Source organism: Phodopus roborovskii, unplaced genomic scaffold, assembly GCF_943737965.1.
Source record: "Phodopus roborovskii unplaced genomic scaffold, PHOROB, whole genome shotgun sequence".
Lineage (NCBI taxonomy): Eukaryota > Metazoa > Chordata > Mammalia > Rodentia > Cricetidae > Phodopus > Phodopus roborovskii.
Window position 1 is genome coordinate 5,155,815 of NW_026126583.1, and position 144,179 is coordinate 5,299,993.

The window sequence follows — 144,179 nt, forward strand, 5'->3', positions numbered from 1 at the left end:
AAGAACAGAACAGATGTGTTCTGAGACAGCCCTTACCTGGCATGGGAAGTTTCATGAATGGCCATTGCGGGATGTGCATGTGGCCCAACAGTAGAGTGTGCAATCAACAAGGGCAAATCTCTGATTGTGGCCCAGCATTCACACGCTTGTACGCACGCGCATGTGCGCATGTGCGCATGTGCGCACACATACACACTCACACATGTGCACACGAATGCTCTCTCACACACACATACACTTGTGCGCATGCATGCACACATACTCTCTCTCACACTCTCTCTCACACACACACACACACACACATACACACTAAAATTGTTTTGTATGAAAAACCCCGTGAAGGAGTGACTGAGGGCAAATGAATTAGAGAAGGGGGAGGACTCAACAATCGCTGTTTGTCCAGGGTCCTCTTGGAGTCCCTCTACATGGACATTTTTTTTCCCTTCAGGCACAGGAAGGACACCTGTCACATGACAGTCTGCAGGGCACAATGAAGAGAAGTCAGACTTACCTATGCAGAATTCATTGCCTCCTTCTGTTGTGAAATAGGGAATCCTATTCTGGGCTGGATGGGAGGGTGGCAGAGAGCCCAGTCACCCTGTTTCCTCAGTTTCCCTGGGGACTCCCGGGAAGCCAGGGTTCTTTTCTGACACATTTTACTCTAAACCTGAGTGTACACATAGAATTTACAGTGTTTTAGGAAATAGAAGCAATTACTCTAATAAGTGATACTGTAGCCTAAGGCATCTTCATCCCTCCCCCCCCCCAAAGAAAGACAGTAGGCTTCCCTGTTTGGGTAGGAGATACAGTCCCAAGGGAATTTCTGAACTCAGGGCTTCCGGAGAAGGGGAAATATAAAATAGACATGGCGTCCCTTGTTAGGCTCCCGCTACTTGAGCATTGTCTCATGCTCATCTGCTCTGAGAGACCCCTTTCCGTACACCTGCTCTGTCCCTCGATACATATGGCCATGGTCTCAACTTTGTATCTGTCCGGAATCCATTTGTTCAGATCCTTTGGAAGAAGTGATTAGTTCATAAGAGGAGAGGCAGCCATAGTGCGTGGGGATTAATTCCCTTATAAAAGAGACACCCTTTGCTTTTTCTGAAAGATAGAAGGCATGCCTTGAATGAGGGCAAAACAGTCCACGGTGTGAGCCAGGATGGGATAAAGGGGGAGGGAGGAGAAAGCCAGAAGCTTGGGCATTTTCGTAGCTTTCTCCTGCAGTGATAGGTGATTTTCTGCCCAACCACATCATCCTTCCATGAGGGGCTGGGCCTTTGAAACCACGAGCAAAGGAGAGGGCAGGGGAGAAGTCAGAGGGGAAGGGAAAGGAGAGCTGGACTGCATGCCTTGCATTCTTCTATGTGGGAGAAGGTACATGACACCATCAAAGAACCTGGAAATGCATCCTTACAGATGCTAGCACTTTGATTTTGCACTTCTCAACTTCCAAAGCTGGGAGACATACATTGTGTTTCTAAGCCACCAGGTGTATGTTAGTTTATAGTAGCAAAAGACTAAGCCGTCCACGACGAACGTTTTGCAGAAACACAGCCATGGGTCTATTTCACAGGTGGCTGCTGCTTCTTCGTAAGTGGTGGAGCTGGCTCACAGTGGACATTTACCTCCTTGTGCTCAGACAAGCAGTTATATTCTTCTATGGTTTGAGTAGATGAAAATAATGTGTGTGGTCTTTTGTTCTAATGCTTGTGCAATTCTTTCTGAAATAGAGCAGAGTTCGATATTGTGGGCACAAACTACAGAGAACCGTTGATGGTACAGCCAGCTGCATGAACTTCCCAAGCTATGTTTCAGAAAGAAAGATTTGGAGCTGAGCAAACCCGAGGAAAGACTGAGTTTAGCCGGACTTTTTAAGTGTTTAGTTTTTAATTATAGACCTTTTCAGAGTCTTCTGTTTGTGCATTACTCAAGGTTTTCTCACGGAACAATAGGTGTATGGAAGACTGAGACAGAGAGGGAGTGACAGACAGAGCTAGAAAGAGATTTTAAGGATTCGCTTCGTGGAATGTGGAGGCTGACAAGTTCAAAAGCTCCATGGAAGTCAACAGGCTGGAGCCCCAAGAGAGACCTGGTGTTTTAGCTGAATTGAAAGGCAGTCTGCTGGCAGAGCTGCCTCTTCCTCTAGGGGCATCAGTCTTTTGTTTGTTTAAACTGAAGTGGATGAGGTCCATCCACAGCACAATGAGCACCTCCTTCACTCAGCCACCTGGTATAAATGTTGAGTCACAGAAAATAACCTTCAGGGTAACTGATGTTGGACCAAGTGTTTGGATCATAGCCTAGACACGTTGACATAACAACGGAATCATCATAAGATGCTGGGGCTGTAGCTCAGTGGTAGAACGTTAACCCAGGATTTGATCTCCAGTATCAAACGATGGCTACTAATGATATCTATCATGACCCCCTCCTCAGTATGCTGAAGCACTCAGAGAACCTCTAAAAGGAGGACGCAGTGCCTTACCTCCTCCAGGTTACTTAAGGAAACACATTATCATTGCCGAGCGTATGTGCCTATGTTAATGCTGAAGAGCCACCGTCAGATGGACATGGAACACATTTACTTTCATGTATGTGTGCATGTGTTCATGTAGGGGTAGATGCATAGCAAGGAGCAAAGGTATGTGGCATGGGTGTGTGGGGGCAGCCAGAGGAAAACCTTGAGGGTCTGTCTGTCTTTAGGTGTCTTCCCTTTTGCACCATCCTCCTGGAACGTTGCCATGTAGTGCAGGCATATTACTCTACCTGGCTCCAGACATCCTCCGTCTTGGATTACAGGCTCGTGCCGCCATGCTAAGCTTTTCAAGTGGCTTCTTGGAGAATCCAAACGCAGGTCCTCAAATTTGTGAGCTAAGCCTCTAATCTGATCCATCTCCCGAGTCTCACATTGACTTTAATTTTGACTTAACCCATGCATTTCTGCATTGAAGTGATCATCAAAGCCTTGCCCCAAACATAACAAAAATTACACCTTAAATATTTACTTATATGCAATGCAATGAAAACATTAGCTTGACTGGTTTAAAAATATACGTGTGTGTGTGTGGATACACATATAGAATATATATGAAAGTTTTGTCTGAATGTGTGTGTACCACATGCCTTCCTGGCACCCTTGGAGGTTAGGAAGGCATTGGGTCTCCTGGAACTACAGCTATTTATGGCTGTGAAGCCACCATGGGGTTGCTGGGAAGCAAATCTGGAACTTCTGGAGGAGTAGCCAGTGCTCTTAACCACTGAGCAATCTCTTCAGCCCTTTTTAAAAATTTAAAACATTATCATGTAGACTTGAAATAGTACAATAATTGCATTAGATTTTTCTTAATCATAATCAAGTGATTAACCCATTAAACCCATGTGTTGCACACACCAGAATGGAATGCTTTCCCATGAGAAAATTATGGGGAGAAATATGCACACATCTGCTTCAGCAATAGGGGTGATGACTCAGACTTGAATGCACTGCATACATATCAGAGTCTAGCTTGAGAAATTATAGCCTAAAGGAGTCATAAATAGTCATTACTATATATTGTGAGGGTTAAAAAGGCATAAAAATCTAAGTTGTTAATGAAGACCAAAATCAACGATAATCAACTCTTTTTTCTTTTGAGACAGGGCTTCTTTATAGCTTTGGAACCTGTCCTGTAACTTGCTCTGAAGACCAGTTTGGCCTGGAACTCATAGATATCTGCCTGCCTCTGCCTCCCGAGTGCTGGGATTAAAGGCCTGTGGCACCACTGCCTGGCCAATAATCTACTCCTAAGAAGCAAGTAGAAGAGTAGCAATTAAACAACAGGATCAATTTGAGCAGTACTGATAATGAGTATCTTTGTCTCAGTTTGCAGGAATTTTAGCTAGCAGCATATGGGATTGTGCACTAGAGACCCTACAGTGTTAATAAGATCCAAAATTAATAAACTCCTGAATTGCAATGATCTCTCGCTTCTATAAGCTATAAAACCCAGTGATCTCAGTTTTAAAGTACCCAGCTTAGCAAAGCATGGGGTCAATTATTCATAAGTGGATTTCTTTTAGGCCCGGAAGACATTTTAGGTTGGGTGGGCAAATGTTAGGAAGACTTTTCAGTAGAGGCCCATCCCAGGGGAGCCATAGCTCAGAGCATTAGAACTTAGGAACATAGACAAAACACACAAGCGATTTTCCAATTCTCTTTTTAATAGAAACAGAACATCATTTTAACAGAAACAATAATGTCATGAATGAAATTGATACTTACAATATGGAAGGTAAGCATGGTGATAACACCTGTAACCCCAGCACTTGGGAGGCAGGGGCAGGGCAGGGGCAGGGGAAGGGGCAGGGGCAGGGGCAGAGGCATCAAGAGTTTAAGGCCAGCCTGATCCTCAAATGTATTTCAGGATAGCCAATGAGACCCCGTCTCATAACAAACAGACTAATTAAAATATGCTCAGTGTGTAGGCCATGTATCTCCTTGACTTTCTATCTATTGTTTAATATACTTTCAGCACATGACCCCCCTGTCCAACTATACTGGTTATGCCCCATGCCATAACTATTCATAACTTCCTTTTAGACTCATGTCAAGCAGTCAATGAATGGTCTTGATTTTATTTCATACTATTATTCCTCACCCATTTTCACTGGGCAGCTAAAACCCATCCCAAGGTAAAATATGTCTACTTCCTAAGGATCCAGCCCAATTCCTGTGGCCCTTTGGAGAAGATATTTGGTTGTTTTGATTTGAATAGAGATGACCATTGCATTAGTTACTTTTCTTGTGGCTGTGACAATACATCTGACTTACCTTTGCTTCACAATTCAATTCGAGAGATTTTAGTTCATAGTCTTTAGCTGTGTTGATTTTGGGCTCATGGTGAGATAGGATGTATAGGAGAAAGGGGCTAAGGTGAGCATACCTTACCCCTTGACTCAGCGTTAATGGCCAAAACTATATTGGCAGTGCTATATTTCCCACTAGCTCAATGAGCATGCTCCAAAAACCCTATAAAAGCTCTTCCTTCTGCCCAACCCTCTGCAGTCTCTATTCCTGGACTGAGGTATCTGCCATTCTGTATGCCATCTACCAGTAGTAATTTGGTAAGTTTGCCCTTCAGTCAATGTGAATGCTTCCCTGTTTCTGAGGAAGTGGCTATCTGGCTCTCCTCTGATACCCTTGGAGATAGAGATAATCCCACACATAGTCTTTACAGCTCTGGCTGGCCCTCTTACCTGACCCTGGCCTCCAACCTTGAATCCTCAGTTCTGTAGCTTCCTTAGGCCCAATTGGGCTATTGTGACCCTGTCCTCACCTCTTCCTTTTCTGCATCCCCAGAAGAGCAGACCCACAGCTTCTCTATGCACTCATGGCTTTTATGATCCTAAGCGACTCCCTTCCCACCCCTTTCCTGTGGATAAGACCTCGTTCCTGAGCTCGATGTTTTCTTGTCTTCTAGCAAGACCTCAGACCTCATGGAAAACTCTAGTTCCAGAGGTGGTTAGCTCTGACCACTGCTGAATGCAGTGATGGCATACTAAATGGCTTGGTCTTTGTTCAATCCTCATTAAATCCTGGGGACACCATTGACTACAGGCTGCAGCTACATCCCCTCCCCTGCCCCATTCATGGAAACAGTGACATCTACATCCCATGATTCTCCTTTGGGATGCCTCTTAGCAATCTTCCAGCCCCTCCACCAGGAATCTGACCTGAAGGGTTCCAAATTCTTTTGCTTTTGCAATCAAATTTGGCCTCGATATCCCTCGGTAACCAATCCAAATGGCTGCCTAATGGCACCCTAATCCCAATATTATTCAGGACCTTTGCAATACTTCAAGCACTTGGAGAAAAGCCAAGAGATTCCCTATGTCCAAGTTTTCTCTTATTTCTGATCCATGCCCTTGTTCTGTTCTTCCTGTTCCACTCTTACTGGCCATTAAGCCTGAACCCGAGGATTCCTCCACTACTTTTTATCCAGATATTGTGTCTGCCTCCTATTGGCTTCAACCCACAGCTCCTTTCCCTCCTCTGGCCTTTCTCATCTCCCCTTGTCCCTCTCCAATGATAGGCCACCCTAATCAAACCTCTTTGGTGCCCACTTATAGTCAATGACAGTGACTGCCCTTAGTCCTCCTGCTCCCCCCACTCCATCACAGGGATCCCTCTACTTCCTACTACCTGGCCAAACCCAGCCACAGCTCTCCCTTTGCAGAAAGTCACCAGAGTCGATGGCTTGGTGAGGGTACATGTCCCCTTCTCACTAAATAAACTCTCAAATAGAAAAAAAGATTGGGCTCCTACATTGCTAACTCCTCCACTTTTATTAAAGAATTTCAATGTATTACCCAACCTCACAACCTCACCTTCCAAGACCAACAACCTTCTCCCTAAGGAGCACGGACCAGCCTGGGAACAGACTAATGTGCATGCAGATGAAGTTCACCAAAAGAATACTGCCCACCCACTTGGGGCTGAGACAATCCCTGACTGACTGAGATTCCTAATGGAGCTACAATATCTCAGGGGACATTTTAGCTAGACATCAGTTTATAACTTGCCTCCTGGACAGTCTCTACAAGGCTGCCCTAAAGGTGGTAAATCACACACACACACACACACACACACACACACACACACACACACACACACACACACAAATCCAAGAGATCATCCAGGACAAACATGAAAACCCATCTCAGTTCTTACACTGCCTTACAAAGGCCCTCAACCATGTCCAAGGTGCCACCAAAAGGGACACTGGGCTGTAGATTGCCCCCATGTCTTTGTGTGGGCCTAAATCACACTCTAGCCGATGGGTGCCCATGGGTGGCTGAGGGGGCCTGGGTTCCCCTGGCCTGATCACCACCATCTCTGACAGGGATCCCAGGTGGTCATCATGGAATCAGGGCAACCCACGTCCTTCCTTCTGGACACTGGGGTCACCTAGTTGGTCCTGCTTGAGTGTGAAAATGTTTCAGATTTCTTTCTCCCTCTATATTGAAGGTTTAGAGTTAACACATTCATCAATGAGGTTCTGATAAGCTGATGAGGCACTGACTACTATTATCAGTCACAAGCTCAAGATTTTACCTTTGCTTTGTCTTCTAAGGATTTAAAGGTGCTTCTCACCGTGCTAAAACTTTCTGTTCAGTCCAAATCTATGTGGATTGCTTTCTGGACAGAGGAAAAAGGTTCATACTTTTTAACCCAAAGATCTTGCTATGACTCAAAGGTATGACTATTAGCTGCTTTTCCTACAATGTGGATTTCAAATACTAATAATGCTAATATATCTAAAACCTTTATCTCTTCTTGTAAACAAAAACCTCATGTAAGCTTTAGGAAGTCAAAAGACTTGGATCCAGCTGTCACAGGCCAAATAGACTCCAGATAAGTACACCCTAAGTTCCCCCAGCTGCCTATTCCTGAGAGTATGATCTCTCCATTGTCCCTTGTCTTGGGATTCCCAAACTACCAGGACTATGGTCTTTATTTTCCTCTAAGTTCCTAAACTTTAACTTCTGTCCTTATTCTACCGGTTTCAGCAGGTTTCCACTTGGCTTACAGACACCATCCAGAAATCAGCTACAGACTACAAACTGCTACAAACAGCTGTGGCTCCTGGACTTGCTGAAAGCTGATGTGAACCAGGCCATCCAATGTGATAGCTCTCTGTCTGTTTAGCTGGGCCAGTAAACCAGATCCTTCTAATCAATTCTCCATTGCCTACTCCCCCTCCCCCAACAGCCTTTTATTAGCATTGTAGCCTTCTTGATCCCTGACAGTGACATCCTAATTTCGGTAGGAAGCAGTCACAGAAGAGAACACGTTGGTCAGTTTCCCCTTATCCTCTAATAAAGGCTAGAATGTTAGGTCAAAAGGAGACTCTCTGGCACAGGGCACAGAATGGCTACTCACAGTGCCTGCTGACATACCAGGAAAGGTAGCTGTTAAAATCAAATGGACCCAAATCTATCAACAGGTAGACTCATTAGCTGAAGTGGTTCCATAATCTGGTGGGGTACTCGACCTACTTTATGCAGGACTAGGAAGTAATTGTGTGGCTTTAAGAAAAATTCTCATTTCTATGGAAACCACTTGAACACCATTAGAGAAAAATCATCGAGGATCAGATCTACTAACCATGGAGATCAGCAGTCTTTGTGTCTTCATCAAGGAAGAATGGTACTTCTACATCAACCAATCAGATAGAGTATAAAAGGCGATCCAACAACTCCAGACAGATCTCCACAAATGTAAAGAACAGCTCAAAGCCTCTGGCTAGTGGATTGTTGACAATCCAATATGGAACTGAATATTGACTTTCTTACTCTCCTTTATTCTCCTTTTCCTAGCCCTGCTTGCATTCTGTCTTATCAACTTCTTGTGTAAATTTCTTCAACAACAGATTCAAAAGATTTCTAGGCAGACCTTCAATGACTTGTTACAGAAATATTAGACCTTTGACCCCTGACTATACGCAGATGGTGAAGGTCAAGCTTGCCCCATGGACTTGGATGTTTCCATACAACCGGAAGTAGTTTATTGATAATGCCACCCTGTTTCCTGATCTTGATTAGTTATCAGTAAATCAAAAGGGAGGAATATGGGGGGGGGGGAAGGCCAAGGAAAGAATACTCTGACCCGGATTCGACCCCAAGCTTGACACCAGGACTCCTGACCTGGAAATTTCTGCCCTCATGACTCATCATTAATGTGCTATTCCTCACTGAGCATGCTCCAAAAACCTATAAAACTTCACCCCACTGCCCAACCCTCTGCTGTCTCTGTTCCTAGCCAGAGGCAGCCACCATTCTGTGTCTCTCCCTAATAAATACCTTGTGTGAGGTTTGTTGCAGGGTGTGACTTTGTGCCAAGATGCCCTTGTGTACCTTTACGTGACGCAATGGCAGGAGAGGTGTGTGGAGACTGCTTGCCTCATGGTAGACAAGAAGTAGGGAAGAGACTGAGTCCTGGGGACAGCCTCACAACCCCACTGATCTCCTTCTTCTAGGCTCCCTCTCCCAAAGGAAAAAAAGTTACCAGCTGGGGACCAGCTTTCAACACATGAGCCTAGGGGGTCATTTCATAATGAGATTATAGCAGCTACTAACTTAAGAATGATTTCTAATTAAATGCAACAGAAGGTGGTGAGCTGGCTCAGTAGGTAAAGGCATTCACTACCAAGATTAATGGCCAAGGTCTGAGACCTGAGACTCACATGGTAGAAAGAACTGGTCTCCATACTCCTCTATCCTTCACATACACGCCATGGCACACATGCAAAATAAATAAACACACTGCATTTTAATTAAGTAAATGAAAGGTTTTGTTTTGTGTCTTAAAGGGCAGCCTGGATATATAAATTCTGAGAGCAACAGAGTCAATGCACACAGGTTACAGGGGGAAGATTTCCTGCAGGAGCCCAAGTCAGGGGCAGTCCCCAAGTAGAGGCAGAGGTCATATTGTTTCTGCTTAGGATTTGCTTCTGATACCTTGTTCCCACTGTGAGCTTGCCACTGAGTCCCCAGTATCCGCATCTGTGAACATTTCCAAAATGAGTAAGTCTGAGATGTCTTGTCACTGAGATCATTCAGGCATCTTGAGCATTGGGTAAGCTGACAGTTCTGGAAGACATGGGTGGTTAGAATTCTGAGCTTTGCAGATCTCATCATTTTCTGCACTTAGAGTCTTGCTTTGCAGTGGGGAATAGTTCACTTTCTCCTTCCTGCCCATCAAAGTCATGTTAATGAGCTGTTCCTGTACAGCTGTCTTCCTGCAATAAAGTTGTATCCTTGTGCTCAAAACATTCATGTTCAAGGCTGACTGGCTGGACAAGTCTACTTGTTACTAAGAATTAATGAATGCTAAGATCCCTGGGCCCCTGGATTTGACCACTTACAGATGCTATTTCCCCATGGTATGCTAATTTGAATACATTATCACTCTGTTCTCCTTATCACGAAGTTTCTTGATGGGTTTATAAAGATGGGAGAAGGATCCAGACTAGGGTGCTCAGGCGCCTGGGATGGAAACTTACATGGATGTTCAGGGAGTAAGCACCTCCCTTTTGTCATGCTGAACCCAGCTCTGCAAGGAACCTAGGAGCGTACAAGAGAGGCTGAATCATATAACGGTGTCAAAAGTCAGATTAAACACGTAGTAGACACTCAGTGAATGCCTCTTTTGCCAGAATAGATAACAATCTGAATTGCAATGTGGTATTTTACATTCCCCCAGACACCTAAAAAAAAGGAAAAATAAGATTTAGGTAAACTTTGAATATATGAACTTCTTTAGGTGTGGAGGACAAATAGGTAATTTAAATATAGTTCACAGTAATTAATTGTGTAGTACCTCTTGAAGTTTAGGTTATTTTTCTTTATTAACTTCCTAAAACACACACTTATACCAGACTATGTTCTCATTACCTCCTGTTTCGGTGATACAGAAACTGACCAAAAACCAACCTGTGTGAATGGGTTTGACTTAGAGGAGTCCATCACAGCCTGTCATTATGGAAGTCATGGCAGGAAGCAGAAGGTTCCGGGTGCATGTTTATTCCCCATGGCTTGCTCAGCCTGCCTTTCTATACATCCCAGAACCACGTGCCCAGGAGTGGGACCACCCACAGTCGACTGACTGGCCCTCCACCTTAATCACTAATCAAGAAAAGGACTAGCACACCAGCTTACCTCCAGATCAATATAATGGAGGCCATGCCACAGTTGAGGTACCTTCTCCTCGGATGTCCAAATCTTGTGTTAAAGTGATGAAACTAAGCAGCACAGACGACCTCTATGGCTGGCTTATAGTGCCATCAGTGTTGCTGGGAAGACTACTATAATGCCATGCTAATGTAAATGAAGGAGGTGAGGCTCAAGGTAGATTAGGAGTTTAGTATACACAAGGCCTGGGTTCAACCCCCAGCCCCAAAACAAATAGGCAAAAAGATTTAGGACAGTACTGGGTGTTGGAACCCAGCAGTCTGTTGACCCTGGCAATGGGTGGGACGCTTATGGCCATGTCATCTCTATGTCACGACTTACCTGGCTGCTCATGAATTACCTGGTTGCACAGGGGACTCATGGGCACCAAGCGCACCTCTCCCTTCCTCTCTCTTTCTCCTCTCTCTTCTCTTGCTCCCTTTTTCTCTCCCCTCCTCTCTCTCCCTCCCTTTCTCTCCCCTCTACCAATAAACTCCACATGGGTGCTGAGTCTCATGTTTGTGTTTCATATGCAGCAATTATAGCAAAAGAACAACATTGGGAAGGTAGCTTGCCTAGAAAGCACGAGGTCCTGGGTTTGATCCAACAAAGCAAATACGAATAAATGAATGAGTGGAGAAATAAATAAGTGAAATTGGGCAATGCCTGGAACGCTGGCATGTAAGTGCACGCTGTATATGTGTATGTGTGAATTTCTAGCCCACAAGTCTGTATGACAAGTAGAACCTTGTTTACAGTATTACAATGGTTTGTGGCTGCAGTTGAAAGGACCCACATTCACCCCTCAACAGAGAGTCCAGAGACAGAGGCTGAATGGAGGCTCTGGAAAGAGCTGGTGAGAAGGCAAAGCCGTGGAAATAGCAAAGCCAGTTCTTCGGGCAGACGTGGCTTTCCTTCTTGAACTTGTGGTGTCTTTCGAGTGAGTTTTCTCACCTCTCCCCACCCGTTTCCTCAAGTGGAAAGCCGATTTATCATTTCATTACCATCTCCACGTCACACTTCAAGACCAAGCGATGTTGAGAAATGTCTAATTCCGCTGGATTTATTTGTGACACTCAGGAACTCATTTATTTACTCCATTTATTTATTTATTTATTTTTACAGCATACCCATTACCCAGGGCATGTATAAATGGCCTGTTTGGAATTGGTTAAATGGAGGTCGTTTTGAATGGGGAGTAAGCAAAATCTGAAGGCAGTCCAAAGGATTTCTTCATTCTAGAACAGCCTAGCTAAGTAAGTGACTGATGCAATTTTGTGCATTTGGGATTCACTTTTCTCATCTTCTTACTGATATATTTAATATGTGAAGCAGGATTGAGCATTGCTTCAGGGAACCCTTGAAGGGCAGGTTGAAGGGAGCTGAGGGGCAGCTGGCTCAGGACTTGGCCATCAAGTGTGGTGATCCCAGCATGTGGGCCGTACAGGTAGGAGGATTAAAAGTTCAAGGGAATCCTTGGATACATAGTGAGCTCTGGGCAAGCCTGGGTCATTCCTAAGTCATTCATAAGACTTGACTCAAACTGGGGTTGTCTGAGAAGAGGGAGCCTTGCCTGAGGAATTGTCTTCATCAGATTGGTTTACAGGAATGTCTGTTGGGGACGTTTTCTTGATGAATATTGGATGTGAGAGAGCACACGTTGCCACCAAAGGTTGGTTTCTTGTGCAAGTGTGGTGAGGGTAGCTCTTGAACAGCTCTGGGACTGATGGTATCTCCTTGAAAGTCTTTGAGAAGTGACATAATAATAGTAACTCTACCGGGACTTGTGAGGGCAAATGAGAAGCTGCTAAGTCCCTGTGGTGTTTTGAATAGGAATGGCCTCCATAGGCCATTGGTCTATGGGGGGGGGTGTGGCATTAGTAGGAGGTGTAGCCTTGTTGAAGTAGGTATTGCATTGTTGGCAGATGTGTATCACTGTGGGGGGGGGTGAGCTTTGAGGCCTCATATGCTCAAGCTACAAATATGAACATGAGCTTGAATGTAGTACTCAGTTCACTTCCTGTTGCCTGGATCCAGATGTAGTATTCTCAGCTACCTGTCTGCAGGCAGACATGGTACCTTGTTTCCCACCATGATGATAATGTGCTAATCCTCTAAACTGTAAGCCAGTCTCAATTAAATATTTTTCTTTATAGGTGTTACTGTGGACATGGTATCTCGTCATAGCACTAGAAACTCTAACTAAGACAGCCCCCAATATGAGGGAGCTTTGGGAGGGAGTTGACCAGAGGAGTTAGAACTGAGGGCCTCTCAAGGTCTTCCATCCAGAGGAAGCGCAGACACTCACAGAACCAAAAGAAATCATCCTTCTTTTAAGTTCCTCTGCTACTGAAACTGTTAGATCAGAGCCTGTGCCCTTTCATTCCTAACAAACTAGGTGCAACCACCGATCCTCAATAGGCCAATTTGTAAACAGATAATAATGGGAAGTAGAGAGAGAGAGAGAGAGAGAGAGAGAGAGAGAGAGAGAGAGAGAGAGAGAGAGAGAGAATTGATGGTAGCTACATTAAGAAGAGGAAAAAAGAGATTCAATGACTACCCGACTCCATCTTTGGAGTCCTGCCATGAAGTTTAGCCCTGACAGATGGCAAGAGGTGTGCATAGCTACGTAGCACTGGTCAAGGTGTGGTCCTGCTCATCACTCATCCGTCACTGTCTCAGCTCCAGTCTCCCCAGTAACTGAGTGAAATCTCTTCCAGTGAAATCTCTCCTCCTCTGGTTGCTCTGGGAGTCAGCCTTTTCCTCCGCACTGGGGAAATTCCAGTTTCTTGGGGCTTTGATAGTCTGATAGCCAAAGGGAGGGACAGTATCTTTCTTCAGGATACTTTTGCTCCTGGCAGCATGGCTACACCTGAATTAGATGGGTGTTTGCTTAGGTCTCTGTCCTAGCAGTTTGCCAGCCAACCTTCTCTAAGCTCTTGCCCCTATCATGCAGAGCCAGAAGCTAGGCTTTGCCCTTACCAAGTCCCACGAGATAGTGGCCAAAAAGCCTGCATCAAAACAGTGTAGCTTCATATCCCTAAGTGCTCTGCAAATGGAAAGTATTACAGCAGGACTAATCTCTTTACCTCAGTAAGACACATCCCATCATGTGCATATGGTGGTGGCATCAGCCGGACTGAACTCTAAATGGAAGGTTTTGGAACAAGTGGTTCTGGGGGGCAACAAATACATGATGAATGCCTGACCTTGGGCATTGAGAAGGTCCTCATGCTTGGCATGTAGGAGAAGCAAGGACCAAACAGTGTCAGGATGCATCAGTGGGTAGAAGGGCAATTCAGCCCTTGGCTCCCACATCCAGCAGACAAACCTTAAAGCAATTTAGGCCTAAATAATGTTCTTTGAGGTTCTTTGAGTGTGTGTGTGTGTGTAATATAGATGATCATTGTGGTGTAATAAGCCTTTTCATCTAATGTGGAAATTTTATCCAGGCAGCAGAGAGAAGGTGAGCACATCCTGCCAGGAATTCCATAGTTCTTCTCTCCCCTTGTGCTATATTGTGTGTATGAACAAATGGGTTCACTGGATTTCACAACACACTGGACACAGTCCTGTTCCTACCACCAGCCAATCCACTGTATCCAGATCCGCAGCTTGGAGACTTCTGCAGTCTGCTGAAAGTTGGCCTTCTTAGGAAAAAAAAAAATTCTTTTTTGTTTGCTGAGTCAGAGTCACCAGGCCAGTCTTATGGGCATTAAATCCTTCTTCTTGTACTTCCTGAGTGTTGGGATTAGGTAGTGCTGGGTATTGAACCCAGTGCCCTCTGCATGCTGGAGGAGCACTCTACCAACTGAGCCACATGCCCAGAGTGCTCTTTGAAGCTGTCTACTTCTAGGCCTGGTGGGCTGCTGTGAAGCCAGGCTGTGTTCCTTGGGATGCAGCAATAGAGACTGTTTTGAGCTGCTGATGCTATGGCATGGGTGTAGGAGGGTCACTTGGACTGACTAAGAAGAGTGGGGTCTGGCTTAGTTACCTCTGATCCTCAGCATCATTCCTCAGCATCTCCAGGCTGCTTTTTCAAATGAGATAGGCTCTCACGCAGTCCCGTCTGTCCTTGGTCTCACCCTGCAGCTGGGATGATCTTGAACATGCTTAGCTTCCCATCCTCAAGCACTGGGCAAGGCAGCTGCATAGCTTACAGAGAAATGTCCCTGGGGCATGGCAACTCATCTCTTACCTTTTTACACCTGCCAGCTCCTGGTGAGTAAATAGTACGTATTTCACAACAGGACTTAAATTATTTAGATCACTTAAATGTACTTATGTTTGGCTAGACAGTCTTTCATCACTAAGCAGTCCCTGAAGTGAAATAAAATGACTTCAACCTTTCTCAATAAATGGATATGACGGTAACGTCTATGCATGTCAAAGAAAACACTGGATGATAAGACTCCTAAGAGTTACAAGTATCTCAGCATAGAAAAGGGAAATCGCTTGCTTAGGACCAAGGAGGTTGTTCCTGCTGATGCTAGCTTCAAGTTCAGTCTGAAAATCCTATGTTTGGATAAATCAGGGCCCCTTTAAGAGAACTGAAGCTTTGAATGATGTATAATTAGGCAGCTTTTGTGCTAAAAATATTACCGCCTTTTTACATATTTGCAGTTAAATTAGAGAAAGGGCGGGCGGAAGGAACAACAATAACAAGATACGAAGATCACATGGAGACACCATGCTGAGTGAAAGAGACTAGACATGAAGGGGCAAGAACTACTGTAATTTTCCTCATATGCGATATCAGTAAACAGCAAATTCAGAAAGATTAAAAAGTGCTGGAACTCCCAAACAGGCTTCGTGCACATAGACAAGTGTTCTACTTACTGAGCCACGTGCCCAGGCCATTCTGTTTTCAAATCCAGCTATGTCATAAAGATTTTAGACTGTTCCTTGGTGCCACCAATGATATGAAATGATCCCCCCCCCATATCTACGTCACTAGTGGGACTGTGAAAGCTCTTGTGCAATTTACCAGGCTGGCGTTGTGACATGTGTCTGAAATCCCAGAGCTGGGGAGGCTTAGCTACAGAGTGAGACCAGTCTCAAAACAAACAAACAAACAAACAAACAAACAAACAATAAAAAAGAAAAGTAACATCCCAGTTCCCAGGAGCCAGGGAGAAAGAAGGGAGTTATAGTCCATGGTTTCTATCTGGAATGGGGAAAGTTCTGGAAAGAGATGGCAGTGATGGCTGCACAGTGCAGTGATTGCATTTAGTGCCAGTGAATTGCAGACTCAGAACAGTTCAAATGGAAAATATGTACATGTTTCTATGATCAGCCACATGACAAAGTAAGATGTTACCAGGGAGGAAGGCTTTCCCACAGTAACAGTTTTGTAAACTTAGACCAGAGATTTCCCAGAGGTGTGAAAAGGTATGGGTTGCCACTGAAAACTCTGCCGTTTGCTCTCAGCAAACAGTTTAATTAATCAAGGCCAGTCCCCTTCAAGCAGCTCTTCTGGGCCTGCCAGGGGCTGAAGCCTGATTTCTGTTGACAGAGCCAAATCATTCCGGGTCAGAGACGGAAACACATATCTGAAACTTCCTCTTCCAAATTAAGGAATTATGCAAAGTAAGTGCACTGTATCTAATATCAGTTTCCCTAGGCATAAAGATACTCCAGGTGCAGAAAAACAGTCATTTGACATGCAAAAGATTGGGTGAAGGAGGAAAAGAAAGAATTTTGTTCAAGCTTGCTGCCTTGGAACCCTGAGTTGGAGCTGCAGAGAAATTCACCCAGATATCTGTCTAACTGGCCAACATAGAATGCTGATTGTTTCCCATGAATATCTATATTTTTAGCTTAAACCAAACCAAACCAGAACATCAATGTAATAGTTAACAGGTCCCTCACTGTGATGCCATAGATAGGCCAAGGCTACCACTTCTATGCTGGGTGTGTGGAATTAATATTATTGTGTTTGTTATTGTGACTAGAGGCATCTTGGATGAAGGAACCTCTCTTGAGGAATTGCCTCTGTTACATTTGTCTGTGGGCACATCTGTGGTGGCATTTCCTTAAATGGCCCATCCCACTGTGGGCAGCGCTGCCCCTGGGCAAGTGGTTGATGCAGCTAATAGAGAGCAGCCCAAACAAGCCAATAAGCAACATTCCTCCACAGTCTTCTCTAGAGTTCATGCCTTAGCTTCCCCCAGTGATGGGCTGCAACTGCTAGCTCACCAAACCCTTTCTTTTTCAAGTTGGCTTTGCTCGGTGTTTTATCACAAGAATGGAAAGTTGCTGAGAACGGAATTAATATCAGGAACATGGTGAACCTAAATGTGTGGTTTTGGAAAAGAACCGTGGAAAGATTTTGGAGCTTTGGTCTAGAAAATGCGGTTTAGTGTTTTGCACTTGGGCTGCAGGGATAGCTCAGCTGTTAAAGGCTAGGCTCATAACCGAAAACATAAGAATTTTCTGCACTTAATGAGCTTTTATAGAAACTTAGACGATAAGAATGTGGAGAAAGAAGTAGATGACAGAAGCCTGGTTTGTGAACTTGTAGAGAAAAGGCTCTATTGGGGCTGTTATAAACAAAACAAAGATGTGGAGTGTTCTGCATTACTGTAACAATGGACATTGGTTTGTTGGAGCTGGAAAATCCGCTCTGATTAATAAGGGACCGGCATCATTGAGCTAATAACCTGCTGTAAAGTATTTCCTTGGGGTCAGTACACAGAAGCCATGGTCCAATCAGGAGCTAAGGCTGCACATCAAGCTGGCAGCCATGCTTGCAATGTGTGTTCCACAAGGCATGAAGGGGTCACAGAGAGCAAATGAGGTTTATCATTGTATGCCAGGATTGGAGTTACCCTGCAGAGAGGTCAGGAGAGGCCATGGGTGCAGGTGCAGCCCTAGCTGTGGTAGAAACTCCAGATTATTGGAGATGCTGGGACCATTGGGGTTACTAAGTAGCAGCTGTAGAGCAGAGCTGACCCATGCCTACACACTGCTAAGTGTGTTAAATATGGCTAAAGCTGGGGAGGTGGGCCCTTTGGAGCCCAGAAGATTGTATGTGTGTCCTAGATGCCAGACATCGATCTACAGGATGTAATTTCCATAGATGGGTACTGATTTTGTTTTGATTTGATTGTAACTGTGCTCTGGTTCTTCCCTTACACAGTAAGAAAATATCTAACTTTTTTTTTTTTTTACATTTTTTTAATTTTATTATTTTATTTTATATAACAAAGCCCAATTAAATGGTAACAAACATTTATACACAATATTTGGGAATTTGGGCGTCGTTCTTTCCTAACTACTTCCTGCTGGTACGGGGCGCTGTCATGGGGGATTTGAAGAAGATTCAGAAATCCTGGCTGTAGTCTGTAGGGCTGCTTTGTCCAGCTGTTTTGAATGTAGGATCACCTTATACTCTGTTTCAGGCGGTCTGGCGTGATCAAACCACATTAGTCTGGAAGGAATCCACATCTTTTCATTTTCTGTGGAAACAAAAATAGAAATCCTTTTCCCCAGTAACGTGTCCTTCAACTTAAATTTTGGAGTCAAAGCATTAATATCTAACTTTTTTAAAAAAAAGTTTTTTTTATTGTACGGGAGCCCACATGGGGCTTGAAGGGACTTGGAACTTTGAAAGAGATGTTGGGTATTTTAAAGAGATTTTGAATTTTTAAGTGATTGATGTTTTTTAAAAAGAGACTTTTACATTTATAGTATGTTTTATAGTGTGTTATTGTCATGAACTTCTGGGGTGACACAATGGAGGAAACACTGTGCTTTAATATCTATGTTTTCATGTGTCAAGTTGAGTAAAGGTCGATTGTGTTGGCTGTTTTCTGTCAACCTGACATCAACTGGAGTCTGCTAGAAAGAAAGAACCTTAAAGTAAGAATGTTTGTGGGGCATTTTCTTAGTCACTGATGTAGGCGGCCCCAACACACGCTGGGCAGTGCCATGTCTGGGAAGGTGGTCCCAGGTGGTCTAAGAAAGCAAGCTTTGTAAAGTACGGGAAGCTGGCCAGTTAGTGAGCAGTGCTGCCCCATGGTCTCTGCTTCCGGTCTCGCCTTGAGCTCCTACCCTTGGTCCTCTCAGTGAGGACTGTTTCCTGAAAGTGAAAGCCAAGAGAAAGTCCTTTCTCCCTAGCCTGCTTTTGTTCTTAGTGGTCATTACAGCAACAGGAAGTTGGCTGGGAAACTGTCCTACTGTTAGTCACACTCACTGGTGTCCCCAAAGTGGTCTCTGTGGATACTTGGATCCCCTAGGTCAGATGTAAGTGTGCTTTACCTTTCCTTACACCTCCCACCTCATGCAGCCAGTGATGGCCTAGAACTTCCATTCCTTCTTGCTTCCTCTGGCTCCCCAGTGCTGGGACTGTAAGTGTGCACCACCATGCTCAGTTTTATGTGGTACTGGGCATTGAGTGCAGAGCTCTGAGTAAACATTCGAACAAGTGAGCCACATCCCCAGCCCTTGAGGTTGCTTTCTCTCACCTCCTCTCTAGAGTTCCCCTCCCTTGTCAGATGTGCATTTCCTGTGACATCATCTCTATACCATTGCTGGTCCTTATTTCACATGAACTCTTAGAAAATAATATAAACATGGTGGAAAGTTTCAGATGTTTCTGAAACAAAAATTTTTGCATTCTCTTTATATCAGACCTAGCTACTAAATAGCTAGCATCTAAGAACCTCAAATGCATAAACTGCCCCTCATATCAAGCATGGGTTGCCTTAGTATCAGTAATGTATTGAAGAGGTCTTTATGAACAAAGATAACTCATGGGTTCAGATGGTTAGAACACCATGTTAATGCAGCCAAGGGCCTCCTTATAGGTGGTCATGAGTCACATGTGGCCTTCTGGACATATATTTCTGTGTTTAGAGGATAGAGTGTGGTGGACTTGTGGAAACTCACTCCTTCCCGGACACTGACAGTGTCTTTCCATTTCTAAGTCCGAGTCTAATGAAATATAAATCCTTAAGAATAACAAATAAATCATCAGGACTTGAATCATAACAAACAACAACAATAATAAAACAACTTTGTAGAAGAAAACCTCAATAAACAAGACAAAAATTACAATACTCTTTGAAAAGGTCGAATAATAGGCAGCTCTTGATTTACACAGTTCTGTGTTCATGGAAACACATGTGGATCTGAATCATGTGTGTTTGTCATTTGCATAGATTTGGTAAACAACATATCACGCAGAAAGTTTGTCTGCCTCAGTAAAGGATGGTAGATTCCCTTATCACGAAAGAGGTTGATGGAGATTGGAGGTCATGTCGTGATCATTGCAAATAAACTAATGAGTACTCCCAGTGACTGACTTGTCGGTTCAGGTAAGCAGCCTGTTTTGTATTGATAAGATTTGTTTGGAAATGTGAAACCTACCCTGTCTTCCTTCTGTTCTTCATAATATCACATGCAGTTTGAGCTACTCAGGATGACTAGGCTGTTGTACTAATCAACCCCCGAGTGTTATGGCTGGACACCGTGTTTATTTCTCACTTTTGCAGACTTTTGCAGAGCTGTTTGCAGGTCTAGGTGACTAGATCCTTAGTCAACTAGTCTCTGTGAAGCATCCCATGATCCAGGCCAGCCATACTGAACCATTTAGTGGACAGGTCAGGGCAAGCTGTTTCTCAGACTGACCATTAAAAGGGTTGGTCAAGAAGGGACATGATCTTCCTCTGTTCTGGTTTATGACTAACTGCAGGGAAGCTTGGAGCTCTTATAGGCCCTGAAGGCAAGGCTAAAACAAACAAACAAACAAACAAACAAACAGGAAGGAAGGAAGGAAGGAGGGTGGGAAGGGGAATGAATGAAGGAAGGAAGGAGGGAAGGAAGGGGGAATGAATGATAGGAAGGAAGGAAGGAGGGTAAGAAGAGGAATGAATGAAGGAAGGAAGGGGGCGCATGATGGAAGGAAGGAATGAATGGAGGAAGGAAGGAAGGAGGAATGAAGGAAGGAAGGAAGGAGGAATGAATGAAGGAAGGAAGGAAGGAGGAATGAATGAAGGAAGGAGGGAAGGGAATGAAGGAAGGGAGGAAGGAAGGAGGAATGAATGAAGGAAGGAGGGAAGGGGAATGAAGGAAGGGAGGGGGGAAGGAAGGAGGAATGAATGAAGGAAGGAGGGAAGGGGAATGAAGGAAGGGAGGGGGGAAGGAAGGAGGAATGAATGAAGGAAGGAGGGAAGGGGAATGAATGAAGGGAGGGAGGAAGGAAGGAGGAATGAATGAAGGAAGGAGGGAAGGGGAATGAATGAAGGAAGGGAGGAAGGAAGGAGGAATGAATGAAGGAAGGAGGGAAGGGGAATGAAGGAAGGGAGGGGGGAGGAAGGGGGAAGGAAGGAGGAATGAATGAAGGAAGGAGGGGGAAGGGGAATGAAGGAAGGGAGGGGGAAGGAAGGGAGGGGGAGGAATGAATGAAGGAAGGAGGGAAGGGGAATGAAGGAAGGGAGGGGGGAAGGAAGGAGGAATGAATGAAGGAAGGAGGGAAGGGGAATGAATGAAGGAAGGGAGGAAGGAAGGAGGAATGAATGAAGGAAGGAGGGAAGGGGAATGAAGGAAGGGAAGGAAGGAAGGAGGAATGAATGAAGGAAGGAGGGAAGGGGAATGAAGGAAGGGAGGAAGGAAGGAGGAATGAATGAAGGAAGGAGGGAAGGGGAATGAAGGAAGGGAGGGGGGAAGGAAGGAGGAATGAATGAAGGAAGGAGGGAAGGGGAATGAAGGAAGGGAGGGGGGAAGGAAGGAGGAATGAATGAAGGAAGGAGGGAAGGGGAATGAAGGAAGGGAGGAGGGGGGAAGGAAGGAGGAATGAATGAAGGAAGGAGGGAAGGGGAATGAAGGAAGGGAGGGGGAAGGAAGGAGGGGAATGAATGAAGGAAGGAGGGAAGGGGAATGAAGGAAGGGAGAGGAAGGAAGGAGGAATGAATGAAGGAAGGAGGGAAGGGGAATGAAGGAAGGGGGAGGAAGGAAGGAGGAATGAATGAAGGAAGGAGGGAAGGGGAATGAAGGAAGGGAAGGAAGGAAGGAGGAATGAATGAAGGAAGGAGGGAAGGGAATGAAGGAAGGGAGGGGGAAGGAAGGAGGAATGAATGAAGGAAGGAGGGAAGGGGAATGAAGGAAGGGAGGGGGGAAGGAAGGAGGAATGAATGAAGGAAGGAGGGAAGGGGAATGAAGGAAGGGAGGGGGGAAGGAAGGAGGAATGAATGAAGGAAGGAGGGAAGGGGAATGAAGGAAGGGAGGGGGAAGGAAGGAGGAATGAATGAAGGAAGGAGGGAAGGGGAATGAAGGAAGGGAAGGAAGGAAGGAGGAATGAATGAAGGAAGGAGGGAAGGGGAATGAAGGAAGGGAGGGGGGAAGGAAGGAGGGTAGGAAGAGAGGGAGGGAGGACGGAAGGAACCTGGTTACGCATCAGACACAGCTACTGCACATCTCTCATCACAGTCTCCATTTCATCAGCAATAATCACACACCCGGTTTTCTGGAATCTTACTTGTCCTGTGTAACCCTTGCTCTGGGGAGCAGTCAGTGATGCTATTTTCTCTAGGGATTGCAGTGGTCTGAATGTATTCTCTGAATTCCTGTATTGAAACTTAACTGCCAGTGTGACAGTACTAAAATGTAGAGCCTTTAAGAATGATTAAAAGGGATTAATACCATTACAAAGCAGGCCTCAGAGTACGCCAGTCCCTTCGGCTCTTTGGCCTTCTGCCATGTGCGTTTGCAACAATAAGGTGTCACTCTGAAAGCAGTGTGTGGGCCTCACTAGATACCCATAATGCCCATGCATTATCTGGGGCTTCACAGTTTTCAGAACCTTGAAATGTATTTTTTACTATTTATAAATTACCTAGTATTTATTATTTTTTACAGTAGCCTACGTGGAGTGAAACAGAGATAAAATTCAAGGGTGGAAAATTCATCTGTTCATGTATCTATCTATCTTCCATCCATCCACCCACCCACCCATCCATTCAATAGTTGTTTACTACCCGTTATGAGTAAAAAATTGTAAGTGCTGGAAGTTCACAATAATTGAAATATATAGAAGAACCCTGTTTTCTTGAATGCATGCTTTGGTGGGCAAACAAACTATTGAACATATCACAAAGCAACCTGTATGCGTTGTCGTTACAGATTAGAATTAAGTATCCTGTGAAATGAGGCTGGGACAGAGGCCTGGGACCGTTTCAGATAGACTGCTTAGGGAAGCAAAGGGAGTTTGATTTTTAAGAAAGCCTGTTTTTGTTTTTCATTTGAAGTGTTTTTGAGAAGTTGAGAGATAGCTCAGTGGTTAAAAGCATAGGCCTCTTTCCCAGAAGACCCAGGTTTGGTTTGTGGTACCACATGGCAGTTTCCAGCTGTTCTAACTCTGGTTCCAAAGGATCCAGTGCGCTTTTCTGATTCTGCAGGCAGCAGGAACACATGGGATTCATGTGCATACATGCAGGCAAAACACATATGCATAGAATTAAGATAAATGAAACCTTAAAAAAATTTTAACTGTTTTGCACATGAGTAGTTGGAAGGAGCACTGGGGAGTTATAGAAATCCTGTCCTCCAAGGGCAATAGTGACACACACACCTTTAATCCCAGCACTGAGGAGGCAGATCTGTGAGTTCGAGGCCAGCCCTGTCTATAGAGAAGTTCCAGGTCAGCCATGGCTACTCAGAGAAACCCTGTTTCAAAACACCAAAACCAAACAAACAAACAACACAGAAAAGAAATTTTGTCCTCCAAAAGACTTTACAATGGATAAAGGTTCTAGGAAATATACAAAATTAACATATCAAATATGATTTTTTTTTAAAATTTTAATTTTTTTATCAAGTCAAATATTTTAAAAAGTAAGTTAATTACAACTATTAACTATATAGCAGGCTTATAATAAATACACCATGATTCAACTTCCACAAACTAATGGACATCTTATTTTTCCCATGCAAACACAAGCTTTGATTCAGACAGGGTAAGTGATTTATCTGAGCTAACATAGCTAGGGAGCTGCAGCCCTGCAACCCAACTCCAGTTCTCTCCAAAGCTGTGCCCTATTAACATCCATCTCATTATTTACATCTCCTGTATTTATTATGTGTCTACAGAGCCGCCACTAAAAGCTAGTCTGCTTCTACCAAGACAGAAATAAAGCAGGTCTTGCTGGTGGAGCTCGCATTTGAATTTACTTTAGGTAACATGCTATTCAACATGGTGAATTTGAAAAACCTCTAATAAAGACAACTAGGTTTAGAGTGTGTTTGCAGAGGGCAAGAAATTTAAGCGTGGCTAGAACTGCTGGGTAGAAAATTGAGACGAAACTTGTCAAAAACAAAACAACAAAACAAAACCCAAAAACTTAGGTCATATCCCAAGGTCTCGGGTGCTAGACAGAGGAGTCTGAGCTTTTCTGAATGAAGGCGTGGTCATCGCCGTAACTATTGAGCAGAGTGGAGTGGGGCAAGGACCCGTCTTCTCATGAAGAAATTGGCTCAGTGTGTGAAGGGCAGACTGGATGGGGACAGTGTGCTCAGAAAGAACAATTAGGAGCCCTGGAAGGAGCAGAGCTGGGACGTTGAAAACACAGGGAATGAGGGACATTTCCAAAGTACAATGGACGGCAGTTGTGGAAGACTAGGTGAGGAGGGTCCCGGAGGAGAGAAGGAGGAATAAAAAAAATAAGTCCGGGAGGAACTGTAGACAGTTCTTTATTTCCTCACAGTTTCCGCTCTGTTTCTGCTGTAATGTTTATCTTTGATGCTCAGACAGGTCTGAGTCAAATGGGAGTTTTAGGGCGGGCTCTTTGTGAGACCCTGTGAATGCCAACAGAACAGAGCTCTTTAAATTATGAGCTGAAAGGCCCGAATCTCTTCACCCAATGAAAATCTCATTAGTGTACCGTTTGCAAAGGCTTTCACTGACTTAGTTTGGCCTGTATGGTTTGATCTCTTTTAATTGATAGTTTTTCCAGCAGAATGGCTGGACACGTGAAAGTTCAATTACACAAGCCAGAGGTTTGCCTGCTGGAGGGGAGAGGTGCTGCTACCTTTCTGTTGCTAGGAGATGGTCTTAAAGGACCACAGAGTACTTTCTGAATTCCCTTTCTTCGGAAAACAAACATGGGTTTAAGACTAACCCCAAATTCCCGGCTCTGTGCCCTAGCAAAGGGGTCCTGGGGTAGATTGTTTGTATAGACAGCCACAGCATGTCTCTCTGCCCCTCTATGGTTCCCTTTATTCAAGCCTTGAGAATTGCTGTTGTCAGGGAGACAGCAGGGTTGGGGTGTAACTTGCTGGTGGGGTGATTGCCTCACTCAGATGCATGAGGCCCCAGGTTCAATCCCCAGAACCACAGTAGCAAATGCAACTGAATCTAAGACTTGGAAAAATAATTGGCATTGTGATTCCTAGTCTCTTCCTCTTTCTTGGAACCCCAATCTACAACTCAGGTTGATCTTCGAAATATGAGCAGCCCCCTAGAGCAGACAGGATCCATCACAATGGAAAATATTGGTCAATTCATGAGCAGAAAATTAGTCATGGGAAGAAGGCTGTCCACCAGGAATTGAATAAACCACACCTGAAGGGAATCTCCACAGATGGGAAAAATTGTGCAGTAAGTTGAATGGTGGGTGTTTTGAGCTGTTTATCTTAAGGGAGACTTGTTATAGAGCAGAAGCTAACTGGTCGGCGTCAGTGCCTTTCACTAACAAAAGATCCCAGTTTGCCTCATACATATCTAAAATAAACAGGCTGTCTTTCAACTCAAATAGGCCTCACATACCTTTCATAAGATGGTAACCTCATCAAGGGAATTACATTTCGTTTTCTTGACTTCTCTGATCAATTATATACACTTTAATATTTTACCTCTTGTAGCTCATCAATCAGCCAATATCAAAATTTTCCTAAAGTCAAAGTTCCACAATTAATTGATCAGCATTTAATTAATCAACAATTAATTACCACAAATGTCATAGTGATTTTGGGAGATTTTATTTGTTTATTTAAAAAAAAAAAGTACTTGTTTTAATTTCATGTGCGTGAGGGTTTTGCCTACATGTATGCATGTATACCATGTTGTGCCTGGTAGCCACGGAGTCCAGATGAGGACATCGGGTCCCTTGGAGTTGCAGAGAGGTGTGAGCTGACATATGGGCGCTAGAAACTGAGCCTAATGTTCTGAACCCGGAGTCGTGTCTCCAGCTCCTCGGGTTTTCTTTCTCTTTGTTGAATTGTACATCCTGTTTGCTGTTTCCCCTCCCCCTTCTCCTCCCAGCTTCCCCTCAGCACCTCCCTCTGTAAGTAACCCCATTCACTCCTCCTCAGTTTCTACTGAGAAAAGGTCAGGCTTCCTGTGGAAGTTGACAAAACATGGCATATCAAGTTGTAGCAAGACTAAGCACCTTGTCTGGTATTAAGGGTGGGCTGGGCAATCCAGTGTGAAGAATAAGGTCCCAAATGTCACTAAAAGAGTCAGAGACACCCCTGCTCCCACAGTTAGGAGTGCCACGTATAATAGATTAAGCTGCACAACTGTCACATCTATGCAGAGGGCCTAGCTCAGTCCCATGCAGACTTACTGGTTGTTGGTTCAGTCTCCATGAGCCCCCAGGAGCCCAGGTGAGTTGATTCTGTGAGTTTTCTTGTGATGTCCTTGACCCTTCTGGCTCCTACAATCCTTCCTCCCTCTCTTCAGCAGTATTCTCTGAGCTCTGTCTAATGTCCCTGAATATGCTTCCACCAGTTGCTGGATGAAGCCTTTCTGATGACAACTGGGCTAGGTACCCGTCTATGAGTGTAGCATAATGTCATTAGGTATCACTACATTGACATATCTCTTTCCTGTCGTGTTTCATTCTGTCCTAGGGCTCTGGGCCACCCAGCTCCTGGGTCCTGGCACTCCAGGTTTTCTAATTTTAATCTTAGTATGTAGATGATGAGCGTCCTTAATAACCTAAGGGTTTTGATTTTGTAATAGTTCACATTTCCAAAATTAGTGAAGTGTTCTTAGCGGTGTTGACAGTGATAAGAAGTGGAAGGCTCTCTACTCTAACGAGCTGTCAGAGTGTCAGCTCATGTTTTACTTGGTCCCCAGAACCTAGAACCTACGTGTGAGGTGCTTCATCAATATTTGTGTAGGGAGTAAATGAATGATTACGGACCCTAAGGACTCCGTTAAATTACTGCCCCTCTTAAGGCACTGAAAAATGATATTTCAGTTTTTCTGTCCTTGGTCACATGGATTGCTGTCTTCATTCTTAATTATACTTCCTGCCTGACTACTAATTCTAGAAAATATTCAAATAGCTTCTTTTTAGAAGTAAGATGGTAATTGCCCTGAAGTTTCAAAAGCGCTCTAAGTGGACACTGCACATATTATCTCTATTTATATTCCCTTTAACCTAACAAGGAAGTGAGCCCGCCAAGCCCTGTAATAACCGATAAGACCATTCATTATGCAGTCTGAAGGCACAGTTCTCAATGGCGGTGGTGAGCACAGACAGCTGCCAGGGGCTAAGCGCCAATCGTGTGTTCATGTGTTCACGTGTGCTGCTACATTAAGGAAAGGTATTGAGAAAAATATAAATGCTGAGCCCTGGTTTAATCAGACATTTTTACAAGGGCTGTTGGACTCCAACTATATGGGAACTGTCTAATGGCTACATTAAAACTGAGTCCTTAGGATTGTCTGCTCGTTTGTATCCCTCAGGGTGTCTACAAAAAGGCTTCTGTGTGGTATTTGGGTGTGGGTACTTAATTTTCCTGTAAAGAAAACCGTTGTCTAATATTGCTATTATAGGAAAATTAGGAAGGGGGGAGGGAGAGAGGAAGAGAGAAAGAGAGAGAGAGAGAGAGAGAGAGAGAGAGAGAGAGAGAGAGAGAGACTGATGATGTCTGCCACCCACCTCAAACTAAATGAAAGAATTTCTGATGTCAGTCCTTGGCATCTGAATTTGGAACTTATTGATGTTCCCTTGTCTGACTGGGGAACTACCTTGAAGGTACTGCAGGTTCTCTGGCTAATGCAGTAACTTCTTGGCAGCAAATGAATAAAGGAGCTTGAGTTTGTTAATTTTTTGTTTTGTTTATTTGTTTGTTTGCTATAGGCTGGCTGTGTCGAAGAGAGACATTGTGGGTGTGGATGGTGCTAATGTCTGGAAATAGGAAGCACTGTTAGGCAATGCATTAGTCACTACTGTGCTTACATGGGAGTTATCTAAAAGCGCGGAAATCAATGGATCTCCTCATCTGATTAGCAACTTGGCTGCCTGACTAGGCAAGATAATGGGCTTGAATTTAGCATCTCTGAGCACAGCAGCTTCAAGGGGACAAGCCCCTTCTCCTGTATGTTTGTAGTGAAATAGTCAAGTGTTGGCTTGGGGTCCTAATTACAGTAACAATGGAGCATCCTCCACAATAAACTGCAGGCAGGAGCCTAATTAATGAGCTCAATTCATCTGAAGGGAAGAGTGCACCTACTGAGCAAGACAGACACATATCCATCAAGCCTGCCTGAGATGTGGGCCTGCAGGAGCATGCACTCCATCAATGCTGTTTTAACATCTTTCATCACTGTCTCTTGGAGCACTTTGTAAACATTAACTCTCATGTACTCTTGGGAAAGTTTATAATAGCATACTGTTTGGCCATCGAATAAACTGTAGCCTTGGATCACACCAATAACACTGCTCTCCAGTGGCTGAGGGCTCAGGAGCTTGGGCTGGCAGAGGCCAAGACAGGATTAAGCCGTGGTTTCTGGGCAAAAGCAATGTAGCAGTGTTTCAGAGGTACAATTTGATTCTCATCAGACAAACAAACTTCAGATTCGGTGTCTCTACTGGGAAATGAGGATGGGGACTGGGGCTCCGTGGCCACAGTGCTTGCTTAGCACACAAGAAGTCTAGCCTTTAGGCCCCAGGGCCACATACTTCAGGTATGGTGACAAGCATCTGCGACCTCAGCACTTGAGAGGTATAGGCAGGAGGATGAGAAAGGCAATCTTAAACTGCACAGCAAATTAGAGGCCAGCATAGGATACATGAGATCCTGTCTCCAGAGGGGGTGAGTGGAGGGGTCTCTAATCTCAAGGATTTGAAGGATTCTTTGAAGATAGGTGCTGTGTTTTAGGGATTCTGTTTGGCTCTTTGAGCACCGACCTGTGACTCCCTCAAAGAATATTAGAGGACATTAATAAGGTTTCCTGTTGCTGTGACAATATTCCAGAAAAGCAACGTAAGGAAGGAAGAGTTCGGGTGACTCACAGTTGAGGGTGAAATCCATCACGGGGCAGGGAAGGTCTGGCAGCAGGAATACAAGGTGTCGGGTCACACAGCATCTGAGGTCGGGAAGAAGAAAGAGGTGAATGCTGGCTCTGAACTCTCTCCTTTTTACCATCTGGGACCGAGTCTATGGGATGGTTCCATTCACAGTTGGAGTTGGTCCTCACTCTGCAATTACCCCAGTCTATAAACTCCCTGACAGATTTGTCTCCAGGATGAGGCTAAACCTAATTAAAGTGGCAGTGGGTATTAACTGTCACATACGACAGACTGGGCTGTTGGTCTGGGATTGGATTCTATCTGTGTAGTTCTGGACTCTGGTATCTTCATGCACCTGTATGAAGTGTGCGGAGTTACTGGTTCCATGGGGCTGCTGTGACAAATAAAGCAAAGGCGGGATGGCTCCTTACTTCGAGACTACTTCACACATAATGCTCTCTCCTTAAGACGGTCCAGGCAAGTAGCTCTAAGTAAATATGATAACAATGACGTTAAGCTTCTTCCATTTTTTGGCGTGAGACTAGAGTAGAGAGGCCATCCCAGAGCCTACCATACACTCCAGGAAGATGGCATGAAGGTCCAAAGAAGCAGGTAGATCTACGAGCTATTTGAGATAGACAAGATTGCCATTCATCCTGTGAGGAATTTTTACAGGCCTGAATTTTCTTACTATTTCTGCCCCATCCAAGGATGAGCCATTGTATTTCTTTCTGAGCATTTCTGTAAGAAAGCACACAGACTTGGTAAAAACTTATTTCATTTTAGAAAGTAAAAAAAAAAAAAAAAAAAAAAAAAACCAAACCAAAACTAAACAAAAACCCAAAGCTTTGTCTGAGTTTCTGTGGAAGAGCTTCTCTTTAAGCTTCTGGTAACCATTGGTTACACTGCTGTGGTCAGATACATCAGATTTCTTTCTCCCTATTCTCCACATGGCTTTTTTTCTTTTTTTCTGTGTGTTGTGGCTCCCAGCTTTGCTCACTGTGGTCCTTGGATTCAGATTACCTCTATATGAGTGTAACCTCAACTTAACTGCATCTGTAAAACTGTTCTTTCTGAGATCTCTGTGGTGTGAATATGACTTTGTCATATTTGAGGGGTGCATACTTCAATCTATAACACCCTTAGAGAGGTATCAGCCACAGCAGAGGCAGTCTTATGACATGTTCATCTTAATCAGGAAGACTCTGACAGAAGGGATGTTGTAACCCCTTGGAAGCCTCTGGAGACAAAGGGCTCAGAACTTGTGTCTCTGTCTAGCTGGTACCTGAACACCCCTGGAAACAACCTCACAGGCAAACCCCAGCTGATTGCACCCTTGCTGCAGGACTTTGAGGCTTCAAAATGGTGTGCCTTATCACTCAACGACAGATGTTGCTCCTGAAGGTTCTGGAAGTAACATCACAGTTACCAAATTAAATGTGTGGTTGCAATAGGTATAATTCTATTGCTTCAAAAGCAGATTTCCAAGAATATATTTAATATTAGCGTTTCTACACCACCCCAAAACATCTATTACCAATAGATGCCAATCCGTTTGAATGTGAAATCTCTTTCCCAATAAACAAATCATACCACCATGTAAGCATTTCTTCTTCACATGCTACCACGCTAACCAGCTATCTCCTAGAGGGAAAAAGCATTATAAAGTTTAACTGGTATTCTAATGCATGAGAAAGGTACAAGATTGTAGCTGATGGGAGGTAGACAGGTGCAAGAGGAAGGCGTGAAAGATGCTCTGTGCTTCCAGATATGGGCATTCGTAAGTGTTTCAACCATCTCAATAACTGGTGCAGTGCATGAAGAGTTTGCACATCTGGTGGAGATGAGCCAAATTAAAGTTTGAACAAGCTGCTTTTGAGATGGATATGGTCATATGAGTAGAGATGTCCAGGAAGCCAGCTGTTAATGGGGAGTCCACCAAAGAAGTCTAGCCAACTCAAAGTCTTCACTGCAACACTAAGGTGTTCATGTTTAGAGTGAAGGGTGGCCACACTATGGTATCTTGCTCAATAGCAACAGAGGGAGGTTTCCTGCAAGCACGCAATTTAACAGCCGCTAAGGAGCATCTTGACTTCAGATTCCTAGCATAGAAATGGATTCTTTTCCATGAGATTCTATATGAAGGAATAAAATCCTAGTTACACTAGTAGCCTCAGCAAGAATGCAAGCTGGAGGAACTCTTGCATTCTCCTGCCCTGCCACACCATGCCTTTGTCCTGGAGTGAGACCTCTCTTGCAGACACTGACTTAGGCCAAAGAGTAAAATGCACAGGGCAAGAATAAACTCGAACCTTTGATTGAACTGGGGTCACTAATGCACAGAGGATAAGGAGTCCATGACCAGGATTGAAAGCAGCAAGCAGGGAAGAGACAGGGAACAAAGGAGGAGACAGACCTGGTATTGGTGTGATGCTTAAGCAACTAACTGAGTAAGAAGGATGGGTCAGGATTGCAGTCAGACAAGCAAGAAAAGGAGTAAAGGGCTCTCGGGCTTTCAGAGAAGATTCAAGTTCAGTATAACTGGACATATGGGTTCTCCTCTTTGTGGTTTCAAACTACCTCTGAATCCTGATCTTTGACCCCATGGATGGTGCGCCTCTCAGTCCTCACGGGAGGAACGTCTTTCTGCAGTGATGGCAGTTAATACACAAACCCTAGCTGGTCAAAGTGCAGAGGCTAAGTTGTGCTCAGCTATAAATGGGAGTGCTTGCTCAGCTATAAATGGGACATTAGTTTCACACTCCCTCTCGTCAAGGCTCAGGGAACAATTTGGAGTGATCCTAAGAGCCAGCAGTCAGGGAAGAATGCTGAGAAACAGTGTTTTCTAGACATGACAGTTACATTTGTGCATTCACAGTGGTTATGACTGCTTTACCAGGCCAGTGAAAGACAACGGTAATCCACATTCTAGCACGCATGGGGGCAGGCTCACGTGGCCCCACCCTTAGCTGAGGAACTAGTGACAGGTGACACCTGCTAGTTCAGGAAGAGTTAGTTTTCCATAGGGATGGGTCCCCATAGTAGGTTGCCATGCTCCAGTGGATGTCCCTATTTGCATCTTGGTGACACTCAGTGGCCTATTAAAACACAAAGAAGCATGAAGTTGGGAGGAGATGTGGGGTTTGAGAGGAGTAGGAGGGAGTGGATTTAAGCAGAATACATTGAACACATAAATGAAATTCTCAAAGAATGAATAAAACATTGTAAGTAGTCAAAAACATCTTAAGCAATCCCCACTCTTTGCCTGCCATCTGTATCAAGTCTAACTCTTCAAGGCTGGTGACCTGGTGGTGTGGCTCACTGTCATCTTTCTAGTCAGCCATCAGTTTTCTTCCATGCATGCAAGTTACTGTTCCCTTCAGGAAACAAACTCGCATTTTCCTGATTCCATTCCATTCTTCCCTTTGGAAAGCCTCACTGTGCCCCACCCCTCACAAGTCCATCTTAGACACCCAACTCAAGCATCATCTAAGTTATAGCCCTTCTTATTTCTTTGTTAGGGTTGTCTCCCAGCATCAGCATCATACCACTCTCCTTCTCAGTGATTCATTTCGCTCAGCATCGCACAATACAGTTTTCTTTCCATGCATAATATCATACAATGATACAGGAGATGAATCATATTACGTGATTCCTCTTTATTTTTGATGGATATTGGTGTTTGGTCTGCATGTGTCTGGGTGAGGTGTTGGATCCCCTGGAAATGGAATTACAGACAGTTGTGAGCTATCATGTGAGGGCTGGGAATTGAACCAGGATCCTGTGGTTGTGCTCTTAACCTCAGAGCCATCTCTCCAGCCCCATCTCTGCTATCTTATGCTGAAAACTTTTGATCTGTGGGTTAGATTGCAAAATCCTCAGGGCAAGGTCCTATGTAGTGTGATATCTTCCTGTCACTCTGTGTCACACCTAGACAGCTGAGGGACATGGTGAGTCTTGATGTGGACAATATTTTTTTTGAGACATGGGAAATAGGTTAGTTTGATGCAATGAGGAAAAAAAGGCAGAGGCTTAAAAGTCCTTGTGAGTCTGGAACAGTGAAGAATCGTGTATAATACCCTACAGTTATTTAGTGGCAAAGCTAGGATGTGAACTTGGAACTCTGGACTGTCCTTGAAGCTCACAGGCAAATGTTTTACTAGTGACATGAACTTCAGGCTGAGTTTGCTTCCACTTGACAAGCCACAACTAGTGACTTTCGTGTTGCCCATTCTCCACCCATGTGTGCAGCCCATCTCTCCTCTATTGTCATGCATGTAGAGAATGGGAAGCATGGCTTGGAGGTGCCCTTGCATATCACAAGCTAATTCTTCAATACTTCAATTCTTCCCGATAGGCAAGTACACTGACATGGCTGCCTTATTACAATAGAACAGAAGTTGTCAACTGGGTTTCATTTAGAAAGCATCTGAGAATTGTCCGGGGAATGTAGTGCATAGTGATAATCTGATTAAGTGACCATTAGGGAATCCAGAATGAGTCTTCCTGAGATGAATACCTATCATCAAGGTTCCTAGATTAAGCCGATTGTTGTTTGAAACCAGGCTGTTTCTTGTGGAACATAGTTCATCCATCAGCACGTCCTAGACTGTATTGATAACTAAGCCAACCTGGGTTACCAGAACAGGTTGCTTAGATTGTCCAATGAGTTAATCACATTAAGTGCCAGAAAGTTGGGCATGGTATTACATGCCTATACTCTCAGCACTCAGAAGGCTGACATCAAAGTAGGACCCTAGGTTCCAGGCCAGCTTTTAGGAAGGAGTGAGACCCAGTCTCTCAAAAGTAAAATACACATCACCATTGTGGTTGTAACAAAAGACATAAAATCTGAGTCAAGCCTCTGCTGGCATTTAATGTTAAGTCAATACTTGATTCCAGCAAATGGTGACTCTCCCTATTTTTGTATTATGTCACTTTCCATGAGAGAACTTCTGTTATCTGTTTTCCAACAGTCTAAATCTACAATGTGCCTTTAACACAAATCATCATTTGATGGTTTTAATTTATTATCTAAAAGACTAAACATTTTCAGGCCTTCTGAGACAAGATATTATTACTTCCTAGAAGACAGGCAGCCTTCTAGAGAGCAAAGCCAGATTGTTTTGTTGTGGACAGTAGCATTGCTCTCCTTGTTAGTTTGTTATATGTAATCCTATTTCCATCCATTCCTTACTTCAAAGTTCTAATTGAGTTTTAGTTTCCCTATGGAAAATTGTCAAAATTTTACTGCTATTGACACTGATCCTCAAATTATAACACAGATGCCACACATTCTAATCCCATTACACATAAATCTGGCACTACAAATTATATGTAGATCGAAATTCATTTCACAGAGTGTTGTCATGGAGTGTGATTTATGGCTATTTACAATTGCCATAGAGAAAGCTGTCCCTTCCTACAATAATAGTGCTGTAATTGGGGCTTGCATCTCTGATATAGAATGTAGATTCTAATAAATAATGCATACACGAAATATGCACCATAAAATAAAAACACACAAAACTATTAACCTCTTCAGTTAATTAAAATAGGAAGGCCTATAAATTGAGCATAAATCTACTGTGCAGTTACATAACAAATTCCCAATGGGTGATAACATGCACAAATGGCATATAAAAATTATGAGCAGCAACTCAAAGATGTGACCTAAAATAGAAGCTGAGGTTCGCTTTAAGGCATATACTAACAATACTTGTCTATGGTTTATTAGCCCATGGAGAAAGCTCTTGTGGGTGTTTGTTCTCCAAGATTACAAAGGTAATTTCAGAGAACAAGAGGTAGGGTGTGTGAACAGTGTGACTGGGAACGGACCCTGGGATTTCAGGACACCTGAATTTCTCCCAGTATAAAGTGAACAGTGCTTAAGCTTCAAACCTAGCCCAGCTAAGGGCTTTTCATCCTAGCTTTATTAGTTCATGGGTGAAATGAGAAGTAATGTCCTTCCGCTCCAACCCCCTATGATTGTAGAACCCGGACAACTCTGTGAGTCTGATTTGGGTACATTGGTTTCTTAAGATATCAAGACTTATGTTCATATTTTTCTAGATAGGTCTTCTATTCGTGTTAGGAACATTAGAAATATTTGGCCAATTCCTCTTCATGGATGTTGGATGAGGTTGAGCAGTGAGACTCATATCTTCCTAAAATGTTTCCTTCTGATGACAAGAAGGTCAGGAGCCACTGGTACCTGAGATGTCTGGCAAAATAGTTAGTTTTCTGAAGAATAAGCCATCTCGAATACAGGCCCGAAAAAATTCTTCCTGTCAAAGTTCTATGCTCCACAACTACACAGCTAAACATTACAATAGAAGGAAATAGCGTGTGGTACAAGTAAAAGAGAGGGAATGTCAGGGCACAGACAGACCCCAAACTTCAGATGGTGGAATGATCAGATGCAGAAATAAGTTAGCCAAACACTTAAGGAAAGAAGATATATGTAGGATGAAAAATTGAAATTCCTCAGAACTTGAGACATGTTCTCATAATTAAAAAACCAGCCATCTCACAGCAAAAGGAACACAGATGAAGAGGGTATTGTAAATTGGAAGAAAGGTCCGGAGAAGTTCTCTAAAATACATCACAGGGCAAGTAAGAGACTGAAATGTGTGAAGGAAACCAATGCAAGGTCAATTAGCGTGTTCTGAAATACATTCCATTTGAATTTCTAGAAGAAGGAGGGCAAGGTGGGAACAAGAGGAATACATGAAACAATAAAATCTATGCATTTTCTATGGCAGCTTGCTTTCAAGAGAAGAAGCCTAAGATGCAGGCCACAGTTCTTTCATGACCTTCCTATGAGGGCTAATGTCTTACCAGCTGTGGAGTGTTTTGTTTTTTAGAAACAAATCATTACATTCAGTCAGTCCAAAACCATTTTAGAGTATACCGAACTGGTTATCAGGAAAATTTAAACTAAAACCAAACTATGAGTACATTGGGCCATTGGATATGTTCTCTCTCTCTCTCTCTCTCTCCTCTCTCTCTCTCTCTGTGTGTGTGTGTGTGTGTGTGTGTGTGTGTGTGTGTGTAAACTTTTCTCAAAAATGAATGAACAAATAACTAAACAAACCAAACACTAAATTGGAATCTTGGTTGTAGCACAGTCATACACTACCTACCTCTTGAGTTTGAACTTCATTACTGCAAAATGTGATTTACTACACTTCCATTAGAGTTATAAAATGGGCAAACCTTTTGGAAAATAATTAGATGGTTCTTAAATAGCTAAATATATACTTATTCTATTCTACTGTGTTTCTATACAAAAGAAGTGTGTGTGTGTGTGTGTGTGTATTTGTTGCAGGGAGCCTTAATAAGAATAATCTTATCATATATATTATTGCCAAAACACTAGACCCAACCCAATGTCCATCAAGAAGCAGGCATAAACCTGCAAGTCATGTTTTATTTACACAATAAGATGTCATGCAGTATAAATAGAAGCAATTGTTGATATACAACAACACAAAGTAATCCTCAAATAATTGCAATGAGAGAAGGAAATAAGAGCTGTAAGACTAGAAAATTATTCTATTAATAAAAGATTCCATGGCAAGGAAGTGGGTCCAGAGTTGTGGGGACTAGTGTGTCTGTGTGTGTGTGTGTGTGTGTGTGTGTGTGTGTGTGTGTGTTTGTGTGTGAAGATTTTGTCCTGATAAATTGTTCTGTATTTTGTGGTGATTTAATATTCATGTTAAATTCAAAGAATGGTTGACTTTAAATGTGTGCAACTGATTATATTAGAATTACATCCTGGTAAAGTTGCAAATAGAAAAAAAAAGATCAGAGGAGACAAAAGTTTAAGACAAAAAAAAAAAAAAATAATAAGTGTTCTCCTATAGAGGATCTGATGTGAAATAGGAATAATAAGCAAAAGGGATAATAGAGGAAATGCTATGTTTGATTTTAGGGGCTAGTGTAGAGCTAAACTGTTGTTTATCAGTAACACATAGACCAGATAGACCAGGGAGAAGCTGATAGGTGATGACCATTGTTATTCATTAGAGGTACAAAGAATACTTTTTGCTTTAAATAAATTTAGACTTTTTTTCTTAACCAACCAAAGAACATAAATACAGTATAAAACTTACCAGACATAAAAAAATGAAATTATTAAAACAATTTCTCTTTGACTGGGAGATGGATCAGTTATTAAAATGTTTATTATACAAGTATGAGGACCTGAGCTTTGATCCCAAGCACAGCCTTAAGAAGGCAGGCTATCATCTGAGTTCTAAGGAGACAGAGATGGACAATCACTGGGCTTGATACCAGCCAGCCTAGCTGAATTGACAACTCTGGCTTTGGTGAGAGACTCTGTCTCAAACAAACAAACAAACAAACAAAAAACCCAACCAAACAAAAACAAAAAACAAAACAAACAAACAAACAAACAAAAATACAAGGGAGAGAGTAAGTATTGAGAAACCCCACCCCTCCGGTGTGGATTTCTGGTCACCATATGCATCTACATACATGTGCACACATATGAATATGCACACACACACACACACACACACACCTCATATTGTGCCAATAAAATAGTAAATATGAAGCCTTTTTAGGAAAAGTGGACAAAACAACAAAAAATAAGATGGTGTCTTAGTTTCCTGTGGCTACTATTATACACCAGGATTTGTTACCATAAGACTTGAAGGGAAATTTTAGCATTATATTCTTATAGAAGGACATTAGCAGTGTCAGGCTAGGGTAGTCTAAGCTGAGAATTTGAAAAGGACTGGCAAAGTAAGTCCAAAGAAAATAGAAGGGAAGAGTACAAGAAGCAGATCTGGAGAGATGGATGGCTAGAGCAGTTAAGAGCACTGGATGCTCTCCCATAGGACCCGGGGTTCAATTCCTAGGACCCACATGGAAAGCTCATAAATGCTCGTAACCCCAGTTTCAGGGGGATATGATGCCCTCACACAGACATATATGCAATGCATATGAAATAAGAATAAATAAATTATATATAAAAAGAGTAAAGAAGCAAGATTTGTGCTTTGAAGACTAAAGGGAAAAGCATGGTGGATGGGATCAGAAAGGGCCATCAAACTGAACACCGGCCAGAAGATCAGTTACAACAGGATGAATGAAAGTTACCAGCACAGACAAGAAGGGATAGTGTTCTTGCCATCTTGTATTTGCAAATGTGAGAAGAAATCTTGATGAGGATTGGGAGAGTACTTGGGGCAGCCAGACGTTGTCCTCCATAAGCTTCTGAAAAGTAAGGTTTGGTGTGCTGAAGGAGGTCTCTGGAAACTGTGGTTGGGTACAGCAGTTACCTCTGAGGAAACAGGAACTCGTTCTGCTGTATCCCTTACCAGGCGATCTTTGTACTCGGATGCATCCAGCAGGCGCATACAGTCTTTGATATTGCACCATCGATGATGTTTACAATGAAGTCCATGCTCAAGAACTATCAAGTTACAAAACTAATTGAAAAAAAAAAAAAGGAAGTAATCTCATAATGTTTTAAGTAATGTATAATTTTGGTTGGGTGTATTTGTAGCTGTGCTCAGTCACGTGTGGGCCAGGGGCTGCAGATTGGACATATACACTTGTATATATACATATATGTGACTAGAATAAAATGAGAATCATGTCCTGCACACAGCTCCTGTATTATTTCTGCTAGTGCGCATCACAGTGTCCTACACTAAGCAGCCCCTTGGACTTCTTGCTTGAGAATAGCACTTTAGCACTATGCTGGGGGCATCTTAAACAGCGAGTCTCTAATACAAAGCATGGAATATGGGGAATGTGGAATTGAATGAATCCTGGGAAGGATGCTTGTTTACCATATGTCACCTTGTTAGCCTTTTGCTAGAGACCTGTGCGTTAGATTACTCTAATTTTTCTCCTACCCTGTATCTGCCCATGTTCACACCTGATCCTGGGAATATTGACTTGCATGTACAAATATTATTTGACAAGTAGGTGAATTTGCAAATAGGACTCCATTGATAACGAGGACAGCCTGGATTGCTTTGAAGATAAACATGAAGGCGGTGGTGGAGGCCACCAGTGAGATTTCAAAAAAAGAAATGTGTTAGTGATACTTGGCATGCCTGTGACAAGCTCTTGGGAGAAACAGGCAAAAGGGGCAGTGATTTGATCTGGTTCACAGTTTCAGGTTTCAGTCCATGGTCATCAGGATCTATTCATCTGGGGCGGGGGGGGGGGAGGTTGACAGGGTAGAATTTCATGGAGCACACAAAAAGGGGTGGAGCTGCTTTCTTCACTGCAGTCAGGTGTCAGAGAGGAAGAGAAGGGTTGGGGATGAGATATGTTCTTCAAGGGCTCACCCCCAGTGGCCCACCTTCTCCAACTACACTTTGTCTTCTAATAATGTCACTGAATCATGGTCCCATCAATGGGGCCATGAAGGAAGTCAACACTCCCATGACGTCATCACTTCCCACAGGTCCCTCTAGAGGCATCGTCCCCATTGTCCCTGTGCTTCTTTGCAAGGACATTAGGACATTAAACTCCTTGGCAACCACATTCTTTTTCTTTATGATTGTCAGCCCACTCCTATGCTGGCCAAACCACAGTGTTTTCAAATCTTCTTGCTCTACTCTTTGCTCCAAAGTTTTACTATTAACCTACCTAAAAGTATCTAGCAATAGCCATGCCACAGTTTGAATTGTGGGCTGCCCTGGTATTTGCTCTGACAGGAGGGCCAAAGATGTGAGACCCTGATGGAGCTTTTGCCTAAGCATATGCAAAGTCCTATGTTCCACTCCGGGATAGAAAAAATATAGAAATTTCCCTGCTAGGTTAGTAGTTCATTATAATGGAAGGGCATTAAAGGTAGCCTCTCTACTATTGCTTAAGTTGTCAGTTGGTTTCATCCTTGTAGATCTCTGGGCATTTCCCTAGTGCCAGATTTCTCCTTAAATTCATAATGGCTTCCTCTATTACAGTATCTCTTTTCTTGTTCTCCTCTATTCTTTCCCTGTTTCAATCTTCCCATTCCCTCATGCCAACCTCTCTCCTCCTCTTCTTCCCTTTTCTTTCTTCCAACTGTCTCTACCCTCCCTCCATGCTCCTAATTTGCTTGGAAGATCTTGTCCCTTTCCCCTTCTCCAGGGGACCATGTATGTCTCTGTTAGGGTCCTACTTGTTTCTAAGCTTTTCTGGTGGTAATCCTTTGCTCTATGTCTAAAATCCACATATGAGTGAGTAAATACAGTGTTTTTTTTTTTTTTTTCCTTTTGTGACTGGGTTACCTCACTCAGGATGGTTTCTTCTAGTTCCATTATATCCCTGAAAATTTTAGGATTCCATTGTGTATTTCTGCTGAGTAGTACTCCATTGTACAATTGTACCACATTTTCTCCATCCATTCTTCAGGTGAGGGGCATCTAGGTTGCTTCCAGGTTCTGGCTATTACAAATAATGCTGCTATGAACATAGTTGAACAGATGTCCTTGTTGTATGAATGTGCATCTTTTGGATATATGCCTAAGAGTGGAATTACTGGATCTTAAGGTAGACTGATTCCCATTTTTTTTGAGGAATCGCCATATGGATTTCCAAAGTGGCTGTATGAGTTTGCACTCCCACCAGCAGTGGAGGAGTGTTCCCCTTTCTCCAGCATAAGCTGTCATTGGTGTTTTTTACTTTAGCCATTCTGACAGGAGGAGTTATTTTGATTTGCATTTCCCTGATGGCTGAGGATGTTGAGCACTTTCTTAAAAGTCTTTCAGCCTTTTTAGATTCCTCTATTGAGAATTCTCTATTTAGTTCTGTACCCCACTTTCTGATTGGATTATTTGGTGTTAGCAAACACAGTGAGAAAGTCAAGCTTCGACTGTAAAGTGTAAAGACACTGACTCCCAGCTACTGGGTCAGGTTGTTGGAGGCATTCTGCCTGACATCATTTTCCTATTCCTATACCATCCCTGAAATAACTCTCAGGACCATGACTTTAGAGCAAAGCCATGTGAAGTCATATCTCAGCCCTAGACTTGATTGGGATCAGTAGTAGAAGGTGGAATGGGAAACTTGAATTCACACACACACACACACACACACACACACACACACACACACACACAGAGCTCCTACCTCAAAGGAATAAAAGACATGGCTTATTCTGGAGTCATATTTGAGTGGCTGGGGCCTGGGCACCTCGACTTATTATGTTTCCCTAAATACAGTGTTCTAACAAGGAAGCACTTTCCTTAAAATTTTATAGTAACAGAATACAGATATATATATATGTATGTATGTATGTATGTATGTATGTATGTACACATATATACAAAACAACAAAACAAAACACAGTGGTTAAGGCTTGCATGGTGGCGCCTGCCTTTAATGCTAATACTGAGGAGACAGAGGAGGTTGAGGACATCCAGGGTTACATAGTGAGACCTTGTCTCAAACAAACACATTGGAGGAAGCATTAAGTAGGGAGTTACAGCAGGATGGGGTAATCTCAACAATGGCCTCAGATGTTTATCCGATAACATTCTTAGCCCTTCCGTGAGTGGTGAAAAATATTTTCTGTTGTATGTATTTCAGTTTTTAAAAATCTGTTTATAAGGATGTGTGACAGAGAGCTCTGTAGCAGCTAACTAAGGACAGCTTGAGGGAAAGCGTAATTAGGTTCCCAGGCCTACAACATACCAAACTCTCTGATGCCTCTCGGCTGATACAACAATCCAAATCAGACCAAATGAAACTGCATTAGGAAAAGCCCACATTTAATGGACACAGCTCTCTGTTCAGCTCTCCAGACAGGAGATGGGAAAGGGACACCAGAAAAACCACTAGGCAGTTCAAATTCTCTGTGGGAGTGGTCTTGAGCATCTCTAGGGGGGAAGGCTCATCATTTGGTGGGCTTTCTGAGATGCAGCAGGGTTTGGAGAAATAGGGGAGGGGGTCTGGGTGGAACTTCCACCACAGCCTCCTAGACTCTTTGGGTGTATGGATGCCAGGGGCTGGGGCTAGGTTTCCACCATAATACTCTTCACAGTCATGTCTACAGACATGGCTCCCTTTGGGAACCCTCTTCACAGAACCCATCTCTCTCACTTCAAACATGTGCTCTTGGTAAAGGCTATACCATGCCGGGGAGGGGATGATGAGACAGCTCTCTTCTTTGCAGATGAAAGTTAGGGTCTCTTTCTTTTTGAGGCAAAAATTTTTGGACCTCAGACTGACCCTGAATTTTTGGGGGTAGCCAAGGATGACCTTGAACTCCTGACCCTCAGGCCTCTTCTTCTCCTGGGGCTCTTTCCTATCAGCAGAGAGCCTAACCATATACATTGCCACTGAAGTCACTGCAAATGGCAGTTTGCCAAAAGGAGTGAGAAAACCCTCCTCTACAAATACTTGTGTAAAACCCAACAAGAAACCCCGTGGATAAAGCAAATACAGTGTAAGCACAGCCCACCAGGAAGCACATGCTCAGAAAAAGTCGCAAACCAGCCAAGACAAGCGATGCGGAGTCAGACTGCTTCCATGGCCTCAAGCAAGGGGCAGTCAGTCCCCAGCTGAGGTTGCAAAGGCAAAGACTACAGATGCTGCAGGCTGTCCTGAGGCGGCTCTGCAGATGAGGCCATTCATCAAGGCAGGCATCCCCTAGCTTTCTTCGGAGACCAATTAGCATCACTCTTGGAGATGGATCCTCTTCTCAGAGCTGCATCTCTTAACAGTGAGCCTGGAAGAAAACAGCTTACAGAGGGGATGAGGGCCTAAGAACTCAGCAAGAGGCAGAAGCTTGTCTTCTGGTGTTTACTGGGAACTGAAATGCTCTTCCTGGGGTGGGCTTTTTTTTTTTTTTTTTTTTTTTTTTTTAACATGGCCTGCAGGCAGACATCTTCAGAGCCACTCACCTTTCCTTCCGTGGCCCGTTTTACTTCCCACACCACCTTTTTAAAACTTGGCACAGAAGACTGAAGTTGTGACATTGGCCAAATCATGGCTCAAACACACATCGGTTTGGAAGTGGGACTTCAGCGTTAAGTCCTCCGGCAGCTGGCTCCCTGCATTAGCGAGGCAACAAAACTCCGGCTTCTCCCATTAGTTGGAGTCCTTGGATTTCAGGCTGCTTACCCACTCAGGCTTCCTGTGAAGTCCCATTGCCCCTTCCTCCCTCAGATCTGCAGCACCCGAGTTCTGTTAGCTTTTCAGTCTGGGGATGTTCTGCATCTTGTTTACTTCCAAAATCTGTTCAGCCCTCCCTACCTCCACTCTAACCCCAATGGGAAACAGCTTCACACTATATAATTGAACTTTCTGGATGAGAAGTCACAGCTCAGACACTTGGCTGTGGTTTTCACAGTCGATAAATGAATAAATTAAAGTGCTCGCACTCGGCTGCGGTTTCTGACCACGACTTCAATCTTACTCCTCCTTCTAAAATAGAGGTTAGCTTGGTGGTGAATCTAGTCCAGTCCCCCACCCCCACCCCCACCCCCACCCGACTTCCTGCTTGAATTTGAAAATTAATCATATGGTCAATCAACCGAAATTTCGTTGCAGTAGAAAATGAAGCAGCAGAGAATTCTTATTTTGTTGGCAAAATATGCATAACATGAAATGTACCAGCTCAGCTTTTTAAGAAGTGTACAGTTCTGTGACATTTGGTATCTTACAGTGTTTTGTAGCCATTATCACTGCCTTTTCCAGACTTTCAATGTCCAGAACGGAAGTCTGTCCCTATAATATAGCTGAGACCCTCCCTCCAGGAAAGAGGAGAGAGACCTATAGGCTCAGGAAGCTGAGGAAATGTATTTCTTTATTATCACATACAATGTTGGCTTTTATTTATTTTCTTATACTGTTTTATTTATTATTTGACAATTCCATATGTTTAAAATGTATTTAGGGAATATTTACCATCACCCCCCCCCATTCTGTTTTCTCTCTTTTCATCTGTTTTGTTGCTGTTTTAAGAACCCACTGAGTTTAATTAGGGTCCCTTGTGTGCACATGATATGGGGTTACTTATTAGGTCACGGGCAGCTTTCCTATAGCTACACCACTGAAGAATAGTGAGTATCCTTCCCAGCCACTGCGTAGACTATGTGCAGGTCACAGGGACACTGGGTACATGAGTGTAACAGCATCGCCATTTTCAGAAGAAAGAACTCTACAGCACGTCTCCCTTTGCATAGCTCTTCCGTTCTGTTGCTCTCGCCTTTCACATTTACTGAGCTCTCTCTCTCTCTCTCTCTCTCTCTCTCTCTCTCTCTCTCTCTCTCTCTCTCCTGTGCATGCCTGAAGAAGTCTCATTCAGGACTGAGGAATCAACACTCACTTATTTTCAGCATTTTGACCAGTTATGAACCCCTCCATTAATTTAACAACTGAGCCCCGCAAAAGGAAGTAGAGATCAGTTCACAAGTTCACACAGTGGCGTCTGGGCCTGTGAAGCATCGCAGGAACGTTTAAGAATTCATTTAAAGACGTTTAGTTTTTAGAGACTGCTGGGGCCATTTGATATTTTGAACTAAGAATCTGTGGTGTTCTTGTGTCTGGGGGGCAGAACTGGCTCTGATTAACAGAGACCAGAACAGTATGGTGAAACCTTTGTTTGCTTGGACAATTGGTGATGGTCAACTGGGTCTGGAGAACCAGCTGTGATTAAGAAGAGATGAGCATCATTGAGATGAAAACTTCTGAGAAGTTTCTCTTCAGGGTTAGCACACAGAAGGTGTGGTACCCTATGCTGGCAGCTAACTTTGACAATGTGTGAGAGTTTCTACAGTGGCATTTGGTTTGAAGGCATAAAAGGGTGGTGGAGAGCAGCGTCATATTATGAGAGAACACTGGGTCAAAGTGTAGCCTCAGCTACAATAGAAACCCCAGGACTGAAGGGGTTCTGGAGAGAAGTTGAGGCTTGGAACAATGTTGTAGAGTTGGAGTCCCTGAATAGAGCCCAGGGGAGGCTGTTGGTGAAGGTGCAGGACCATTGGAGCAAAGACCCTGGCTGTTTGGAGATGCTGGTACCACTAAGGGAAGTGGAATGGAGCTGGCCTGAGCCCAGGAGACAGAATGTATGTGCTTCAGATGACAAGGCTGGAGAAGCAGATCCCCCAAGACACATTGGAGCCACAGGATCATGGCAGGGTCCCAGATGTCAAGCACTGAACTTTTTACATTATTGAGTATTGGTTCTGATTTCATTTAATTATGACTCTTCCCTGATTCTTCTTTCTTGGAGTAAGAAAGAATATAATTTATTTTTGGTTTTCTAGGAGCCAACAGATAATGGACTTTAGAATTTTTGAGTAACTTTGGAATTTTAGAGAGACTTTGGATCTTTTACATAGGCTTTGAACTTCAAAAGAGGTTTAGATGTTTTAAAGATAGTGCTTGAATTTTGGAAGATTGTGCGATGCTTACAATTTGACCTATTCATATTGTGATATTGACATTAATATGAGATATTGGGACGAGTATAAAGGAAATGTTATGGATTAATAGTGACATGTTTTAGTATCAAGTTGACAAGTGGGTTAATCGTGGTGGTTGATTTTATCAACTTGACATAAATCGACATATCTGGGAAGAGGAAATCTTGATTGAGAAAATTCCTCTCTAAGACTGGCCTGTAGACAACACTGTCAGATATTGTCTTCATATTAATGATTGATGTGGAGGGGGTTCGACTGTGGGTGTTCAACAGATGGTCCAGGGCTGTATAAGAACGCGGGCTTAGCAAGCTGTGAGGAGCAAGCCACTAAACAGCATTGCTCTGTGGCATCAGCTTCCAGGATCCTTCCTTGAATTCCGGATCTGTCTTCTCTTGACGCTGGACCATGGCCTGAGAGTTGCAAGCTGTAACCATTTTCTCTCCAAGGTGCTTTAGGTAGTAGTGTTTTATTACAGTGGGAAAAACCTTCTTAAAACATAAAAGTTGAGAGCACCGCTAATCTATGAATATAAATATAAATGTTTAAAAAGCAGTTTGATACCATGTTCATTTATAAAAATCAGCAGTTAGTTACCCACGAGGGTCATGACTTCCTTAGCCATAGGGTTTTAACCAAGTTCATAGTATCAGGAATAATTTTTCCCTTGTGTAATGGGCCTGCTATCAAATAGAAAAGCATGTTATGGGTATCCCCGTAACATTCATGCCATTACTGTACCAGTAGTAATACTAGCATATCTTGTCTGGAAAATTGGTACTACAGCATGCCTCATTGGTTATGACCATTGGTGGCTCTCATTCTACCTGAGTAACATCTTCTAACACTGTGAAAGTTAACCAGAAAAATTTCCAAATCCATTCCAACTTGGTTTCTCTAAGAGGATATTGTCTTCCATGGCAGGGGCTTGCCACCTAGCTCTGGTAGACACCAAGAGCAATGGCAATAACTTGCATTATTTTAAGGGACTTCTGTCACCTCCAATCTCATAGAAAGATATCTCACACCTGGCCCTGGAACTTTTGTTTAATATCACATGGCTTCTTGGAGCAGCATCACCCACCCATATAGAGTACCTCGGTTATAATCCTTTAGAAGTTAAGGCAATTTATTATAAAGTTCAGAAACAGAATTCAGGGAAATCAGAAAGTTAGAAGACCCAGAATGTCTCTGCTCAAGATTATGTGTAAAGTAAAATCCCCCCAAAGCAAGGCCCCAAGACAAGCCCAAGGTCCTAGGAAATCCATCACCCATGGAATTTCTGGAAAGTGGCCACTCCCACTATAAGCCTGGGAGCCCAGAGGCTTCACAGCAGGTGATGAACTCATTTGCCATCTGCAGACCTGAAACATAGTTTATTCAGAACAACAGCTTTTGGGTCTGGCAAAGCCATTCCTTCCCCCACTCCCTATTCTTACCCACCAAAACCTCTCTCAGATTTTCCCTGGTGCATTTTCCTGCATCCCCAAGGAGCTGTACCACACCTGGGGGCACCACCTCTCAGAGCAATGCAAGCTCATCTCACTGATGTTGGGTGGGTCTTCTTCCCTTCGTATCCCTCCCTCTTCCTGCTTATTTCCTGCAGTGTGAATATATAAACAATCAGCAATTGCAGAGGAAGAGGAACCTCTTTTCTGCCTGCACATTGGCACAGAGCTCCTGAATTAAAGTTCTGATAAACCTTCACCTACGCTGGTGTGAAGTTTTCCATGACATGGTTAACTTTCAATTACTCTAATACACTCATTGGTTCACCAAGCTAGAAAGGAATCATTTCTTTGGTCTGTCATTCATGCCCTATATGGGATGAATAGACATTTGTTTATGTCTCTCCTGGAAGAGTCACACAGATACACTAAACAATCTCTTCAGGATTCACTCTGATTGCAGGCTGTCCAGGACCTCATTCCTTTTATGGGTGAATGATGGGAGGTGTCATTCTGTAAATATGTTTCTCTTGTTGGTTAATGAATAAAGCATTGTTGGCAAATAGGAAGGCAAGATAGTTGGGACTAGGAGACAAAGAGGATGCTGGGAGATGTAGCAGAGGACAGTCAAGATGTAGGGACTTGAGAGAGGCAGTCTGGACCTTCTCTCTGGTAAGATAAGACCACATGGAAACACTTAGATTAATAGATATAGGTTAATATTTAAGACAGAGCTAGCCAATAAGAAATGCTAGTAACAGGCCAACAGCTTTATAACTGGTACAGTGTCTCTGTGTGTTATTTGGGGCTGACACAAGTGTGGGACCAGGCTGGCAGGAAAACTGCTCATAATAGGTGAATATCAGCATATGTATATACCACATTTTGCTTATCTAGTCATCAATTGATGGACATTTGGATTGTCTTCAGCTTTTTGCTTTTCTGAATAGTGCTTATGTAAAGACTACATCACAAGTATTTAAGCTCCTGCTTTCAAGTCTTTGGGTCTACACCTGGAAATGAAATCTCTGGATCATAGGGTAAGCTTTTGCTTGCTGTTTTGAGGAAATAGCATCCCTTTAAATTCATAAGCAGAAAGTCTGACTGTTGACACTGAGAGACAACAGACATAAAATTCTTCAACCTGAGAAAACAATCTGTCTCTGGAGCAGGGTGTTTCAGAAGTTCAGGCAGCCTGGAGAGAATAGGGAAACATTCCTTTTGTAAGTCACATTGGAAGAAACATTTCAAAATCTATAGTCACCATCAATCCCACTCATACTTAAGTGCTTAGCAACCTGAACACAACTGTCACATTTATCCTGGAGTCACAGCCACAGCCCCTTTGCTTCAGTTCAGTAACTTGGGATAAATTCAAAGTCATCCTCTAGTTTGAGATGACATCACTTGTCTACAGTCCCTCCAGGAGCAGATGGCAGATCTGTCCTACCTATGGCCTGGTGGTTCTTCTCACTGGGCTGTCTAACATGGGAAAAGAAAACATGAAAAGAATAAACAAATGACATCATTGGCTCCCAAACTCCTGATCTCTTAGGACTCCTAAGTTGAAATATTGGTGATAAGAAACACTGAACCAATTGTTGGTGTCCAGGGTTCATGTTGGCCTGCCCCTGTCACCTGGCAGAATGCACTCAGGCAGTTCTCTGGTCAGCCCAGGGTTCCATGAGTACTAGCCTGCAACAGGGGCAAAGGACCCCTTTAAAAGAAAGACCTCTGCCCACTTACGTGCTCTTTCTGGCTCTTCTCTCCAGTCTGTTCTTCCCGCTCTCTCTTCCCGCTGTTGGCCTTGAGCAGACAGGACCTTTCCTGTCTCCCCCTTGTCTCTCTGTGTCTCTTTACCTCTTTCCTCTTCCCGTCCTCCTACCTCCCCTTTTTAATAAAACTTCTCACTTAAGCTGGTGTGTTTGTGCCTCTGCCTCAGTCACCCTCGCCTCCCGTGGAATCTTCCATGGCTCCCTCCCAAGGACCTCCTTCAAACTCTATGCTAACACCGATGTCTCCTAAATACCTGGACTCATCACAGTTAATCGTGTGAATGCCATGTCATATAATGTAGGGGAACATATGGGCCTTTCAAGAGAAATGGATCTGTTTTTACAAGTGGCATCGTAAAGTCACCAACACTGACTGTCCGAGGGAGGAGGGGAGGTGGGGAGATGACTAAGACATGTTCCTCTTGCATCATAGAGGGACAGTTCAGACAACTGTGAAATCACTCAATCTCATGCAAATTATTTGCTCCATAATACTAAACTTGGCCCTAGTAGACTACACATTGTCAGCCTTTATATAATTGAATAGGCTAATCACTGATGATTTGTGGCTTGAGCCTGAAGCACTATAGGTGGAATTCAGGAAAAAACGTTGTTTTGATGTCTTCAGATGGAATCTCCCTATGTCACATCAGCTGGCCTTGAACTCATTAGCCTCCTGTCTCCAGCCAAGCACTAAGATCACATGCTTACACCATCAGTTTTAGACAAACGCTAAACATTTATGGACCGGGAGCTCTCTGTGGTCCTCATTTAACTGTAAAGTCTACGTTAATGGCCCCATAGAAACCAGTACTTGGTGAGACTAAGGAGATTGCCTACAATGACATAGCCAGTAAGACTGAGTTGCCGCTCTCAAGCGCCCCACTTTGCTACCATTCCAACACTAGGATGATTCTCTGATAGTTCCATCTGATCTAGAGTTGTGTTAACACACTCATCTAAACAGGCCAGATTGTTCCTTAAGTGGTGAAGATAGGTATGAGAGAGGATTATATATTGTGCATATTTTCCTCTTATTTTGACTAAGTGAAATTTTGGTTTGAAGTATTGCAGGAGAGGTGGGCTCCCTGTGCCTATGTGTCTTTTGCTTCGTTGACTTGCTACTGTGTAGTCCTAGTCTGCCATTATCAGCAAGCATCGTCTATTACGGTGGTGGAAGTGATAAAGCTAATATACACCACGAGGTAACTGTGGTGTTGTACCAGTACGAGATGTGCTCTTCTGTAACAATCCCTAGTTTTTAACACTTCTGGGACACCCATTCTCCTCCTCATTCCAAGTGTGTCACAACAGGTGGTATTCCTGTGGCAGCAGGGGGTTGCTAGAATACAGCACATATCCACTGGGGCTTTTTCTCTTTCCTTGTGTGTCAGAATGTCACAAACGATCATTCCTTCCTTGGACTCTTAATCTTCTCAGGATCCCTAGGCAGTTATTAATTACCTCTATTTTCTGGTAATGAAATGAAATTCAGAGAGATGCCCACAGCCAGCAAGAGGCAGACACTTTGTGTCTCCCCTTCTATAATGTTCCCTGAGCCTTGGAGATGGGGAGATAAGCACACGTTGGTTGATTCTGCACATGTGGAACCCATTAATTTGAAGGTTCAACTGTATTGATTGGGAGCATCAGATGTTGAAATCTCTCATGACCATAGGACACAACCCCCTAAAGTTTTTACACCCCTGATTTCATTCTTGCTGGTCAGGAGTGACTGTTTCCCACAGTCCTGCAGGCATTATTAACTGCTTTTTTATTTCCAGGGATAGCTCAGCCTCCTATGATCTTTCCTTTTCTTGATTAGCTTGGCAGTGGGGCATTGCCGGTCTGTCATGCTCTGTAAGGGAATTGGTGGTGGTGCTCTTATTCTTGGTGCTCAGTAAGGAGGTGTAACAGAAGAAACAACACAGCAGAGAAAGAGGCCCTAGGCATGGTGGCAAGCCCCACTACCTTAATTAGGGTTTGTATTCCTGTTAAGAGACACATGACCACAGCAGCTCTTAGAAAGAAAACATTTAATCTGGGTGGCTCAATGACAGAGGCTTAGTCCATTATCCTCATGATGGGGAGGCTGGCTGTGTGAAGGCAGATGTGGTACTGGAGCTGAGACAACAGTAAGTGGTCTGTGACACTGAGTGATAGATATCCTGAGCATAGGAAACCTCAAAGCCCACACTCACAGTGGCACACTTCCTCCAACAAGGCCACACCCACTCCAACCAAGCCACACCTTCTAATAGAGATTATGAGGGCCAATTACATTCAATCTACCACATTCCTCTCCCTGATCCCTATAAGCTTATAACAACAACATAATGCAAATGCATTGAGCCCAACTTCAAAAGTCTCCATAGTCTCTCACAGTTTCAACAATGTTTAAAGTCTATTATAATATTCATATAATTTAACTGTAATCTCCTATAGAGTAAAAAAAAAAAGTAGATCGCATACTTTCATATAATTCACAGTCTATATCCATTCCAAAGCATTGGGAATGGAGCACATAGAGGAAATACTGGACCAATGCAAGACTAGAAACCAGTTGGGCAAACTCTGCATTTCCATGCCTGATGTCAAAAACGCTCTTCCCATCTCAACTCCATTCAGTTTTGTTGACTGTAACACACCTCTTTCTCTTGGGCTGTTTCCACTTCCTGTTGGCAGCTTGCCTGGGCAGGTACATTTAGAAGCAACTAAATACTTGTGACTGAATGTGCTTTTGTAAAAAAAAAAAAAAAAAATGATGGAGTAGATGTGAACATAAATATGTAATTGAAGGAGGGGGCCATGTTCATGACTTTTGTTATCTCTGACGTTGTGGGTTCTCCAATGCAACCCAGGCTTCAATTTCACAGTGTCACTCAATGGTTTCTTTACTAGGCCTTCATTCAGGGACACCTCTGACACATGCCTGGCCTCCGTGTCTTTATTCTACTACTCTTGACTCTAAACACAGAACCATGTGGCTGAAGCGGTCACATTCTGCTGCTTGCTGGGGCTGGAACATGGACCCCTCATTCAATTACATCTTTGTCAGCTTTCTGTTTGCCTTCACTGCCTAAGCTTGTCTGTTCTGAAACAACAGTGCTCTTTAGAGCAGGCTGACTTCAATTTCAAAGATCCACCAGCCTCTATCTTCCCAGTGCTGGGATTAAAGGTATGCCCCAGCACGCCAGGCTGTCAGCATTTTACTAGTCCTTTTTACAAGTAGGAAACTTAGCTGGGTGGGATCTTGCCCTGAGATCACCACCCCTTTAAATCTACTTCTTAATCCATTTATTTCCCTGAACACAGAATTCAGCTTTATTCTACCTCCTGGTGTCCTTGTTCTCCATAAAATTTTCATTTTATGATTTACCCAGCTCAGCTTGCTCCTTTTCATTATAAATCTTCATTAGAGTTACCACAAATAACCACATGACAGAGTCTATCATAGCCTGTTTTGAGATTTCTTCTGCCAATGGAATCCATCCAAAAATGTTCACTTTAGCCTCAGGCAGACTCTTAGTACAAGGACAAAAAAGATAGCCACTTTCTACACCAAAATATCACAAGAATGATCTTTAGGCAACATACTAATAAAGCATACTAATATCGCCTCTGTAACTCCACAGTTCATCAAATCACACTCATCACTGCTGTCGTCCATGCTCCTACATGTATGGCCCATTAAGCAGTGCTTTCCAAAACCAAGTACCAAAGTTCAAATTCCCCCAAACAAGCACAAGGGTCCATCCTATCCCAGCTGTACCTCAGTCCCTGGTACCAACTTCTGTATTGTCAGGGTTTTTATTGCTGTGAAGAGACCATGACCATGACAACTCTTATAAAGAAAATATTTCATTGGGGTGTCTCACTTACAGTGACAGAGGTTCATTCCATTATCATCATGGCGGGGAGCATGGTAGGATGGGCAGATGTGCTGGAGCTGAGAGCGCTACATTTTGCAGGCAACAGGAAGTGATCCGTGACACTGGGTGGTACCCTGAGCATAGGAATTCTCACAGCCCGCCCTCACAGTGACACATTTCCTCCAGCAAGGCCATACCCACTCCAACAAAGCCTGACCTCCTAATAGTACTGCTCCCTATGAGATTATGGCTCAGTTACATTCAAAATACCACAACCAGCAATCCTAGCACTCTGAAGAGTGAGCTAGAAAGGCTAAGTTCTAAGTCAACCTGGACTACACAGTGCGTTCAGGGCTAGCCTGGGACACATATCAAGACTCCACCTCAAAACACCACACAAACAAATAAAAAACAAACAAACAAACAAACATTAAACACACAGGCACGGCTTTCTGTCTGACATTTTATTTGTAATGCCTCCGGGTTTTCCTTGACAGCGCCTGTGAAATTTCTGAGCCTGATATGGCTTTGTGACTGGTATGGAGGAGGACAGGCTGGGAACGAGCATTTGTTTTCCCTTCCCCATGCAACTTTCATGAGGGTCTTGTTTCTATCAGATGTGTGCAGATGAGGCCAGGATTTTCATAGGAGCATGGCCTTAGTCAAGGCATCGCCATGTCCTGTTTTCTATGCACAAGGAGGTTCTTACCCTCAGAAGCCATCACTTGGAACAGAAGTTATGGTGCCCGCTCTGCCATCAGACTCTACCAAGACTCAATGGGGAGCATCCATTCCTCTTTTTCTTCTCCAGAAAACAGATGAAAATTGGAACTATAGTTTGCAGCAGACGTCTAAAGTTGTTGTCATTTATTATCCCCACTTTTCAAACAGTCAATCTGAGGATCCATGGCCAGGACATGGAGTGAATAAGGCAGCAAATTCCTCAGTTGTAGGACACACAGATGCACACTACTGTGGGAAAACTAAGCCTCAATAGTCCTGACAACTGGCCTAGAGCATGTGCAGTAGGGTATCTACTGCCAGTCAGCCTAGACAGACAGTAAGAGCATGCGCAGTTGATATTTCCTGACAGCCAGCCTAGGTCTGCCAGAGGGCCTTGACAACAGCAGTTGACTCTGAAAAGAGATGACGTGGACCTATGGATGGCAACCACATCACCTCTGCAGATCCCAGCTCAGTGGACCTCCACCCCTGAGGCAGGCTTAGAGGGTATATAAGGCTTACTCCTTCCTGGAGTTGTTTCCTGAGCCTGTTGTTTCAAATTGTTTGGGATGCCTGTGTCATTGGTGTTGTGTCTGTTTTCCCCCACCGTCCCAAGGGATCCTGAAACACTTCCTTTATACTCTTTTCTACAAACAAACAAACAGACAAACAAAAAACCAACTTGCTACCTGCTAACTTACATAATTTCTGGGAAGTCCTTGAAGCCTCCAGGAGAAAGATCTTGTTTAAGTGAATTACAACACAATCAAAGGCTTTAAATGATCCATATCTTCCTGGGGTCTGGCTTGCTTCTCCCTTGACATGTTTCCTTTAAGAGTTATGTGAAGCCTTTAATAGCACACAATATCAAAAGGACACTTCCATAAAAATCAAGGAATCATACCTTCATGTAGTCAGTCAACAGATATCTACTGACTCCTACTTCTATGTGGCCATTCTGTTTGAGGGGTGCATGTCAGATTGTCAAGTGGTTCCCAGGCTCAAAGCTGCCTGTAGTAGTGTTCCAGCATAAAATGTTACCCTCATGCACAACATGGGAAGCATCACTATTGGTGCTGGTTGTGGAACAGGAAGCCAAGCCTGGGGGAGACCATTGCTGTTTTAGAGCCCAGGGACTTAGGTGTGAAGCTCAATATTATTTCTAAGGCTTCATGTTGTAGTTTCACATTGCATGGACTTTAGTTACTAGGTTTTAATCAAAACAGATCAACAAAAATATATGAAGCAGACCATTGGCTTTTATAGGTTTAAAACTCTTCGCTTGAATTATTTGTTAGACCATTCTTGGGTGCCATTCACGATAGTGAACAATCTGGAAGGGGCTTGACTTGGAAATCCAATTTCCTCACTCATGATCCAAATCTCTTGCCCTAAGTGACTGGGACTAGGGAACTGGTGGGTGCCATTTGTGGGGTTTACCAGACACCTGTTTGTTTGTACCACTCCTTTATGCCTCTTGCAAAGAATGTGTGGCAATGGCCCCTTCACTATTCATAGTGTTTAGGAAAATTCAAATTCCAAGAGAGACTCTTGAGTTGTTCATTGTCAGTGTGAATACACTAATGTGGAAAATGTTAAGTGCATTTTGGGATTTTGCAAATAAAATAATGCTTCCAGTAGACTGTCTCTCCTGGGCCATTTAGGTCAGTGCAGCCTCCCTCACTGCCCTATGTTATGAGTATGGTTTTTCCTGCTGGCCTGGACCAACTGTGGCGCCAGCCCCAATGAACACATAGACACACTGTATTTGATATAATGCTGTTGGCCGGGTACTAGTTTCTTACCGGCTAGCTCTGCCTTAATTATTAACCAGTTTATTAACCCATTTCTATTAATCTAAGTATTTCCACGTGGTCTCATCTTACCAGAGAGTGTGCCAGGACCTCTGCTCTCTCCAGTCTCTCCATGCTGACCCTTCCTTACTACTCTTCCTCGAATCCTCCTTGTCTCCTAGTCCCGCCTATCTTGCTTTGCTATTGGCCAACAGTGTATTATTCATTAACACATATGAGAAACATATTTACAGAATGACATCTCCCATCAGCCCTATCCTCTGTGTTGGGGTGGTGTGAATAGCTGTAGTTGGTCTGAATGCAGATGGAAACTGGAATGATTTTGCCTGGGTGTGCATGACCTTCAAGGAAATTCATTAGGACCCTGCAGATTCTATAGCTTCCAGTGCTGACTTCCCATTGTTGTGGGGAATAGACCATTTTATGTGGCCCTGGAGACTGATGATGACTTTAGGAATTGTCTATGTAGCCTGAGATTCATATGGTGAGCAAATGTGCTACTTATGACTGTGGAGGATACAAGCCAGAACTTAGGTTTCATCAAACGTTCGTTCTGTTCCCATATAGTGCTTCATTTGGAAGAATCTGTTGAGTATGAAACACTTCTGATATTGAACTTCAAAATCTTTTTATTTGGAATAGGCATTCATAGCATACCCAAATACCTGTTATGGGTGATTTTAATGGAGTGAGGAAGAGAAATAAATCAGTTGGAAGATGGCAGCCCCTGACTCACAAAGCAGAGGGTACAGAATGAGTTTGGAGTAGGGAGGAAACAGCTCAGCAGCCAACAAAGCCATCATCTCCAACAACAGCTGGATGAGTGGTACACCAGGCCCCTGTGATTCAACAGCACCATATGCTTCACCAAAAAGGGAACATGAAAAAAAGAATATAATTTTTCATCATTAGTCACCAGTGACTTTAAACATTAGGTTGAGATTTTGTGAAAATAGTTCATTACTAACCATTTGTTGGTATCCTTGTGACTGAGGCGTTGTGTTTAAACAATGTATGTCATGACCCTTGCTGCTTGCAGTAAACCTGACATCTTTATGTACTTGCCATAAAATCATTTGCTTTGTTCTCCATTCCAATTGTACACAACAAAACAAAACAAACAAACAAAAAAACAAACAAACCTTGAGAAATGTTTTTCCAGAGGTAATGAGCAAGTCCATGTCATTGTTTGCTGTGAATGACAGGTTGAGTAACTTCTGCCTGGTTTTTCTTTGCCCAAGAGAAGGAAAAGCGAGTTGAGAAAAAGGCAAGGTCCATCTCGGTTTTGTGTGGCACTGGTCTCTTTATCAGCATATTCTAGAGTTATGCTGCCGGAGTCTATCAACAGTTCTTCATGTGCTAATAAAAACACTGCTTCTGCAGATCTGAACATCTAGATATTAATCAACGCTTTGCTGCAATTCCATGGATATGCATAATGAGATTTCCCAGCTGTCAATCATTGTTATTCTGACAGCTGTAATGAGATTCTGGTTTAATGTGCATTTGTCAATGACCTGGGGCCCACAGCAGGTGCTGTCCTCTTTAAAAGCTAGTTTGCACACTGCCAATCCTTTCCTTCCCATCTGGAAGCTTACAAAGGGGTCCCCCGTAGTGGGCCCTCAGGACTGTGACAGGTGAGGTGCTAACACCTTCCCCTTGCTATCTGTTATTCAAAGTGAATGATGAGTTCCACCTGTCACCAATCTAATAGCATGACCACATAATAAAACATAGTCCTATAAGGAAGTGCAAAGTGCTGTAACCTAGAAGTTTTACACCAATTCCAGTGAAAAAGTCTCCAATGAGTAACTATTCTCGTTGAGAAGACACTACCACACAGTTGAGACAATGAAATGCCATTTGGATGAGTTTTCCTCCCTGGAGAATTTGAAATCAGCAACAACCATAACAAAACGCCTGTTTCAGTTTCTAATAATTCTGTAGCATGTGAAATTATATCTGGTCGTCATGAGAAGTCCCCTAGGCAAGAATAGCAGGTAGGAAGTGTTCGGGAATCAGGGCACCACTTAGTCCCATTAGCAAGACCAGAGTCATCGGAGGCAAGAAAGGTAACAGCCCTTCAATACAGGAAAGATAGAGTTCTGCTTGTATCACTCTGTTCCAAATAGGACAGGCCAGCCTGCCGCTGGAAACTTGGCTTTAACCCTTCCTCTAATGCAGAAGTTGAGTCTCTGCATTTATAGGCTCAGAAAGATTGGGGCCCTCTTTCCTTGTCTCAGTTCTGTCCTCTCGGGTGACATTAGCACTGTCCCCTAGGTCCCAGTGCTGTTTACAGTAACCATTGTAGCAAAAGATCTCATCCTGGGACTCTGACGAAAGGATATTAAAATCAAAAATGCATTTTCCCTCCAAGATTTTTAAGACTAACACCGCCCCAGCTTTGTCTCCTCTGTTACCATGCTGTTTGTCACTCACTATATTGGGACTAGTTGAGCTTTCCCCGGGCATCTTTGGCCAAGGCTCAGCAAGAAGGCCACAGGCAACTCTCCACTGGGGTTGTTTGTGTTAGAGAGGTCAGGGTGAGGAGGTGGGGAGGTCCATGTGGGAGGCCCTGCCAGCCATCCTAAACGAACAGTCCCTCTCCTTCCCTCCTTCCCAGCCTCGAGTCTGGGAGAGAACATTCTATTCGCTCTTCAGTCTACACTTGACTGTGGAATGCTTCCTTTTCTTACTCTCCTCCACAAACATTCACAGTCCTCTCCCAACACCGAGCCACAACTGTTCCCTGCAGCTCTCTGACCCTTGAGGACAAGCTCCACGCTTCCTTTCCCCGTGAACTGTCAAGAGCTGGCTGAGTCGCGAAAACTGCAGGCTGTCATGGATCAAATGGAATGATTCTCTTTAGTTGTGTGGATATGGGGAGATTTCCCCTCCGTCACGATGGCAACAGGGACAGGGAGCATGGAGCTGACATGAGACTGGAACAGAGAAGAGGAGGATGTAGGGACATTAGCCCACTGGGGATGGCCTTACCCTGCTCTCCCATTCCCTCTGCATTGTTAAACCATTACATCACATTCCTAACGCTAGCCACCAAGGTCTGTCCCCTTATTTGGCCCCTTCCTCCTCCTGAGGCTGACCACCAACCTCCAGCTATCAGAGTATTAAAGTCCAGCAATCAGAAGCCCCCTTTGGTTCACCTAATTAACATGACCAATTAAAACCAAACACCTCATCTTAGCACGGGGTTTGTTCCTTGACCTTTATAAACTGCCATTTGCCTGTGGGCCACATCTATCTCTTCTCTATCCAGAGGCAGTCCTTTGACCCTTTGGGACAGACAACCATGTCCTGTTTCCCTTGTCCCTTGCTCCTTCTCCCTCATCTCCTAGATCCTTTACCACTACATCCTGGCCGATCTAACACAGACCTCCTTGTTGCATCAGCCTGCAAGGTCGTTTGCTGCTGTTTTTTTTTGCCTGAGTCAGAAAGGAGTTATTTTAACTCTTCTTCCCCTTTAATAAAGGACCTGTTTGTGGTTTGTGCCTAATCTGGGGTCTGGAAAGGAGCTCCTGATGTGCAGGAGTCCCCTTCAGAGGGTTGCTCCTCATGAGGCCCAATGTTTCAGGATGTGGTCAGGTGAGGGGAAGCCACCCGCTTGACTGTCCATTTCTGCTCACGCACTTGAGGAGCTGTCATTCATGTCGACCTGGTCTGTGTTACAGGTACTGCTGTCTCTGTTGCCCTTCCTGGCATCCAGGCCACAGTATCATTTTGATGCTAAAAATGTGTAGTTCAGACTGATGACCAGCTCTGCCTCCAGTGTAGGTACAAGCTTCTGATTAGCCTTAGGGTAGGCTCCCTGGAACTCTGAAAACACCTTCTGCAGTGCACTTAGGTAGAGTAGCTCTTATTTGTCCTCATGTATGGGGAGGCCAGGCATGGTGCGATTGTCATTATGCCTCTTACCTTGCAGGTAAATGGGTCAAACATGAGGTTGGCAGAGCCTGCCCTAAGCTCTTCTTTGTTCTTGTATTTGGTTCTTGCCAATGACAGTGAGTCCCACTCCTTCATTGTCCACAGGAAAACGCGGTAGGGGCAGAAAGGTGGCAGTCACATCAGATCAGTTATATCACAGCCTCATCATCTCCTGGGCCTCCTTACCCTGCATGGTAGAGCATGCTGCTCCCACAAGCCTTAGGTTTGGAAGCTCAAACTCAGTGCTTGGTGTGGGATACCTAGGAGTTGTTGTTCAGGTATCCTCTACAGGCTATTTTGGTCAGGATTCTATAAAGGAACAGGATCCAGGGCTCTCTCTCTCTCTCTCTCTCTTATGTGTGTGTCTCTGTGTGTGTATCAGAGGTCTCTCTTTCGTGTGTGTGTGTGTATTAGAGGTTTCGTGTGTGTGTGTGTGTGTGTGTGTGTGTGTGTTTGTGTTTGTGTGTATGTGTGTGTCTATTAAAGATGTTGAAAATCCAGTGCTCCATCCTTGAGTTTGGAGCCAAAGTCGAAGCAGGCCCAGAATGGCTGTCGGACACACCCAAGGCTGGGTGACTTAGTAGGTCAAATCTGGTGTCAGGAGCCTGGAAAATTCCTGGAGAGCTGCTGAGCCCTGTTCCAGGCTAAACTCTTAGAAATGCCGATTCTGCCATCAATGACGGAATTGGCTGCAACAATAACAGCATAAATCAACTTGTTGGCAAGAGGGAAACCAAGCCAGCAAAAGGCAAGGGAATGAACTTCCTTCTGAAATACCACATTGTAATCCATCTGGGCTCCTACCTGGAGGTACCATCACAATCGGGGTGAACCTCCCTACATCAATCAGGACAGTTCTCAGGTGAGGCTACTTGGGTGAATCTAATTTGTGGCGAGGTGACATTAAGACCACCACACTACAGGCTATCGGCCACTGCTGTTGGTAGCTTGGCTAGAACTGTATAATAAAACCCTGTCACTCAAGACACCACGGACCAGATTCAGAGCACAGAGACATCAAGCAGAAGCTGATAGGGCAGCATCCTTCCTGCTGAGTGCAGCTCCTGATCCTATGCAGGCTGTAGGAGTTGTATCCATTCTCCTGCCCATCTGTGCATTCCACAGTACTGACCTGCCAAGCCAAACTTGTCCACTGGTACAATGGTATTGTGATAGTGCGGGGGAGGGGGGATAGCCAGCTACTTTATGATCAGATTTGAGGCTTGCTTCCTGGGACGGAATATATGCTGCACAATTTAAACCTGATTGAAAGCCTGTGACTGCAGAGATTGTGGGCTGGGGTGTAACTAAACTGCTATTTTGCTAAATGGGCACATAGCCAAACTACCTTCTAAATATCTACGTTAGCACCCATGGATTGATGCTGTTTTCAGCCTTGGTCAGGGAAACTGCTTTTTGCAGCAGTCAGTGGTTAGTGCAGAGACGTAATCTGTCCGAGTGTTGGGATACGGAATTGTGGAGTCCACAAACCTTTAGAGGACATCTTTATTATCTCCAGCAAGGTGCAGGGAGTGTCACAGGGGAAGTGGATTGTTAGGAGTGCTGCCTTCTGGGTATGGTATGTCATTGCTATCATGAACACACAGAAGCTCTGGATACCCGCACAAGACCTCGCTGCCCCCCCATACAGAAAGGGGGTGCCGTTTGGAAAGGAAAATGGGGGGAATGTGAGGGGAGTCAGACAGGGCAGTAGGAGGCTATAATTACAACACACGGTATGTCTATGAATTGTCATTTTTTAAAGTTGAAAAACAACACCATGTTCCTCCTGACTAAGCTTGGAGCAAGCTTCCAGAACCTGCAGGCCAGGCATAGGACAGTTTGTCTGTAGACAAGAAGCCAAACTGTGTGTTCTGTATAAACAAAGGTGTTGGTGGGGAGAAAGGCAGAAAGTAGAGTGCGCATGCCAACTGGCAGCCGAACAATAGGTGCAAAGAAAGGCTGGGAGTCTGGCTGTGTAGGTGAGGGTTGAGAGAATGGGGAAAGAGAAATAAATAAAAGGAACAGACAGGCAGGGCAGGGAAGGCTCTGCTGGCAAGCATGTGGCTGGCTGGCTAGCTGTGTTCACCAGGCCAGGAGGGAGCTGCACACAGGGCCCATTTAGCCTAATCTGTGATTACACCAGAAATTGAGAGTAGGATGGAATATTGGGCAAAGTCCTTGACAGCTCTAAGACTCGGAAACAGGACTGAGCAGGAGGAAGTAGATGCACAGACTGCCCAACCTAGAAGTGATGCTGGTGTTTGACCTTGTCTTTTTGGAAGAGGCAGCTGTCTCTCGGGAGGTTCCAGGTCATCCACCGAGGACTGTCATACACCACATGGGACCCCTTCCTTACTTATCCAAGTGTTGTGGGTGGGATAGTGCCTCCACACCCCATGAGAGAACCCTCAGACCCCAACCTGTGGCCCTCGAGAGCCTAGCTTTAGAAATGGGGGTCTTTGTAGAAGTGTGTTGTGTGTGGGGTCCTCAGACGCTGGCCATGGTGGTAAGACTGCCATGCATAGATGTGCTGAAGCCAGCTCAGCGTGTGACCAGAGCAAAGGCGCTCTGCAGAGAACAGAGAAGGGCGTGGGGGTGGGGTGGAGAGGTCCGAGAGAAGGGCACAGGTTCTGTACTCTATGGAGCTGCGGCCCTGAGCTCATCCGCCATTTCTCATATAGCTGCTTTCTTACCTCTGCAAATCACTCGTGTTCTCCATGTAACTGTTGTCTGTGGCTAGGAGGTGTCACTTGCTGTGTTGGGAAAAGGACAGAGAGGTAACGGGTACCCTAGCTCCTCCCCATCCTCCGATGGCATCTGTCACAGCCTCTGACACCAAATCCTGAAGCCCCTTTCCTACCAAGACCAGGTCACCCCACACCTGGCACATTGGGACTACTTTGGGCATACCTGCTGGTCCCTTGCACACACAGGTCAAGAACCCTGGAAGAGGTGTGATGGATGCAGCCTGAAACTCTGAATCTGGATAACCCAGAGGGGCTGTCACTCACTGTCTGCTGCTGTGTCTGTGGTATCCCACAAAGGAAAGTCCACGTTGCACATGGACATGTGTTCCTTAAAAGGAGGAGCAGCAAAAAGCATCATTGTTTCAAATATCTGACGGGGGGGGTCTCCCCAAATCCAGTGGTATGTAAAGCAGGGCACCCATGGCTCCCAGCAAATGTCTTTCCAGTCACTTTAGCAATCAGCGTCTGAAACTCCACAAAGAGGAGGTTGATAAACGAGTTTGTGTTCCCAGCATTGTGTAAAAAGCTCTTCATGGTGGCACTCACTCTTTTTCCAATCCCAGTGCTAAGGAGGTAGAGACAGCTGGGTCCCTGAGGCTCACTCATACAGATAGTCTAGCCAACCAGTGAGCCCCAGATTCAGTGAGCAACCCTGCTACAATAAAAAAGACGGACAGCCACTAAGGAAAGCACCCATTGTCAGCTACTGGTCTCCATACACACGTGTACCCACATGAACATGCACACACATATACACACAAACATGACCAAAGTAACTTACAGAAGAAAGAGTTTCTTTGGGCTACGGTTTCGGAGAGATAGATTCCATCATGGTGAGGATGGCATGGCAGCAAGCGCAGAACAGAGAGTGTGAACGCAAACGGCGTGAGTCTCTAAACTCTCTACTGACACTTTTCCTCCAGCAAGACACACCTCTTAAACTCCCTCACATAGAACCGTCAGCAGGAGCCAAGTGTTCGCGACTGTGGGGAGCATTTCTCATTCAAACCACCCCCCACCCAGCTGCATCCACCACTGCCACCTCACCGCCAGTATCACCCCCCCGACACCCACACCTGCACAGAGAGGAGTGTGGGGGGCTGAAACGCTATGTTCTATTGTCATCAGACAGCTGTTTCCCACATCACCTGATGTTGACAGTAGCCTCCAGAATTTTGTGGCTCGGACATAAGAAGGTGAAACAGAAGCTGTGTTCCAAAGTCACAGCACAGTTGCATGTGTTTGGTGTTCTGTGGGAAATTGTCATTCAGGTTCACGGGCCTTGAGGGCAAATAGCAGCGCTTCTAAGAGCATGGCGCCCGGACACTGGCTGTGCTGCGCATGTACGCCTGAGCTTTGGCCTGTGCAGCCCCTTCTCTGCCTGATTCCCCATCCACAACATCAGACTGCCGAGCACTTACTCTACCAGGAAGGTTAAATGGGCTGGCAAAGCCAACCGCACAGAGCTGCACAAGGCACACTGTCAATTCATACTCTGTGTGCCCACACTTTCCTGCCTTTAAAGCCACCATCAGCAAGGAGCAGGCACAGTCTCCCTTGTTATGCTCTTGGGCTACATCCCCCTCCACCCTCCACTCCTGCAAAACCTCTAAAATTATCTTTGTGGTTGTCTGCAATGTATTTAAAAAAAAAAAATTCTTCCTCCTAATACTTCTTGCTCTATTGCAGATGTTCCAAGAACTCAGAGACTGATAATTGCTTTTAAGTAAATTGGCAGAAGTCATCTTCTTTTTTTTTAACCCACCCCAGAAGAGAAATTTAATTCTCCATTTCAGAGTGATCCCAGGGTGTCTTTGAAATTGTTTCTGGCGTTAGATGAGCTGAGCTGGGGTTCATGACAGCTGGATCCGAGGTGCTAGCTTAGCTCGTATTGGTCACTCCACATAAGTCTCTCTTTTGAGTGGTTTGGCCACCTAGCAATGGAGAGCACGGAGCTTTCCTTCCTCTGCCCCACAGGGATCATAACAAAGCAAACACCTCTGCCTTTCAACTCTCTCCCCTTGTATGGGCGAGGAGGAGGTAGGTCCAGCAATCTCACTATCACGATTGGTTTGTGGCCCATGTTCCAGAACTAGTTATTTTGTCTTGGCCAATTTTTCTTTTAAAAAAAAATAAAATTAGACTTACTTGGTGTGTGTGTGTGTGTGTGTTTGCCCCCCCCCCTCTCTCTCTCTGTGTGTGTGTGTGTGTGTGTGTGTGTGCAGTTTAAAGGACACCTAGGGAATTGATTCTCAGCGACCGTGGTACGTGCCTTTATCTGGTGATCCATCTCACTGGTCCTTGTTCACATCTTTGGCTCAAAAGTTGCCATATTGGGTGGCACCTAATGACAGGCCCTCACTTCTTAGTTGACATTTAATCAGGAGTGTTCTTTTGATCCTATAGGCACTTACTTCAGAGATCTGTTTATTATTATTTTTGCCTGTAGTCACTGGGTCCATAACAGTACCAGCCCTGGAATGTCTAGAAAGCACAGACAAAGCACATCAGAGGGAATGGAAATTCACATTCTTGCAATTTGCATGTGTGTGTGTGTGTGTGTGTGTGTGTGTGTGTGTGTGTGTGTGTGTGTGTGTGTGTGTGTGTAAGCCACTGGGAAACCTGTGTTTCATTCCTCTGGAGCTATTCACCTTGTTTTCTAGACAGAGCCTCTCTTTGGGCTGGAGCTCACTAATTAGGATAGGTTGGCTGGCCAGTGAACTCCAGGGATTCATCTGTGTATTAGATCAGAGGGTTTGCAGCCTAGGATTACAAGTGCATACTGCTAAGTACAGGTTGCTTTTGTTTTTATTTTTACCTGGAGTCTAGGAGCAGAACTTAGGTCTACTTGGCAAGAACTCACCAGCAGCTGAGGTCTCTCCATAGCTCTTTTTAGTGTTCATGAATTCCAGGACTCAGGATTTTGTCTGTCAAAGAAGATGGTGAGTTAACAGGGTTCAAGGAAAACAGAGCTACCATATCGGACTTTGCTGCTGAGTTATGCCATGGAATGCCATCCTCTGGAGCAATTTCTTTTACAGTGGCCAATCACCATGGCATTAAACGAGTTATTTGTGGCCTCTCCACCCCAAACGACCTAACATATACAAAGTGTTTCGAAGTTGTCCTTTTTGCTTCTTGCTTCCTCACAACGTATTCTGTGCTTCCTCTACTGGGAAAACAGTTGCTCTTTTTAAATATAGCTCGTAGAACTTTCCACGTGGGCCAAGAACCATCAGTTAAGGGAGTGTACGGTCAGAGACTCTTTCTATAAACACTGGTTTCCCTGCTGCAGGACAGTGACCACATTTCCTATCCCTGACCTTCTACACACCTTGGCATTGCCGCAAGTCACCCATTCAAAGGGAGGGTTCTGAATGCTCTCATGTGTCCCCCTGTCACAAGCTCCAACTGTTCCTTCCGGGCCTGCTATTGTTCTCTCTCGGCTGGGGAACGCCTTTGCACTAGACATCCCAACCACAGTGTCTGTAACCCAGGAAGAAGAGCGAAAGAGTCCAAGAGAATCCAGATGGCTCTTCCAGTCTCTCATGCCCAAACTGGCATTTCTCTGAATGTAAGACTTTCGCACAGATGCTAGGAAATTATTACTCTGGCAAGGAAATCAGTTTCCTACTCACAAGGCATGACTGTTTATGGTTAGGGTTTGCAAAAGCTGTGCCTTTGTGCTGGCTAAGAATCATGTGATAATCTGCCCATAGGGCCAAATTAGCATTAATATTTCCAGATAGAACTGGGAGCGCCCTGTGCTTCTTGGATGAGAAAAATACATTACCTGATGTATTGGTGCATTTTTTTTGGGTCAGAATAATGAAACATCCAAGACTGGCTACTATAGGAAGAAAAGAGGTTTATGTATTCCAGCCCATAGTTTGACAGGTGGGAAGTTCAAGTAACATGGTACGGGCTCTGGTGGGACCCCTCCTGTTCCCCACCATGGTGGATAGCGTCACAGGAGTAGCCCATGCTAGGCTGAGGAGAGGTATCACCCTCACTCTCTCCTTTATATACTCTCCCGAGGAAGGTCTGGAGTCCCACGGAAACTCCTGACTCCCATCTAAGAACTTCAACCTTCTACCAAACTCCCCTCAAAGTCCCCCTTTCCTCAAATTGGCCACACCAAGGACAGATCTCCAAGGACAGACCTCCAGCATGTGAGTTCTCAGGGAACAGACCTTGTTCTAACCATAGTGACAACATATTTTCCGAATAGGAACGAGGAAAAAACTCTGCACATTTTCTACTGAAGGTTGATTTAGCTCATTGTAGACGAACAGAGATCTATCTGAGAAAACACTGGAAACATCTCCAAGAGACGTGGATGCCATTTGCACAGCTGTTTCAACTTATGTATCAACATTTTTCATTCAGGAAGAGATACATGAATTCCCAGGCCATTGTCTCCTGTGAGAAGGAAGGGTTTCCTATTCTGGGCCCTCTGTGAAGGTTTATAGTTGCCAGAGGGGGAAAAAAACTGTATTTGATTATAGTTTATATGAGAGCTTCCCATGGAAGTGTAAAGGTTTGCTTTCACAGTTTGAGCACAGGATCTGTCTGGGGAGAAGGTTCAGATACAAGAAACATTCCTAGAGTAGTAAATATCCCACTGAAATGAGCAAATAACCGCAGAATGTTTCCTAAGTGCAGGAGTTATGGAGGGGAAAGAGGCAGAATACACTGCTTAAGACAAAAAGCAAAGCCTGGGGAGAAACTGCACCTTGCTAGGGAAATCCTAGCACAAAAGTCAGGAGAGCGTAGTGGTGTGTTTTAGACTTTTTGGGTCGTGGAGTCTCTGTTGAAGCTATCTTACTCTGCTGTCTTTAGAGGACACACGGACACAAACACAGACAATGTACAAAGGAACTGGTTCAAATCAGACTTTGTGGACACTCAAAATTGCAGTTTTCACGTAGTTCTCATATTCATGGGAAAGGATTTCTGAAACTTTGAAAGCGTCTGGAAAAGTTATCTTTTATGCTATAACACTCACCCACTCCCCAACCCCTCACACATGCCAGGAGCCAGGGCAGGGAAATAGTGTCTGTCTGTCTGTCCCCAGGATCCCACAAACTGGTCTAAAGAATCATGAGTTTGGATGGGAGGTGATTCCCCAGCTGGTGGCACAGCTTGGGCAGGTTGTGGGACCTGTGATAGGTGGGGCCCTGGTGGAGGAAGTGAGGCACTAGGGGTGGGCTTTGAGGCTTTGTGGTCCAGACTCACTTCATCCTGTATGACCCAGTGTGACCAGCTGTCTCAGTGCCCATGGATGGTGCCCGTCCCTTCTTAAACTGTGAGTGAAAGTAAGTATTTCCTTCCTTCTGTCTTTGCCAAGGCAATGAAAGAAGTAGCTGCTACAAGACTGTTAGAGCCCATTTATAAACAAATTCATTACAACCCCGTAAAGTTGACATCCTATGAAACCTTGAAAGTGGTATAAAGACTGTGATTAAAAGGCTAAGGTTTCCCCCTTATTTTCAAACTATACCCCCCTGTCACACGCATGGCTTAAAAACTAGCTTGTCTACAGCAGTGATTCTCAAAGCAGGGTCCCTAAACAGCATCCCTGGGGAGTTTGTTTGAAACCCATCCTTAATGGGTTTACTGAATCTGGGAGTAGAGCATAGAAACACTCATCATTGTTTTTGTTTGTTTGTTTTGAGACATGGTCTCACTATGTAGCCTTGGCTGACCTGGAACTCATTATGTAGACCAGGATGGCCTCTGCCTCCTGAGTGCTGGAACTGAAGATGTGTGCCTCCACATCTGGCCTAGAAATATGCATCTTAACAAGTGCTGTGGACGAGTCTCTCAAATTCTCAATTTTGAGAAAGCACTAAGGTAGCACCAGGCAAGGTGGTTCAGGCCAGGATGTTCACTGCACCTCCGCCATGCTTCACCCAGACATCCCTGAGGATCAGCCCACCATGCTCACTGTAAAACAGGGGCAGGAATAGGATGGGTGGAAAGCACACACACTATAAAGGAAACAGCGACACTCGGTCAAATAGAAAAATATTATTCAGGCCTCTTTTTCTAATGCCGATGGCTAGAGAAGGGTGAAAGACTAAGATTTGAAAAGTTCTGTGCATAGAGCAATGCCTCCACCATCCTGGGGTATCTGTGGATGGACAAGAAGGACTCAGACAGAAGTAGAGAGTTAAGTTGCATTTGGAGAGCAAGGTGTTGATAAACCCAAAAGATGAACAAGTGGAGAGAAACATTCAGGGAGACTTCAAAGTAGGCAGACAACCGCTGGTAGCTAGACGAACTCAAAGGCAAGTTCTTCATCCTGTACTGTCGCTGTGTGGGCCAATGGGAGAGCTGTGTGAGGGACACTGAGACAGAGTGGGAATGGTAAGCCAGAGGTGCATTGAGAATTCCAGTTGCTGGAAGGTTCTTGGGACCTTGACCTTTAACCTAAATTTAAGACAGGAGGTAAGCCAATTGTGCTCTAGTCTCGAGCGACAGAGTGTCCACAGCTGAGCCTGGATTGCATCAGCATCGGTGAAGAGGCAGCTATGAGCATCAAGGGGAGTCATGCTGTCGACTCTGACACTTCACAGACCTTCAGACTAGTGCTGTGCTTGTTTCTGAGATTGCCAAGATTGTTATAAAGAGAATGCATTCCATTTTGTACAGTGAGGAGTTTCAAAAATTTATCTTTACATAAAGTTTGCCTGGTCTTCATTTAAGCCCCGGTGGACATCAAATCTCAGGGTCACCAAGTGACAAAAGCCCTGTGTGTATGTGAGGGGCAGGGAGGAGCAGCTTGAGTAGCTCCTAGTCCAGAGTTGGACTTTGTATTTAAGGCCAGCTATGTGCTCAGCTGCACTAAAGGGCCAGCCAAGGGTTGCACTATCTCATGCCCCACAGGAATGGCCCAGGATGAAAAGAAGTCCAGTTTCCTGAGGCTGGATGGTGCTGGGCTGCACACACACACCCTCTTCTGCCTCAGACTCTCTGGGGAGGAAGCTGGCATTGAACATTGGCTCGGCCTGTAGAGGGGCATGCTGGGGAGAAGGGAATAGTAGACTGTTAAGGAGACTTGAAATGAGGTTGAAACACAGGTATGAGGGGGTCCAATGAGTTCCTGGTTTGGGGGCTGCCTCAGCCTTCCTTCGGGCCACCTCTGACCCCGTGAGAGACTTCTCAAGGACACCTGGGTTTCATTCAGGTAAGTGCTGCCTTTTGACGTGCCATGCAAGGCATCATGTGACACACCTGTGTTCCCACTGTCTGCAGAGAACATGGCTATGGTTCTCATTTCCCTTTGCCTCTCCAAGCACTGGGAGAAGAGAGAGCACATGCCTCCCAGGGCCCCCTTCCCCTGACACTTTTACCCAGAACCAATCAAAGCGCATGTGCACTCGAGCCCGGCAGCGTGTTGAACTTCACAGTAAGGTAGGCCATGGGGTCTGGAAACCGGACTTGTCATCAAATGCTTTGTTTGAATATTTTCTCCCGATCGCTTTTACCCAGCCATTAGTCCTGCATAGTGGAGTGTGGATGGAGGATCATTCTTCTGAGAGGGAGAATCCCACGATCTGGTCCACAGCTGAACTCAGGGCCAAAGCACACAGGGCTCTGGGTGGCTGTGCTGGCACAGCAGGAGGGGCCCGCTCAGGGACACTTTAGAAGTCACAGCATGTCCCCCGAAACAGCCCTTGATGGCCAGATAAGTGACTACTTTAGATTCCTTAGGTTGGGGATTTGGTAGAGGTGGCATTGGCTGGGTGGCTGTGGCCGTCTGATGGGCCTGAGCAGAACATAAAAAAAAGCTAGACCCATACAAGGGTGGGGACATCCCTGAGCAGATGCCTAGCAGCTGGAGCATGGGGGCAGCTACCTGTTATTTCCTTGGCATTTTCAGGGTAGGAGAGGTCATGTAAGGAGATGGCTGTTTTAAGCTCTCTAACAAAAGGGACCTTGTCCATTTCATTCCCTCTGGAATTTCCACTGCCCAGAACAGTGTGTACCTCGTGGAAGATGCCCAAATGTCTGTGCATGGGGGGCAGGCTGTAAACCCTATTTTCAACAAGAAAGCAGCTTAAAAAGAGGGGTGAGTTACTCTCTGTGTAGTGGTTGGTTCAGCAGCCTGCTCCGGGATTTCCTGTTCTCTAAGCTCAGTCACCTGGTTTTGTTGAGCCTACATTGTGCAGTCAGCTTCTCTGCTAGCTCTGCTCCAGCAAGAAAAATAGATCATTGCCCCTGTCCGGACTGAAGTCCTCTCCAGATGCATTGTATACCACTCTGGTTTTTGCTTCAGGTTCAGACACATGTACTTTCCCATAGGTTATTGTTAAAAAGTGTACAGCTTGCTAGTCAGAAACCTGGGTTCAAATCCTGGCTCTGACACTTCCCAGAAGTACAAAGGTTATTTTTGGGGTCCACTTGGGTGTTGAATCTGTAAAGTGGAGATACCAATAGCATTGCTTGGTATGTTTAGGGAAAATGAATGATGTACACACTTTCACATCTCATTGGTTGTGTGCATGGCTTTTCTAGAGGAGCACCTGGGACATATGAGGACCCAGGAGATTTTAATTTTATTGATGGACGTTTTTCTTCTGTGACTGGAGTGTTGCCCATTCCACACCTAACTCCCCACAGCCCCCTGAAGTTCAGGTTGGGAATGTTCCTGATTCCACAGCCTAACTCCCCTCAGTTCCTGAAGTTCAGATCCAAAACTCCTTTAGAATGATGCATCATGGGATATTTTCTTCTCAGGGCTATCTCTTTCTGCTTCCGTGTAAGCTTGTTTGCTTATCTGCCCTTGTATGATTTCCGGTGTCTGTGCCTCTTTTCCCCCAGGGAGCTCCCTGAAGCCAGGAAAGTGTTTTTTATTTAACCCTCTTCTTTCTAGGGCACACAGGAGTTCAGATATTTGCTGGATAGGTGAATAGAAGGTAATGGTGCATCATTTAAACAGAGATATGTTATGCCCAATCGGGTTCAGGGGAAGAGGGGAGATGTACTAAACTTGTCGGGTATGTATAGTGACAATTTGATGAGCAGAAAGGGGAGTCTACATTGTGTCATCCAGTACAGTCTGAATGTTTGCAGCTACTTCAAATTTATATTCCAAAGACCCAAGGCTAAGAAGGGTAACCTGTGTGTAAAACCAAAGGGGCATCAGTGGGCTAAGTCCTCTTTCCACCGTGTGAGGACAGAGAATTGGAAATCAGGCCCTGAGCACACAGATTGGGGTGGTGCCTTAATGTTGGCCTTCTGAGCTCTGGAACCACAATAACAAGCGTCTGTCAATCAGCAGCTGCATAGTTTATGGTATTTTCTTTGAGCAGAATGAGACAACAGTGTGATATTATCTATAGCTTACCTTGAGGCAATGCTATTTAAATGTCAAAACTTGCATTGGAATCTGTTTCACTCCAAACATAGCTAAATATTGAAAGTTGCCTAGTCTCCATCAGGGTGCTTTATCTTTTCATAGTTTAACACTACCATTTTAGTAATCATCATTTGCTAGTTCGCTAAGAAAGTCAGAAGTTTTCTTCATTAGCATCCTGGAGGTAAAAGTTTGGTTTGTATTGGTGGAAGGAGCCATGTCTGTTGGGACTATCAGGCATCTGTATAGGCAGCCTGACCTCTGTGTGGGCAGGGCATGAAGAACTCATCACGGAAATGGCCTGAGATCTCCCGCTGGAGTCTGTTTATCTGCTTAGGGAGATCTGTCACCTGACCACTTAACTGACCATTGCTGGCAACTCCTCGTCACATCTGCTTTCGTTAGAGGTCAAAGAGGTGGAGCAAGGCAGGGGATCTCAGGTCTCAGTTCTTGCAATCATGGAGGGATCTCAGGGCCCTGACACTTGTACTTTCAAGGTGATGGGCCTGGAATATGCACCTTACTTGTAATAGATGAAGGCTGTCAGAAGGCCGGGAACCTAGTTCTGTAACAGAGAATGACCACTGTGTAAGCCAATGGGAAAGTGTGGGGTCTGCAGCCAATGTAGTGACTACAAAAATCAAGAATGTGCTGGAGAGACTCAGGAGGGATCAGAATCAGCCGGATTTGGTGGCGATTAAATGTGGTCGCCAGCTAAAAGGTTCTCTGAAAAAAAACTGTCCATATGAGAGTGGGGTGTAGTGATGAGCACCTGCATTACCTGCATTGCCAGCACTCAGGAGCTTGGGAAAGGAGAATCGTGAGTTCTAGGTCAACTTAAGCTGCATAGCAAGACCATGTGTTAGAAATGAATATCGAAAAATCAAGGAGAGAGGGAGACAGACAGAAAGAAAGCAATATGCATGTCGAGAGAAACAAATTCATAAACTATGTTCATATAGCTTGTCTGATCATCACCTCAGTTGGATGCATGGGACAGTTACTAGGAAATGAAAGCAATCAAAACTGGCCCCATGCTGTCCTTAAATTTCCTTGTCCCATAAGCCATACTGTTGCCATCCAGGTTCTATGATTCTGACCCCAAGTTAGTCTCTTGGCATTTTGCCTCCTGCACTCAAGGACAGAAAGTCTGGGTGGGAAGAAACAGAGAGAGGTGTCAGGAAAGGAAGGAAGGCGGAAGTGGACAGGAGGAGGGATGGGGTGGGAAGCAGGCTGTTACAGATGGAGAGAGGAGGGGTCATAAAAGGTGGGGCCTTCTGCATGCTGTGGGTATTGACAGGGACTCCTCACAGAGAGAGCATGACTTTTTTTGACACTGGTATCTACACTTCCTCCCTAAATGCATAGAGAGCTCTGCCTGGGAATGCAGAGTTCCTTCAACTCACTGTCCAGAACACAGACATTCTTGGGTACTCTTTCCTGTAAGGGCTCCCCTCTCTTACCCCCAGTCTCCCCTGACTCAGAAACAAAAAAGGGGTACATGCCTTCAAACTCAACTTAAGCAAAGGGCCTTCCCTGTGCCAGGGGAAAGGAGGAAACCGGAGTGGCATGGTATCTGTCATGGCTGGTACTTGGTGAGACAGAGGACCCTTTATGGTCATTTGGAGAGCTCCTTACTGAGCACAGCCTTCCATGTCAGCACCTCCCTGTCACTGGGAAAAATAAGCCACCCAGTAAGATAGATGGGACAGCCTGTGCTCTCTTCGGTTGAGAAACAAAAGCTGACACAAAACACTGGCTTCGGCTTCTCCTGTGTGATCGCTTTTGCCCTGACCAGTCATTTCTAATACTTGCAGGAGCCATTTCACATAGATCCCTAGGCCTGGCTTCTCTTGGATCTGACTTTGCAGATATCTATATCTATATCTATATCTATATCTATATCTATATCTATATCTATATCTATATCTATATCTATATCTATATATATATCAGACTGAGTGTATGGCTAGGAAAACTTTGTTCCTTTGTTCGAGGGTAGGCTACAGGCTGCAATAAAGACAGAAACTTCCCTGTGCAGCAGCCAATGTCCAACACTCTCAGCCAACATGCATGGGTCTCATTTGCTTGGAGATACCCATCGGATGAGTAATAAATTGCCTTCAGGCCTAGGCCAACTCAGTTCTCCACCAGTGCATTCCCGATGTTTCCATTTGGCCTCAGACTTCGGCTTCTAAATTGGCCTTGACAGATTCAGAAGGTGCCTTGGGGACATTCCTGTGCCCGATGAACAACTTCACTTGGCCCTGGGCCCTGGGCAGGGAGGATAATGGGCAAGAGTAGGGTCCACTTGATGGAACAGTCCATAGAGAGAATAGGTAAAGTCATGTCTAACGGTCTGAGAAGCTCAGACAGAATATGATCTGAAGGAGAGGCCATGGTCTAAAACCCAGGGAAAAGAGTTGGAACAGTGTAAGCCTGCAGCCCTTCCCTGTTTAACTCTCCCTGTTAAAAAGCCCAGCCATCCTACGTATCCCAGGAAGTACTAACTTCCTTGGGTGGGCTGTGTACTCTTATCTTAACCACCTGAGTAAGGATGAGCAGTGGAAACCTCTCCTGAAATGGAGCACAAAGAGAGAATGGAGCCCAGCATGCTACACCCCGGCTTCCCAGCAGTGTCACAGTGTCACCTGGGCATGGGGAAGACAGATGCATACACACTGGCCGAGGGCAGAAGGACTTGGGCTGCCATGCTTGCTTCACATGGACAGCTTGAACAGGATGGACACAGACATGTTTGTCATTTCTTGAAGTCTCTGTCTTTGAGGCATCTCTCAATAACATGTGTTACAAGAGAGAGAAACACCTCAGTAGTAAACTGTATGTTCATATAAATTATGTAGTGGGACAACCTTGCTTTTCAAAACTGTGAAGTTTTCTTATTAAGACAAAACATATGAAATCTGCTTTTAAAATATGTATTCCCAGTGAGTGACATTTAGTACATTCACATAATCGCAAAACCTCTACCATAATCCTCTTTCCAGTGAATAACGGTGCTTGCTTTGCAAACCTGACATCCTGAATTCAATTCCCAGAATCTGCAGTGAGAGGAAAGACCCAAGTCCCAAAAGTTGTCCTCTGACATCCGCTGCACTCCATGGCAAATGCATCATCTGGTATACAATATATGCAACACAACACACACACACACACACACACCACAAATAATAATAATTGTAATAATAGTAATAACAGTAACAATTAGAAGTGTTAGGTCAGAAGTGATAGAGGTCAAACGAAAATAAAGACAGAGGAGATCGGCTCTATAGAAGCATGTTATCCTTTATTAGAACAATTAAATGCTCGAGTCTGTGCAGGGAAGGAGACTGTGGGCCCAGGCACTTTGGGCTTAAGGGTTTTGCAGGAAAGAAAGGGGAACTTTGAGAGAGGAAGGCTTTCATCTGTAGACCAGTTTCTTGCAGTATCAGGGTTGTAAATGTCAGGCGGATATTCTTATCAATAAATTGCCCTTCTGAAGAGCTGCCCAGCTCCCAATGCCTGAAGATGTTATTAGTGTGCTCACTTCCTGTCTGGGGTTTCCCAGCTCACCTGACACATTTAGTCATTAACTCTTCAATAACAATTATTGTTGTCATAAAAATATAAGGCACAAAGTAATCATTACAATCCTATTTTCTCAGCCTCTGGGACCACAGTTGGTCTACATCTGCTCTATGAATGACTCCAGAGTTTTGTAGCATGAATCTTTGGGGTTCAAATCACTTGTTCATACCTAGAATGCCTCTTTCTTTAGTAGCCATCGAGTGGTGTCTTTTGCCATGTTTTAGCTAGTTGTGTTTCTAAGATCCCTCACTGCAGTGCATCTTCCTTTGTAATTGTTCTCAGCCAGAAAGCTTCTGCTTCATGGAGAAGCAAGGAACGGAAGGAACTAGTTTACTCCATGAGAGCCCAGGAATGCTGGAAAGTTTGTACTGGTGAAGTGTGGGGTGATAGCCCCAAGTCTTTCTTCAGTTCTGCTTTCAGACAGTAATAATCTAAGACCAAGGAACAACAACAGCACAGAGGAATGGCTTTGGCCATTTCCATGCCCTAGACCCTCTCATTGAGAACGGAAGGCAAGCCTTTCCTGTTTCTGACTTCTTACTGGTCCCTGTCATCTGCCAGCATTGTCTGGTGGGTGTTGAAGACGAGGACCCACAGCCCAGCTTTGGGAGGCGTGTTAGATTAATTTTATCCCAATGACCTGGCAGGTAGCCAGTGGGCCTGTTCATCTAATGAACCCTGGACTATCCCTGGGCAGCTGCATTTGTTTAGCTACATACAGAGCATGCTCGTGACTGAGTAGGTTCTTAGACCAAAACAAACAGCAAAGCAGATAACTCCAGCTCTGCTGGAGTTGACTCTCTGACCAGCCCTCTGACTCTTGGGAAGAAGGGTTCAAGGTAGCTAATAAGTAACTTGATTGCTATATTTTTTTTTTAAAGCAACATGAACCTAACAGGCAGTTTAATTGCATTGCATAAATGAACCATGTAATCCCAAATTGGACTCTTTACAACTGTCACCTATCACCAAGAGAAAAATGCTTGGAGTGAAGACCCTTTTGCTTGGGTTACGCTGAATCAAAGAGGCTTTTATAGCAAGGGAGTTGAGGAGAACATGCATTTGTCTTTTAATGCAGAAACCTTCAAGACCTAGCCTTGCCTGAGCACGCAATTTCCCTGTCCCTTCTTGTGTCCCTGTGTTAGCTTGCCAGTGAGCTTCCAACCCCCCGATACTGACTATTGATCAGAAAGCTTGTTTAATTACCCAGCAGAGTACCTAATCAATTTCTCTTCTAAAATGCCACCCTCCTGCTCTGGGTGGAGAGGGGGTGGTCTCAACTGATCATTATTTGGCTTTTCACTCCTGTGCTGAGCAGAGTACATTCACATACAGGTTAATTTTTAAATCTACACTCCTTTTACTTCATTGCCTTCTTACTTTGCCCTGGACATTGAATGACCCAAGAAACCCTTTTACTTCTTCGTATTGCTGATTTAGCTTTGCTAAACTGCTTCACAAATACCCGTCCTGCTCCTTTTCCAGATTTCTTCTAGTCAACAACAGTCCAGAGTTCTCTCCATTCTGCATCCCAGCCCTCAGTGTGTGGGTAGAGAGGAATTGCTGACACCTCTCCATGTTCTGTCTCCAGGAGAGAAGGAAGGGGCCACTTCTGCTTAGGGGTCCCCTGGCTTTCCCCTAGAGCCTTTTATAGGCCCCAGGAAATGTGTGGATTCAGCCCTTTCTGCATTTTAAGGCTTTGCGGAGCAGGTATATACACTGTAGGTCGGGGCCCTGAAGATACAGAGGAGCTACAAGACCAAGTCACTGCATTTTTCTGCTGTGAACTGAATTTAGATGAAATTTTACTCTTTGTATCCAATGCTATTGCTTTTTGTTTTGTTTTGTTTTTTAAACCTAATTTAGGCTCAAAATGAAGTGACATCAGGACTTGAAATATGGCAGTTGGCATCTGCTCCAAGAGTCACCTTTGCTGCTAACACTAACCTTCCTATTCATAGACTGGTGCGGTAGGCACACACAGAACTTGACCCACCTCGGAGCCTGCAGAAGGCCAGAGCGGCTCAATGCTAGTTCTTGGCTGCATCCAAAAGCACAAGCTTCCATTGTTCTATGTTTGGGTCTAGCCTGCATATTAAGATCAGCCAGAAAAGCAGTAAGGGTCCTGTTGAGATTCATTCCTGCACCTAAAATGCCTTCCTATATTTGGTTAATGTGTGTTTTCTTTTGCCTGGTGGAGTGCAAAATGTCTTTAAACTCAGGAAAGCATCCCAGAGGGACGGCCTTACTCCATTCTTTCCCAGGATATTAATGCCTTGGGATTTAGCCACTCTTTGGCTTCTAAATAGCACAACTCCAGCTGGGAAGCAAGCAGCCGACCTTTTGGGTCTGTGATCTTGTGTTTTTCTACTGAGATATTTAATATGATAGCTAAAAATAAACAGACTAATGGAGACTTTTTTTTTTTGTTTTAAAGAAGGCCACTCATAAATATCAGAAAACTACCAGGAACCGAAAGCTCCTAGTCCTTCAGTATCGGAGAGGGAAAACTGCAAGCTGGATTACCACTAACCTCAGATTAGGGTTCAGCTGCCCCAGGTCCCAGGAGCTATGGCTAATGCAACTCTCGCCTTGTACAAATTGTTCCAGAAGGAACTGATATCATGTCAGAGACTAGAAAGAGTGTACTGAGTATGAAAACACACATTACACTAGAGGGGACAGTCGAGCCATGGAGCCAGGCCTCGGGCGACACAGCAGCTCCCCCGAGGACTGGCTTTCCCAAATGGGTGTCTCACAGCGTCAATCCAGGGCATTTCCAGGGTGTTTGTGACTTTCTCCCGCCTACCCTTCCACTCTTGTTTGAAAAGCCACAGGACGGGACTGGTGTATGCGGACCTTTGTAAACCCAGGACAGTTGACTGAGAACGAGAAGATAAAATGCTGAGCTACCGGGGACAGGTCCAAAGTCCCTTCTCATTGATCTGAACACACTGCACTGACTTCAACCACACAGACTCTTAAATGGCGTTATGAGAGTCAATGTTTACGTTACAGGTTCTGTGGCTTTGAAACCCAGGGTGATAATCTAGCAGTAACCATGACTTATGCAAACTCTGAGCTGTGTAAAACCAGAGGGAAGGGAATGATTGTGTGAGCAGGGATCTAACTCTGTCTCATTACTGGGGCAGAATGAATCCGTGTGTCTATCAGGTTCTATGCTCAAGACTGGAAAATCGAGAAAAATGAACACCCCGCCCCCATACACATACATTCGCCTCCATATTTCCCATGCTCTGTCTCATCTTAGATTTCTCTGAAGTCACAGTCTAGGAAAGGTTCCCTCCTAGTAATTCACCAGTCCCCATGGACATAATGGGGACAGCAAAAATTAGGTCGCATCATCCAACTGGTCAACTGCTACAGGCACTTGGCCCTTCTGGAGCCTTCTGAGGAGCCTCATAAAATGCCCTTCTAACTGTTAGCCAGGGAGCCAAAGAGGGAGGCCCTATAGTCAGACAAGCCAGGTTAGAGGTGGGAGTTAAGGAAGATGTAGTCAAACACTCTCAGGCTGCCTCCTGGAAGCCTCGGGAGCCTGAGTGAACTGGTTACTGTAGCAATCACTGGATCAGGGGCGAACCAAGAATCTACTGCATGAGACGACGTGAGTCAGACATCCATCCCCAGACAGAGGTCTGGGGAGAAAGACTGAGAGGGAGCAGTGTGGACCATATCCCAGCCCAAATTCAATAATGCTCTAACAAGTACACATTTATTTAGAGAGATGTGAGTTTCATTTGATGACTTGGAAAATATATTGAAATTTGAGACTCTTCTGGATGTTCGTAGAGACTTGTGTTTTGAATAATAAAAAAATGACCTGATGTAATTAATCAGTTCATGAGAGTTGGGGTCTAGTTTGAGAGCAAGCCCCCAGACCTGGGACACCAACACGTGTCAGACAAGCTGAAACAGTGGCCTGAGTTTCTTGTCACCACAGAGGTCTAACCTAGAAAATTTTGTCTGAAATCTTGAATAGGAAAGATAGCTTAGAATTATGGGATCTTTCATTGGCATTCAAATAAGAGAGGGAAAGAGGTCTGCCTAAGTGGCCACTGCTGGTTACTTGACTGGCCAGGTCTGAGACCCAGGGCCCTCATCAGGGATTGTAACAGTGAGAAATAGCACCTACAAACAGTACCTCCAACAACTTCCAATTTATTTTTCTCATATGCGGTAAACAGTTGTTGCCTCTGATTGGCAGTTAAGGCACCAGGTAACAGTTTCTGTGAGCCACTGGCTTTTCTCTAAGGTTCAGTCACAATGTAGTAGCTGTAGGAAGGCTGCCTTATTCTTGGAAAGGCAATGGCTCCAAAGCCCACTGCGGGACCTCTGCATAGCTTATATTTGTTGGAAGTATGTACTGTGGCCACCCTTATCTCTATCGGAAGCTGGAAAATAGCTTCACCCAGGGGCATCCAGTTGTACCAGGTTCTCTACTGGGGAAGAATGGTAGAATAGACAGTGGATGCATATCTGACATACTCATCTTTAGTTACCACCAGAAAACCAACCGTTTTCATTTTTCTCCCACTTGGGGTATTTTAGAAGTGATGGTGTAGACGATGGAAGATACAGCTCATGAAGGAGTTTGCCTAGCATATGTAAGGGCTCAGATTCAGTTTCTAGCATCATGGGGTGGGGTGGTGGGGTAAAGAAGTTTGAATGTGGGTACAAGGGGAAACAGAGAAAAGCTGTAATGCCATTCCCTATCCTGCCTGTGATGTATGGCTCCAAACACCACTGACCCAATCCCGCTCACCACAGCGCCTTGTTGTGCATCTCTAGCTGAAGTTCTGTGGAGACAGTGCTTGAATGAAGCAGTAGATACCACAGGGATGACATTCTCTGGTTTGTTTCCTCTAAAGACCCAAAAAGTCAATGAGGTTTGGCATGGCATCCAAAATTTGAATTAGGAATAATTGGGGCTAAACTTCATGCATGGTGCTCTGGTGCTATTGAGTCTGCAGTTTGAGCTTTGAAATGCAGAAACTATGCTGTTGGTTTGCATCCAGAGAGAAACAAACAGAAGCTCCATACTCACTTTGGAGCCTAAAACAGCAGTAGGTAAAACAAGCAGGAAAGCATATAATGCTAGAAATTTAGAAGATGAAGGTAAAAGCAAATAGAAGCTTCTTTGAAGCCAGATTGTGGATCTGTCTGCTGCTAAGCAGTTGTTGAAGCCCATGATGCTTTGGATTTACATGACCAGAAATTCTAAATTCATGAACACTTAAATGTCCTTACTCGCGTAATATACCAGGAGAAAATAATCACTGCACAAAATAATGTCTTGTGAAAGACCTATACTTACAAACTCAGTGATAAGAAAATAAACAACTTTATTTAAAAAATAAAAGGCATGAATACAAACCTCACTCTAGAAAGATGTTGTCCTGGTCAATTTTAAGTCAACTTGACATAAGCTTGATTCACTCAGGAAAAGAAACTCTCCATTGAAAAGGGGCCCATAATATTAATCGATGTGGATGGATCCAGCTCTCTGTGTGGGGAACCCCTGGGCTAGTGGCCCTGGGTGCTATAAGAAAGCAGGCTGAGCAAGCTAGGAAGCAGCATCCCTTCATGGCCTCTGCATCAGCTCCTGCCTCCAGGATTCTGCTCTGACTTCTCTCAGTGATAGACTTCAATGCAGAACTGTAAGTAGCTTTTGATCGTAGTGGAGAAACCCTAATTAAGACAGATGTACAGGTGACAGTTAGGTAAGCAAAACTGGCTACTGTCATCAATCATGTTGGAAACGTAAATTAAAGCTATGAAGTGATATCACTATATGCCCACCTGGAAAAGCAGCTGATTAAAAGTTTTGAAAACACAGGTGTTTCCAAAATCTTATTAAAAAGTAGGGTACAGAACTAAAGGGAGAATTCTCAATAGAGAAAATCAAAAAGGCTGAAAGACACTTAAGAAAGTGCTCAACATCCTTAGCTATCAGGGAAATGCAAATCAAAACAACTCTTAGATACCATCTTACTCCTGTCAGAATGGCTAAAATTAGGAACACCAATGACAACTCATGCTGGAGAAGATGTGGAGAAAGTGGAACACTCCTCCACTGCTGGTGGGAGTGCAAACTCGTACAGCCATTTTGGAGAGCAGTATGGCGGTTCCTCAGGAAAATGGCTATCAGTCTACCACAAGACCCAGAAATCCCCCTCTTAGACATATACCCAAATGATCCACATCCATGCAACAAAGACATGTGCTCAACTATGTTCATAGCAGTATTATTTGTAATAGCAAGAATCTGGAAGAAACCTAGATGCCCCTCAACTGAAGAATGGATAAAGAAAATGTGGCACATTTACACAATGGAATACTACTCTGTGGAAAAAACAATGGAGTCTTGAAATTCACAGGAAAATGGATGGAACTGAAGAAACCATCCTGAATGAGGTAACCCAGTTACAAAAAGAGGAACATGGTATGTACTCACTCATATATGGATTTTAGACATAGAGCAAAGGATCACCAGCCTATAATTCACATCACCAGAGAAACTAGGATACAAGGAGGATTCTATGAGATTCATACAAGGTCCCTCACAGAAGGGGGAAGGGACAAGATCTCCTGAGCATATTGGGAGTGGGGGGGCAGGGAGTGGAGAGGGAGCTGGGAGAAAGAGAAGGCGAGGAGAGGAGAGCATGTGGGACTAGGAAGATTGAGTCAGTGGAGGAAAAGACAAGAGGAGAGACACAGAGAGAGAGAGAGAGAGAGAGAGAGAGAGAGAGAGAGAGAGAGAGAGAGAGAGAGAGACCATAAAAGAGGGAGCCACTATAGGTTTAAAGAGAAAACTGATTCTAGAGTAATGTCCAGAGACCTTCAAGACTGACCCCAACTAACAATCTGACCATCAGTGGAAAGGCTACCATAAATGCTTTTCCCTGATAATGAGATTGATGGCTAACTTATCCACCATCATAGAGCCCTCATCTAGTAGCTGATGGAAACAGAAGCAGACACCCACAGCTAAACACTGAGCTGAACTGGAGTCCAGATGCAGAGAGGGAGGACAAGACCAGGCTACAGAAACATAGAGACAGCTGACCTGAACAAGGAGGAGCTAACAGGCCCCCAGTCTGATAGCTTGGAATCCAGCATGGGACTAACTAAGACCCCCCTGGGTCTCAGTTAGAATGCCTGGGCAGTCTAAGTGACATCTGACAGTGGAACCAGGATGTATCCCTGGTGCACAAAAGGATTTTGGGAGCACATTCCCCATGGAGGGATACTCCCTTAACCTAGAGGCAGGAGGGAGGGCCTAGACCCTACTCCAAATGACTTGACATATTTTGTTGATCCCTCCTGGAGGGCATCACCCTACATTTGGAGTGGGGGTGGGGTGGGAGGGAAGGATGGTCGGGGGTATGGGATGGTGGAAGAGAGGGAGGGAGGGAGCGAGAGGGAATTGGGATCTATATGTAAAATAACAAAAAGAAAAAAATAATAATTTTGTTACTAAAATAAAAGAAAGAAAGAAAGAAAGAAAGAAGCCACAGGTGTTTGTAAGATCATGGAGCAGAAAGCACTCTTGTGAGGATGAAAAATGGGGTAACCAGTTTGCACACTGTGGGCTTTTTCTTAGCAAATCAGCACAGACTTTCTATATGACTTAGCAATCCACTTACTATTATTCATACTAGCTCCAAAACAGAAACTACTCAAAATCCATCCAACAGATGAATGGACGGCAGCAAGTCAGTGCCATGGATTATTACCAGTGATAAAAGAGAATGAGTCGCTAATATTCACAATCAGGGAAAGCATGTGCATGAAAGCCAAACATTGCACAGTCCTATTTATGTTGTAGAGAGAAGAAGCATGTTCTTTGACTATCAGAGGTTCTCGGTTGGTATGAACCCCCATAACAAAGACAGATTAACAGGAGGAAAGCAAGCAGAAGTACACTGCCATGCACCTTTCACATAAAGACAGGAAATAAGTAGTTCTCAGGGCTGAGTTCCAGCTTAAATAGCATTGGCATCAAAGAAAAGCAAAGTTTTCGGAAAGTGATGTGACAAAGGAAAATCTCTAAGGGTGAAAATTGTGGGAAGGCAAATAAAACCCTAAGTATGGGGCCAGAGAGAAGACTCAGCCAGTTAGGGCACTCTTTGTGAAGCCTGACTGCCAGAGTTCAATCCCTGGTCTCACATGGTTGGACGGAGCAGACTCTAGCAAGTTGTACACACACAGACACATACACACACATACACACACACACACACACACACACACACACACACACACACACACCCATTGCTGCCACCACCACCACTATCACCTTCACCAAAACAACCCATATACATATGCCCATAGACAGATAGATGGATTGACAGACACACAATGCAATTAAAATAAGAAAGGCAGATATGGTGACACATGCTTTTAAAACAAGCACTCCAGAGACAACCAGGGAGAATCTCTGTGAGTTCAGGATTGGCCTGGTCTACATAGAGAATTTCAGGCCAGAAAGGGCTACATGATGAGACTCGGTCTCAAAACGAAATTAAAAGAATATCTTAATTAGTGAAGTTTGTTACAGTGATCTCTGTTTTCCTGACAGGGTAGAAGGGTGGTCAAGTTACATATAGTCTGTGTAAGACAGTATCTTGGTTTCAGGAAAACAGAAGGCAAAGAGGGACCAGCTTCTGCTTCTTTGTAACCACTGGTAGCTCAGCATCCCTTCATATTTGGGCCATGATCCTCCCTCCTGTAAGTCCTAGAAAGTGTCATTAAAGAACACTTGACTGGCAATCGGACTTGTTCTTCCAGATACCTTGGCTTTCCTATTGGCCAACAGTGCTTTATTATTAACCAGTATGAGAAACATATACAGAATGACATCTCCCATCACTGCTGCCTAAGTAGCTGTTGAACTCTGGACACCAGTCTTACTTGTGGCTTTTTTGAGTAGCTTTGCCTTTGAAGACAGGGGCGAGTCACCCCATAGCACAGTGCTTGGTCAAGGTAGAATTCTCAACTCCAAGACCACTCCGTATTGCCTATTCTCCATGCTCCATAGGTCAAAGACAGTGATAAATTGATAAATCACACTAATGTCTGTACTTTCACAGCTCCAGAACATAAATGCTGCCTTGCAAAACATCCAAGTTTTCTGCATTGATTTTTTTTTTTTAATGCATCACGGTCCCCATGCTAACAGTGCTATCTAGGAATGAATAGTGAAGTGAGCTTCTTATATCATTTTTAGAATTATGTGGAGGCCATCAGCAAATAGATTTTCAAGCTAAATTTTGTATAGTTAAAGCAGGGGAGAAAATCATACAGGCTTTGTGTTAAATCCTTTCTCTACCTCATACTGGGAGGAAATAATCGTCTCCACAAGCCACCCTTTTCTCTTGACAATGGGGTTGTTATGAACTGCATTTAAAACGTTCAGACTAGTGACTGACAAATAGGGAGAGTTTTAAAAATAATTGACTGAAAAATACATGAATAGGTTAGGCATAGGGAGGGTATTATTCATCCACTTCTGTATACCTTACTGCTTTCCCTATTTTTCTCTAGGATCTGAAGTAAATAATCAATTTTCAAGGGATACAGATAAGATATAATTGCCATCTTGTAATACCCTGTTTAATTAATGAATTCTAGTAGTAAATCTCTCTCTAAGACAATGCTCAGGAGATGGGTTTTTTTTGTGGTTTTTTTTTGTTTGTTTTTTTGATTTTTGTATGTTTTTCAGTGGTCTATGGAGCTGTAGTACTTTCTATTTTTACTCATAGTTACTATATTGTTAGGTGTTAATAAGTTTCTCTATCCTCTGTTCATATATTCAGTGCAGTCTGTTATAGTCACTGGCCTTAACTCTTCAGAGAGAGAAAATGGATAAAATGTCATTTGTTTGTGTGGGACAGGGTCTTACTATATATAGCCCTGGCTGGCCTGGGGAACTCATAGAAATTTACCTGTCTTTACTTTCCAAGCGCTGGAGTTAAAGACCTATGACACCACACCCAGCTAAATTGTGATTCTTGCCCTTATATTTCTTATAACCTAGTGAGGGGGGAAGATCAGATGAACCATCATAATGCTAAGTTAATTTTCTGTAATAAGTTGGGCAAGGACAGACACTTAATAATTCACTCAAAGAAGGGCTTCCTAAAAAGGTGGTTTGTGAGTCGTCTTAAAGATGGTTGGTAGTGGATGGGAGAAGCCAGTTAAGGGCAAGTCACAGAAACATAGAGACTTTGCATCTTGTTTGGATGCAATGCAGGTATGTCTGGTGTTGTTCAGATTTGAGATCAGAGGCAACTTAGGGATTGCAGTGGTTCGAATGAAAATAGCCCCCATAGAGTTATACATTTGAATATTTGGTCCATAGTTGGCTGGTTGTTTAAGAGGTATGGTCTCGTTGGAGGATGCATGTCATTGGGGGATGGCCTTTGAGTTTTCAAATGCGTACACCTTTCCCTGTTAGCCCTTTATGCGTATAGATGAAGATATGAGCTCTCAGCTACTGTTCCAGTGACTGTCTGTTTCCTGCTCTGATTCCTGTTATGATTATCATTGACTCTAAGCCTCTGAAGCTATAGTCCCCAACTAAATGCTGCCTTTTATAAGTTGTCTTGATCATCATTTTTGATTACAGCATTAGGAAGCTGAGACAGAAGTTAACTCCAGGAAGTGGACTATTGCTATGGCAGGCCTGACCATACTGGATTTTGGAGGAATGTGGAAGACATTCCAGCACACATGACCAGTCTGCTCATTATCCAGCTACGGCTGCTTTCCTCCTGTTGTGTACTGGTACTATATGAACGCACATGCACTCACATGCCCTTGGCTTTATTAGGTCAGGAAACCACACTCCTTGGTTTTCCAAGGCTCACTCTAGTAAAGTGAAGCTCCCACTGCTGCTACCAAGCCAGAATTAGTGTGGGAGACTAAGAGATCCCATTAAGCTGTGTCCCCACAGCCACAGATGCTCCCAAAGCAGGGTGACCTCTCTCTTGGGCAACTGAGGAAATTCTCAGGCATGCTCCTGCAACTGCTGGCCTGAGAAATGGTACACACTTGTGTGTTCTAAGTAGCCCTTCACTGTGAGTGCCAGGGTGGATTTTGGACACGAACCCATACTTTCCTGCAAGTCTTTGGACGGGACGGGCATTTATACAAATGTAAAATACGGGCCGCTAGGATGATAGAATGAGTTCTTTCATCTTGCATGCAACCCAGCATTCTCAAGTGCCTTGTAGGAGCCAGACACTAGGAAGTGGTGAGATACAGTCAGGACTTTGTGATGCTAACAGGTTAGAAGGTGTGAAACTGCCCTGGCGACTGGGTGGGAGATTGTGACTTGGCTGCCATATTAGTTTAGTGCTGCTGCTGGAACAAGACATCCTAACCAATATGGCTTAGAGCGAGTTTTTAAAAAATGCCTTTTACCACATAGTGGGAAGCACACACGTGTGAAATCCAAGTGTCTCCAGGGCCAGCTTTAGGGAGGAACCCTTGACACAGCAGTGTTTGTCAGCCAATGCCCCATCTTCACGTGGCCTTCAGCCCTGTTTTCTGACTGTGTTTGCCTGAGTCTAAACCTCTCTTCTTTTAAGAACTTTGGCCATTAGACTAGAGAGTCAGCTCGGTGGTTAAGAGCACATGGTGCTCTGGCACAGGACCAAAGTTCCGTTCCTAATGTCCATGTTAGGCAGCTCACAGCTGCCTGTAACTCCAGCTCCAGGGGATCTAATGCCCTCCTTTGGTACTATGGCATTTCATATATGCATATGCAAACTCACAAACGCAAGTAAAATAAATCTCTTTTTAAAAGAACTTCCTCTGACATTTAGGGTTCCCCATAATTCTAGAATGACCTCATCTTAATGGCATCTTCGAAGACCTTATTTCTAAGTGGCATCATACTCCCAAGTTCCATGGTTATGGATCAGAGGTGACTGCCATTGAGCCTGCTGCTTTGTTCTTGCAGCTTCTGGGTCTGCTGAGTGCCAAAATGAGAACTTGCTGCCCACACAAATTGGGGAGGTGATTTATGCCCTCAATGGTGAGTGACAGTGAGGTCATCACATTCCCACTATCTCAGGACAAGGAGTGGGTGGGTAATCTGTGACCAGCTCCCAGCGGTGCTGTGAAGCAAAGATACAATGCCATTCCTCTTCTCTGGCACTCATACCGAGGAGGTCCTGGCACATAACACAATGACACATTTGTACCTGCACTCGAGCTGTGGACCCTGAGCTAGAGGTCCCTAAGAGGGTGGCTTGGCATTGAAACAGACCATTTAGGGTATGCTCACATAAAAAACAAACAAACAAACAAACAAAACTAAAGGTTCTCAGAGGGAAAGGCAATAGGTATTCTTCTGTGGAGGAGAATAATGGAATGTCTCAAAAGGCATGTGGATAAAAAGAATTGGGGGCTACTATATTGCTGGTAAACACTGAACACTTTTGGACGTTGCTACGCTGTTCATGCTGTCCTCTTGTGTGGAAGAACACAGGTCTTCCCATGATTTTCAAATGGCCCATAGAGGCTTCTGGAGAGAATTTTAATACTGTGGTATGACAGCACAGGTTGTATACAGAAAGTAGACAAAGTTTTAATACTGTGGTATAACGGCACAGGTTGTATGCAGAAAGTAGACATATTAAAGGGCTTTAAAGACAGTGCACAGGAAGTAAGACAGAATGCGAAGAACATGAAACTAAAAAGAGTACATGGGGTTTGGGGATTTGTTTTGGTAGTGTGCACTCTGAAATAACACTGTGGCACAACTCTATGTTAAGTAGACTGAGCAATATATCCTCCTACGCGTGCATACGCGTGCACACACATGCGCATGCGTGCACACACACACACACACACACGCACACACACACACACACACACACACACACACTTCCAGAGCTCTGGATCAAGTTCCGGGCCTTGTGTATGCACTGACTTATAAGCCCTGTTCGCTCAATTGTATGTTAATACAGGAACAACTCTCATCTATTGCCATGCATCTCTGCCCCAAAATTCTGCATGTATAAACAGCATCATTTTCTTTCCTTATCAGATCCTCACTATTTAAGCAATTTTATTTTTATCTAGTTTATTGGTATGCATGTGGTACATGTGTGTATGTACATGTGCCTATGCATGTTCAGAGGACAGAGGATATCCGATGTCCTGATATACACATCTTTTGCCTTATTCTCTAGAAATATGATCTTGCACTGAACCTGGAGCTCCTCTGGCAGCAAGCAAGCCCCAGTGGTAAACTTATCTGTGCCTCCTGGGGTTAAATGCTTTTCCCAGGTATGTTGGAGATTTGAACTCAGATTCTTACTCTTTCATAGCAAGCACTTTACATAGAAAACCAGTAAACTCATAAGTTTTCCAGAATAAACTTTGGGGTAGTTGTGCCTCAGTTTACCATTGGAACCTTAGGAAACAAGATCGCAATGCTGGAAAAAGGACAGAGAACAATGTGGAAATCAATGCTATAATGGAAATGATTTCAAATAGTAAGCACATGAAAAGATTCAGTTGAGGCAAATAGCTCAGAAAATATTTTTAAATGAAGTAAAATGGAATGAAATGCTGCCCTAGTAAATTTTATGACTCATCTGTATAGAATAGTTGTATGTTCTAATGAGTAATAAATAAATAAATCAATATACATGGAGTCCCTAGTGTCTGGCACAATGAGTATTACACAATGCTTAGAAAAGTGATTCAGAAAATAAAAATGTAAAGGATGGACAGCGATTTAGCAGGGAATTGTGCTAAAACAGGGTTGGGAGATTAAGAGATTTGACTTTGGGGTGTGTTTGTGTTTATGTGGAGAAGTGTGGTAGGACAGGGTTCATTGAGAGCTTCTGTTCAACAGAAGGAGGAGAGTATATGCCAAGGGAAATTAGGCAAGAAGTGTGAACTTAAGCACCAACAGGTAAGCCAGCCTTCCACACCTAATGTCAGAGGCCTCTTCAGGAAATCAGTGGCAATGAGCAGTGGAAACTGACAGGTCCATAGGAAACTCCACTCCCCAATCTCTTCTACCAAAGGAGCCTTTCCTCATTGTAGAAAAAGCAGTTGCCAAGTGTCTGTAAATAGCTGTATTGATGGTTTTGGGCTAAAGCATTAATTCTCCTTCAAGTCCAGAGCGAAGGGTACTTAGACGTTAGACAGAGATGTTTTCAGCACAATGAGGTGGACTTGTAAGTCCATACTTATAAAGCAACCAAAGGGATTTAAAAGTTGGAGCTGGCGACTCTAATAGTAATAGTTTTCAGTACTTTATCAGGCCCAATTAGAAGCTCACCAGAACTCTATTAGATTAATGTTGAAACTGAACTTTGAAGTCCCAATATAACAACAGCCATCGGTAGAGGAAAGAAATCCAAAATATTTCTCGTTTTCACAAACCTTTAATCACTTCCTGAGGACACGACTGCTCCAAGGTGTGGTTGAGGGAAAGGTTTTTGTTGTAGATGGGAGGGAGAGTACAGCCAGAGGTATCCAGAGCAGGGAGAGGAAGGGGTAGATTGCATGTGACCAGCAGACTGGGGAAAAAGGGGAGAATGACCAAGAAAGAAGGGAGGATGTGGGTAAAAGGAGACCAGTGAGAGGGAGAAGGGGGCAAGCAAGAAAGGATGACAAGACGGAGGGCCAAGACAATCATGGCCACGTGGCATGGTTATATAGGGAGGGGTAACTGGGAAGGGACACTCGTGAATGGAGAAGTTTAGGGTAGGAGGCAGCATGAGAAGATGTGAGAAGAGTCAGATGTACTGAGTTAGCCTGGCGGCCAGCATCCAGCATGAACTTTGGTATGCTAATAGACACCACAGATGGCTACTTGTCCTCTCTGGCCATGATGAGGAATGGCTCCTTTGGTAGAGGGGAACAGGTCCCAGAATTTGGTGCATCAGGGTTTCCTTTGGATCTGGCACAGACAACCTTGGAGACATCTCTACTGTATTCCCGTAGGTGCCTCTACTGTTCCCTTGTACATGTCTCTGTTGTGCACCTGTACAAGTTTCTAGTACATCCCCATAGGAATCTCCTGTTCCCTTGCAGACATTTTCATTGCACACCTGAACAAGTTTTGATGCATCCCTGTAGGAGTCTCTACTGTGCTCCCATTGATGTCCCAAAGGAGTCTCTAGTGTGCCCTTTTATGAGTGTCCACTGTGGCTCTATACATGTCCTTTCATACCCCTGTAGATCTATAAAGATCGCTTCTCTGGCACTGTGGAATGAATCTCAATGTGGTTTGGGGGGGTTGGGTGAGGATTTAGTGCTTGTAACAGGGGATGCAGTTCAACTACTAGTCCTAGGGAAAGAATGTCTAGGATTTCCCAAGTGTTGTTTTTAGCACAGAGCCAACACACCATGCTCCCTATTTATCCCATCCTCCCCCTCACTATCAGAAATCTCATTTCCATATGGTTCCTCTACCTTCAAGTCACATTTCTCCTAATTGATTATTAATTCATGTATGCACTGGATCTCTGTATGTATCCTTGACTAGCCTGCAACTCCCTTTGGAGACCAGGCTGGACTTGAACTCACACCTGCCTCTGGCTCCCAAGTAGCTAGGACTAAAGACATGTGCCATTATGCTCAGCTAATTTTTATATCTTTATTTTTTGTTTTATTTTATGTGCATTCATGTTCTGTTTACATGTAAGTCTATGCACCATCTGCATGCCTATTGCTCATAACTGGATACAGAGACAGTTGTAAGCAGCTATTTGGACATTGGGAACTAAACCCTGAGTCTCTTCAAGAGTAGTCCTCTTAACTTAACTAAAGCCCTAGCTCACCTATCTTACAAAAAAAGCCCAAATCCTTTTATTTTACCCTGAGTTCTCCTTTGCTTATCTTCCACATCTCCAACCCTGTTTTTATCCACAGTTTTACTCTAATCTTTCTGTCACTTTCCTGACATGGAGCCATTGATTTCTGTCTTTGAAGACACTGTCCTTGAGTCCTAGATGCTTCCTTCTTCATTGTGATCACATGACCTCTCCCTTTATTTAGTTTGAAAAGTTTCTATCCTATATAAAAATGAAGAAAATAATACAATCAAGATTCCTCTATCCTTTAGCTTAACTTCACCATATTGCTGTTTTGTTCTGTTTTATTCTTATGGGCCCATCTCTGTCTCTCTGTTTCTGTCTCTCTTTGTCCCCCCCCCCTCTCTCTCTCTCTCTGTGTGTGTGTGTGTGTGTGTGTGTGTGTGTGTTGGACAGAGCCTATACATTCATACATTTTCTCAAACTATTTTTTGTTTTAGTTTTTGTTTCTGTGAGTCTAGAGTCTTCCATTCTGTTTTATGGGTCGTTTGATGGCTGTCAGTTCTGTAAAGTGTTACAGAATGCCTGTCATTTGGACTTCTTTGACTTTCTCCTCCAAGGTTAGACACAAGTTAAGCACTGACTTTTTGTTTTATTTGTGTCTTGGCCATAAATCTACATAAATCATGCTGTGTGTTTCTAGCTGCGTCATATCATGATGTCAACTTTGTCCCATTATTTGTGGGACTAAGTTTGTTTATTATATTGTCTGCCAGATTTCCTCATTGGGAAAGTATCTTTTTCCATTTGTGGCCAGGAAGCAATGTTGTGAGACCATGTCCTGCTCCCTCAGCTTTCTCTTGTGGTCCTAGGATGCACAGCTTATCATTTCTGTCAAGCATGTATAGCCCAGATGATTACAAAGCAGACATGTTTTAGTCCTTATTGATGATGTTTTAACGTTGAAAGATAAAATTGAAATAAAATAAAAAGACATTCCTTAGTCTTTTGGGAGGGGTCTATGAACTGAGGATTTATTTTCCTTTTATTTTATAATTCAAAACCATCATTATTATTTTTAGGTTCATGCCAGGCAAACGAGGGTTCTAGGAGTCCCTTTAAGCCTTATGGCTTTTTAACAGAGGCTCCCTGATTCCTTTAGCCCTTTCTTCCTGTGTTCCTTTTTTGTCATTATAATGAAATACCCCAGCAAACCAGCTTAAAGGAGGTTTGGATCAGACTTTCAGGTCTCAGTCTATGACCACTTGTACCCCATTATTGTGAGCCTGTGGAGGCCAAGGGGAATGGCGGGTAGGTAGAGCTGTTCTTTACTCATGATAACCAGAAAGCAGCAGAGTGATAGGAGAGGTCCAGGGAGAAGATATGTCCTTCAAAGTCCTGTCACAAGTGATTTGTTTTCTCTGAGTAGGCTCCACACTCATGTCCACCACCCTGAAACAATGCTGTAAAATTATAAAGCCATCAGTGACTTAGTTCATTGATTAGTCCAGCAACATCGTGATCCAATCACTTTCCCATGTGAGCCTTCTGGACAGATATTTCATTTTCAGACTCCAACATCTTCTCCCTGGCCCCAGGTGTACCAAGCTTAGGAATCAGCCTCCCTATGCAGAGCCTGTGCATATTTCTGTTGTTATGTTGGGTTTTGTTTCCTGAAGCACTGGATAGTATTATCCAAGCTCCTTACTTGAAAATGATTTCTTAAGGATTTGTTTTGTGTGTATGTATACATGTATGCTTGTACATGTGCACAGGCCTTGATGTGTAGATGAAGGTCAGAGGACAAGAATTATGTCAGCAGGTGGTCTTTAGACTTGAATAGCAGCTTTGCCTTGATCGATCGTTAGTCTATTTGGCTAATCTATAGAATTTATATTTAGAAAGATGTATCTTTAGCTGGATGTGATGGTGCACACCCTTAAACTCAACACTCAAGAGACAGAAGGGGGTAAATCTCTGTGAGTTCCAGGCAAGCCTGGTCTACAAAGCAAGTTCCTGTACAGCCAGGGCTATTACACAGAGGCAAACCCTATCTCAGAAAAGAAGATGTATCCTTATTTCACTTCTTCTTCTCCTCCTCCTTCTTCTTTGTCTTCTTCTTCTCCTGTAAGGAGTAAGTTTTTCTGCCAGCCCACCTGGTCTTGTCCCGCCACGCCAGCCCCAATTAATACACAGAGACTATGTATTTGATATAATGCTGTTGGCCAGTTACTTGTTTCTTATCAGCTAGCTCTGTCTTAAGTATTAACCCATTTCTGTTAATCTAATATTTGCATGTGATTATCTTACTGAGAGCCGGTTGGTGTCCTGCTCTCTCCAGACTCTCCATGTTGACTCCTCCTACCTACTTCCTCTTTCCTCCTTGTCTCCTAGTCCCTCCTATCTTCCTTTCCTATTGGCCAACAGTGCTTTATTCCTCCTCCTCCTTCTGTGTGTGAGAGTGGTAGCATGTGCATACCACAGTGATGTAAAGATTACAGCCTAGATTTAGATTCTACATTTAGGAGAGATACAGAGATCAGACTTGTGTCATTGGGCTTGCATGGTATGTGTCTTTACACACTGAACTATTTTGCAGATCAACCATACAGATTTTAATTTACCAGTCCTCCACAATCATGTCTTTCTCTCTCTCTCTCTCTCTGACTCTGCCCACCCCTTATTACTAGTGGTTATCTTTCTCTGGGTAAAAATGTCACTTAACCATAGTTCTAAACCAAAGGATTAGGAAGGACCAGTGTTTAGAGTGGTGATGCCACTGGGGTGAGCAGAATGAACTCAGGGGTCACAAAACCACAAAAAACAGTTATAATTGGTCATTTATCAGGAATCATTTGTTGTTAAGCACTGAGGAGTTCATGAGGGAACACACATGACATACACATATCATGAAATATGTACTTAAACTTCAATTCCTGTGTAGGTAAGTTTTATGAGGGAGAAGTTAATTTGAAGAACAGACTTAGGTGTTAGTATGGATGAGATGTTTGGTGAAAGCCTTTCTGAAGCTTTGAGATTTAGGCAGTAATTGAAGAAGGTGAGAAACAAATTCAGTGTAGATGTAATGAAACAGCCCAATACTGAGACAGAAAGGCATCTCAGAAGCAAGGGCAGCTCTCAGACTGGCAGCTGCCTTTGTGTACTGAGGGGAATGCATCAAGAATCGTCTCATGAGGTAGTGTATAATTCAAAAGAGACAAGATAGATATCATCAGACACAAAGGAAGAGGGCATTGAGAACCACAGACCCCTGCCAAAAGGGCTGATAATCCACATGTACGGATTGTGGAAGAGAGGGGACTTGACAAGCAGACTGGAGAAGCAGATTGAACAAAGAAAGTGATCCGCAGTTGAATGAATAAGGGGAAAGAGTAACTTGCTCTGTAGACCAGGCTTGCCTTGAACTCACAGAGATCCATCAGAGGCCTTCCAAGTAGTGGGATTCAGAGGAGTGTACCACCACTCAGCTGTGATAGTCAAAAAATGAAATTATGTTGCTTGAAGGAAAATGGATAGAACTGGAGATCCTCACATGAATCAAAATAAGCCAGTCTCTGAAAGACAAACAAGTATCACGATTCCTCTTATGTATAATGTATGCGAAATTAAAAGGTCATGAAAGTGGAAGAGGAACTATTAAAGATTTGGGAGGGAGAAAGGAGGAGGTCAATAAGAAAGGCATGCATGTGTAGAAATACTAGGGAATCCTTACTTTGTAGAAATAAGAAGCTTTAAAGATCACATGCTGACTTGAAGGCTGAAAAGAATTAGATGTATTTTCTGTACTTTAAAACTCTCAGGATTTTACACAAACAGAAGATAGGAAGTAAAGGAGGTTTGGGGTGATGCTGAAGTGTTTAAGGTCCTTGCGTTGATGAGGAGACGAGGTTCTGATTCAATTTAGACTTGGTTAGAAAAATATACAGGTCCTCCTCGTTCCTCATCTCCTGCATCAGGTGGAACCTTCCTTCCAGGCTTCTGTAATCAGCCAGCACAGTTTCCTTCATCCTTTTCTACTCTACCACTCAACAGCCTGACCATTCAGTTAGGTGCTTCTGAGTTGCTCTTAGTATCTATTACCGTAGAGAATGGTGGCTGACTTGCCTGCTCCCTTTCACTTCCTGGGGAACAATTCAGAAGATCATCATGGATTGATGTGGTGGTTTGAGTGAGAATGGCCTCATAGACTCATGTTTGTGCATGCTCAGTCCCCAGTTGGTGATGTTTGGGAAAGATTAGGAGGTGGGATTTGAGGTTTCCAAAGTCTGTACCCGGCTGAATGCAGATCAGGATGTAGCTCTCAGCCACTGATCCAGCCATGCCTGCCTGTCTGCCTGCTGTCACACTCTTTGCCTTTATATTGGATTAATCCTCTGAAGCCGTAAGCAAGTCCCCAGTTAAATAATTTCTTCTGTATGTTGCCTTGGTCATGGTGTCTCTTCTTAGCAATAAAACTGTAACTAAAATGGTTGGCAATATCGCATAGCCAATGGGTACATGTCAATAGCCACCTCACGCCTGGTCTACCTCACACCTTGCCTATTTCATATCTTCTCCACCTCATGCCTTCTCCACTTAGGTGTTCTCGCTGGACTCTTCCTCACCAATCAGCCCTGCTTAGGAACTGGTTTCCAGGTGGCTCTGGAGTGGACACTAGCAACTAGACTGAAGCCAGGGGAGCTTCAGCCAATAGCGCCCCCTTTCTAATCTTCTGGACTTACTGTGTTGTACAGATAACCCTTGGTATACACAGGACATTTTTTCAAGATGCATATGTTCCTTATGTATTGGCCTATAGCTTGCTTGCCACCTATATGTCATACCTCATAAATATAAATGCTACACATGTAATTTTACATAGCATTGCTTACGGGATGGGGACAAGAAAAACTAGTCTGTATATGTTCAATACAGACTCAACCGTTGCAGACAACATATGAAGGGCATGCCAGTAGGAGAGTAGCCTGTTATCTGAGTATGCTTGACCAGAGTTAGCTTGAAAATGTGGATGCAGAACTTGGGATCATGTAACCATGGGTATTTCCCACCACTTCCTTCCTCTGAAGATACTTTCGTTATCTTCATCCTTGCACAAGATTTTCTCCCTGGATTCCAAACAATGCCTCGATTCAGCCTTTGGTACTCACTGGTGCTTTGGGTCTCATTTGGATCCTTCACTTGTACAAATGTCCCACTTTCAGACGCTTGCTTAATCATTCTTAAACCCAGCATAGCATGACAGCAAGACATGTAATCATATCCATATGAGTACAAAGGACAAAGATTTTCAAAATGGATTGGAATTCAGGAATGCTGGCTCACTCCCTCTTGGCACTTTTCTCTCTAGCCTTGGGATAAGGACAGGTAAGAAAAGGGGACACAGAGCTTGAAATTTGATAGAGACGATCCAACCCTCATTTTCTCTCAAACATCCCAGCATCGATTTGGTGCTACACCTCCACTTATATTCCTTTTAGTGCAGCTGTTTCTTTCCTACTTTTAGGCTTTCGACTGGATACTGCCAAAATTGTCTTTTTCACTTAGTGATAACGTCTGATGAATAAGATTGGTGTTCCAAAGGAAGAGGTTCATGGTAACACACACTTACTAGCTAACTCATGCGTGTCAGTCATCCGACACAGCCAGTGGACCCTGTTTGTGAGTGAGGAGTCCAGCCTGGGTGAGCTGTGTCATTTGCTTCTGGAACTCTCATAGGCTGTGGTGATGTGTAAATTGGAGTTACAGTCTTGTCTGAAGGCTCACCTGGGGAAGGAGGAATTACTTCCATTCCTTTGCAATTGATTACAGAATTCAGTTCCCAAATGGTTGTTGATCTGAGGATCACAGCTTCTCATTTGCTGCTAGATGTAAAGGCAATCTGGGTCTTTGTGCTAGAAAATCAGGGAGTGAATTGTATTACGTTTGTTATTCATAAATGCAAGTCATATATCATATACATACTCAGTGGAGGAAATGCCATGTGGCATAAATACCCACAGATGCTGGTGACCAGTTCCCAGCCAGGGGCATGTCCACCACAGGCCACAAAGCATAGCAAGAATGCTATAGACTTTAGGGTTGACTGCCTTCTTTTCAGCTTCAACTGGACCCTGTGTGTGGCAGCATACACCTGTGCTAGCTTACCTCTGACAGCTGGACAGAGCTAGAGTTCTTTGTGGGAATACTCAACTGAGAAAATGACTCTGCAAGATTGGCCTATAGGCAAGCCTATGTGGCATCTTCTTGATTTCTTAATTGCCAAGGGGGTCCCAATTTACTGAGGGGAGTGCCACCCATGGCCAGCTGATCCTGCATGGTATGACAAAGAAGGCTGGACAAGCCATGGAGAGGAACCAATAGGCAGTGTTCTACATGGCCTCTGCTTCACTTCCTGCCTCCAGGTTCCTGCCTTGAGTTCTTGCTCTGACTTCCCTCAGTGAAGAACTATGATCTGTAAGCTCAATTTTCCCCTATCCTCTTTTTCCACCCCTCCTTTTCCTTTCCTCTCCAAGTTGCTTTTGGTCATGGTATTTTATCACAGCAATGGAAAGTAAGTGAAGGCCCAAGCACTTAGGAGGCTAGTCAAGGCTCACATGGTTCTGTCTCAAAAAGCAAACCAGAGGTTGGAGGGATGGCTCAGTGGTTAAGAGCACTTGTTTCCCGTGCAAAGGACCCAGGTTCAGTTCCCACAAGGTAGCTAACATCTGTCTGTAACTACAGTGCCAGAGGATCCAAGGTCCTCTTCTGGCTTTCTCCGGCATCAGGCATGCAGCTGGCCCAAACATACATGCAGGTAAAATGCCTATACAGATAGAACAGAAATAAATACATCTTCAAAAAGGAAAGCAAAGGGAAATAATTCTGCTCCACCATTGCTTACTGAATATTATGGGTTCACATCTTAGGTGAGTTCAAATCAAAGCAAGTCAAAACATGCAAGTGGAGAAATAGCTGTTGCCTGTAGCATGTAAGGAACGCACAGGGATTGTCTCTAAAGCAAGAGCCTCTTCCAACAAAGGAAATGTGAAGCTTTGTGTGGGAAGTCTACACATCGTCATACAGCACAGGACTTTAGGAGAAGGCACATTCTTGAGCCTGCTCAGTTTAGGACGAGATCCCTAAGCATGGTCAGTTAAGGTCATGCTTCAAGACCAGGAATATATTTTAGGGCATGCGTAGTTCAAGGTCATGGAGCAGTAATAATTTGGGGCATGTCAGCTTACACCAAGTTTTAATTGACAAGAAGGAAAGGGCACAAGCTTAAGTTAGGATGCTTCGCAGTTACTTCGACATCCCTGTCATGTGCGTAGGGTGGTTTTAAGATCATTGCACATCAACTGCATCTTACAGACTGGACAAATTGCTTCCTATTGATTTGTGTCTGCTTCCTCCAGGGGAAGGTGGGATGCCACAAATGATAAGTAAAGCATCCAAGGCCAACTATTCAGAAAGAGTCTTTGGGGACTAATTGATACTCCACACTGTGGTTTCATGTCTCAGAACCGAAGTCAGGCCATCAAATATTAAAGGGCCCTCAGCAGGAGCTGTTGTCCTTTAAGCAGTTCCTGGAGTCTTTTTCTGGAGCTCCCAGGAAAACTATCACCTGAAGGAGGACTTTGGAAAATATTCCAAGATGAAAAGTAGATGGCATAGACTGCGCAGGCATCCTTGTTTATGAATGTGATACAGGGCACCAGGAGAGAAGGAGGGTTAAAACCTAGTCTGACAAATGCTCTATGTGATACTAGGGGATGCAACCAGTTGTCTCCTTTTTACTTCCTGACATACAGCGCTTAAAACCCTAAGGGTCTCAGTGAGATGAGCAAGTGTGTCTTTGTTGTGATAAAGAGATGGATGATGGCTGGGAGCCACTAAGAATCTTTAGGATGGGGCAGGTCTCCAGAAAGACCAAGGAATTATTAGGGGATTTGAACTTTGGAGTCCATTTCTACCATCTTTGGATAAGAAGGGTAAAAGAGAGGTCCCCCAACCCCCCTGCCAAGGTTATATTGATTGTCAATGACTGATGATGATGATGATGATGGTGTGTATGTGTGTGCGTGCATGCGTGTGTGCATGTGTGTGTGTGTGTGTGTGTGTGTGTGTGTGTGTGTGTACAGTTGCAAAAGCCTTTGTGTGTACATGTAGAAGGTAAAGGTCAACACCAAATGCCTTCTTCTATTGCCATGTGCCATATTTTTGAGACATCTTCCTTCACTGACCCCAGTATTCATCATTTTAGACTAGCTGACCAGCAACTCCCTTGGGATCTTCCTGTTTTCACCTCTCAGACCTGTGATTAGAGATGCTTGCTGACAAGCCTGATTTTTCATGGGTATTAGGGATCTGTGGCCAGGGTCATCATGCTGTCTCAGTAAACACATTACTTTTCTCTACCTACTGCTCCTGAGTTCTTTTTGTTGTTAGCCTGTAACTACTCACTACACAGACAAGGCTGGCTTTGAACTCACAGAGATCCACCTGCCTCTGCCTCTCAAGGGCTAATATTAAAGACGTGGGCTACCATGCCTGGCTACATCTGACTTTTTAGTGTAAGCTCTGGGGATCAAACTCAGATCTTTGTGCTTAAAAGGTGTTATTGAAAGAAATAATTCTCACTTCAAAGAATGACCATGGCCCAGGAACATAGATTTTGGTCTCTCCTCTAATAGTCTAAAGAAAAAGCAATTTGGTGGCGTTTTCGTGGTAACAGAACAAAGAGAGCCCTAAACCAAGGCATTTTTACAAACACAGTGTTGGAAACATCAGAGGGGAGGGTTACAGCAAGATGGGAGGGGCTCTCCTGTGGGCCTTGCAGATGTCTGGCAACAAGCGTAGCTCTTTACTTGGAGGGAACTGGTGTTTTGCTAAGTTAAACTAAGTTAATACATTTCGAAGCATTGTTATCTGTTGTCAGGATGCTAGTGCTACTTTCTTAGAGTCTTGCTTGGATTCATTTTCTCCAGCAGTTAAAGAATTGAAAGGCAGGAAAACCCGTAAGCATGGCAGGTAGCTGTGGAAACAGCGCAGAGAATCAACAGTTGAAGATGGCTTGTATTGGTGATAAGGAGCCACACACGTATAACAGGCACATAAAGACAAGGAGAAAAAGCCCTTCCTCATAGAGGGAGCAGGGACCCTCCAGGAAGCCAAAAAGTTCCAGTCTTTTCTTGGAGGTTAAGGTTATACAGTCTCTGAAGAGTCTGCCTCTATTAATTTAGGACTGCTCAGTTTGAAAAGAGACAGGATGGCTGATAGATCCACAGCTATTATATAACATCTCCTGATTTGCCTTGAACATGTTGAGCCAGATCATTAGCAGGTGCTCTACTGGCTAGAGGAAAAATCCCACAGAATCTTTGTTTTAATTTTCCAGGCTTTTGTCTCAGGTCAGGAGGGTGAAGAAGAAGCCAGCCATTTTGGAAGTTCGCCATTTTTTATTACCTCGCCATGGCCCCTCTTCTTATATGTCTGCCTACAAGCGAGTCTGCCTAGTAGTCGCTAGCCCCTCATCAGGCCTGGCTAGTAGTGAGATGTTAGGTATGACACAGAGAGAAACAGGGATTGGCTGTTTAATAGGTTAAAGATCACCCCCAGATAAACTGTAATTATGCTTGGGACACTCCATCCTGTCCACATCACTGAAGTTTTTATCCAGTACATCAGCCTATACCAGCAGGCTGGTTCTTTCCAGGAATTCTTATTCACAGTGACAAAGCACTTTACTGACCAAGCTATCTCTCCAGCCCAATGATAAATGATGTAATTAATTATGTCCATATAATAAGGCTTCCATAATAAAAACAGCTGGGTTTGCGGACCTTATAGAGATTCCTGTGGGCACATCAGAGAAGGAATGAAAGTTCCTTGGGCCTTTCCTACACCTGTTCTAGGTCTCTCTTCCACCTGGATATTCTTAAATATGTGCATACAAATGTCAAGAGAAAAAAGGTCAACATGGCATTGCTTTGGCTTGAGGCACTTCAATGAAGGCAGGAGCCTACATACGGCATATGGCAGCCAGTCTCACATTGGGCTGTAGATCCAGCCCTGATGTGAACTGACTTCTGAAACATTGCTAGCCTCTGCTGATCTTTCCCACAACCTACTTCATCCCCTAATACTCAGAGACTAAGACCAAGCCTGATCTCTTATTTAAAAAAAAAAAAAAAAAAAAAAAAAAAAAAACTTAACTCTTGTCAGCACCAGCCTGAATTCTTCACTGACAAGTGAAGACATTCCCAAGCCCTTTGCAGTAGGAGAGTCATAAATAGTCACCATTTTGTAAACTTGGGGACATATGACACACCTCTATGGCAGGGGAGAGCCATGTGTCACTCATGTGACACATTCCTGTGATAGTTGTGGATCCATGAGTCATATTCCTGTGACAGCAGTGGATTCATGCACACCTCTGTGACGAAGTATCCCATGTGCCACTTATGTTACACACCTATATGACTGCAGGCGACCCTTGTGTCACTCCTCTGCCTCTGTAGAGCTCTGTGTCACCATGTCACATGCTTCTGTGACATCCACTCCTTTCACTCATACACCTTTGGTTGAGCTTTCTAGTGATTTCTCTGTCTTTGGATAGCAGCAGACCTTTTGTGGGCCTCATTCAAGTTTATGTTTTAAACATCTCCCGTATGCTCACATGCTGGCGTTGCTATTCGTAGAAGAATTCTGACGGGAATGAAGATATTTCAGAGACATTTGTTCCCCTCCCTTCAGCTATTAAAAGTTATTGAAAATAATGCATCCCAAGGAATTGTCATTTCCTCCAGGAATCTCATGCTTAGGGATGGATAAGGGTAGCGGAATCATACAGGCTGGAAGGAGAAAAGTTGTTTTCCAGAAACAAAACGCCTTGCAAAGGACACCAGAGCTAAGACTACAATGGCCACAGGGCCACATCTTGGCCAGGACTGACTAGTTATGTGTCCTTTGCCCCATTCAAACTAAACTTCTTGTCAAGACACTGAGGATGGATACAGGAGGGTATGACACTTGCCTCTTCTCCCCATTGCGGCCACAGAACAAAGCTCTTTCTTCTGCTTTTCACTTTTTGTTTGGGGCAGGGGGAGTGACAGTGGCTGGGCAGGCTCTGACCCTAACGACTGTGGTGACTTTAGGACGGCACACAAACAGGAAGCTGAATAACACAAGGTAGCAGAGAGCCGGGAACATTTAATGCCAATGAGTGATCATCTGAGTTGTGTGTGTAACTTTCTCAATGACCACAGAAGAATTCCTATATTAGAGCTGAAGATATAGCTCAACAAGTGGAGTGCTTGCCTAACTTACCCAAAGCCTCTGCCTCTATCCCTAGCCCTGAATAAACTGAGCATGGTAGAAAACACCAGCAACCTAAGCATGTGGGAGGTGGAGGCAGGAGGGCCACATGGCCATCCTGGGCTACCTATCAAGTTTAAAACCAACCTGGGCTACATGAGTCCCTGTTGTGAATATATGTGTGTGTATCATATATGCATACATATAACACACACACATACATATTTCTTATGTCTGATCTTGGGTGCTGTCAGTTGCATAGTACATCTTTTAGTAGTTTGTGCCTTACTGCCTAGTTGCCAAGAGCAATGAACATAAATATTGCCTTGAGCACCAAAGCCTTGTCCTTGCAGAGTGGAGATCATTATTTGTCCTCCTTATTCTAGAAAACTCAGTGGCTGCTAGCTGACACATAGCCACACTTGATACTTGATCAGTATCTGATTCAGCCAGTACCCAGCCTTTTCCTCTTTGACTGTGTTTTTTTACCCCATGGCCACAAGGCCAAGGCTAATAAAGCAACCTGCTTGCATACAGCATTAGCCCTCCAGCATCAGGCATTAAGATGCTGCAAGCTGTGCTCTGCTGTTTGTGTTCCACAGGAAGGCAAGACGTTCTCATCTAAAAGCCAGTGGAAACATCTCACATTGCAGGCTGCTGTGCTGACTCGGCAGCCCGTGTTGCCACATTGTTCATGCAACACAGGACACATTTGATCATAGTGTTCCCACTAAAAAACATCAAGCTATATTGCAGGGCTATTTTAAAAAAATATATTATTTTTAAATTTTTCATATGAGTATATAATGGACATTGAGCACACTTCCTCATAGTCTTTCCCTTTGCTTTTGTTCTCCCTCCCTTCCCATTAGGCCTCAGTGTTTTTCTAGACAATTGTTAATGCAGATGACAGAGCATAGAGGCTGGATACTGATATTCTTCTGTCAGGGACACATGATGACGGTCATGGCAATTCTGAGAATGTCACTGTCGGTGACTTGTGCTGGGAATGAAGATGGACTGGGTGGGAGAGAAAACTACCTCTGTAAAGCTCGAGTAACTACTCTGCCCTGATTTCCACAAGGGAAAATACACCTCTGGTCCTTAAGCAAGCTTGCAGAGTGTGTGTAATGAAACTACAGCAACGTGCTCATCTCTGCGCATGCTCACCTCTGCGCATGCTTGCCTCTGCACATGCTCACCTCAGCGTGTGCTCACCTCCACAAGTGCTCAAATCATTTTGACACTTCGCTGACAGGAAAAATATAATTCTGAACTGAACCCACTACCTGTTTGGAAGGAAAAGTGTTTTGTTTTTTTTTTTCCTTTTTTTATTGTTATTTTTTACTTTTCAAAAAACGCCATTCTGAAACCCACGTTGCTTCCCTTATCCCTGAGCCTGTGGGGGCTCTAACCCTGCAAAGGGCATCAATTTCCTTTTGTGTGTGCACTTGCTTACAACTAAATTAGAACACATTTTTCCAGTGGGCAATGATCTCGATCCCATTAACATTCATGAGATGAGCCATGTCCCGCATGTTGTTTAATAAGAACACAAGGATCCAGGGATATTTATCCAGTCGAGTAGCCCATCACCTTGGGATGGCATTTCTACTGCAATACCATTAAAAAGCACCAGCAATTGGAGGAGAAATGGCAATAACAAAAAAATTTGTCGCTTTTAGATAATAGCTAGGAAAAACAAACTTATTTATTGTGGCTTGCCTCCACTGACTGTTTAATCGAAAGAGACGCTGACACGCTCCAGGCAGTTGGGAACTCTTGCGGTGGCTCAGAAAGGACTATGCATGATGGCGTATTGAAGAGAAAGGCAAAATGCCAGCCAACACTCAATGCTGTCTCAAGTTCCTTTCATCCCCAGGAAGCCAGACACCCACACACAGTTTGTTCATTTTGTCAAGCATTGTGCCAATTTCCTTCTATGCAATATTTCATTGCATTCCCACTATAAGGCCAAGGGGAAGGCCTTGTACCCCGTTTTTATGAAGTATGTACTAACGCATCTCACATGGGTTATGTACATTGTGTTAAATGGTGGACATGGAATAGAGCCCTGTGGTCAGATCTGGGGTTGGAGAGAGCAGCACTCTCTCAAACTGAGTGCACTGGAAGAGCTGAAATCGAGCAAAGTTGTTAGGAAACCCGGGAGTGGATGAAGGCTGGGTGGGCAGCGCAACAGGACCAACAATACTGGCTCCACAGAGCTGATGTGTGCAGATCACAGGGAACAGAGAACAGTAATCAGTGAGCTGAGTGTACAGATCCCAGATAACGGTGAACAGAGAACAGTGACCAGGGACATTGTCCCACGTGCCCACCATCGCCATGTGTTCTTTCCTTCGTGGAAGATTTCACTTGGCCTTTCTCCATGTCTGTACATTTGAGGAGAATGCTCAACAGAAGGTTGCTGTGTGTCACAGGGAAGATGGAGATGTCTCCTTTCTTCTTTCCTGGATTCATCTTGAGCAACATCTACACATGCCCTGACATCAGGATGCCTTCTCAGTAGTGAGCTATTGCCTCACTCTGCTTATATGGTCATAACAAAATATTACATACTGAGTGCCTTAGACATGAACCTGTGTGCCTATGGGTCTGGAGATTTGGAAATCCAAAATCGAGGTACTGGATTATTCCATTTCTCTGTAAGGACACTCTTGAGTTGCATGTGGCTGTATTATTACTGTTTGTGGGGTGAAGGAAGGAAAGAATGGGGGGAAGGTGGAAGACAGAGTGAGTACTAATGGTCTGTGAATGAGATGTGTCCCCAGAAACTCAAGCATTGAAAGCTTTGTCCCCATCTGCTGGATCTGGTCATTAGGAGATGACTGGATCACAGAGACTCTGATTTCATCAATGGCTTAATCTACAAATGCATTCACAAGCTGATTACATTATTGGGGTTTTTAGAAACCCTACGAGATGTAGAGAGTTCAGGAGTGTCCCTGGAAACACACCCAGTACCCCTCACTGTTCATGCTTGCTGCGCTCATGAGGTGAACAGGTTGTTCTGCTTCATGCTCCTCTTCACGGTTCCTGCTCCACCCTGGCCCCAGAAAGAGCAGAGCCGAGTAGCCATGGACTGAAAGCTCTGCAACCGGAAGTGGCACCAACACTCTTCCCTTGAATATCTTCTCTCGCATTTGCATTTTTACCAGAAAGAAAACTATCACAGAGTGAGCGAGTGCCTCTGACCACTTCCTGTAAGGGTGCCAAGACCACCAGAGCACCCCATCATTATGACCTCAATTACCCCCCCAGTGCCCCTATCCAAATGCCACTGCACAGAGGAAGGTCACAGCAGGCACACTACCCCTATTCCAACAGTCTCTTTATTCTGCAGCCTTTCTTCCAGAAAACCGAGGAAGCAGATGAAGTGCCTGGAAGTTCTGCTTGATCCAAATGAACCATTGTTTTACAATGTGTAAAATGCAACTCTTTGATATGTTCCTCCTCCCCAGGCTCCTAGTAAAATCCCTTCTTTCCCCATGCCCTGCTTGCACCTTGGGTCACACAGGCACCATTCCTGGCAGTCGGCCTCGTCCAGCCCGCGGAGACACCCACCTAAGCACCCACTGCTGACACTGCTCAGGCTTGCATCAACATGCCCTTTGTTTCTTCTTCTTAGATTTATGGGTTTATTTTATTTTTCCTTGTCTTCGGGTACCTGACTGATCTTTCAAGAATCTCAAATGAACACACATGCACCTATAATTCATATTATAGGTGTCAAACATGCTGGTGCATGAGGCTGAGGCAGGGGGACTGCTATGAGTTTGAGGCCCTGCCTCTGAACAATGAGAAAGAAAACGTAGCAGGTGTGGCGGAGCATGTGGTGATAACATTTTTTATTATTTACTACTAAAGATTGCCTGGAGTATCAGAATGCAAAGCCAGCCACACTAGTCAGGTATAGAAGCTAGGTGGTGGTGATACACACCTTTGATCCTGGAACTCAGGAGATGGGCAAACGTATCTCTGTTAATTCAAGGCCACACTGAGCTACACAAAACTGATCCAGTCTAAAGGAGAAACAGCTCACACAAAAGAGATCTCAGCACTTGGGATCCTACACCTTTAATCCCAGGATTTTAGAGGTATAAAAGGAAGAAGCAAAGAGTCTCCTGCGATGGAATTTAATGTGCTAATGTGTAATCGCTTGGTGCTAAACATCAAATGCCAGGGTTTGCCCTGTGTGAGGCAGGCTCTATACTACAGCCTTAGCCCATGGACTGTTGTTTAGAAAAAGGCTTTTCCTATCTCCTTTAGCTAGAGAACATTTACTGTCCCATGAATAATTTTAAAAAACCTCTTGTGATCAGAGTCAGGAGTTTTTCTATGTCCAAGTTTAATCTGACTCCTCTGGCAAAAAGAAATCCTTATAAAAGATAAGGCCAATGTAACGTATCTATTTAGTATGGAGCCTAACTTCCTTTCATTGAATGGTTCGGAAATGATTCCATTTTCTCTTAACTGGGTAGCTAAAATATGTAGAGAGAGCTAGAACAACAACCTTGAAGTTTTCTTGAGGTTAAGAGACTTCGCGGTGACTACTTATATCTGTGGCCGTTTTGAGATAATTTGATACAGTCCCTCAGTAATGAGGAAAGAGGACATGAATAAGGACAGAGGGGGAACTCAGCCAGGAACCTGGTGCTTAGGCATAATGAAAACTGCTGCTTTTTTACTTCTATGAGAGTTCAAAGGCCTAGGGTGATCTCCCCAAATGGCTTCAGCTAACCCGATATAGGAGAGGAGATCAGAATTAATGGCATCCTCGCTGGAAAGTTTAAGTCTAATTAGCTCTCAGGCTGGCTGAATTTCTTTAATTCATCAATAGGTTTCTGGGAATCCAGGCAAGCAAAGCAGGCAGCAAAGCTAAGTCAGAAGGAAGAACACAAGATAAAACAAGGGACCCAGGTGATTTGGTCCATGTTTTGAGCCACCTAGCCCAGAAGCTGCACTGGCCTATTACCTGCTAAATGGGATCCAAGCAGAAACTTGGGATAGTGGCCCATTTACACTCTGATTAATTCTCTATAGCTCAGGATTCTGTTAGTAAATGGATTAAAGAACCATTTGAACTTCAAAAAGAGGTTTATGGTTGCTTTGATGATTAAGTACCCTGGAGAAGGGATGGATTATCACGGATAATGGATTAGGAGAAGAGGGGGTATTAGAAACTCTCTTCTCTGGTCACATACAGATGATGTTGAGATTAAACAGGGACTTCACTGACCATGTGGCACCCTTTAATGGGCAGGAGAGATAAACAAAGTGAACTTGGCTAACCTAAAGGAACCCATTTTTCTTACTTCTTGGAGAAAAATCGGGGATTAGTGGAGCTTTAAAGTATAGCCTCTATTGTCTCAACATGGTAAATGTTGGGAAAAGTACTCTGGCAAGGAAAAAGAACAAAAGAGACATGATCTTTATTTTATTTTTTTGATCAGCGAGTATCAATGACAATCAGGCAATGGAGATCTCTGCTATGGGGTAAAAGAGTCCTTTTTCTGGTCTCAGATCTGTTTAGAGTTACAGTCCACAAACGGAGGTGGAGGAATAGCTGGTCCCCAAATGGCTGCTGGGAGGAGATGGGGAATCTAAGGAGATCCTGTGACTCGTTTAACCTCAGATGGGCTCTTCCTTGTAGAGCGATTTTCTGCCCAAATGAAACAAATGTAAACTTTGTCCTTTTGGTCTTGGGAGGCAATGATCAGAAATTTGATTTTTCTGATCTTTACAGGTAACTGTAACTGAAGTTATAATGTTGGCCAGGGGTGCTTGTTGACACCTAATTTGTTCTCCAGATTCCTAAATGTCCCTTGAAGCTTTCTGCCATGCACTGCTTTGTTGCTGAGTGTTGGGATTTACTGGTTTTGGTGACTGTGTGTCCCTGGAAGCATCGACAAACCTCTTGGAAGTATAGGATCTTGTGTGTGAAGAATTATGATTCTGTCTACTTTTCATCTTTTTCAAGGAAACCAAAATATAAAGAGCTCTTGATAAATATGTTTGGAAAACTGTTGTGTAAAAGAAAATTTAGATACAAATTTAGGCTGGTTTTATATTTTTATTATTTTCTGGGTTTTTAAAAATTATTATTTTGTTTTTTCTTGCAAGTATGTCTATGCATCACAGGCATTGGACGCCCTGGGACCACCATGTGGATGCTGAGACCCAAACCTAGATCCTCCACAAGAACAAGTGGTCAGTCATAGCCACTCAACATCCTTTCCTGCCCTAGGCAGTTTTAATGTTGCAAAATTTAAACATGCTTTGAAGAAATGTAGACGAAATTATTCTAATATTTATATGGAAAGAAAAATCACATAAAAACTAATCTGTCTGAAATGATCTTGTTAAAGAAGAGTACGACGGGAGACTTCACAGCACTCTATTTAACATTTATTGTTCACATCTGCAATAATCAAATAGCATGTGAGTGGAAGGGAACTAGCCACGCAGATAAGCAAAACACAACAGACAACCCAGAATGCCAGTTACTTTTTCAGATGTGAAAAGGGCAGTGAAGGATAGCTTCCCAACAAGGAGGTTCTGGAGCACTTAGGTACCTATAAGCTAAAAAAAGAAAAGAAGCAAAAAGCAATAAACAAAGGTAAATACCTCCACGAAAACTTAATCCTATACGGCACACTAAAGTTAGCTCAGAATGGGTTGTAAATTTACTGTAGGGCCTAAAAGGCTTCTGAAGAAAACAAGAGGAAGTCTTCAATAACTGCAATTATGTTAAAATCTCCTAGATGTTGCACCAACTTCACCATTCACAAAAGAAAAGAAACAGAAGCCAGGCATTGTATTAACATCTGTGGTCCTGCTATTTAGGAAGCTGGGGCTGAAGGATGGAGAGCAGGAAGCAGCTTGAGCAACATAAGGGGACCCTGTGCTGAAAGGAAAAAAAAAAAAATCGGTGCATGACCTTTCACTGACTCTGAAAGTCTAGTGCTCTGGGACAGATCCCATGGAGTGGATAAAATGACAAGCTACAGTTTGAAAGAAAAGGTTGGCAAACTGGATAGATGATGATGGACTTTTATAAATAACTCAGTAATAAAACAAACAATTCAAGTAGAAAGTAAGCAATAAGCACAAAAAGGTCATTCCACCTAAGGAGATAAATAGATGGCAAATGAGTACATGAAAAAAAAATGTTCACAGCCCTAGAGGCAGAGGTAGATGGATGCCTATGAATTAGAGGCCAACGTGGTCCACACAGAGAGTCTCAGGACAGTCAGGGCCACATCAAGAGACCTGATCCACATAAATACATTAATAAAATTATCATTACTATAACAAATAGAGATGTTCAGCTTCACTAGCCAGCCAGGAAATATGAATTAAGAAAATGATGGAGTATAACTACATATCTAATAGAAGAGTAAAATAAAAACTACTAATAATAGCAATTCTAAGTCGGGTTCAGAGGAGCTGGATTCCACGCACATTGATGATGGGAATATAAAATCAATCAATATGGAAAATAGCTAGGTTAAAAGTCTAACCCTACATTTATAATACTGTTAATGGGCATTGGCCCCAGGAAAACGAGGGTCCGGTACACACAAAGCCCCTGTAAACTAGTCATAGCAATTTTATTTGTAAGAGCTCCAAACTAGAAAATTCCATTAACAGAATGGCTCAGAAAACTGTGCTAAATATTCCAATAGTTGGGGGATTGATTGGAAGCAGGAGGATCATGAGTTCAGCATCATCCTAGCGTACATTTTTAGTTTGCAGCCAGAATGAGCTAGATGAGACCATGTCTCAAAAACGCGTAGCAACAAGAAATAATTGTGCTTCATATGTTCTGTGACATTACTCCGAAAGAAAAGCAACCACACTAATTTGCAGAGGAAGCTACAGTGGTAAGTACTTGCCTAGGTTTCACAAGGCCCTAGGTTTGATCTCCTGTATCACATGACCTATGCTGGTGGTACATACCTGTGGTCCCAGCACTTGGATGCTGTAAGGTGCAATCCAAGGTCATCTTTGGCTGCAAAGTGAGTTTGAGGATTTCCTAGGTTACCCGAGACCTTTCTCAAAACTAAAAAGAGGAAAAACAAAGAAGGTAAGAGGAAAAATGAATAGATTGCTAATACACTCAATTTGATGAGCAAGATGGCTCCTCCCCAACCCCCGCGTTCCCTCTTCATTCCCCCACAAAGGAATTCAGGTTCTGCTTCCTCCGACCTACAGCTTTGTCATCTTTGTGGCAAAGGAACTTTACAGGTGCTGTTACAATAAAGAATTTGAGATGGGAAGTTAGGCCTGCCTTACCTTCCTGGCCCAGTGTGATCTCGTGGAGAGAGCACATGGAGACAAATGCGATCTTGGAGCCAAGGACCTGATATAGGACCATAGACCTAGATATGCTCATAAGCTGGAGCAAGGTGAGGCTGTGGATTTGTTTCCAGAAGTCAGCTAATACCTAGATTTTAGCCTAATGAACACATTTTAGATCTCTGACCCTTAAAGTGTAGGATAATAAATTTGAGTTGCCGTAAGTTATTACATTTGTGATAATCTCATACCGTGCAATAAAAAACTCACGAGCTGGAACTGGATGGATCCCCAGGGCATTAAGCTCTGTGGGAAAGGTCCAACCACAAAGGCCACATGCTACATAGTTACATTTACATGGTGGTTTTGAAACAGAAAAAGTATAAAGATTGAGAACAAACTAGAAGTTGCCAGTGTGATGTATGTCACTATAAAGGAATTCTTGCAGCAGTGGGATAGGCCTGCTTCTTGACTGTGGTGGTGGTGGTGAAGTGAACTTATGTCTATAATTAGATGCCGTAGAGCTCGAGGCTTCTGATATCAATATAGTGTTGTACTTATATAAGATATAGTGGCTCAACTGCAGAGTGCTTGCATAGCATGTACAAGGCCCTGGGTTCAATCCCCAGCACTGCATAAACCAGGCATCATATTCTCAACATTGAGGATGCAGAGACAGAAAGATCAGAAGTTCAAGGTCATCTTGGCTACCTACCAACTTTGAGGCCAATTTGGCATGTGTGAGACACTGGGGGGAAAATATAGCCAATGAAGAAACAGGTTGATAGGTTCATGGGATACAGGTTCTTAATCTCAGGGTCATGGGTTCAAGCCCCACATTGGGTGCCATTTTGTTATGAGTAGGTTTTTTCTGCCAGCCTGGTCCCCTGCCGTGCCAGCCCCAAATAAAACTTATATGTATTACATATAAAGCTGTTAGCCTTTACTAGCACTTCTTATTGGCTAGCTCTGTCTTAAATATTAACTCATTTCTATTAACCTAAGTATTTCCATGATACTCTGTGTTATCTTTGTAAAGAACTTATGAATCTATACTTATTCTAAAAGAATTAGCTAAAAGTTTAAAAAGTTTAATTTGTTTTGAAAATCAAAAGAAAAAACACTACTAATAACTTATAGCAAAGCACATTTAAAAGAATTATCTTTGTCAAGTATAGTGATGCATGCCTTTAGTCCTAATACCTGGGAGGTAGAGTCTGGCAGATTGAGGCCAGCCTGGTCTTCCTAGTGAGTTTCAGGCCAGCCTGGGCTACATAGAGAAATCCTGTGTCAAACCAACTATATATATTTGATTCTAAGTGTCTGTGGATACACCTGTATATAGCAAATTTCACTCTTTGGGCTGTTTGGAATTCATGTGAGACTGAGAAAACTCCAAAGTGATCGTTTCTGAACCCCAAACCCCAAACTTGGCCGTTCACAAGTCAGTTACTCTCTACTTATACTATCTGAAACCTTTGCATGTATGATTTAGCTCTTGGCCATCAGGAAATCCTAGGCTACTCATTTGTACATATGTAAATCTCTTCAACCACAAAGAAGGAAGGGATGACATTTACAAGGAATTAGATGTGAATGAAATAATTCTAAGTGAAACGATCAGGCCCGGAAAGGCAACTTTATGTTTTCTTTCATTTGGGGTTTCTAGATTTTATATAGCTACATAAAATCCTGTGTGAATATGTGTGTGTGTGTGTGTGTGTGTGTGTGTGTGCATGTGTGTGTGTGTGCAGTGCGTTCCTGAGTGTGTCAGTACACACACACACACACATATATATATATATATATATATATATATATATATATATCAATCATAAAAGTAGAAGTAGAGTTGTCTAAGAGGAAAGAGGGAGAAATGGAAGGTTGGGAGGGTCAGTAGAGGTGTGCAAACGTCACATGCTTAGCATGTAGTACACACATTCACAAAATGTGTAAACAGTTTTTAAAGAGTCATTATCCTGAATAATTTAAATCAGTCAAATAGTATCTGAAACATATGTTCCTGGTTGATGTGCTAGTCGACTGGGGTTGCCATAAAGAAATACATACGCTGAGTGGGTTAGACAAGTTAATTGCTCTTTGCTGGAGTTCTGGAAGTCTGAGATGAGGGAGTCTGTGTGGTCAGGTCTAGTGACAACCTTCTCTGTTGGTGTTCAGTAACTCAGCTAGAGTCCTGGGAGCTGGTTGAAAATTACAGACAAAAGATATAGTGAGTGTAAAATATTTTCAACACAGGTTCATATTTTTGTAAAGATCAGAAATTTAGAAACAGGACTGACAAGACCTGCTTAATGTGTAAAGGCAACTGCCTCCAAGCCTACAACCCGAGTTCAAGAGCGGACAAGTTGTCCTCTGACTTTCACGTGTGTGTGTGTGTGTGTGTGTGTGTGTGTCACAGCACAGGGCTGCTCCCTTACACTAACAAATAATACAATACAAAACTAAACGTAACTTCTAGAAACATGCACATATCAAATGAGAGGGTGTCTTTGGGTGTGCAGCCTGCCCTGTGCTGAGATCCTGTCTCTGGTTAGTTTGAAGAGTCAACATTGTGACTGAGGTTGCTGAATCCGATGAGACCCTCTAAGTGCCTAGGGCGTTGTTGGGCACATACGAAATGTTCTGTGCTACTACCGAAACCATGAAACGCGTTTGCTGAGAAATATGATGAGATTCACAAGTAGAAAGACAGATGAAAGAGTCAAAGGACAGAAGAATTGCACTAGGAAGAAAACCTACTTCAGTAACTACTGGGGACCTGCAAGGTCAACACCTCAAGGAGAGAAAGACCCCTGAAAATCAGAGGTGACAGCAGAGAGAACCCTTCCAGCCTGAAGTGGCCCCCATGCCGACAAGGTTAAAGATTTTTAAAATTACCTTTTCTACGGATGATAAACTAGGATACCACCACAGTAAATTAAACCACTCAAGCTAAGTAGGCCACCGGGGCTTGAAATTGCAACATGATTTCACATTTTAGCACCCCCACCTGCCTCCCAATTTGAGGCAAAAAGAAAAGAAAGAAAGTCTCTCTTTAGCCTGTAACTGCTGCTCTCCTGTCCCCTCTGTCCCCTCAATGCAGGAGCACTGCTATGTTTTCACACACTTCAGGGCAAGCTTCTCCAGGCAGAGAGAAACCACAGGCAGGACAAGGGACAGCTGACTGAGGGAAACGTGGGGTGGACGTTTGCTGGCTGCTGTGGCACCTCACTCTTTATGGCAGTGGCAAAGTAAAACTACTGCAGTCAGTTTAGTGCAGACCATGATCACGGCGCTGTCCGACCTCAATGCTTTGGTTCAGATTGGTGTCCTTAGTCCCTAGCTGAAACAGGCCAGGCAGGGGTGGACCCTGTGCTCTGTTCCTGTGACCCACATGGCAGTTCACAACTGTCTGCGATGCCAGTTTAATGTGATCCGATTCCTCTAAAAGTTACTTTCCCATTGCTGTGATAAAACACTGTGTAGCCCTGTCTGGCCTTGAACTGTCTGCGATGCCAGTTTAATGTGATCCGATTCCTCTAAAAGCTCCCACTGTGTAAACACTGTGTAGCCCTGTCTGGCCTTGAACTCATGACCCTCCTGCCCCTACCTCCTTCAGCAAACCCTACTGTCATGCACCACCACAACTGACGATAAAACACAATGACCACAGCAACTTAGAGGAGAAGAAGTGTATTTGGACTCACAGTTCCAGGAGGATGAGTCCATGATGACAGGGCAGAGGAATGTAGCCAGGGCAGAAAACCAAGAACCTCCAACTGGAAGCCGAGAGTGGACTAGAATGGTGGAAGTCTTTGAACCCTGAAATCCCACCAGCAGCCCTTCCTCCTGCAAGGCCATACCTCCCAAGCCTCCCCAGACAGCACCAACTGGGAACCAAGTATTCCGATGTCCGAGACGATAGGGAACATCTCACTCAAATGACAGATGCCCTCTTTTAACTTCTGTGGGCACCAGGCAGGCAAAATACTCACACATATAAAAGTAAAATAATTACATTGCTGGAAAGCAGAGGCAGTCAGATAGATCTTCATGAGTGCAAGGCCAGTCTGTACTACAGAATGAGTTCCAGGACAGCTAGGGCCACATGGTGAGAGACCCTGCTCAAAAAATGAATAAATAAAATAAATGTATTACTACTTAAAAAAAAATAGGTCAGAGCCGGGATATGGTGGCACACACCTTTAATTCCAGCATTCAAGAGATAGAGGCAGGCAGATCTCTGTGTGTTTGAAGTCTCTCTGGTCTACAGAGCGAGTTCCAGGATAGCTAGGGCTGTTACACAGAGAAACTCTGCCTTGAACACACACACACACACACACACACACACACACACACACACACACACAAAACCAAACAAAAAGAGAAATAGAAATAGGTCAGGCCCTCGAGAGCCATCAGCATATCTCTACTCCGGGGTGGAAACACTTGTCCAAATGACATTTGTGAAACTACCTCCTATTGCTCTAAACACTTGGATACCTAGGAGTGAGTTTTTAAAAACCCATGCCAGACACAGTTAAGATGCATGTTGTTCCCCACATTCAGTAAATGTCTGCTTTGGACTACATGATTGACACTTAGAGAGCACCACTTTTAACTAGCGTTATTTACAGAGAAGTATTGAAACATCCCTCTGAAACGCCTCTGATGTGCATGTTGAGGGAAAGCCTCCATTTACCTGGCCAGATGATTGCATGAGGAGAGAGTTCATCCTTGTCCATCACTTGAATGAATTAGCTTACAGGAGAAGTCAGGGCAGTGGGGACTGGATTCATCCTTGCTTGGAGGGTTATCCTCAAATGAACCTGGTCTTCATTTCTGAGAGGCGTGAAGTATTCTGTGATTGGTAGAGTTACACACTCCTCCTTCCTCCCCACAGTCTCTGATTTGAACTTCCTCCTGGCTCACTTGGGATTGGTTATGCTTTAGTTTGTGCACATTTTTTTTTTTCTCCTGCACTATCTGCCCACAAGACTTGCCTTCTGTTTCTCAAATCCTGTTTACCTGTTTCTTGACTTATTCCCTTATTTTGCTGGGACATTATCACCCAAGCCAAGGTGCATGGGAAGTACCTCAGTTTCTTTTCCCGACAAGAGGTAAAAAGGGTTTATCACAGCTCATAATTTAGTCCATCATGGAAGGAAGTCAGGGCAGCAGGGACGTGAAGCAACTGGACACATTACCTTTGCAATCCGGAAGCAGAGACAGGTGAATGCACGAGTCTGCTATGTTCCCTTTTGCAGCTAATGTAGTCTGGGATCGCTGTGGTGTCAGCCACAGTGAACAAGCCTTTCTCCATCAAGATAATCCCCATCTCCCAGGGGATTCCAGATTGTGTCAGGTTGGCAACACTCATCGTCACTGGTTTGCAATTCTTTGACATGGGATTGGCGATTGACTGGAAGGCCAGAGTCATGGGTGCAGGACCCACTCAATAACATGTCATTGTCACTTTGTTAGGGGTGGCCTGGTCCTGGTTTGCTGCTCTGTCATTGCCTCCTTGAGATTCTTTATTTTTGAAGAATTGCACAGCTTTCTCCCTAGGACTCACTTACTATGCATTTGGCCCTGTGTCTGCATGTAGAAACCTATGCTAACATCAGGTTTGTTATCATCATCACTGCTGTCTTTTCTTGTGGTACCCAGCAGTGCTGTGAGAAGCCTGGCACTGTTCCGATTTCCTTCCTATTGGCCTTTGCTCAGTCCTTGTGTCCTCAGCTGCCACTTCTCCATCTCCAGGGTACTGACAGTTCCTGATGCTGTCCTTGGTTTGGGTCCCACTGTAGATATGCTCATGCTGAGATGGAGCATCGTGGCACGGCAGGAAGAATACAGTCAGGAAAAGCAGAAAACTTCATGGTGGACCAGAAGCAGAAGGAGTAACATGACATGAAAAGGCTCAGGTAAGGAACATTTTTCCCAGACTCACCCTCAGTGACCTATTTGCTTTAGCCATGCCATACGCGTTATAAAGGCCTCAACCTTGGGGCATGTGGGGACACTTCATATATAAGTACAGTGTGGTTTTCATGGATTGCCTTGGACATTGGTGTCCTCTGAATCTTGAGACCATAGCACTAAAACACAGAGGAGTTCTGTGCTACTGTTTTGATGATTTTCTTTTTCTTTCCATGGCTTCTCTTCGTGGAACCCTTTCCTTCTGTTTTATGGTGTTGGAGCAGAAAGCCAGGGCTGCCTTGCACCCTGGAACTAGTTGAGATTTTTCTATGTAGAATTTTTGTTTTTAATCTACTTTCCTCTATTGCCTATTGGTTTTGTCATACTTCTGATATTTTTGTCTGGCATTTTAGTGCTTCCATTATGTTATACATTTCATATTTATATATACATATATGTCATGATTATCTTTTTATTTGGCTGGGTTTCCTTTTTCTTTTAATTCAGGCATGCTCTTTTCTTTTACCTATGTGACTACACATATGAATAGCACAGCACAGCACAGCATATGTACTATGTATGCAAGTATGACTTCTTTTTTTGAGACATGGCCTCACCCTCTTACCCAAGCTGGCCTTGACGTCTCAATGTTCACGCTTCTGTTTCCTGAGATTGGAGATCAGATCCCTCTTGGCTCTTAACTGAGTGTACCAGTGATAGATACTTTTTTAAAAGAAAATATTTATTATTTATGTGTGCATGAGTGTGAGTGTAGTATGTGAGCATATGTGTACGCATTCCCATCACCATGGACTGAAATGCTCTGAAGCTGGGAGGCAAACTGAAATTCCCATTTGCTTTTGTTTGACATTTTGTCTCAGTGACACAATGGTAATCAAAGAGCTCCCATGTTCTGAATCTTTCCTGGGCTTTCAGGACTTGCTTCCTGCTGCTGCCTCCCTGTGAAAGCAGACAGCTTTGCTGAACTCATACCTTGGCTGGTTACATCAGTCCCATGCTTATTTGTTAAGAGTCATTCCTGTCCATGTCTAGTTCTCCCAAATGTATTACTACCTATTGTCAGCTTCCAGCCCTCTTCCTACTCTCTCCTCTTCATTCACCTTTTTAAATGTCTTTAGTTTTACATTGGAATGTTGTAGAAGTGTTATTTAAGGTGTGTTACATTTGTTTATGCTATGGAACATTCATTTTAATGATGTAAAGATGTGTTGCATTCTTTTATGTTGCATTTGTTTAACTCTGTGAAACTATGTTACTGTGCCTGTCTAAAAACACATGCTTGGTCTAATAAAGAACCGAATGGCCAATAGCGAGGTAGGAGAAAGGATAGTCAGGGCTGGCAGGCAGACAGAATATATAGGAGGAAATATCGGGGAAGAAGGGAGATCAAGAAGGAGTAAGAAAAGAAGGAGAGAAGCACATCAAGGGTGAGCCAACCAGCAATACAGCCAGCAACAGAGTAAGAGAGAGCGATACACAGAAATAGAAAACAATTAGCCCAGAGGTAAAAGACAGATGGGGTAATTTAAGAAAAGCTGGCTGGAAACAAGGCAAGCTAAAGCCGAGCACTCATAAGTAAGAATAAGACTCCATGCATCATTTATTTGGGAGCTAGGTGGTGGGTCTCCCAAAAGAACAAAGAGCCAAGGAACAAAAGAGTAAAACAGCCAAGTCCATTGCAGTGTTCCAGGAGGGGACAGAAACACATTTCCTTCAAGTCAGCACCTTCAAGTAGAATTCCTAGGTAACCTTCCAACGTCTTTGTAACACTCTAGGTCCATGTCAACACTGAATCTGGAGATGAAGTGCTATGGAGAGTATCCAAGAAAGGGACAAATAAAATAAAGAGAAAATCAGAATGCTATATTTGACAAGGAATGTCCTAGCTCCATAAATAGATCTTTAATACCAAGGGCAGACTGGAGACTCTTTCCTTTTGAAGGTCATTCAGCTGTCTAGGTTTTAGAAAATGAAATTAAATGCCCATGTAGGGAAATTCAGCCCTTCTAAATGAAAAGAAAGAAAACGTGTAATGAACCTACAGATTTGCATTGCTTTAGATGGACTTTCTTCCTAAGGGATATTATGTTAATTCATTTCAAAATTATTTCTGGAGGGGAATGACCTTGTTTAAAGAAAAATGCAACAAAAAGTGTATCTTAGGGTTTCTATTGCTGTGAAGAAACACCATGACTACAGCAAATCTTAAAAAGGAAACATTTAATTGGGCTGGCTCACTTACAGTTTCAAAGGTTCAGTCCATTATAATCAAGGCAGTGAGTGTGGTTTAGTATAGGCAGACATGGTGATGGCTACATATTGATCAGACTGCAGCAGGAAATAGACTGTCTGTCTCACGGAGGGAAGCTTGAGTGAAAGAGATTTCAAAGCCGGACCCCACAATGATATACTTCCTTCAATAAGGCCACACCCCCTTCAACAAGGCCACACCCCTTCGACAAGGCCACACCTCCTTCAACAAGGCCACACCTCCTAATAGTACCCCTCCCTTTGGGGGCCATATTCTTTCAAACCACCACAAAGGGGAAGGAGTTAAATGTGAAGGTGATGGAATTAGGTTTATAATTTACTCTGCAACACACACATGCATATGTGACAACACCCGCATGTGCACACATGTGACTGCATAGAAAGATGGATAGAAGGGTAGACCTTCATGAAACCAGGAAAGTAAGATATTACTATTTGTGTTGAACTCTCTTTACTTCTCCTGTGTTCCTGTGTATTTCATATTTTATAATTTAATGTTAGAACAAACGGAAGGATTGTGGGGTCAGAGAGAGTTGAAGGTACTACACTTCCAGATTTATGTTGACCCTGGAAATGAGCCAGAAAAGACAAGCCTCACATCTTTATGGGGAAGTATCTTCACATGACTATGAGAGCTTCTGCTGTAAACATGGAGCTGATGTCCTGTCTGGTATCCATGCTGCTTCCTATCCAGTATGAAGGCCAAGACCAAATTCAGCCTTTGAGATCAGGAGACTCCCAACCCAGGGGTTGAGTATTCTGCAAGAGGTAAGTGATACCCATTGATACTGTCACCAATCGAGGCTGAATCTCTGACAAACTGATCCAGAATGACAGCTTTTATATCATCTGCTTCCTCTTAATCTATATTTAATCTTGCATTTTCCACTGGCTAGTTCTGCTGATGATAGTCTGGGCTAATGGTAGCTGAGGGATGTTGGCCAAGTGGCCTTTAGTGTGACATAGACTTGAAATCAGAATTATAGGCTCAATGAGTCCAGTGTAGTTTGTATGAACTGTCACCCATAGTAGAAATACAAGCCTGATCCTCACAGTATCAATTGATGCTGCCAGCTGTGTGACAATAGGAATGAAAATGGGTCTATCTCACGTATACTTTCTGTCCCTTTTAGAAAAATCATGTATTTATAGCCCCAGCCAACACTTGATAAGATTAACTTCTTTGCTGAATTATGAATTCATGGGTGCAAACATTTTTCCTTTTGGGAGAATACTTTAATAAAGTGTTTTAAGAGTTGATAGCAAAAGTGAAAGAATGCAGAGAGGTTGTTGCTACAGGAAACTTTTTATAGAAGTAGAAATATCAAACGTGCATTTATCATTTATATCCATCTATTCTCCTGATGCTGCTGCTATTGCTTGGGACATTATTTAGGATGTGGTGTGACTTGGTGTGTAATCAGTGTCATTAAGAGCTGCATTCACAGATTCTGAGAGATGCTGCAGCTCCAGCCTGATGTTTGCAACGATGCGGAACTATTCGTTAGGGGATATTCTTTCAAAGATCCTCTAAGGATATTGTTATCTGCAATTCTGCAATGATAATTCTTTGATCTCTCCCCTCTGTTTTTCATCCGACTCCATGAACACCACTAGTGAATTTTTTTAAAAATAATTTGAAATTTGCCATATTTGAAGGCTCTGTCAGTAGTTTAAGCATTATTAAGAAGAAATTGTTTACATTTCAACACTTGAAGGGAGCTTAGTGACTTTAGTGCAATCCCTTCATTTTGCTCATAAATAAATGGGGGGTCCCAGGATCTGTATAATTTATTTTGGACTATAGAAGGGCAAATACCAGAGAAGTTGCTAGGCACTCGCTCTCCTGGTAACTGCGTGAGCCTTTTCTCTTCATGATACCATTAGACCTGCTCAAGGTAGAATTTCTGTTCTAGTTTGTTTCATATTTAGCAATCTTCTGAAGTGCCAAGTTAGGAATAGCTTTGCTCATAGTTGTTAGGAAAGCAATTACTCTCAAAAATTATTGCCTCTAAAAATAAAACAAACAGCCTGATTAGAGTGAGCAAAGTATTTAAACAAATACTTTACAAAGTAAAATATATTAATAACTGGAATCTCCTGACTATCATCATTTGTCATCAGGAAAATGCAAGCACAGTCTGTGACTGGGTACAATTGTTTACGCACACACTGAAACAGCAATGTAGGAAAAACTTATAAAATAATAACACTACTGGGCTAGTACTCACTAGATAGCCCAGGCTAACCTTTGGGCTCATGATCCTCCTGCCTCAGCTTCTAGAGTATGGAGATTATAGGTGAATATCACAAATTGTAGGTAGAACCTTAACCATGTGCTGGGAAGGTGAATATAGACAATGACTTGGAAGACTCCTTGGAGGTTTTGTAAAATGGCATGTACATTTGTGTGCTTCTTACTGAGGAGACTGTGAATGCACAAGTGAAAGCTTGTGCCCATGTGACCCATTGTGGGGGGATTTGTAACAGTCAACTTTAAGATTTTATTTTTTTTTTCCTTTTTTGGAGTCAGGGTCTCATGTAGCTCAGAGTGTCTCAAACTTGTGATATACTTTAGAATAACCTTGAACTCCAGATCCTCCTGCCTCCAGCTTAAGCATTCTGGAATTACAAGCGTGCCTGGTTTACAAGCTGAAAAGTGACCAATTTGATGGAATAGCCATATAAAGCCAGATCCAAGGCCAAACATCTTACACCTGTGACCTTACTTAGAGTTAGGCTCTTCTTATAAATATGAAATTAAAATGTACCAAGACAACATTCTCCCATGTTTACAATGGACCCTAAGTTGTCTGGTGAGTTAATAAGAGAAGACACAGACACACTTCAATGTGAAGGCAATGGCAGAAACCTGAATGCTATTGCCACAAGTCAGGAAACCTAGAACCATTGAAAGTTGGAGAAGACAAAAGTGGAGTCTTCTTTAGGACCTTCAGTGGGAGTGTGGGTCTGCTTGTGCCTCGGTGGAGACATCTAGTCTCCAGAGAATATGGTGGTATGGTTTATGTCCTGGCAGTGTGTTCCAATTTTTTATTCCAGTCCCAGGAAGTTCATATACTGTATGAGTGTTCTTTTTTTGTAGGGAAAATGCTGGCTTATGTGTAGTGACAGAAAGCAGCATACCCAGTGATTGTCTGGACCTAGAGACTAAAGGAAGGTGGACTGCCAAAGGGCTAGGAAGGCTAGGGGACGAATGAGCTCTGCATTTAAGTGTGGTAACATTTCACAGGTGTTTTAAATGGGTGCACTCATTGGTAAATGATACCTTGTTCAATGTATTGATTAGATGCAGTGGTTATTTCCAAATACTGATGGTCTCTGAGCATACAGAAGATATTAAAATACCCACATTTTGGTTAGAACCTTACTTCAGTTGAGCCTGTGACTCTTAAAGAGGTGTGATAATTTCTTCCTTCTTTGGGGATAGACTGGAGTTTCAGAGTCCTGTCTGGCTTTGTATCCTGTAGGATGTGAGGCAAAGGGTAGGACGAAAGTGGTTGTGTTAGATAATATGTTTTTCTGTTACTTTCCAGAGTTCAAAGTCAAGGTTGGAACATTAAAAAAATAAAATTAAAAAGCTATGAAGCTGTTTGTACCAGTCCCCATCTGTTTTCCCCAAATAGATCAACATTGCTCAGAGCAGTTGTACTCTGCATCCTCCTCCTGCCGGCTCTACAGTGTGTGTGTGTGTGTGTGTGTGTGTGTGTGTGTGTGTGTGTGTGTGTGTGTGTGTGTGGAGGGGGAGCCAGCATTTCCATGAGGAAGAACATTACACTGGTGAGGTGGCAGCTCTTCCTGGCCTTCAACACTTGCAAACCTTTCTTCTCTGTCAGCCCTTCACCTAAAACTACGAATTTGCTCAAACTTACCTCTGGCTTTGACTCCACCCCTGGAGTGTGAATTTTCACCAAGTTTCCTGGATCTGAAGTACAAAATTCTTGGATTTCATCTTGGCAACCAGTCACCTTAAGTTTGGGGAAATTAAATAAACTTTTCCAGAGCTCTGTCCAGGAGCTGTGTCTTGTCTCCCTCTACCCTACCTGGCGCTCCAGAAGCCCTCATAACCTGCTGGTGGGAGTCTTTCTTCAGGCAGGAAGGTGTTTTATCTCATGTTCTTCACTATTCATTTAACTATTAACGCTTCTCCCAGTCCTCCTTTCCATTTGGACTTGTCTGAGTCACTGGGTCTGTTTTCAAGCTTCTTCTTCTTCTTCTTCTTCTTCTTCTTCTTCTTCTTCTTCTTCTTCTTCTTCTTCTTCCTCTTCCTCTTCCTCTTCCTCTTCCTCCTCCTCCTCCTCCTCCTCCATCTGTTTTGTCTTCGGATGTCCCTTTCTCTGTTGTTTGACCTGTCGTGATACATTTCTTCAAGGCTTCTGAGGTGATTCATTGAGTGTGTCCATAGACTTTGACAAATTGGTTATTCAATCATTAGATTAATATTTACGTTTAGTTTTTCTGTAGTTTTGTTTTAAGTGTGTGGGTGCTTTGCCTGCATGTATGTCTGCAGATGTGTGTGCTGTGCCTGGGCAGACCAGAGAGGGCATTAGATACCCTGGGACCAGACTTTCAGACAGCTGTGAGCTGCCATGTGGGTGCTGGGAATTGAAAGTGGACACTCTTCTAGACTGTTGCCAATGCTTTTAACCTCTGAAACACCTCTCCATGCCCCAATATTTAAGTTTTTAAATGAAGCGAAGGCTTTTATTTTGATTCTTCAAAGCCTCTTCATGTCTCAGTCTCTCCCTCTGTTCCTCCTGGATTGTATCTTACCTGACTGTCTTTCAGGCCTCTTCAATGTGATCATCAATTGCAAATCTCCCCTCCTCTTGTGTCTTCTTCCTTTGGTTGTAACACACACTTACCTTCCTTTGCCAGCTCAGGACTTCACTATCTTCAGAAGTCAGGCCATCCTCTGGGATTTCTCAACTAGTGGTAGCCCAACCTCTTCTCCACCTCTGTAAAAATTTCTGTGTATGCCTCAGATGTGGATTAAAGACACAGGCTACAGAGTCAGATGTGGAGAGACAAGGGAACACAGCAGAGGTTTAAGGCTCTTTGGTGTGGGCTGTCTTCTGGTTCTCAGTCTTTTTGTAAAATACATGAAGATATTTGTACATGATTTTAAAATTTGTAAAAGCATAACATTCTATCAAGCACACATTTTATTAAGTATACAGTAGCCTCCTCCCCTTATCCAGCTTTACTTCTCATACATTCAATTACCTACATGAACTGTGGTTTAAAAAAAATTACATGGGAAATCCAGAGTAAATAATTCATACATTTTATATACTTGTGTTGCTACATATGACTATGATGGTCCTATTCTATTATTGTAATTAATTTTGTATTGTGTCCCTTTATAAATTAATTCTTACTGTATGTATATATGTGTAGAGAATACATAGCATTCATAGAACTTAGAACTATCTTCAGTTTTAGGCATTGACTAACACATCTTAGTAGAAAGAGAAAGAGATGACTGTGTATAACCAGTTCTTCCTTCCCTCCCCCTCTCTCTGTGTGTATGATTATACATGCATGCTTGCACACAATGTCCCTTCTCTTACTCCATTCTATGCTGGGCCTGAGAATCCCCTCCTTGGGAAGAATATCCTCCCCTAAAAACCTTCATGGAGATGCTAAGAAAAGGAGGTATGGAGGAAGACTCCCAAGCCCCTCTCTGACCAAGGCAGAAGAGGCCTGACTCTTAGCTCACTCATGGACCAAACCAGTGGTTTTTCAACCTTCCTCGTGTAGTGACCCTTTAATATAGTTCTTCATTGCTACATCATGACTGTAATTTCGCTACTGTTATGAATCAGGGTTGCCAATGGGTGATTACCCACAGGTTGAGAATCACTGGTGTAGATTTTCATCTCCTTAGGTGGAAGAGAGTTGGGACTTTACAAGCAAACCCTTGGCCAAAAATAGTGTGTGCTCTATTGAGAGTCACCTTGCACATATCTTCCAGGAGCTTTTAGCTGAAGTTCCAAGAGATTCAAAGATACTGTATTGCTTTCCTTGTGTCAAATCTAGTAGTTCAAACCCATCCAAGGATCGTTTTCAAAAGAACTTTTCTTTTCCAAATTCTAGTTTCTCCCTAACCTTTCAAAGAAGTTCTTATGGGAGAGTGCTCTAACACTTCTGTAGCTTGGGTTGGTTTTCAACTGTTATGGACAGCAACATCATGAATAAAGAAAGAACCAAAAATGTCTCAGAAGTATGAATTAGCTCCCTATAACAGAGTACAGAGAGCCTGATTGGAATCCAGTTAAGAATCTGGGTTTTTATTCAGCCTGAACACAGGCTGATAGAAGCTCCCAATGAAGGGCTATAGCTGCTATTTGTGTAATTTTTTTGCATAAACCACTCTTCTGTTTACAAAAACTGACCCATCAGATCTGTGCATAAACTGGGATGCTGAATCGTGGAGTACATAAGAAAAGCAGAATGAGATTTTTCCATTTTAACTACAAGGAAATGCTTGCTTGCTTCCTGACTTATCACGGCTCTAGTGAGCAGACTTCTGCACCAAAGCCTTCCAACCATGAGCATCCTTGGCTCAGAGCAGTTGCTTTGCCTGGAGCCACCAGGTTCTGGCTCCCATACCAGCTATGTGTAGCCTGGAGAGCCAGCCAGAGCTACAGGCTCATGGGAAGGGTGTGTGGTACTAATTAAAGTAAGTCTTTGCTTTGAGGAAACCTTTGAGGATTCGTGTGCATGAATTTTTGCTATGAACCCCACCCACACCTGCCCTGATAGGACCTACTTGACAGTCAGGAACCAAGAGACCCAGATTCTACTCACTGTCAAGTGGGTCCTAATTTGTGTCTTTCTCTTTTGACAATGAAAGATAATTAAACTGCAGAACAGATTGGATGATGTCAAGTTTTCTTTCCCCATTTTTCTTAAAGGTACTTACATAGAATTGCTTTTGATTCTGACACAATGGAACTGACGTGGACCAAATGTCAGAGACTATTCTGCTTGTAGACTGCTATCTTTGCTTTGTCTAGGAGCTCAAGGCAATCTAGTGCCCGAGATCTGGAGATGCTCATGTTTCCATGGGAGGTGCTCAGCCTTCTGAAAACCTTCTCCACATCTGATGTGCATTGCTCTGGAGGTTGTTCCTTTTCTAATTACAGTATCTTTGACATCAGCTTCTGTAAGTCAACCTGACTAGGTAGATGCTATCATCTTCCTCTGTTGTCTAAACTCTAGCATCTGGGCTCTGTATTGGCTGGAAAATGGGCTCGCTTTTCACACCAGGACCATTATCATTGCTCCTGAATATTCCCAGACCCATCGGTGAGCAGGGACTCATGGAGGCTGAGCTCTCACTTTCTACCTGCCAATGCCTGCAATAGTTACCCCCAGCCTGTCTGCCAACCTTCATTTGCACCCTCACCTCACAAACTGAATACTGTTCCGGCTTGGATCACAATTATCTCTTAAAGGCATAGGCAGAGATTTTGTCCAAACTAATGGTTCTACTGGGAACTGGAGGCTTTCAGAGATGGACCTGACTGAGGAAAGGAGACTTTCTTTATCCTTGTCTCATCCCAGCAGCCACCACTTTACTTCTGCATACGCATCTGACAGTCGCGTGCATCTTCAAAGCCATGGGTTCAAGTGAGCAGGGGCTGAGATCTCTGAAACCACAGCCATTACCAGCTCCTCTGATGTTCTTGTCTCAGGTGTATCTTCAGTATGACAATAGTCTGACTGCCTGCTTACTTTGCACAAGCTGCTCGCAGATTCTCAGTGTGACAACTCATCTCTATCCCATAAGATCAGGGAAGAGGCTGTCACCCAGGGCACAAGCCAAACCAGAGGAGCCACTTCGAACAAACTTGATCATTAAACATTTAACTGGACCCAGCTCATTTTCCCACTTTCAAACCAGAACCAAAACAAATTCATGGGTCCAATTTAAGGTCGGTATGATGATCTGGGCCAGGCCAGCCAAATCACCCTGCTGTTGGAGACGGCTTTGGGTAGTGTGAGAACTTATTCCTTACGTGTGTGGATCGTGCACCGTTGGTCAGAGCTTGGTGAAATGCGCATGCAGTTCCTCACAGGGAGCTGTATTCCGGCTCTCTGCATGCCTTCTCTGACCTCTGCATTAGAAGAATGGTACTTCAACACCTACTGTGTAATGACCTTAGCCATTTACCTGGCTTGTTTCCATCTCCATTTTCTGTGCTATAAAACGGTACTGTCTCTTTGAGTGAGAGTAGCCCCCCCCTGCCAACTTTACCCTAAGGATGGAAGGCTGTGCAGTCCTTCTGGAGATGTGACCTTTAACCTTAACATTTCAGCAGATAGCTTCTAAAGTGCATTGCATTAAAATTAACAACCTTAGAGGGATGGAAACAGCTCTGGGAGTTTTTTGTTTTTTTTTTTTAATTCTTCTTTTTCACGTTTATTTGATAAAATGCCAGGGCTAAGATAGCACTGAAAAGGGAAACAAAAAGCAAAGAAACAGACTCCAGGAAAAATTCACTGAACTCCCCTTTTGGTCCTGAGTTTATTCTTCTGCCTTGGTGTATTTCAAAGTACAACCAAGTTGTTAATGCTTTCTGTTAAACAGAACAAAGTAATGTCAGCCACAGTGGTCAGAACAGAGTAATGTGGGCCCAGCTACCAGCTGACAGGGAAGGAGTGTGAGCCACAGGACTCAAGGTCACTTTCACAGTTTCCTCATTTGTGTCCCCATAGAATTCGCCATGCAAATGCTCTCTCTGAACACCCTGCTTTAGATATACCTTTGCTTTCTCCCTTGGGACCATGACAAATACTGCAGCCCCACACCAGGCACAGCCCAGTACGGGATTAGCATAGCAATTCATATTTCGTGAGCTGTGTTCCTGAAGTTCAGAGAGTGACATTCATTTGTACCCTCTAAACTAATTCTCAGAGCTCTGATGAATGAGTCACCCAGGACTGCTGGCTGCTAAATGGCCTACGGTGGCATCTAGACCTGAGAATCTTAGGACTCTGTGCAAATTGGGTTTTGTTCTGAAATTCAATACGGTTTGAACAGCACCAAAAATATGCTGTTTCTCACGGGTGCATTTGAGAGGTCCGAGGGAGCTGGCTGGGGTCTCAGTCTACCTACTAGGCTGGCGATGCCCCAGCCAGGTGTTTTGCCTGGCTGTCCTTATTTAATTGACAGCTGTGTCCAAGTAAACCAAGTGTGGTAGTTAGCATGCCTATAATTCCAGGCTTAGAGAGTCTGAGGCAACTTGAGCTATATAGATAATGGTCTTGAACAATAGTAGCAACAACCACCCCCGTAAAACAAAAACAACTGTACCCAATGAGACACTTGAAAAGCAAGCATAAGAGGATGGAGTATAGGAACAGTTCACCTCTTCCCTGCAGTTGGGACTTCCCATTCCACTCCCAGCCCTTCTGCTCTGAATTGGGAAGCCTTTGTCTAGCCCGTCCTTTTCCTCCATTTGAATTATTGCTCATTTGTACTCGCCATATTTGTCTACGAGGTGGTTTTGTTCTAGCGTTTACTTTCATGCTTTTCTCCTGTTTTCGCCTGTTTTTATTCTCAAACATTAGTTACACTCAGGAATTTATTACAATTAAATCACGTTTCTAAACATTGTCCCTTTTAGAAAGGTGATGGCACATGCATGGGTTCAAACCCAAAACAAGAACAGTCGAGAAATGAAAGGAAGGAAGGTATACCACCTGATGCTTGTTAGGGGAGCCTGGAAAATTGTTTTGGTCTGAGCATATACAGAGCCTCAGGATTTTATTTTGGGAGAGGCTCTGCTTATCCATATGGGAAAGTATTTTGGAGGTAGGCATGTTCCCAAGGACGCACAATTAAGAATGCCGATTATTCTATTAAAGATTGTAGTTCAAGGAGAAAAGATAGAAGAGAAAATACTTCTAGGCATGCTTAATTTATGACAAAATTATGGCAGACACCAATAATTCCTGTGGTGTTTAGCAGCTTTTCCAAAAAAGATCTATCTGCAACCAAAGGAAGTTTCCTCCTTAAAAATGCATTTTATTAAAGCAATAAGAGTTTGCCCCTAAGAGGCCTGCCTCCCCTAGCTGCTAACAATCCAGCATTCAGAAAACTAAGGCAGAAAGATTAGTACTGTGAGACCAGCCTGGACTATATAGTGAAACCCTGTCAGTGTCCCTGTCCCTGTCCCTCTCCTTCTCCCTCTCCCCCCCCTCTAGCACACACACACACACACACACACACACACACACACACACCACATAAGATTCTTCCATGTGATTTTTTTTCCTAGAATCTTCTGGTTTGCATGGGACGGATTTATCAACATTAATATTCTGGTTTTGAAAGAAGAGTCTCTGTGTGTAGCCCTGGAGTTGCTGGGTAACTATGCTGGCCTCAAACTGCCTACGCCTCCTGAGGGCTGTGAGTAAAGGTGTGCACCCTCAGTATTATTAAGGTTCTTATTGGTAAGTGAACAGAAAAAGAGAAGAAAAAATAGCTATAAGAAATAATATGCTGATGGCTTCAAGCTAAGCCACACTTTAGGGAGAGCACACAAATGGACATGAACTAGTTAAACTGTAAGAGCATATGAGCAGAACAAATGTCCATCTTACCAGAGGCTGTGGGTAGAGGGATTGAGGTGAAAGGGGAATATCGGTGGGGCAATGCCAGAACTCAACAAGGGCTAAAGGTCTTGGACTAAGCAGGACAGAGACTGTAAGAGGGCCCAGCACCTAGGTTAACTCTTAATGACCTTGTTTCCCTTCCCATTGCTAATGAGTTCAAGCTAAATTACAAACTGCCAATGAGGCCTTTCCCCCCCTCAAGACTCTGGGCCTTGATAAGCAATCTAAAGATTGAAAGATTATATTTTATAATTAACTCCTCCTGTAACCTTGAGTTGAGTACATGCAAGGTGAGCAGGTAAAGACATCATGCTGTGGGCACAGTTTCCAGGCTAGGAGAGCTTGTGCCTTCCTAAACCAAGGCTTCCTAGATTGTGCCTTGCAGAAAGCCTTTGTAAAGTAAGGGTGGGGCGGCATGTCTGCTGGGAGGGGCACAAGTAACCCTGAGCGCTTTCCTTTTCCCTTTCTGGGATTCTGATGCTGGGTGACTAGTGATGAGCGAGTGTACTCTGCCAAGGCAGCAGAACTTTGCATTTAAAAGGAAGGTCTGTTGTCTGATTTCACATACTGTTTCTATGCTTCAAAATAAACAGCCACAGGCACAGTGTTACACATCACACTTGATGACATGTAGATTCAATTCATAGGAGTTCTGTCCTTGCTAGGAACTCGGGGTTCACAGGGCTCTTCCCGTTTTCCCCTATTCTTTTCCTTTGGTATTAAGGCCATTGCTTGCTAAATAATTCTTCCTAGCTAAGGAACCTCACAACTCTGTTAGACAACCACATAGTCTTGGGGCCGTGGAAGTCTCAAGAACATTAGTCACACTTTATCCCACAGTCAGCCAGTGTCGAGTAGACCTTTCTGCTACTATATTTTCAAGACTTATTTTGAATTGTGTGTTTGTGTATGCCTGAATGGGTATGTGCTCACAAGTGCAGGTACTCATGGTGGCCAGAAGGGGGCACTGATTCCGCTGGAGTTGCAGACAGTTGGGGGCAACCTGACATGGGCGCTGTGAGTTCTTCTTAACCTCTGCCATGCCTCCAGCTGTGTCCTGCTGATTTGATTGCAATGGGTTGTTCTATCCTCTCCTCCATCAGCAACCTCAGCTGCTGCTGCTGTTTTCCATCTCAGACTCTGACTGTAGTCCATGGGCTACAAAAGTGAAAATGAGGAAGAACTCTGCTCTTTTCTGAAATGTTTCCTTCTTAGGAAGAAAAGGCAAGTGACCACAGCAGAGTTCACACTGTGAGCCACTCCTAAGTGATGTGGAGCTGGCCAGACTGTCACTCCTCTTAGTTTCCTAGGGCTGATGTGACAAACTCCAGGACCTGGAGCCGGAAACATTGGCAGTGTGCTCTCCAGAGGTGGAAGGATCTCTCTGCAGGCTCTCAGGAAGAGCCCTTCCTTGAATCTTCCTGGCTTTGCTGGTGAGCAGGACACCTTACTCAGTGGTGGTGGTAGAGGCATCTGCTTCATTTCTATCTATCTATCTATCTATCTATCTATCTATCTATCTATTTATCTATCTATCTATCTATGTGGCTTCTCCCTGTGTGTACTTTCCTTTCTCCTTTAAGGACACTTTTGTTGGATGTAGGACCCACTCAAATCCAAAATGACCTCACATGAACCTGCAAATTGACCCAATGAGATCGATCATATTCTAAGCTTCTGGGTGAGCATGCGTTGTATGGAAGGTTGCCGTTGGTGTGCTGTTTTCCCCTACCCTCCCTCCTGTTACCAGCACTTTCTCGCCAGCCTGGTCCTAGAGTCGCATCAGCCCCAAATAACACGCAGAGACTCTGTATTAATTATGAAACTGTTGGCCAGTTAACTAGCGTTGCTTATTGGCTAGCTCTGTCTTAAATTTCTACCAGTCTAAGTATTTCCATGTGGTCTTGGCTTACCAGGAATGCCGGACCTGCATCTCCTTCGCCTGCTATATCTCTACAGAGAAGAGGGATTTCCTGTTTGTCCCTGCTTATATTCTGATTCTGCCCAGCTACGTCACTTCCTGCCTGTCTGTACAGACCTCTATGGTTAGCTAGCAGCAGTATCTCCCATGCTACGTCACTTCCTGCCTGGCCAATCGGTGTTTTATTCATCAACCAACAAGACAAACATACATACAGAAGAACATTCCTCATCACCCTGCCACCCCTTCTCAACCCTGGGAACCTTCGCTCTGAAAATGCCTGACTGTCAAAAGTACTGCAGACGGGGTTTCATCCAGGGTTTCAGCCAGATTCCCCGATGAGCAGCTGACATTGTCACCACCATGTCTTTGAAAAGGGACTCCATAGACAGCGAAGGACTCGGGCCAGGGAGCCAGAGCTGTGAAAGGAAGCAGCAAGTGCTAGCATGTGGGAGGGAAGACCACACACAGGCCAGTGAAGTGTGGAGAAAATTCTGAGCTGCCAGCAAGACTGAGCTTCAACATTCAACCTGCAGAATAAACAAAATCTCCTTTGGCAGCAGGAGGAGAGATTGGATTCTAGGATAAATAAATGTCTGGGTCTGTAGCTATTATTCAGTGTATGTAAGCTACACTTAGGAAGCATAGATGATAAAAATCTTTCTGGAAAAAGCAAAGCAAACCAAACCCTGCTGTCAGGCTACTGGTAGTATCAGGCAGTGTGCTCAGTGGTGGAGTTCGGGCTTAGCATGCATGAAGACCTTGGTGGGGTCAAAAACATAAGTAATTGTAACTCCATTTTCGAAGGGGAAAATTCCTGCATACAAGTGTAAACCATTATACAGACACAGAGGGTATTTTCCCTTCATAAGCTCTGTGATGACGCATCACACATGGCTTAGGTCCAATCAACGTTCTGACCTATAAGCCTGACTCCAGGAAGGAACCAAATACAGACTTCTCCTGTGGTGTCAGAATGAATAGCTCACCCATCATTGACACGTGAGAACCAGGAAGTCATGTGTGAAGTCCTGGTGTCCAGAGTTTATATTGGGGCTCTATTACACAGGCTTGATAGGTTCCTTACGTGGTAGATGTCAGTCCCTCGCCCTCACCAATTCTTTCCTGACTCAAAGCCCGCACCCTCAGTGGTTAGTTCTGCTTGTTAAAGCTCACCCTCAGCCCAGCTCTCCCAAAGGTATTTACTATGGACACAGATGGAGGGCAGAACTCAGATTTCTTTTGGAGCAAGGCTTAATTCCATACTGCATATCTCTACGGCATACCCTAGTAGATAGAATGGCATCCTAGCATGGTTGAAGCCCTGGGTTTGATTTCTAGTATTGCATAAACTGGTTGTGGTAGTATACATCCATGTCATATTAGTGCCTGGGAGATTCTATCTAGTTTCTGACTAGAGTTTCAGAAGTCCAAGGCTATATCCTCTGCTACCCAGGGAATCAGAGGCCAGCTTGGGATACATGAAATCTTAACTCAAAAATAAAACCAAAACCAGACAGATAGCTGGGTGGTTAAGAAAACTTGCTTATCTGCATTAAAGACAGAGTACAGATCACAGTACATCCATTGGATATCTCACATGCCTGTCACTCCAAGTGGTCTGACAAATGCCTGTAAGTCTAGTGCCAAGACTGCCTTCTGCCTTTTGTACACTCACACAGACACATGCACACATACATGAAAACAAAATAACACAAAATAGAATCATAATTAAAGCGCTCTATACAGCCAGTGACCCACAAACTCCTTAATGATTTGCACAGAGACCACACTGTTACACTATGCTCAGCTATATGTTGTGTGATGTCTAGAAAATTCTCTCCCATTTTGTGCCTTAGTTTTCCCATTCATAACCTTGGATAAATAACAAATCTGAACTTTAAATCAATACATGCAAAATACTTTAAGCATACTATACACTTACTATTAGCCAGTAAAAAATCCTAATAAAGCACAATATAAAATTTTTCCAAAATCTTTGACCTTTTCTTTTTTTCACTTAATTGATGGCCAGCTCAATGTATTTCCAGCCCTTTTCTATCTCAAAGGCTTAAATTAATTAATAAGCATTAGAGAACCATACTACACAGTCTTCAATTTTACTATTTCAGATTTCCATTGACTTGCTTATTTCTAAATGAATAGAAGTTTTTTGAAGTTATTTAGATATTGTATAACTGGTTGAAACCTAAACCACAGTGTAGCTGACATTTTTCTGTTTCTATACACATTAAATATGTGAGTAGTTGCATGCTGCCTGGGTTAGAGACGCCAAAAAAATTCCTTTGATCTGTTTAAAGTCACAATAACAAATGTTTGTCCCCACACAGTCCTGCTCGGCTTCACAATTCTTTCATCACATTGGGGTGTAATATTTGCCAGGAAACACCGCTTTCCTAATGTTGGGGGGGTTAAATAACCTCGTGGAAATTTCTACTCACCTCAGAGGCAAAGTTCTAGTTTTCCTGTTGTGAAATAGAGAAAAGGAACGAGCAGAGAAAGATTCTTTTTAACTGCTATGCTGAGAGTCTCCACTTAATTTGATATAAATGTAAAGAAAGCAAGGCTTTCTGTCAGGGCCATTGGCTCCATCATTTGAAGCATTTGCTCCACCAGATGGGGGGAGAAGTAGAAGCACTTGCTGTTAGCAATTTGGGGCACAATGGCCCAGGGGACACCCACTCTACGGAATATGAAAGTGAGGTGCCATGTGCATGACGGTGATTGGAAACGAAGAATAATTTACTGACTCTGGGCTGGTGAGACATGTCCCTACCAGCCAGGGAAGGTGACCCTGTCACCCAGGGTTTTCAACTCTGGTGACAGAAGGGAGATTATGCCTATGGGAAGAGATAAACAGAGTTGCCCTGAAACATTGGTCTCTAATGCAAGCAGCTCTTCTCCCTTTCAGAATGAGACCTAATGGATTAAACTAACCACAGCAGGCCTTTATAGAAATATTTTTTGTCTGTCAAGAGTTATGCTCAGGATAACTTATGAGGGTCATGAACCCCGGTGAGGATGGTGTTCTTGTAGCAATGAGAATGGCTATTCCAAGGCTGTGCTTGGAGCAGAACTTAGGAAACCTGAGTGGTGTCTTTCTATGGTTTGCAGTTCATCTCTCAATACTCAGCTCCCTCTTCTTATTTTTTTCCTTTTTAATTGCAAGGCATGCTGGCAACATTTCCATTTTAAGTGGCTTAAATTTTTAATTTTCCTTTCCATCTCATTACAGCATTTTTAAAAAAAAGTTTATAGTGCTTTCTATTATGCCACAGTCTGAACAATATCCTACCACTTGGATCCTGACCCCCACAGATCCTGGGCAGGGCTTGACTTTCTAGAACTCAGAAGATAGTGAGTCCCACAGTAGAGACTAGTCCATCACACAGAAATGGGTTTCAAACCCCTCCGCTTTGTGAGACCCCGTTATGTGGAAGATAGGAGACTAACTCTGGATGTGGTCCATGGATACAGTAGCTCAGGTGCACACAGTTTATCTAGCCTGCCCCTGACTTTGGGATGTTGTTTGTCTGTCCCTAAAGCATCGATGGCAGTGTCCTCCCTAGCTTTAGCCTGCTGAAGTGAGTGAGGGAGCATGCCTTTCCATTCCATGCCTGACACTGGTAGCATCATTTGAGTTCCATTCCAGTGACACCCTCATTAGATTTCAGGAAAAGCAGCGAGTGCCTCCATTAAGATTCCTGAATTATTTTGGCTTCACCCTTAAGCAAGTGCTTAATTGGCTTCTTTCCCTTGAGACCAAACATTTTCCCGTGATGGGAACAGAGGAATTAATAGCTTGTAGGACACAGGACAATAGGGGGAATCCTGGAAAGGACTCTGCCATTTACTGACGTTTTTCTTGGAAGACAATCTTTGTTACCCCCTCAGTGGGTCTAATTCTTGCTTTGCAAATATTGCCTGAATTTATGTCTGATTACTTCAAGTCTATCCCTTAAAGGGGCAAAAGGAAATAAGCAACAATGTGCATGGCAAAGAGAAACGAGACACAGACTGGTAGTTTGGCACTCACAAGTTCAGACAAAAATAGCCTGTTGTTCCTATATGTCCACAGCTACCAGCTTTCTCAGAAGCTTCTTTGTTCTTCTCCATAAACAACCTTCTTTATGTTCACATTTCTACATGCACGGAATGTGCACAAAAGCATGTTATGATCTTTCTTTCTATGTTTATTTATGTGTATGTGTCTCTGTGTGCATGCTGTCTATTTGATGGTGCACGTGTGGCCACACAAGGGTGTTAGGTTCCCTGGAGCTGAATTTACTGCAGGGGATACAGCAACCCTCGCAGCATAGATACTAGGAACCTAACTCACATCCTCTGAGAGAGCAGCTAGTACTATTAGTCTCTGGGTTATCTCTCTAGCCCCTTGAGTCTTCTTTTGGGGTCTCCACGATAGCAGTGTGATCAAGCATGTGACTAAAGTGTAGAACTTATTTGAGTTGCAACTACCTGGTTTTGAGTATTCCCGAATTTCTTGTCAGCTGGTTGAATGCCATCCTTCCTTTCCTGTGGCTAATGTTATGGCCTATTTATTCTCATATCTTTCCTGTTCCTCTTTTATCAACCATGTACTTAATTGTTCAATGAACATTGATTGAGTTCCTTCATGTCAGTTTATATTCCATCTGGGGCCGGATTTGTGATGATAAACACACACTGTTAAGCTTAACATGGGGCATGGGGTACACACCTTTAATCCCAGCACTTGGGAGGCAGAGTCAGGCAGATCTCTGTGAGCTTGAATTTAGCCCAGTGTATATAGTCAGCTTTAGACCAGCCAGAGTTACATAGAGAGACTCTGTCTAAAAAATAAAAATAAACACACACACACACAAAGCCAAAAAACAAAACTCTCCAAATCAACAAACCATAATTTCTACCTTTCCCCTCCTAGAACTTACAGATTTAAGAAAACAGACACTTAAGAATATTTGTAAAGGCATGTATCCACATACACTCACATTTTTGTGAGAAAGCATTTGTGATAAATGGCATGAAGAAATTAAATGAAAAGCCAATTTAACACCGGATAATTGGGAATGACATTCTTAAATAAGGACATTTTGAGGATAAGTTAGGTTGAAAAGATACAAGAAAATATTCCAAAGCGCCAGACATAAAGGTTCCTTCTTTTTATGCCAGTATTAGTAGTTGAATCGGGAAAGTCATCATGAGTTTGAGGCCAGCCTGGGTTACATCGTGAGTTCTAGCGTAGGCTTGAGTGATAACCTATTCAAAAGTACAACAGAACAAATAAAAAACGAGAACAACGAAGACAACAGAAGAAAGTGGGGAAGGAAGACAAATTAATAAAAAAGGAAAAGAGAACAAGAGGAGAGAAGGGAGGAGAGGAGTTCTTGGAAGGCTCTCAGAGGGATCGATCCGTGTGAGGCTGATGGCAACAGAAAGGAGCCGTGTGGCCACTGAGGATCTCGGAGTTCTGTTACAAGTTTTGGGCAGGGCCATGTAAAGGAATGGGCGTTAGTGTGAAAGCCTCACTCTAGTTGCTGAAGGGAGAGCTGATCTGAGGGAATCTAGGAGGGGTATTTGAGTGTCTATAACAACAATGGAGAGAGCCAAGCTCTCCCTTGAGGGGAGAAGGAAAATATCTGTTGATTGACAGGACACAGGAATCAGGGAGAAGGGTGATAGACAAAAAAATGTCTCTGCCCTCTGATTTCTGTCCTGGCTTCTCAGTGATTTCACTTCAGGTGACCTTTCTCCTTGGACTCTGTCCTTGTATTCGCAGTCAGTAAGCTGAGCTGGTTTTTCCATTCCATCCCAGGGCCTTGGCTACAGAACCCAGAAGTCCTACCCATGGTCTCTCACGTTGGATAAACACCTGGAGGGATTTACTAGATCTAGCTCTTCTGCAAACAAATAATTTGGAAGTGACTAAAACCACATTCTTCAGCGGTGACAATTTATAGATTTATAGTAAATGTGATGAGCCATGAAGCAAATTCCATTATAGACCTCAGTTTCTTTTCAGTAGTGGGTTGGCTTCATTCTTCATTAGTATCAGCAAAGAAATTTTGAGACCTGGAGATTGTTCCTCCTTCAGCTCTGAGGTTGTTTGCTTGGTTTTCCTGTATTGATTACTTATGAAACCTAGGTAAGAATAACCTTTTCTTGGTTTTCGGCCTTTTAGGAATAATTCCTTTCTGTTTGCTTCTTTCCATGTTTTGAAAGTGCACTTTACAGAATAGATCTCCATCAAGCACTTTCCAAAGGACACGTTGTCTCTTTCCAATCTCCTTTTAACAGGTTTTATTAGTGCATAGTCACAATACTACTACTAGGCCTATTCACTACTGTATATTGTACGATCTGTCATGGCCACAATACTATGCCTATTCACCACCATATTTTGTATGATATGTCAATCTGCTTAGTTCTCTTCAGGCATCATCTTAAAGAGGGGGTGGCATCACCCTCTATCAAAGACATATGTGACAGAGATGGACTCTGAGCTCAGGTGGGGCTTCTTTCAAAGCCTTTGATGCTGATCTTGGGTATCTAAGTGAGTAACCTGAGGTTCCCTGTGATAGCTACCCTCTGGTGTGGCCTGTTATTGACTCTCCTTTGGCGATGAGAATTCATTTGAAAATCTTTCCATTACACACGTCTATTTACAGAGGGGGTGTGTAGAATGTTTCACAGGTGGAGGTCAGAGGACAGCTAGTTGAAGTCAGCTATTTCCTTTTGCTATCTGAGTCCCAGGGATGGAGCTCAGCTTGCCAGGCTTGGTGGAAAGCACCTTTACCATGTGCACTTTGCTGCTGGCTCATGGTTGGTCACTTTTTAAAAACATAATTTATTTAATTTTATGTGCATTTGTGTGAGGGTGTCAGATGCTCTGGAACTGTGTTACAGAGAGGTGTGAGCTGTTGTGTGGGTGCTAGGAATTGAACCCAGGTCCTCTGGAAGGGCAGCCAGTGTTCTTAATCCCCAAGCCATCTCTCTAGCCCTGAGAGGTCACTTTTAACACCTGAGGGGGAAATTTATTTAATCACTTCCAGGTCCAGCATTCCAGAAGTTATTGTATTCATCTTTGACTTTTTCTCATTTTAGTTTTCCTTCAGTTGCATTAAAAGAATAAACCTTTTCTGCAATTCCATATCTTTTTTGCCTCTAAGCCAGAAAGGTTTATTAAGTAACAGCAGTTGATAAGGTAATAGTCATGATATGGCCTAATTAAATTAAAAGGTGTGTCCTGGGCATGGGTCCATCATGTAATGATTATTTCTAATGCCTAATGTGTTCGTTATCATAAATAAACCATTAACCGAAGATTCACATCAGAGATTAATATAAAGCCTTCATACAATCTGTTAGTTAGTGTTTAATCCGGGACAAGGTGGAACTAGATGGATTAAGCACAATTAAACACACTCACTTGATACACAAGTGCTGAAGGCCCTCTGTGTGCCTGAGGCTGAGGTACAATGATGCTGAGATTTAGAAAACCCAGAGTCAGCAAACGTGAGTTCAAATCTCAATTTGTGCAATACTAACTGTGAGGCTTGATAAACAACTTTATTTCTCTAAGTCTTAAATGACTCATTCAGTAATTAAGGCTAGCAAGAGGGCCAGTTTTATAGGAATGTTAGTATTGAATGGGAGTGAATAGACTTTCCTTAGAAAGATGCCCTGCATATCCTAAGTATTCGGGGGGCACTATCTATTACTGCTATCGAAGGAAGACAACTACGTATCAGTGAAATTTATTCCAATAAGCATCCAGCAAGTCCACAAATGCACATGTGCAAATGTATCTATCTAAATTTCTATCATCTATCTATTCAATTATCTATCTATCAATCATCTATCTCTACCTATCATCTATCTGTCATCTATCTATCTATCTGTCCATCTATTTATCATTTATCTCTCTCTACCTATCAACCAGCAAGGAAGACAGGCATAGCCTAGTGAACTATGCACAAAGAAGCAGGTTGGGCAAGGCCACAGTGGGAGCTTGCGCTGGTCTTGGGCTGAGGTCTGCAATTCTCTTGGGCTGAGATTTGCGCTGGTCTTGGGCTGAGGTTTGCACTGGTCTTGGGCTGAGGTTTGCAATGGCCTTGGACTGAGGTTTGTTGTGTTGTCCAGCGCAGAGCCACTGAAATGTGCAATGGATGCAGCAGAATCTTGGGGAGGGGTGGTATGCGTAGACAGAACAAGCCCAGAAATCAGGGTGTTCCCACGGGGTTGGAAGAATATGAGGTGAAGAGAGGTGGGGAAGACAGGGCGAGGTGAACTCAAAGTCCACTGAGCTTGGCAGCTGCCTTCGGAGCAGTATGTAACAAGGAACAGGGTTCTAATCTCTGGACTTGGCTCAAAGGAGGGGACAGGCCAGAGCAAGACAGCAAGGCGAGGCTGGTTTACAGACCTTGATCTCTACTCCCAGTATGATTCTGCTCTATGGGGCAGGGGTCATTGCTTTGAACTTGTCATGGCAACCCTGAAGGCCTCAAGTTCCTCTCTGTCTCTCTGTCTCTCTGTCTCTCTGTCTCTCTGTCTCTCTGTCTCTCTCTCTCTCTCTCTCTCTCTCTCTCTCTCTCTCTCTCTCTCTCTCTCTCTCAACTGTGCTTGAACAGAAAGATCAGGCATCACTTGTGGTTAGTAAGAGGCAGGAATGGAGGCTGAGAAACCCAGAATCTCTACCGACAGCTACTTTGTGTTTCATTAATAATTGCTTAGTTACACCATCTTGCTTACTTACAAAAATCAGTATATGTCTAGGGATCATATGATCTAAAATGCTCAGAGGAACCTCAAGTTTGACTCAGTTTTATTGTGTCAAATGTAAGTCATAAGCCAAATCATCATGTTCGTATGCATGTATGTATGTGCACTCCTGTGAGGCCAGGCAGCATCAGGCATCTCCCTTCTCACTTGTTTAGTATTGTGAGCCAGGGCCTCTCACTTAAGCTGGAGCTAGACTTGCTCCCTCAGATCCTGTCTCCATACCCCTCACTGCTGCCTGGCATTGGAGTTACAGGGGTGTGTGAGACCAGGTGTGGTGCGCCAAGTGTGTGCTGGGATTCAAACTCAGTTCCCCTTGCTTATGCAGCAAGAACTCTTACCCACTGAGGCACCTCCCTGTGAAAACAACTTCAGTCATTGTTCTTAGAAGCTGACAAATGTGAGCCAACCCTGTTCATACTCCTGTTCTGTAGACCTTGGTTTGGAAAGCAGTTCCTGTACTGAAGAATTCTGAAGAAGAACTTTATGGTTTCACAGAAAAAGTAGTCACACTGGTGATTGTTCCATTTCTAATGGGAAAAAAAAATGCACTTCAAATTCATGGCAGCCACATTGGTGACTCCTTTCAGGCAAGATCTGTTTGTAGCATACCGATGCCCAATCCATGTCAAATGGGACTCAGCACAGGAAAAGACTCAAGGCATCGTCTCCCCAAAATTAAAGCCATTGAGTCTTGAGCACTTTATTATTGACAGAAAAAGAGCTCACCCTCCATCATCTGGAAGGGTTCACTAGGCAAATGTGATCCAATCCATGTCTCTTTTCTCCGTCAGCCTCTTAGGATTCTCTTCCTTTAGCATGCCATAGCAGATTTCAGAACTGTCCTGGAGGGCATCTAAGTCATCTTGGATTCATCCAGCTGCAATGGAAAGTTTGCCCTCTGTGGGAATCCATGCAGTGTGTGGAGGATGCCCTCTGGCTGGTCTGATTGCATAGGAGGGCTCTTACAACTCCGTAATTGTACGTAACTGACAGAGTGCAAAATAATTCTTATGTATGGATGTTCAAAGTTCATCTTGCCTCTTGAAGCGCTGTACCCTGCTGGGGGAGAAAGCTAGTTTGGCGTCCATTTGCACATTCATTTCGATATTCCTGAGCTATAAATGTGTCTGTTTTTCAGTTTCTCCCTTGAATCAGATATAACATCTGCCTGGCTCCTTCTTTATGAGTAAAATAAAATCTGTAACACATGTTCATTTTATAGTTTTATGAGTCATGATTATACCCTTTTGTTGAGGGGGTGTTGTCTTTTAGCATTACCTTCTGTCCTCTGTTTTTATTTTTTACTTGAGGCTTCACTATGTACTTGTGGGTTCTTTGTCCTCTCTCTAATTTGTTTTTTCTCTAAAGTATTTCTCTAAAATAGCATCACTGCTACCCTATCTGAGGTCAGTAAATGATGGAATCTTTGATCAGTGTATGCCCAAATACAGTTATGTCCACATCCTTGTCAAGACACATTTAAGAAAAGAAGAGTTCCTTTTGGTGTGTCATTTGAGGGCATGCCCTTCAAGGTGTGTGGACAGAAGTGTGAAATGGCTACAGGGTGGCTACTGTCTGGAAGCAGAGAGCTGAATGCTGGTGTTTATCTCAACGTCAGGATTTCCCCCATTTTAGTTCAGTCTGGGGTCCTAGGCCATAGAGCTCTGCCACATTCAATGGGTCTTTCTTTTTTATCTTCAGCCAAGCCTTTCTGGAAACATCTTAATCTATCCCAGGCTGGCTTTAGTCTTACTATTTAGCTGAGGAAGACCTTGAACCTGGGATCCTCCTGCCTCCACCTCCTGACTGCTGGGATGGTAGACACATACTACATATACCAGCATGCTCAATGCATGCAGTAATGCAGATGATCCCAGGGCTTTGTGCATGGTAGGCAACCATTCTCCCAACCGAGCCCTTTACCAACTGAGCCTTCTCCCTAGTGCATCTTCAATACTTTGATTATCCCACCTACGTCTTTCCTCATACTCTTACTTGGACCTTCCTGTCCTCATCTATCTTCATTGAGCTAGTTCCTGGGTATTCCTAGTCTTTAAACTCAGATGTCCTATGCCACTTGCGTTGGGAGGTCCTTGTCTGTTGTCTTCCCTATGCTACATTCCCCTTAGGATGATACTGGGGGGTACACCATCTCCTAGAACTGACATTTCCATAGTGACAGCTGTTATCTTCTCAACTTTCACATCTTGCATGTTAGTTCTAAACTCCAGTGGTGCTTAATGAGATGCACTTGACTTGGCTTCAGCTTCTGGGGATGGCTTAGTGTACCAGTTTTCATTTTCCTGCTAAGATTTTGCAAGGGAGGGGGTTACTGAGGATCATTCTTTCCAAATCTCTTCTTATAAATAGCAAGGTTATCTGTCGTCTTGGAGGACACATCCAGGGATGTTATTGACAGACCTCTTATAGCGTGACTCTGAAACTGTAATTAAGGAGAGTGGAATTCTGGGGTCTTGTGATTGTTGTGCCCAAATTCTGAACTTCAAAATCACCAAGAGACCCATTCTGATACAAAAGCACAGAGTCTTTTATTGTTTAAAATGTTAACTGTCTTAACTCAGTTCCCTCCTCAGTCCAATACAGTGGTTTGTGTGAGAAGGATCCGAAGGGGCCATGAGCCAGGGAATTTTTTGGGGTGAGCAAGGGGAGCATCTAGGGGTATGCAACAGTCTTTCTGGGCTTGGGCAACCTGTCCTCTGTTAATTGGTCAACTGGTTGCTATGGCCTATAGGCCCTCCCAGAATGGATGCAATGCTCTGAATGTCACTGTTATATCACTGTAAAAACACATCCAGAGCTCGCCAGCTAACTTCTGATTGATCTTTTCCATATGAACTAGCTGGCTTCCTAGTGACTAGGAAGTCTGGCAAGGTCAGGCAAGCACATGTTGCTGAGTCTTTGCCTTGCTGGGTCTTTTCTGGAGCCTGTCATGGCTGCTAAAGCACAGCCTGAGTGAGGGTCTGGTCCCTTCAGTGATACCAAAGTATCCATTGGGATCTTGGTAGAAAGTCTGGGACTCAGGCACTGAACCCGTATCTGCTGGGTCAGGAGCTGCATCTCGTTAAGATGCTAGGTGACCTGAATGTACACTGGAGTTTGAAAAACCTAAGTGCTTCATATTTGATTCTGAGTCAACATGAAGAAATTATTTACCTACCACAGAGATTCTTCTGAAACTGTAAAGGGTTTCTACTTCATTCATACTTCCTAAGGCTGCTGAGGCATTGAAGATGTTGATATGTTTGAAGAACATAGGATAATGTCATTTAGAAACACCTGGACAAGTATTCACTCTTGCTAATGCAGACTCCCACTGACAAGTGAAACCTCCTTGGCATATCAGACACTCATCTGCAGAGCAACACTGTAGATAGTTGCTCTCTTGTGTACTAGACTGCTCACACTCTTATTTGTAAACTTATTTTGAGCATTTTTTGTCATATTATGTGACCTACCCCACATAGGAATGGTGTATCTGTCTGATGTCATCTTCAAGAGGGTCTTATGTCTAGTTCCAGCATGAAGGACAAAGCCAGGCCATCTAGCCTTTCAGTGAATGGGTTTCCATTGCAAGAGGATTTCCTAGAAATTTCTTTCTGATTACTCATTTTAAGTTTTCTGTGCTTTTGACTCAGGAGAGTAGGCTGAAGGGCAAGGTCTGGGAGATTTTACACAAAGTCTCTAACACTACCATATCAGAAACAACAATTGGCAAAAATGAAGGCTAGAAACACACACACACACATACACACAGAGAGATAGATAGATAGATAGATAGATAGATAGATAAAGAGAGAGAGAGAGAGAGAGAGAGAGAGAGAGAGAGAGAGAGAGAATAGTAGAGTCCTGTAGAGGGCATAGGTGCTCACAGATAAACATTGAAGAATGTTAATCTTGAAGGGTTGTCTCCTCAATGGAGGAAATGCATATCTATTTTCCACCCAGAAGGCTGGAGTGGAAGTTGTTAATGACCTGATGACCTTTCCTATCTGTAGAGCTAGACATCATCCAGATCCCCCAGAATGTTTGTCCCAGATGCTCCCTCCATAGACGTTCATCTTTGGCTTTGTTTCTCAGTTAATGGAACCCATTCATTGGGAAGATGTCATGTGTACTGTGTACTTCGTAGCCTGCTGACCTCTACACTATCTCAGTCAGAGACCGTCCCAGATCCTAGACTTATAAGGTGTAGAACCCATCTTCAGGGGAGAGGTCACATGTTCTTTTCAAAAGAGTTTTGAAGCAATCAATCAGGCCTTAAGCTTTATTGTACACATGGGATTGGGATAATTGTTACCAGGAAACTTTAATCCAAAATTGTACTGTACTTAAATATGTTTAAAATAAGCTGGCCTGATATCAGACTCCAGATGTTTGAGCTGGCACCAGCTAACTAGGTGGTGCTAAACTGAGTTTCCATCTTACATCACTCAGATCATTTTTTTTTGTTTTTGTGCCAACTGTGGAGCTTCCAGGGACCCACAGAGGCTGACTAGAAC